This window comes from Ctenopharyngodon idella, chromosome 3, assembly GCF_019924925.1.
Source record: "Ctenopharyngodon idella isolate HZGC_01 chromosome 3, HZGC01, whole genome shotgun sequence".
NCBI lineage: Eukaryota > Metazoa > Chordata > Actinopteri > Cypriniformes > Xenocyprididae > Ctenopharyngodon > Ctenopharyngodon idella.
The window spans coordinates 31,100,156-31,244,334 of NC_067222.1; the positions used below are offsets into that span (position 1 = coordinate 31,100,156).

The window sequence follows — 144,179 nt, forward strand, 5'->3', positions numbered from 1 at the left end:
AGGTAATGAGAAATGAAGGGATTTGTGTGTAGAGTTTTGCAGTGACAGTTCAACAAATCTGATTCATGTGTCAAAAAGGGGAATAGTGTTTATAGTTTAGGGAAATAGGTGTGCTTTTTGATAAATGGCGTTATGATTTTGAAATTTTAGTTCAAAAGCCTGGTTATAGTGTTTAAGCAATCGAGAAAAACTGTAATAAGTGGCTTTACTATGTGCAGAATCACAATATTCTTGTTTCTCTAAAAACTGATAAAAAGGGAAGCACACAAAGTGACTGCAAGAAACATGAGAGCTGAGCTAAATCATGCAAACACAAATATTTATTGCTTAATATTGTAACAACATAAAACCAAATCAAAATTAATTATTTTGGATTTGAAAATGTCAGAGGGCATGAAAATGCTAACAGCGGCACAATAAGCAGAGGACAAAACATACATGAGTAATTTTAAGAAAAGTATCACATTTACACAGTTCAGAATTACAGGTCACTATGATATTATGCTGACTATATTTTAGTTCATATTTATTTGCATGCAATAAATTAAACATAATTTTGAGTGTAATTTGGCTTTGATGTTTGACCCAGTTGACAGTAAAGTGATACAGACATATACAAACAGAAATCTGCACAAAACAACATCAAATATACATATCTTGACAAGAAAGCAACATAACAAAAGCACTGGAACACTGAACAACAGATAAACATAATGACAGTTTGGGAGTGCTTGTACATTAATAACATTGAAATTCTGCCTGTTTACTTTTGCTTGTTGTCGCTTGTAGTGGAGATTCTATATTGACCATGTTGTCGTGTTTGACTGTGCAGGTGACGGTGGTGGTGAGGCTTTTATACGTTTCTTCTGAGATTGATTTTCATAAAATTATAATTGCATCTATAAATGCATAAATCCACATACAGCCACAAAGTAAATTATTTGGAAGTTACATTGACTTACCTCCTTTATCAAAATGGATCTCCTGCTTGATGACAATGTTATTATTTGTGTCACGGATGGTGCAGGTGACCATTTCTCCATCAAACCATTTCTGTGTATCAATGGTGACATTGTGGATACTTATAAACTGCGAAGTGTCATCAGAAAAGACAATATTTCCTGATGTGATATCCGCTACAATTACATCCTTCACTTTGCACGACACTAAAGCTTTTTGCACCTTCTCTTTTACATCTCCAGAAACAACAGCTTCCAAGACCACTTTATTATGGACAAATAGTTCTCTCTCAACTGGTGGCTTTAGCGTCAATGTAAATTTAGCTACAAGGGAGTAAGAAAGTAAATATGATTTCATGTGTAAATTTGGATTTATGTGTATATCTGTCACAGTCGGTCTCAAACACCAGGCGAAACGAAGAAGAGTAGGTGAATACAGGCTTTAATGATAACACGTAGGAATAACACAACCATACAAGGACGAGAACGGACAAGGAATGAGGATGAACACAGGGCTTAAATACATGTAGCAAACAAAGGGAACTTAAAGAGATATTTAGACACAGGTGAATCAAATGAACTAATGAAACAGAATGGGGAAAACTAGGTCACAGGGGAAGCACAGAAACATGAGGATTTGTAACAGTTCGTCCCCTCCCGGATAGGCGCGTCCTCGCGCCGTAAGAGTCCAACTAAAGAAGGGAGGGTGGGGGTTCTGGAGGAGGGCGGAGTAAAACAAAAAAAACAAGAAAAGAGTCCAGGGAACAGAAAACACAGTCCAAGGGGGCGTGGAGGGTGGGAGGAGCCAGGAGAAGACCAGGAGCAGGATGAGCAGATGGAAATTCCAGAGTTCAGCCAGGATGGTGATCCACGGCGGAGTCGAGGGAGGGAGGAGCCATAGTGTTAACCTCCTCAACGAAACCGTGGGGATGACTGATGGAGACGGAGCCGATGGAGAAGGAGCCCAGAGTGCAGATGGATGGCCGACGACCAGGCACGACACCGCAGGCTTCGGAGGCCGTGAGGGAGACGTGGCGACGACCCCTTGAGGAGGAGCCAGGGTGCCAGAGGTCTGAGGTGGAACCGGAGCGACAGAGGACCGAGGCGGAACCGGAGGGAGGGCGGAGCCAGACGTAGCCGTAGGGGTGGAGAGGCGTCGCGCAGCAGACGACTCGTAAGTCCGTGGCGAAGCCGGAGGTTCGAGGGAGCCCGGTGTAGCCGAATGGCCGATGGTCCCAGGCGGAGCCGAGGGGGGAAGGAGCCATGGCGGAGGAGTCTGGACGACGAGCCGAGGTGAAGAGACTGGATCGGAGGCAAGAGGCAGAGCTAAGGGGTCCAGGCATCCAGACAGCGCAGTTGAACGGCTGGCCCGAGGTGGATCCACACCACAGAGGGCTGGTAGAGGAGAAACTGAGGTGCCAGCGTGACACAGCGGCGACTGGGCAGAGGAACTGAATGGCAGCAGGAGAGGAGGCGGGAGAGGGAGGTTGGGAGGGAACACAGGGCTGGACGGAACCAGCGGGGAGACGGACAGTTTTAGGCTGGGCGGAACCAGCAGGGAGACGGACAGTTCTGGGCTGGACGGAACCAGCGGGGAGACGGACAGTTCTGGGCTGGATGGAACCAGCGGGGAAAGGAAACTCAGAGAATCCTCCTCTTCACTACAGTCCTCATAAAAAGAAAACAAATTGTTCAGCGCTTGCTCACCCTCTGTGGTGGGAATGTGGGCGGGGCTCCACTCCATCCCCTCGAACTCCACGAGGACTCCCACGTAGGCGCACGTTGTTGCCGGCTCACACACCTGGTCAGACGTCTGTCCTCGGGACTCCAGTTCTGAGGCGATGTGAAGCTCGGTCCCACTTGTCAGCTCCGGCTCGTTTCTCACAGCAGGCTGATTACCTCCATCTGCGGTGGGCTCTGGCTTGTTGTCCGTGTTGCTGGGTGAAGGCAGGCTGAACTCTGGATGGGGAGCGGGGCTGGTGACTTTATCAGCGATGTCGATGGTAAATGGAGAATCACAGTTCACCAGCACCCACTCCACGTACTCGGCGAAATTCCCCCGAGGACCCACACCAGGCAGACGAGCTCTTGCTTTCGTGCTGAGGCTTATGTAGAAAAAAACACTCAGCGTTGCGTCCGGGATGTTGGTAAGGCACGCCAGATCTAAAAACCTTTGGGTGTGGGTCTCGAGGGACTGCTGCTCCTGGTTGATGTATAGCAGCTGAACAGCCGGTAAATCCATTTCGGTATTGGTCCGTTCTTCTGTCACAGTCGGTCTCAAACACCAGGCGAAACGAAGAAGAGTAGGTAAATACAGGCTTTAATGATAACACGTAGGAATAACACAACCATACAAGGACAAGAACGGACAAGGAATGAGGATGAACACAGGGCTTAAATACATGTAGCAAACAAAGGGAACTTAAAGAGATAATTAGACACAGGTGAATCAAATGAACTAATGAAACAGAATGGGGAAAACTAGGTCACAGGGGAAGCACAGAAACATGAGGATTTGTAACAATATCTGTGAATTGGAATCAGTTTGAAGGAGTGTATCTTTGTGTGAATTTGAAACACAAGTGAGAGCGTGAACTAGAGAGAGTAAACCAGCATTAAATGATTTACCTTTGAAGTCCTTCGTCACACGAATCTTATTTTTCCGATGTGTGACCTCACAGGTATAGTTAGTTTTTGTATGCCAATTTTCACTGCTGACTTCATAAAAACCGTATGCTGTGTAAAGACCTGTATCGTCATTTTGTTTGCTTTCCGGTTTTAGCTGGCTCGTCATGTTATTATTTACTTTCCATTCTACAGTGAGGTTTTTGGGGTAGAAATCCTCAATAACACACATGACAGATGTTCTTTTTGGAGTTACAACAGGAACCAAACTCAGGGTTGGTGGTTTCACTGCGATTAAAACAATGTTTATACACAGTTAAACTATGTGGCGTATCTGACATTTTGCAATCTTAAAATTTCCCCAATTTTACCAAAACAGTTTAGTTAAATGTCCATTCTGTTCTTGTCTGTTGTTACCTGTTATGAATGTTTCGCTGACTGTTTTCAGTGGGTGTTCTGCAGCACACATAATTTTACTTTGATTCGCTTGATTAATAGTTATGTGGTGTAAGGGTGGACCTCCTACAGGGGTTCAGGCTGTAGGGTTGAGCGACTAAAGAAACGTTATCAGCAAGATGGCAGAAAACTGTACATTTCTTGTCTATAACCACCCACTGCAACTTATACCAACGATGGAAATAAGCGCAGTTGTAATAGCAAAATATGTGGGAGAGCGTTGCTACAGTGTGACAATATTGTATTGCAATAGGGAGCACATTAATGTTAATACTAAATCAAAACTAGTTAGCACATCATTTGTAATAGAAAGGGTTTAATGACAATATCTGATTATGGTTACACTTAAAATAATTACAAAATAGATGTATGAGATGATAAAATCATATACCATTAATCGTACCCAGCATGTATGTCAAAAGTTACCTGAGAGATAGAGAGAGAGAGTGAAAGAGAAAGTGAGAGAAAGAGGGCCAGAGAGAGTGCCCAAGAAAAGCCAAGAATCAAAGAGCCAGAGCAACAGTTACAATCCTCTTTTATCCCTTCCTTGACCATGTGACTGAAACCAAAATATGAGACATTCAAACTGACCAATCAGGAAATTAAAACTTCCCCCACTGTACTAAAGGTGTGACCATTTGTAGACCCCCGATGTATATACATTTTGGCCTACAGGCCTTGATCCCCTTCAACACCTTTGTGCCTTCCAAATGGCCCTTGTAGCAAGAGAGAGGGGGTTGAAACAGTAAAGCAAATGTCTTTGTTCGTTTTAAAATATCTTAAGATATTTTCAGACTTACAGTGGCTTATTGTCAACATCTTGCCTCCAGTTGTTTCTGTAGGGTACTGGATGAAATCAGTCAAGGCATTTCCTCTCTGATCCATTCATTTGAATCTGACAGATTCAGCAGGTGAAAACCCAGAGGCCAGACAGCCAACAATTAGGGCATCAGATGAAGTGTCACATGGAGACATCATAAACACTACTGATGGTTTGGGATCTGCACCTAAAAGGGTCAAACCACACAAAACACATGCAGGTTAGTATACACACACACACTAATGATTGATCCCCAGAAAGTCCCCTAAAACATTTTTATCTGGAATCAATTATATATCCATGCAGGATTAATGAATAAATTAGTTATTATTGTAAATCAACAAATCAAAATAAAATATAATCAAATAAAATCCACAGCCACATTGTCCTGGTTTGAAACTTTAAACAGTAAGTGATTGGTGAATATATCCCAAATGCTATGGGTGCTTTTTGATGTCACATTGCCCTTGAGCGAATTTCTTGCAAAATATCTGTGAATATTTAAGTAAGCTATATATGTTCTTATTTAATTAGGCATAAATTAAATGTTTTTATTAAATTGAGTAATAAAATAGCTGTGTAATAAAATATTAAAATCGAGTGCCCAAAACCCGTTTTGCTCATATTCAGTAGTAATGGCCCAGCTCCCCGTGTCAATTATCTACCATCCCCTCAGCACCAGCAATCAAAATTCTCCTAATTGAAACAATTTAATATAACACTAATTGTAGCCTAATTCAAACTGTCTAATCTAGGCCTACTTCAAAATTTACAACTGACTACATTCAAATACGCCAATGCATATTTTCACGCTGTAACGTCATAACCTCAATCATTCAGACCTCCAAAAATGGAACTTGGCTATATTTAGCTATAGCTACTGACTAAAACCTTAAACAAAAGTTGTAATGCAAAACAATCGGTTTAGCAACACTGCAACAATATTACATTTATAAATGGCGTATGTTATTTTCTCTACAATTCATAACTGAAACACAAGATGACCCAATTTACATTTAAACGAGAGAGCGAGTCCGCGATGTAGCTAATAGGTAAGAAACTGTAAGGAACCCCGCATCGGCCCAAAAACGGAATCCGACGGCCTGGGCGAAGGTTAACGCGTGTATGCCTTTTCAGCGCATCTGTGAAGTTCACTTAATTTCACTCGTTTAATCTGACTCCAATTTTAAATGATTATTACTCTTAGGTTTTGTTCCCAATTGGAAATTAATCATTTGTTATGTATTAATTTTGATTTTTGATTATTCTGGGTATCTCATAATTTCAATTATTCGTTCATTACGGTCTCATCATCGCTTAGAGAAATTCACATTGGCCGACTGCGTTCTCACGGACATAAATTCGCCAGTTTATGATCTAGTCAGAGGATGCAGAGTTAACTAATGCATTTGAGTCGAACCGCCACATGCTTGTTCATACAAAAATACAGTTTTCTTAGTCACGATACTGCAACTTGCTAATTCAATAACAGACAAACTCAAAAAGTCCCATGATGTGCCAATATGCTCCTTTCATGGGGCTCTCTGGCTTGGCCTGTCCTGACGCAGATTTACGGAAATGACGGACTCCATAATCTACTGGTCATAATGATTTCAGAAGAATCCAGAGTAAATCAAATATAACATTTTATTTGTCAAGTAAAAATGTATCATGTCAATTTCATAGTTGGACAATTAGAAGCCAATTCAGAAATAATAAATGCATAACATCAACTGAAATGCACATGCACACAGTGGTGGATTAGTGTTTGAAGACACTTGTCCACCACTGTGTGGGGGCTTCTGGCTACAGAAAATCCCCCCTGACTGCTTTGCACTTTACCTTATATACCAAGACCAGAACAAAAGGATTGTAAATTTTTATTACACCAACACCTGTTTTGGGGGGAGAGGAGTGGGTTTTCACAAGTGACACCACCCAAAAGGAGGACAGAATTCTCCTTAGTTTTTAATCTTCTTCATAATACCAGTGACTGCTGTGAAATTGAGACCATTTTACCAATCGCACTAAGACATTTAAAATGACACCAAACATGAAAGGAATAAACAATAGATACACCAGATACATTATACTTCTTGGAGAACTTTCAGTGACTTGAGTCAGGGGGAAAGGAAGGAGGGTGTGTGTGTGTGTTGTGTGTGTTGGGGGGAGGGCTATTGCATCCTGTAGATGTGTGAGGGCAAGGCGTTGTCCTATGCTCTTTCTTTGAGATCTTCTCTCCAGATGAGTTTTATTGCTTTATTGCAGGGTGCTTGATCTCAGTTTTTGTCTTAGCAGGAAAATCAAGTCTTACAAAACATAGCAGGCAAAGGTCTTTTTTTTCCCCGGAATAACACTGGTTCAGTCAGACCGCTGAATACCAATCAGAGCCTATTCCAGAGAAGTTTGTAATGTTGTGCTTTAGTCTTCCGTTTAACAGGTTCCGAGGAGGCGTGAAGAGAAGCACACAACAAAGCGAATCCGTTTCAGGAACTTTACTTAACTTATTAAACCACAACTTTACAATAGCGGGGGTTTATGCTCTTGCCCAGCGTTGATGGGCTTATATACAACCATCCGCACCGAAGCCTGCGAGCATACTGACGCTAAACATAAAACAAACAGTGAACTAAACCCTGCGTGATGACGTAGCCACATCTGATTGGCTAATACAGAACTTATTATGAATACATGAAATAACAGTAGCACAAACAACTTATTTTAATTAACTAACACTATAACAGTAATTCAAAGTTAAATTTCCTTACGACATTCATGATGTAGAAGAAGAAATAGCCTACATTTACACATGCCATTTAGAATAATTACGATACATTTTCTCAAAAGTAAATAAGTCAATGATAAATTTTCTCATTATTATTATGAGAAAGTTTCTCAGTAGCTACGACAAAGTTTCTCATTGTTATGGGAGATATAGCCTAAGATCATTATTACGAGAAAGTTTCTCATTAGGCCTATATATTACAGCTCAGTTGATATTGCTTTTTTATAAACTCTGTTAACGTTTGAACTGTTGACGTTAAAAAATGAAATGTGCTAATACGGGTTTTAATACGGGGCTGAAATCTGTTCAACAAACTAAACAAAAACTTTACAAAGCCAAAATACCCTCGATATTGTCCTCGACAGATCTATTAAATTAGAACTATTATGCAACATAATTTATGATGTCTTTGTTTAGTTTGCTGAACAGATTTCATTTTTAACAATAAGTAATTTAAACCTTGCGTGATAAATAAAATAAAATAAAATAAAATAAACCTGGCCTAGAGAAAAAAACCCCCTTCATTTTCTCATATTTTTCTGCATTGATATAGGCCTATAAGTATTTCGCAGCTTTACCCGCGTTTGCGTGGCTCTAAGGTTTTAAAGATGAATTCCAGTGTTTACAAAAATTGATTTAAAACACAGTTTACATTAATGCAACATCAAAATAATCCAAGACAGTTTATAAAAACAATAGGCCTAGAGATGCGAAAAATGGGAATAGAATATGTAGTATATGCAGTGAATGGTTCTGTCTAGGACACCCCCACACAGTTCGTGTAGTTGGTATGACCCACTGGTGTATGGCATGTTGCCAACTTGGCGAGTTAAGTTCACTGCATGCTAGTAAAGAAGCTCAGCATTATAACTCCTGTGGGTACGTGTCTTAATGTTAACTAAAGTTTAACAAAGACCACAACATGGTGTCAGAAGCCACTGTATCCACTGAATAACACCGTGCACATCAAGTAGTGACTGAAGATCACTGCGGCGTGGGCAAACAGTGACGAAAAGCAGCACTGCCAGATTATTCTAGAGAGCCCTACGTGCTAACGAGACGGACAAAATGGAAATGCTTCATCCACCACCACCTTTGTCTCTGACGGGGAACTTGGCTGAAAATTGGCGTAAGTGGGAACAAAGATTTAATTTGTATCTTACTGCCTCAGCGCTAGTGGATAAATCTGGATAAGACGAGACAGATCGCTGTGCTGCTGCATTGCATAGGAGAAGAGGCGCTAGACATTTATAACTTGCTTGAGATCGAATACGAGGATCCACAACGTAAAAAAATTATCAGAGGTCCTCGCAGCACTGCGGAAATACTGTGCTCCGCGAAAGTATACCGTCTTTGAACGACATAAGTTCTGGGCCCACACATTCTCTGAGCAAGCAGATCTCATGATCTGAGATAAAATAGTATTCTGCATAACTGACTCAGGGCTTCGTGAACGATTGCTGTCCATATCTGATTTGACACGAGGGCACAAGTTACAGCTATGGCAGCATCATCAGAAACACAATTTGTGCATGCCATTACAAAAAAGGGGCAGCAACCTAAATGGAGATCAAACAAAACCAGGAGTGCACTAACAAATGACAGCGCCAACTAGGGGACATTCAAAAATTGCGGCAAATGCGGACCCATTCACATGCCAAGACAGTGCCCTGCCTATAATGAAGTGTGTAAAAAATGTGGCAAAAAGAACCACTTTGCACTTGTGTGCAAATCAAAAGCCAAAATGGACACGCTTGACATAGATACTGAGATATCTGGGATAGACACATTGTTTGTCGGTACTGTAGCTCACTCAAACACGTCAGACACAGGCTGGCACACAAATCTGCGCATGGCAGGCACAATTGTCAACTTCAAGCTCGACACGGGCGCTGAAGCAAACGTCATTCCAAAGAAAATCATTGATCAGCTTCAGGTTCCTGTGAACATCCAAAAGACAAACACTGTGCTTGTGTCGTATGGAGGTACTCGCATCAAACCAGAAGGTGTTGTTAAACTCCATGTGCAGGCTAAAAATAAAACAACTGACATGATGTTCTTTATGACTACAGCATCAGATATAGCCCTACTTGGGAGACAGGCATGTGTGCAGTTGGACCTCATAAGAAAAGTAGATGCCCTCACACCATCATCGCCCACCACAAAAACTGAGCTCCTCAGCCGCTATGCATCAGTGTTTCAAGGTTTGGGCCAGTTTCCAGGATTGCACCATATTCACACTGACCCTTCCGTTCCTCCTGTAATACACGGCTGCAGGAAGATCCCGTATGCAGTCCATGACCGACTCCGAGAGACACTGGATGAATTGGAGAAAGGGGTGTCATAAGCAAAGTTTCTAAACCTACTGCATGGGTTAGCAGTCTGTGCATCACAGAAAAGAAAAACGGCACACTGAGAGTCTGCCTGGACCACAGAGACCTAAACAGGGCCATACTCCGCCAGCACTACAACATTCCCACCCTGGAGGACATACAGAGTAAGTTAGCTGGCAAAAAGTTGTTCACCATCCTGGATGAGAAGGACGGCTATTGGCAGATTCAACTAGATGAGGAGTCAGCAGATCTCTGTGCTTTCAATACGCCGTGGGGCAGGTATCGTTTTCATCGCATGCCTTTTGGCATAAAGTCAGCGAGCGAGGTATTTCAACGTTTGAACTCAGAGAGCTTTGGAGACATTGAAGGTGTTTTCATGGTGGCCGATGATATGATCATAGCGGCATCCACCAAAGCAGAGCATGATGGCATCCTAGAGAAAGTGATGCACAGAGCGGTGAGTCTAAACGTGAAATTCAACAAAGACAAGCTGCAGTATATGGTCAATGAGGTGACTTACCTTGGCCACGTTATCACCGCAGAGGGAGTGAAGCCTGATGAGTCCAAGGTTTCAGCAATATTGCAATTTCCCCCTCCCATTGACAGAAAAGCCCTTCAACGTCTGCTAGGTATGACACGCTACCTGTCACAATACATTCCCAACGAAGCCACCCTCACTGCACCGCTCAGGCTGTTGCTAAGGAAAGATATAGACTGGCAGTGGCATCCTGAACAGCAGTCAGCACTTGAAAAACTCAGAACAGCCATAGCAACTGCACCTGTTCTAGGGCATTTTGACCCAAAGGAGCCTATAGAAGTGCAGGCAGATGCCTCAAAAAATGGCTTGGGGGCTGCTCTAATGCAGAAACAGCAACCAACTGCATATGCTTCGAGAGCGCTATCTGCGGCTGAAAAGAACTATGCCCAGATAGAAAAAGAACTACTGGCCATAGTGTTCGCTCTGAAAAAGTTCCACCAGTATGTTTACGGTGTGCCCATTAGAGTTCAGTCAGATCACAAACCACTTGAGGCGATATTCTCCAAACCCATAGGCGCCACACCAGCACGCCTTCAAAGAATGCTGCTCCAGCTACAAAGGTATGACATTCACATTGTTTACACTCCAGGCAACCAGATGCTCATTGCAGACACGCTGTCCAGAGCGTACATTCAGTCTGATGCAACAGAGAGTCTAGACCTGAGCGAAGAGAAAGTCATCTATGCAGTGAATGGAGAATCGCTCTGTGGTAACATCATGCACATGATCAAACAAGCCACACAGTCAGATCCTGAGCTTCACCTGATACGGCAGCTACACGAGCAAGGATGGCCGGACAGAAAGAAAAATGTCCCACTGGCTGCTCAAGCTTACTGGCCAGTCAGACACACTATTAGCATAGATGATGAGCTACTCATGAAAGATGATTGCATTATCATCCCTCGTGCACTGCGACCAGAAGTGCTGAAACGACTTCATGTGGCACACCAGGGTATACAGCGGTCTCTAGCACACGCCAGATCATGCTTCTACTGGCCAGGACTCACTGAAGCCGTACGTCACATGGTGGAAGCCTGTAGTTGCTGTCAAGAGAGTTGTCCTGAAAATCAAAAGGAGCCACTTATCTCACATCCAGTTCCAGAGGGACCCTGGCAGAAAATAGCTGCTGACATTTTTGACTTTCAAGGACGTTCATTTCTTCTGATTGTGGACTATTTCTCTAAATATCCAGAAGTTCTACAGCTGTCGGACAAAACGTCAGGCTCCCTGATAGCACAATTCAAAGCAGTGTTTGCAAGACATGGTGTGCCTGAGATCCTGATTGCAGATCATGTACCCTTTGCCAGTGCTGAAATGGCTCGATTTGCTCAAGCGCTGCAGCATCTTCAATCACAGCAAAAGAGATGGTATGATAGAACAGCAGCTCCACTTCCAGCCTTAAAGGGGGGACAGAGAGTATATATGAGAATCAAAAGCACATGGAAACCAGTTACAGTTGTCAGTATCCGAGATGAGCCCCGCTCATACGATGTTGTCACATCATTGGGCACAATCTACCGCAGGAACAGACGCCACCTCAGGCCTGACAGGTCAATTAAACATGACTCACAACCTGACTGTTCCATGTACACTGACAATGACTTGTGCAACGATACTGTTCTAAAAGCTGCTCCAACTGAGCTACCTCAAGATGTGGAAAGGAGTGTGCGAGGTCCGGAATGCACAAGAGCCGGACGTATCGTCAGACATCCGGCACGGTTTAAAGATTATGTGCTTACTTAAGTATGCTAGACTAGTGTTAATATTGTTTGCTCATATCAAATGTTTATTTTATACACTGGTGATATTTACAGCATACTGTCCTTGCTGTATGTCTGATTAATACTTTGTTCAAAGCTTAAGAAGGGGGATGTAGTATATGCAGTGAATGGTTCTGTCTAAGACACCCCCACACAGTTCGTGTAGTTGGTATGACCCACTGGTGCATGGCATGTTGCTCAACATTATAACTCCTGTGCGCACGTGTCTTAATGTTAACTAAAGTTTAACAAAGACCACAACAGAATAAACAGAATCCTCTAACAGTAATATCAAGCACTTTCTGTCTGCAGATGACAGTAATTTTTTTAATTGCAAGTAGCTACAAAATTTCGGAGGTGAAAGAAGTAAAGAACTTACTTGAGACGATCACTTGTGTGCCTTTACCCCAGTAGTCAAAAGCATCACAATGCGACGTTAGACGTCATCTGATGTGCAAAAAACTTGAACTTCAAATCTACAGTTTACTAGGCTTATTATAGAAATCAGTGGATATGTCGACGAAAGGTATAAATAATTATCCAAGTGCCACCACAGATAAAAAAACAACTATTCGAACTTTTTACATATTCAAAAGCGTTTAAATGCATTTGGGGGAAAAAACACAGGGCTCTAATACACAGAACAAACCAATCAATGAAATGAACCACAGGTGTGCAAATTAATCAAACAAAGAAAAGCCATAGCAACGAACTGAAAACTAGGACACAGAACTAAAACAAGTGACAAACCCACCCACAAACCCAGATTATCCCTTATATCCCCCCATCAAGAAGGCGCAACAACACACCTTAACTATAACAACAAAAAACAAAGTCCAACAGAGAAGGGCGGGACGGGGCTTAGGTGGGGGACGCAGTGCCGGCAAAGGAGCTGTTCAAATGAGCAAGGGTGGAGCAACCAGCGAGAGAGTCCAGGGAGGAGACGATGGAGGTAGAATCCAGGGAGGAGCCAGGGTGGAATCCCCAGCCTAGGACAAAAGCCCACGGTGGAGTCGAGGGAGCAAGGAGCCATGGTGTAGGCATGACCAGCGGAACCAGGGGGACAACCGACCGAGACAGACCTGCTGGCTGTGGAGACCACAGACGGAGTCGAAGAGCCACTGGGACGGGGTGACATGGAAAATTCAAGAGAACAAGGTAGAGCCATGGGGACAAACAGCCGAGGTGAAGCCAGGGTGCTCGAGAACTGAGGCAGAGCCAGTGCGCACGAGGACTGAGGTGAAACCAGAGGGAAGGCGGAGCCCGATGGAGAGGAAAGGGGGGAGTGAAGAAGTGCAGGCCCGGAAGTCCATGGTGCAGGCAGAGCGACGACTGACCAAGGCAGAGATGGAGGGATGAGGAAGCCTAGTGGAACCATAAGGACAATGGATGCCAGGTGAAGCCAAGGGGGCGAGGAAAGACTTGGCAGGCAGATGGCTTTCCAGGCAGATACAGGACGGACAGAACTCTCAGGAACGACCCTTTTGGTCAATGTGGAACAGGCAGACATTTCAGGAACGGCACTCTTGGCCAACTCGGAACAGGCAGAGGAGGTGGGAGTGGGAGAGAGCCCAGGAACACAGATTTTAATAACACAGTGCTGGGTGACAAACTGGCTCGGTACTAATATCCTCCATATCCTCAAAAATAATCAGGGGATCAAAGTTCAGTGCATCCTCATCCACTGTAGCTGACAGGACAGGGCTCCACACCATCCCCTCATATTCCATCAGTAAATCCTCTTTAACAGACAATGTTGCTGGCTCACGCACCTGGTCAGAGTCTTTATCGGGCTTGGGCTCAAGGTTGATCTTAGGCTCAGGTTATTCCTCTGGTGCTGGCATCGTGGCGGGCTCAGGCTCCTTGTCTGCGGTGGGCTCAGGCTGGATGTCTGCAAGGACAGAGGCGGCGGGTGGTACAATGAGTGCTATGTGGGCTGTAGTGTGGTGATCCTCCATCTCCCTGATGGTATAGGGGGATCCACAGTGTAACAGGACCCAGTCCACATGTTCCTGGAAGCTCCCTCGAGATCCGTCTCTGAGCAGGCACACTAATATAAAACATACACAGGGTGGCATCGTCATATTGGACAAAACGGCATAAATTTAGTAATGCCTGTGTGTGTCTCTCCAGGGAGCTTTCCCCCTAGGACAGGAGGAACTCATCCAATAACCTCTTTCATTATGTGAGGTCAGTTCTTCTGTCATCGTTGGTTGCAGCAATGATGAGGAAACAGATCTAAATGCACACATTTTATTTAACAAAACTCAAGACTAGAAACATGAATAAAACAACCAAATAAAGTGAAATGAGAACTGAAAGAAACAAAAGGCTTAAATACATAGAACAAACCAATCAATGAAATGAACAACAGGTGTGCAAATTAATCAATCAAAGGCAAAAGACCAAACATATAAATGAAAATTTAAAATTTATCAATTAAAAATTAAACTTGCACTGCAAGTGTAAAACTGAAATAGATATAATACAATAAATTATAGATTTAAAAATCAAATAGCATAATTAAAGCTGCAAGCAGCGATGAAAAGGCCCTCGCACCGGTGCCACCCTCCACCTGGTGGCTTTAGGAAAACAGAGCACAGGGGGCAATATGCATTTAAGTATAGGAGGACTACATCAGTCATTTGTATTTGCCACTCTTCCTGCTACCAGATGGTGGCGCTATGGGCACTATTTGAGGGGACAGCCATTTGTAGTGCTGTCCGAAACCATAGTGGACGATGTTGAGTGCACTCATTCAATCCCACAATGCACCGCAACAACGAGTGTACAACCGATGCACGCTCAACGGCTAGAGAATACCCATAATGCACTGTGAGAGTCGCGCGCTGAATGAATTCCCGCGTCTTGCCAGGAGATGACGCCCGCAGCTGAATCAATCATCCATTCATTTTCCAAACCGCGCTGGTCCAGCATTATCATACAGGTATAAATTCCTTTTTAATTAATTATTAAATCGTTTAAAAGGTTTGAACATGCTAGTTCAACATAAATATTCATTACTACTGGAGCTGCCAGTTTGCTACATTTCAAAATATATTAAACAGTAGCAAAAACTATGCGAAATCGGCAGCCCTTCTGGTGCACTCAGTGTCCGAATTCACTCACTCGTTTCATTCACTCCTTCAAGTGGACTATATTAGTGGACTAACGTAGGGAATAGTGAATGAGGGTATAGGGGGCGATTTCAAACACAGCAAAAGACTCTTCTCAAACATATGAAGTTTGGGGCAGATTGGACATTGTATGCCTGAGTTACATGTAACCCAGGTCACTGACTAGGTCACTAGTAATTATAAATAATTTATTTTTATTAATATCTCTTTAGTATTAGTATCAAAAGAATGCAGATTCAAGTTAATTTACATGATATTATAAATTTATATCTAGAAAAAGAAATTAGCTAACGAAAGTTTTGATTGGATGAGGTTGGTGGTTAGTCCCGCCTCCAAAAAGTGAGTTGGGAGAACAGCGTGAAGAAACGAACGAGAGCAGCAGAGAGTGTGACGCAGAAGAAAAAAGACACAGATTGACGCGAGAGTGTATTCATGTTCATAGCTCTCAAAAGAGAACTTAAACAATCTAAAAAATAGATTATTTTTGAGAAAAATAACCTTAGAAGTCACGCTTTAAGGGTAATAGAAACCGACGGAAGAAGAGAACGAGACGAACAGGAAAAATTAGACGCGCACATGAAAGAAGACGAAAAGGATCTGGATTAAGGCCAAATCAAAAGAAAACTTTATTTTATTTTCTTCTTTCTCTTACCTTTTCCTTGGTGAGTACCATTTTCGGTATATAATGTATGTATTAAGTGGTTTTGAAATATGGAGAGTTATCATTAGGGCCCGAGCACCGATGGTGTGAGGACCCTATTGAAATTGCTCCGTTTATTATTCTTCTTCTCCAAAGTGAATCGCATTTTTGAGGGCCTAAACGTGCTCAAAAACTCATGAAACTTTGCACATGCGTCAGAAGTGGTGAAAATTTACATCTGTTATGGGTTGCAGAATTAGGCGTGGCAAAATGGCTCGATAGCGCCACCTAACGTAGTGCCCCTCGCGCTACATTTCACATAGATTTTGAAATTCAGTACACACAATTAACAGCCCAATACCTACAAAAATCTCTTGGAGCAAAATCTGAAACCGAACAGGAAGTCAGATATTTTGAAATAACTTGTCAGTTTTTGCCATTTCCAGACGTTGTACTTTAACGAACTCCTCCTAGAGCTTTAATCAGATCAATGTCATATTTGGTCAGTCTAATCTAAAGGCCTTTGCGGCCTTTGCGAAGATCTAGAGTTTTCGCTGGAGGGCGTGTCTGTGGCGGCCTGACAAAGTTCAATGTTTCTCCATGAAACAGGAAGTTGTTTTAACTACGGCATACAATGTCCGATCTGCCCCAAACTTCACATGTTTCATAAGAGTCCTGGCCTGAAGACGTCTACATGACAATATTCAGTTACAGTTTTACTATTAATTAAGTTACGTACGAGTCTGAGTTTTTCTTATTTGTTTAGTTTCTGTTATCATTTCTAAGCACTCCAGCGAACTAATTTTCGAATATCTGGATCTGAATTTAAATTGATCACATGTACCATAGCTATTACGCCATAAACGGGTAGCTGCGGGTTACAGGTGAAAACTTGGCGAGCCAGCCAGGAGGAGTGTATAAAGCTAATTGTTAACAGATAAACACTAGACACTAAATTAATAGACATGGAGATAGTGAACAGTGAAAATATTAAAGTTCAGAATTCAGTTATTGTCAGTGGCATCACTCTCTCTGACCTAGACCAAGAACTAGAAGCCTGTCTTCAGAAATATGGATCGATTAAGCGCAACTTGCTTATCGACAACCCAGAATCAGAGTACCACTGCACTGCAATTGTGGAGTTTGTCTGTGAATGTACCATGAGTAATCTGGAGCCCTCACTACCTATGGAAATCCAAAGTACTCAAGATACAAATGTTGTTTTCCATGTTCGCAGCCTAGGGAGTGTGTATGCCTCTGCAGTTAGTAGCAGTGCTACTGAAGGGTACTTGGAGAGCCTGCAAACTATCGCCCAAGCCAGTGGAAAGTCTCTGCAGGATGTTCTTCAAAATGAGCTGCAAAAGATCTCTGTTTTGAAGTTTCCAGCAAACGAATCCCCTAGACCTGGTACTCCTGCAGAAGTGATTCCAGAATCCAAAAACCCTGCCAAGGAGAGCACACCGGTAAATTCATGTTACCAGCTGAGAAGCCCTGATACTAGTGTTGCTGATACAATTTCCTTGAACCTGCATACGAGTGCTCTGAATCCTCCAGGTATTCAGCAAGTAGTGATGGAGCATGTAGTGAAAACCAGTGATGCTGTTTTCTGTCTTAAAGCTTTCTCAGGAAGAAGTCCAAGACCGAGCACGGAACCAGACTTTGATACTTGGCGGGCCAGCGTTGACTTTCTACTTAACGATGCGTCTCTCTCTGACTTACATAAAACTAGAAGAATTCTTGACAGCCTGCTGCCCCCAGCTTCAGATGCCGTTAGGCGTGTTGGTCCAGTTGCTTTACCAGCACAGTGCCTTGAACTTTTGGAATCTGTATATGGCTTAGTGGAAGACGGAGATGCTGCTAGTTAAGTTCATAAGTGCTCTGCAAAACCAGGGAGAAAAAGTTTCAACCTATCTGCATCGTCTACATGTGATGTTAAGTGCCACAATCAGGCGTGGTGGTGTCACAGAGGCTGAACGTAATTGTTTTGTCTTCTCAAGCAATTCTGCCGAGGTTGCTGGGACAACAGTTTGATTGCCGACCTGCAGCTGGATGGAAAGAAAATCTCACCCCCTACTTTTGCTGAGCTTGTAGTACTCATTCGTACTGCAGAAGACAAGCAGTCTCTAAAAGAGGAGAGGATGAGGAAACATCTCGGTTTAAACAAGCATACTTCTGTTCCGGTCAAGTTCCGGACGACCACTCATCAACAGTCTGTTCACATTTACATTTACATTTAGTCATTTAGCAGACGCTTTTCTCCAAAGCGACTTACAAATGAGAATAGTAGAAGCAATCAAATCAACATGAGTACAACAGTATGTAACTGCTGTGTCAAGTCACAGTTTCATCAGTAAAGTGCTCGTAGCTAGGTTGGGTTTTTTTTTTTTTTTTTTTTTTAAATATATACGCAAATATATGGAGAAAGAATAGAAAATCAAAAAAAGAAAAGCAAAATAAATAAAAAAAGTGCTATATTACTGTATTATATTATAAATCCAAGTGTTGACGAAAAAGATATGTCTTTAGCAGTTTTTTGAAAATGGCTAAAGACTCAGCTGCTCGGATAGAGCGTGGTAGGTCATACCACCAACCAGGAACAGACCAGGAGAAGGTCCGTGAGAGTGATTTTGTGGCCCTTTGGGATGGCACCACAAGACGCCGTTCACTTGCAGAACGCAAGCTTCTGGAGGGCACATAAGTCTGAAGTAGTGGGTTTAGGTATAGTGGTGCAGAGCCAGTGGATGTTCTGTAGGCAAACATTAGAGCCTTGAATTGGATGCAAGCAGCAATTGGCAGCCAATGCAAACTGATGAAGAGAGGTGTGACATGCGCTCTCTTCGGTTCGTTAAAGACCAGTCTTGCTGCAGCATTCTGGATCAGTTGTAGAGGCTTGAAAGTGCATGCTGGAAGGCCTGCCAAGAGAGCATTACAATAGTCCAGTCTGGATAGAACAAGAGCTGTTTACAGCAGCAATGTATCTGAAGAGCCCAAGGATGAAGTGCAAAATCACCCAAGTCAGAAGCAGAAGTCAGCTAAGCCTAAAAGCAATGCTGATAAGTCTGAAGTAGATGCACTTAAGAAAGAAGTCGCAAAGCCCAGATTCCCAGAAGCCCAGATGAAGATTCTATGATGAAGATTGATCCTGTTAGAAAAGAGAAGACTCATCATGATGAGAATGAACTTTTTGAATTGAAGCAGCAAATAGCTGAGCTCCGATCTCATCTTGTTCCAAGAGTACAAGAGAAGTATTCAGAGAAACCTCCAGTTTCTAGCAATGTCCATGTGAAACATAGACCTAGGATGATAGAACCAGAGATGCATAAAAATTCATGACCCACCTGGAATTCAACCAACAGACCCCGTCCTGGCTATTGCTTTCGGTGTGGAGAAGATGGCCATCTTGCAGTCAATTGTGAGAATGATCCAAACCCTCGCAGAGTTGAAGAACTCTAGTGACTCTAGTGGAATCTCTTGCGGTTGGAGTGGACACCTTACCTCAAGTGTTCCAGCAGGAAGATACTCACTGGTCTGGAGAAATTTCCCACTTGTCTGAACAAGACTTAAGGAAAAGGCAGAGAGCAGATCCAGAAATCGGAATAGTTATCAAGCAGCTGGAATCCAATGAAAAGCCCTGTCCTAAGACCATGCCTCCTGAATTAACTCTATGCTTCAAGGAGTGGAATCGTTTGGAACTGAAAAATGGAGTGTTGTTCAGGAAGAGGCAAGAGCAAGGAAGTGAGTCATATCAATTAGCATTACCTGCTGATCTTCGTGATCTGGTCATGAAGGAACTACACGACGAAATGGGTCACTTAGGCATTGAAAGAACTCTTGATCTGGTTCGATCCAGATTCTTCTGGCCTAAGATGTCGTTGGCAGTAGAACAGAAAGTTAAAACCTGTGAGCGATGTGTCAGACGGAAAACTCCACCAGAGAAAGCTGCTCCATTAGTAAATATTAAAACCAGCAGAACTTTGGAGTTAGTTTGTATGGATTTTCTGTCGATCGAGCCGGACCGAAGTAACACCAAGGACATACTGGTGATAACGGACCATTTCACAAAGTATGCTGTGGCTGTACCAACAAGAAATCAAAAAGCCCAGACTGTAGCCAAGAGTCTGTGGGATAACTTTCTGGTACACTACGGGTTTCCAGAAAAACTCCATAGCGACCAAGGTCCAGACTTTGAGTCCCGCACAATAAAAGAGCTGTGTAAAGTCACAGGAATATCTAAGATAAGAACTACTCCGTACCATCCAAGAGGTGATCCAGTGGAACGGTTCAGCCGGACCCTTCTGCAAATGCTGGGAACTTTGAGTACTAAAAAGAAGTCAAACTGGAAGGATTTCGTCAAACCTAGAGTGCATGCATACAACTGCACGAGGAATGATGTGACTGGATTCTTGCCCTGCGAACTGATGTTTGGGAGACAACCCAGACTACCAGTTGATTTGGCTTTTGGGCTACCAGTCAACAGTCAGCCTGAATCCCACTCAAAGTATGTGCAAAACCTCAAAAACCACCTGGAGGAGAGCTACAAGGTTGCAACAGGAAACGCTTCTAAGGTAGCAGCACATAACAAGAAGAGGTACGATAAATGTGTTGTTGCCTCTGTCTTGGATGTGGGTGACTGTGTGCTAGCAGATAAATGGGAACCCGATGTGTACATGGTAACCAAGAAGGCTGGTAACTTACCTGTTTATACAGTCAGACCTGAAGGAAAGGAGGGACCCCTTCGGACGTTGCATTGAGATTTGTTGCTGCCATGTGGATTCCTGCAGACCAGGAGATCTGAAGAGACGCTTACCAAAGAAGTACCTCGGAAACCCAGAACCAGAGCCAGTTCTGCCCAAGATCCTAAGGAATTTAAAATCCAAAGTGAGCATTCAGAATCTGACGAAGATCTGATTGAGTACCATGTTCCTGGAAGGACACTGGAAATTGAAAGTAGAATTGTGTCAAATACAAACCCTGTTGCTTCTACCAGAAGTGGAAGAACTGCAAATTTACCTGGTGTGGAACCTGTGTCAGAGAAGGATGGAGAATGTCATGTTCAGGAAAAACTTGTTAATGACACAAACTTACCTGAACCTGTGGAAAGAAATTCTCTGGACTTACTTGAAGCTGAAGTTGTTGAAGCTCTAGAAGATGAATCTGAAGGAGAAATTGAAAGAGAAAATGATCAAGAGAAAGCTGTTGAAAGAGAAAATGATCAAGAGGAATTCGCTGGTGATCATAACAAATCAGCAGAAAATTCAAATGGAATAGATGCAAGAGATAATGTTTCTTCACAAAAAGAAAGTGCCATTTCTGGAATTGCTAAAAATGGATCAACATGAAGAAACTGAACCTGTAGGAGGACTAAGACATACTCAAAGACCCCATGAACCTCCAAAAAGACTTCACTATCCCCAGTTGGGAAATCCTCTCAGTATGGTGATCCAGGCTTTGTTGTCAAACCTGAGTACAGCGCTCACAAATTCGCTAGAACTTGGAACCTTCTAGCAGTTCACCTACCATTGTGACTGTTCAACCTCAGATGCAGAGGGACCTGCATAATTCAGGAGGGGAGAGTGTAACCCAGGTCACTGACTTGGTCACTAGTAATTATAAATTATTTATTTTTATTAATATCTCTTTAGTATTAGTATCAAAACAATGCAGATTCAAGGTAATTTACGTGATATTATAAATTTATATCTAGAAAAAGAAATTAGCTAACGAAAGTTTTGATTGGATGAGGTCTGAGGTTAGTTCCGCCTCCAAAAAGTGAGTTGGGAGTAGAGCGCGAAGAAACGAACGAGAGCAGCAGAGAGTGTGACGCAGAAGAAAAAAGACGCAGATTGACACGAGAGTGTTCATAGCTCTCAAAAGAGAACTCAAATAATCTAAAAAATAGATTATTTTTGAGAAAAATAACCTTAGAAGTCACGCTTTAAGGGTAATAGAAACCGACGGAAGAAGAGATCGAGACAAGCAGGAAAAATTAGACGCGCACATGAAAGAAGACGAAAAGGATCTGGATTAAGGCCAAATCAAAAGAAAACTTTATTTTATTTTCTTCTTTCTCTTACCTTTTCCTTGGTGAGTACCATTTTCGGTATATGTATGTATTAAGTGGTTTTGAAATATGGAGAGTTATCATTTGAAATGTAATGTGAAAGAAATGCATTTGAAAATGGTAATCCATATTTTCATAACAACTGTATAAATGTTTAATTGTTTAGAATATGTGTATTGGTGGAAGTAGTTATTTTATTTATGAAGAAATGCGTTACACGTGACGCTAGCTTTGCTAGCTGTGTACATAGGTTTAATGCACTAAGAGCGAACATGTGGTTGATTAGCATGTATGTTAAGTGTATGGGAAATTGAATAATGAAACTGACAATTTATTTAATCTAAACAGTTTATTGAACAGCTGAATATTTTTTTTTTTTTTTTGGCTTTGTTTTTGCAAGGCCGGGTTTTTCTGTTTTTCTTGTTTTTCTTTTATTTCTTATTTCAACTGAACCATTGCTCTACTGAATCCTGATCTGTCCCTGCCGTGGATGTTCCGTCTGTGGTTTGGACATGGCGAGCCAATCTTCTAATTGATTGTACCTTGAAGTAAAAAAAACAATTGTTTTGCTGAACTGGTAGGACAAAGCATACTCACCTTGAACTGTGCTATTTAGTTTTTTTCTTTTCCTTCTGGAATTCCCTTGGATCACTCATTCGGTTGTTTTTTTTTTTTTTTTTTTTTTTTCTCCATTGAACTGAAACTGATATTGAGTGACATCTGGACATTGAATCTGATTTCCGAACATTTTTCTTCTTGACTCTGGACACTGATTTTGAACTGAAGTCTATTCTCGAATTTTACATACTGATTTTGAAATCTAAATTTCTAAATTGAACTGAAGTGTTGATTGTGAACTGAATTATTGTTTATTATTGCTGTTTGTTTGGGTTTATTCATATTATATTTGTCAGAAGATTCAATTCACTTAATTTACTAAATAAAAATACAGTTACTTTACTAATAATTAAGTTACGTACGAGTCTGAGTTTTTCTTATTTGTTTCTGTTATCATTTCTAAGCACTCCAGCTAGTCAAACTAATTTTCTGATATCTGGTCCTGAATTTAAATTGATCACATGTACTATTACGCCATAAACAGGTAGCTGCGGGTTACATACAACAGCTTCCTATTTCGTGGCATTAATCACATACATCGGCACTAACCCAAGTGTTGCATGATTTAATGTGTTTCTAGTATGTTTGGTACTTAATGGCATATTTAAATATGTTTCGGGGAGTGAATTAAAGTTTAAAGCACGCCATTTCCTGTTTCCAAAATGTGGTGCTATGACTAACTGAATATTGGCATATAGATGTCTTCAGGACTATTATCACACATTTGAAGTTTGGGGCAGGTTGGACAGTCCATGCGTTCCATTCGGAAGGGCTCATCCCTATGCCCTATTCCCTTCAAAGGGTTTACCCTCCGGAGTGAGAGCTTCGAAGGGATAAAGGGTGCAGGGGTCAAAAAAAACTCCTTTTTTTTTTTTAACGCACTTCTGCGTCATCTTAACGAGACAATCAAGGAGGCGCTTTCGTCACACATTTTGTATCACTGCGTGATTTAGTCTATTAAAATGCCTTTAGAATGCCCCAGCATTCAAAATAAGGGGCAAAATGTCCCTTTATATCTATTATATTTATATCATTTAATATAGGTAACCAATATTAAACAAAGAGCGCCGTTCTTCTCCAAATATCAGCATGATTACAAATGTGATATTGATTTTATACAGCGTTCAGTTTAATGAACAAGAACTTAACATCAAGTGACTTACATTTTAGACACCAAATCGCCTGTTTCGCTCTATTTTGCCTATGAAAATAGTTCCAAACAAAGTCCACAGCATTGTTTTGCGTCTCTTGAGCAACACTTCCTGAATGAATCAGCCATTTGAATGAATCGGTGAATCTCAATGACTCGCTTATTAACAGTGATTCGCTGCCACCTACTGGCACGTTCACGTTTTAAGTGTCTTCATTTTTTTTAAAATAATTTCATATAACAATGTTTAACGATTTATTTTTTCAGCATTTTAAAACATTATTTAAGCACCTGTAACTGCTCTTGACTGATTAACTTTATTAAAGTTTAATCTATAGGCTAGTTATATAGTTGTACATTAGATTACAATTTCTGTAGCTTCCTGTTTAAACCTACATGAAAAACTTGAAAAGCAGTTTCATTTAATATGTTTGTTCTGTTGTATTTATTTTGGCTATTACTCATAATTTGATTGTTACTATTTTATTACTTACTGTCTATTTGTCTAACTATATTTAAAATTTAAGTGAGTTAATCTAGTAGCTTTTGGTGTCATAACCCTATTTATTAAGGTTACAAGTATCAAAAACAACAAAAGCAATAACTAGGCTTATTTTATAGGCCCATTTTCTTTTACTTTATTCATTTTTTTGTTGTGGGGAAAGTGAACATTTTGGCAGGGCAAGTAAAAATTTGAACCACTGGCCCGACTGGGCCAGTAGAAAAAAATCCTTAGCGTTGAGCCCTGTGCTCTGAACGATGAGTAGATTGTGCAAACTGCGCCTTTTGTTTAACGTTAGTTTATATATTTATTTAGTTATTTTTGGTTTATCGCACCATGTTGTATACTGTGTCTATGTATTTTAAACATTTGAATGGACTGATAAAGGGAGCTGTAAAATATTTTTGTTGAAGTACAATGTAGTTTTGACCATAATAATGTACCAAATCGAACTCGTATAAATATTACAGTAGTGTAAAAAAATACTATATATATATTTATAGGTAAAATCGAACTCCGAGCCTCCTGTACCCATTCTGTGATGCCAAACAACTTCCCTGTGCAAAGGATCATGAGGGCCCAAAGTGTCCATCAGTTGTACCCAATCGAAATCCTTCATTCCGAAGGGCCATTTAAAGTGGCAAGTTTTGAGCATTTCAGTTTGGAATGAGCCTTCAGTATGGTGGCCATGATTGTTTATCATGTTTGGAACGCACTGATTGTATGCCTGACTTACAACAGCTTCCTGTTTCATGGCAAAACATCAGACTTTGTCAGGCCACCACGGACATGCCCTTCAACGAAAACTCAAGATCTTCACAATTTAACGTCACAAAGGACTTTAGATTAGACTGACCAAATATGATGTTTATCTGATAAAATCTCTAGGAGAAGTTTGTTAAAGTACCATGCCTGGTAATGGCAAAAACTACAAAAATTTTGCAGAGAAAATTCAAAATATCTCACTTCCTGTTGGTTTTCAGATTTTGCTCCCAGAGACTTTTTTGTAGGTATTGAGTGGAATTGCTACACTTATCTGTGAAACCAGGCATATATTTTCATAAATAAGCATTTTTGATGACTAATTTGTCGAGTTGTGCGATTAATACAGTAAGAAAGAGGAATCCTGTGTTGAAATCCAAAATGAGAATGTTTGGCATTTTATTATGTGATTTCATTATTTTGATTAACTTAATTTGCTCTTCATATAAAATCCATCCCATAAACACTGCTGGCCTCTAGTTGTTGGTGAAGCTGTTTTCATGAGCAGAGAAATAGCAACAGCTAGTAGTGGAGTGGACCGCACACAAAATCCAAAAGAAGAAAGCAACATTTGGTTGTTTTTGTATAATCATGTTTAACATCTTTTACAGGTGGCTTTATTTAAAATATAGTATATAGCCTCAGGTTCCTTCTTGTTTAAACATTTCACTCCAGATTATATTAGGGGACTAAGACAAATTTAAATTAAACAAAGCATATTAAGTTTGATTAAATTTGCACACATATGTTGTTCATTTAGTTAGTTAATTGTTCAGTATATTTGGCTATTAGTCTCAAGTTTCCTTGAGTGCACAACAGTTTGCAGCTGCTGTGTCTGAAGTGCAGTGAAGTGCATCACTATTATTATCTTCCCTTTAGAGAATAAATAAATTAATGCCACAATCGTCACAGACACGCCAGGCTCCAACATCCACCAATCACAGCGCACAGCTTCCCCTGAGTACTGATCACCGCCACCTGCACCTCATCAGCTCACTCATCACCATCACTACTTAAGACACTCACACACACAGTCACATTGTCCGGTCTTGTTCGCATCATAGGACTTACCTGTATGCTTACCTCAAGGACTCTCCTCGCTACTTACCTGTTCCCTTGTCTCCGAGTTCCCTCCTTTGTATCCAGTCTGTGTGTGAAGTGTTGTCTGCACTGCAGTCATCGTCTCCAGTCAGCAAGTATCATTCTCCATCGGCACTCTGCAACCACAAAGGACAGTATCATTCTCTATACCATTCACCAGTCATGAACTTGCATCTGCATACTCACCTGTTGTCACCATCTACTCTGCTTGTGTTCAATAAACAACCTGTTAAACTTCTCTCCTGTCTCCCGGCTGGTCCTATTGTAACAACAATAGAGAGCAGAAGATGAAGTAAAAATAAAGAGGTAGTCTTGAAGAAGAAATGCAGAGGCTTTAAACTGAACAGTTCCAGCATTGTTACATTCAGCCCTAATTGTGAACATTAGATACAATTAGTCTAATGTAATATTGTCTATAGGATTTAAATAAGCTACTAATTATATTTAATGATTAAACCTTAACATGAAATTCATATAGCCTATTGTTTTTACATCTACTGAGCACTGTAAGAGGAGGCAATACAAGGTCTTGAATAATTTACATATGTTTGCTTTCATACAGCAGATACAAAATTACAACCATAATGTACTACTGTAAATCATGTATTATACATTTGTGAAGCTAAAAATAAGAGAAATTACAATATTTAAATTGTTAAATTTATGATTTTCACATTTATGCTTATAATCGGTACAATTATTGTCGGGGTTTTGTCGGTCTGTGTATTCTCGGTTATGTGACAGAGCTCTGACTCTGTTATCGTCTTGTCATGTTGAGCGTGGCTTCCGAGTTCGCTCGGGCCGTACGCTCTTCTGTCCATGAGAAGCCTTGTTTAAGCCTTGTTTGCACTGCACACGTCTGCGGCGCGTCACGGCTCAGGCGAGGTTTTGTTCTGTCCTCTAAAATGACACATAACATGCTGGTGCTGGTTTTTGCACTCATGTATATCACTGTGCAACCCACCCATCACAGTGATATAAATGAGTGCAAACCAGCACCAGCATGTCATGGGTCATTTTCAAAATCCCCAATGACTGTAAATGTCAGAAGGGGTGAAGGGGTGATGTTTTCATGTTTTTCAATAACAAATGTTTTGTTCAGTGTCATTTTTCTTATCAACTGTTGAGCACTGATATTCGATAGACCATCGTTGATGAAACTATAATAGTAAAAATCAAATCAAGAGTTTCTCACAAACACACGGGTAAAATTAACATAATGTAATAGAACAGAAAGCCTTTATTGTCATTATACTCACAACAAAATTAGGAAGTGTTTTCCTTGGTGCCGGAAAAATTATACAAACACAAACAATATTACATACGACACAAATAGTAAACATATAGTAAAAAGGTAAACAATTATGTAGTCAAATATTTATAAATATATTAATATAATATTTCAATTATAGCAATGTAATATTTCATACATTTTATATAAATGTGTGTGTGTGTGTGTGTATATATATATATATATATATATATATATAAACATAAATTTGTATTAAGTAGGTGAAATACAAAAATCATGAAAGTAATTTCATGAATCGGTTTTGTCTTTTTTTTTTTTTTTTTTTTCTTCTTCTTTTTTTTTGTCAGACACATGGGTTTATTATGTGTGATGTCACCGAGGTGCCATTTGTAGGGTATCACTATTCGGAGAAGAGAATAAAAATCATTAAACTGTAGAATAAGGAAACCTGAGACAATGCCATACCAAGATAAATTGAACAAATGCTCCAGGAGCCTTTTTTTGGATAAACTGTAATCGATTCAGAACATTTACGACCAGCTCGTAATAACTTGGAGTGCTGACCCCACATTGCTGCAACCATCCTCATTCATGGATAAAGTTAAATAGTTGCATATACCTGTGAATTCATGAAAACAAAAATAAAACTACAAATCACTTACCCTGTGTGTACAACATTTGGTTTGGATACTTCATTTGGCTGTTCAAGTGTTGTGAAGAACAAGAAGACAATAAACACATTTTGAAAAATGTAATTATGCATGCTTTATTGTTCATGCAAGACTGGATAACCCATTTGCACAAAATGTATTCTTAAACTGTAGGTGGGCACAGTGCAAGTAAACAAAGTTGCGTAAATTTAAAATTATATATAGTATTCTAGATGCAATATATAATGCAGCACATTTCTACACTACAGTTCTACAAAAGATTCAAGCATGCGCTGTCAGACTGGATTGTTTCTCTGTGAAAATCTCAAAACAGTCAATAATCGCTACTTCGTGTTCAAACAAAGGAGACATATTTCTGTGCAAATCAACTCTGTACAATTGAAAGCTTCAGGTTTGCATTTAGAAATGACACAATTTCATTGAACGCTCGGTATACTGTCTTTGGGAAAACATGAGAGATATGTGTCTTGCAGACAGATCAAATATGAGCTATGCCTACATTTAGGTTAACAGAAGAATTTGAAAGTCTGGAATCAGAGGCACAAAAAAAAAAAAAATGTAATAATGCCATAAAGGTTCCCAGGTATAGCAGATCGGTATATTACATTAACATCAGCATCATCATCATCATCATCTCCAAAACAAACATTAGACATCCTGTACTTATCAAGCACATGCTGCAGCTGTCTGTTTACTTCTGCACATGCAGATCACCATCTCCTGCATCTTCTCAGTGTGAAGCCGATCACTTTCTCCAGCCTGGTGGACCATAGTGTCAGCTGGCTGCATTGTGTTTTTCCTTAGTGTGCGTCTCAATCAGATCATGAGCTCTTGAATCAATATATTGTGTACACAAATTCAGGCACTGGCAAGGACCCTGGCTCATTACACATTTGGACACTAATGACTCTATTTCCAGCAATATGACAACATCCTCTTTATATAATGTCATGGTGTTAATGAAGAGCAGAACTGATATCTCCTTACAATGGCTGACACCTTGATCAGTACCCTAACTAATGAACTAGGGAGCTGAATGAGACGCACCCTGTGTGTTTACAGTTTTTTACAATCACTAGGAACCATTTCTCAATGCTTGGATCACTTTTTCAAAACTCTTCACACAATGAGCACAATAGAAATTTATGTGGGCTAAACTGGATCATTTATCATTATTTTGGCACAAAATGCATTCAATGACTACATCTTTCAAATTACATTTATTCTTTTCTCACTTTGACACAACAAACGCTAAAACACTGTGTACAGTTTGCACATGCTTACATACTGTTTTCAAAGCTGTTGAACTTAAGTTCAAAACAATAACAATACAAAACTGAATAAGACAGAAGTATGCTGCATTTCTACAGTAATATTATAAGGAAATGTATTCTGAATCTAAAAAATCAAATACTATCAAAGCAATTAGATTAAACTGAACACCTACACAAGCATTAGTCTTTCAATTTCATTATCCATTCATAGGGGAAAACTTTGTAATTTTGTACTGTAATGTAAACGTGGTTCATGTAAACTGCAGTAAATTATAAACAATAGAGAGTGTTATTCTTGTTTTGTTAAATTTTACAAAAGAGATTTCTTTTGTAAAATTAAAAAAAACAAAACAAGAATAACACACTGTATAATGCTACCTGATGTTAGTGTTTTTTTAGGTCTGTTTTTATTAGGTTAGTGTTTTTTAGGTCAACTTTGCTAGTGTTCTGGAAGAAGGAGTTGTTTTGAGACATGAATTAAGTGTTTTGGTAGATTTAGTGCATTTTGAATGTGAAATTAACTGCTGTGCCAAGATGAAAGCTGGTTAGGAGAACTGTGTGAAGAGTATTGAAAAAGTGACTGAAGTATTGAGAAATGTGTCCTAGCGATTGTAAAAAAAAAAAAAACATAATTCAGGTGTGGCCCTGATGTAGGGATGGTGTCCGGTCGGGGTCAGTCTCCATAATCTTTAAGCAGGTTGACCTGCAATGACATGAATGACAAAAAACAATGACAGGTTTTTAGTTACATAACATAACATATGACAACAGCTGTAAAAGGTAGTCAGAAAATTAAAATCAGTATATGAATACTGAGAAAAAATATGTCATAAGTATATAAAAGATGTTATTGCACTTCTTCCTTGTAGTGATGTACCAATAACACACTCAGCAGCCCTGTAGCGATATTAGCTCAAAGGGGAAATATTAATAATTCATAACTTATTATGATTATTAATTATGATTAATTATGAAAATTTGAACCAGTTACAGTTTTTATTTCAATAGCTTACACTAAAATTAAAACTTTCCCACAATTAGCAAAACCTTACATTCAAGGAGCAAAACACCGGCCTAGATTTGCACAACTGTAAGCACATTGACACACAGTAATTTGCAAAACACTAAACACACTTGTATGCATTTGACACAGAAATTTATCATGATGTCATTTCCTTGCAATTTCAAAGCAAAGGCTTTCAAATGAACACACCCCATGAACCAATTGGTTAAACACAACCACCAGGTGTGCACACACACTGGTGCTTAATTGTAGACGCACCAATCAGGTTTAAGCACTATAAAAAGGTAACAGGTAAGTTCACCTGTCTTCAACAAAAGTGGACGGTGTCAGAGAAAGAGGGAGAGTGCGGATGAGAGGGGGAATCCAGAGAGAACAAGGTGGAGGAAGAGGGAGAGGAAGACCTGGAGGAGGTTTAGGACATGCACAAAGAAGAAGAAGACAACCAAATCTGTGTAACGAAATTCGTGCTACAATTGTGGACCATGTAATAAACTACGGACTAACACTGAGGGAGGCCGGGCTGAGAGTACAGCCTAACCTAAGCAGGTACACGGTGGCATCAATAGTTTGGACATTTCGTCAAAAGCACAGGTGAGAAACTTATCTTCTGTCAACAGAAAATCCATAGCTTACTGCATGTACTGTATCAACAGTTTTGGTATGTATTTGTGTATCATTTTACAATAAGCTACATTTATTTTGTTTGGCCAACACAGGATTGAACGTCGAGAACACCAAGGAGGTAGGGGCCCCATATTCACACAGGAGCAAGAGAGAGAGATCATAAACCTCGTTTTGGCCAATAATGCAATCAGACTTAGAGAAATTCAAGCCCATATTGTCAATGATCACCAAATTTTCAATAATGTTCAACATGTCTCTCTGTCAACAATAGCCTGTATCCTTACAAAACATCGAGTTCTGATGAAACAACTGTATAAAGTGCCATTTGAAAGAAATTCAGACAGGGTGAAAGTCCTGCGGCGTGAATATGTGGTGGTATGTTTTGTTCACTGACTGTAGTATTGTTTACTGCACACATAACCTTTTTACTGTACATGTAATTTTACTGTATAGCAGACCTACAGTATATTGATCTACACAATGTGGTATTTTGCTGTATTTCAGAGAGTTTTGCAAATGGATGCGGAGGAAGTCCTGCATGAGTTTGTATACATTGATGAGGCTGGATTTAACCTGACAACAGTGAAAAGAAGGGGAAGAAACATCATTGGCCACAGGGCTATTGTCAATGTACCAGGGCAACTTGGGGGTAACATTACCCTTTGTGCTGCCTTTACACAGAATGGGGTCCTCCACCGCCATGCCAACTTAGGTCCTTACAACACTGACCTCATTCTTACATTTTTAGACAGATTACACAATATTATCACAGCAGCAAACCAAAGGGACCAGATGCAATACATTGTCGTCTAGGACAATGTAGCTTTCCCTCGTTCTGCTCTGGTCCAAAACTGGTTTCATCAACACCCACAGTTTACAGTTCAATACCTTCCACCATACTCCCCTTTCCTAAACCCCATCAAGGAGTTCTTCTCAGCATGGCGGTGTAAGGTTTATGTCCAGATGGCCCTCATTCAAGCTATGGAGGAAGCATGTGATCAAATTGAAGCAGCATCCATACAAGGGTGGATTCGTCAGTCCAAAAGATTCTTCCCACGTTGCCTTGCAAATGATAATATATAGCCTGTGATGTTGACGAGGCCCTGTGGCCAGATCCACCTAGGTGGAGAGATGGGTTTTTTTTTTTTTTTTTTTTGGTACTGAACTGGATATGTAATTTATGTTACAGTATTACTGTTTACTGTTAAGCCTACAGTACAATGGTACGTTCAGTAATACTGTATGAAAACTGGAAAATGTTTGTTATGAATGTTTTGTTGCAATGTTCAGTATTGACTGACTTGAGTACATGAAAAGAAATAAATATTTTCATTAGTCTGCACAATTGGTGTCATGTGGTGTTGGTGAATTTATTTTCACACTTTCTCTGTGTAAATGCTAAAAGTGTTTTAGGTTGAGCAGGAGTGTTTAACTGACTCAAACAGAATCAGACCATATGATGGTTGTGTTTATGTTATGAAAACAAAATAAGTTTTTTTTTTTTTTTAAGACATTATATAGTTTTGACAAAAGTGTTCCATTTTGCAAATTATCTGAGGTGTTGTGCTATTTTGGTGTAGTGTTGTGCTAATTGTGTGAAGGGGTTTGAAAAACCGGGCCCTGTTTTCAAAATTGTGCTTAAGCAATTGAAAAAAAAATGTAATCAGATTCATTTGATGTAGCTACATTAAAATTACAATCAATCAGTTTCATTCTGTGAACACTCAGTATTGATTATTAATTAATTCTAAGAGAAGGGTATTTTTCATGGCCATCGAAAAATAATTATTTCTTAGCATTTACAGCGCTTAGAGCTGGTAGCAAAATCTAAATCATTTAAGAGGCAATTTATTGCAGACATTGAGTCAGAACCAAATATGTATTGTGCACAAGTTTTATTAACTAAATCACGAACACATAACTAAACTAACAAACACATACATAAACACACACAAGTCACACGTACATGGGTAAAATGAGGAATGACCGATTGAGAAAGGAAGTGGGAAACATGAGGTTCTATGGGGAAAAGTCAAAAACCCGGAAAGAATCATCAGTATTCATTACAAAGCTCCTTTGTTAACAAAGGAGATTCACAACTTTAACTAACTAGCAGCAATTTAGTATATCGTACGATAATTGCATTAGGCCTCTGCCTTTTTGAAGAGCGTCTGGATACACCGTTGCCGTAGGAACTCCTGAGAATTCAGTCCAATGGTGCTAAGATTGCAATCGATGTCTTCTGCGTTGAATGAAGAACCAATGACAAACTTCATGGTTAGTTTGAATCTTAGTGGGAAAGAGTCCTTTTCTCTCCTAGTTAAGCACATGGCTGGGGTGCAGGGCAGGCCCAGGCCTTGCAGGCCCACAGGCAGCACCCCGCAGCTGCAGTGTTGTCGGAGTAGGCCAGAGAGAGGGAGGAGCATTGTGCGCTGGCTTTTAAGATCCGGGAGAAGTCACACCCCTGAGGGTCGACCTAACCAATGAGATGGGTAGGATTTCTGAGCTGCAAAATTCCTCTGTGGGCTTTTATGAGCCTTTGCTTTCTAGCAGGGCATCTGCATATGAGCTGTTTTTGAAGAAACTATTAAAGATTCTTGTAATACTGATATGTTGCACAGGTATCAATATATCATACACATGATCATTTAAATCTTCAAAATACAAACTCGTAGACACCAAACTTGGTATAGGTGAGTTTATGTTAACCATTTGTTCTTATAAAATATGCATAACAATACTGAATACAAAACAAGAGGCAATACACAAACAGTAATAATGGATGCCATGTCCTATGGATATGCATGTTCATTTATAGAACAGCCTGTCTATAAATTAATGCAGGAAAGTCTGTTTTGAGGGTTTTCTATGTGTCTCTTTGTCTCTGCTTTTCCACGTGGCCACACATACTTCAGGGCAATAAAACTAAGCCTAGGTCTGGAGGCTCTCTATGACTGATCAATAGAAGATGGTCAGCAGGTTCTGGGGGAAGTGGGCATATTTCAGCTTCCTAAGAAGTCTCTGTTGGGCCTTCCCTAATGAGAGCTGTATGTAGACCAGGTAAGGTCAGCCGAAATGTGTAGGCCAAGAAATGTAAAGCTCTGTACCCTCTCTATCTCCTCGTTGTGTATGCAGAGGGCAGAGTGCTCAGTGCGCTTGGATTTTCTAAAGTCCACAATCAATTCCTTTGTTTTAGTGATATTTAAATCCAGATTATTGTGAGGGCACCATTCTGTGAAATGCTGAATCTCCTCCCTGTAGTCTGTCTCGTTGTTGTCTGTTATCAGTCCTACTATGGTGGTATCATCAGCAAATTTGACAATGGTATTGCTAGGATGAATCGGGGAACAGTCATTGGTAAAGAGAGAGTAGAGGAGGGGACTAAGAACACATCCCTATGGCGTGCCAGTGTTCAGGGTGAGAGTGGATGATGTTTGATCTCCCATCCTTACATTCTCGGGTTTATTGCTCAGAAAATCCAGTACACAGTGATCTGCCTAATCCCAGGTTGTACAATACTCGAAGAGCGCTGGGCCACTGCGACTGGGTGCGCCGCCAAATTATTTTTTCCAATACATTTCAATTGATTTCTACCTTTAATGGACATGTTTACCTTTATAAACTCATTTTTTTTAAAAAATCTTTTGTGTCAATTTCTTCAATTTACTCTGCTCTGATACAGAAGGTGCATCCCAATTCGCGTACTTATGCACTATTCTATGACGTTTTTAAGTATAAATAGTGCACATAGTGTGTTCACTGAAAATTCCAAAAAGAAAAAGTACACTTTAAATATGCACTAAATTAACGTAAAAAATGAAGTGTGGAATGTTGGACACTTCATGCACTCAACTGTCGCAGCTTTAATTACGTAGCGGAGGGGGAGGAGGATCTTCTAATGCACTTCGGTTTTCATGAGTGTGACATCACCTGACAAAGACCGATGGACTGTAAAAAAAAGCTTTGTCAGGTGAAAAAAAAAACAAATATGAAGCAATAAAATTATCAAACGCTAAATGCAAAACAACCTTTCTTTTCCATTAATCTTTACAATTTTATTCATTTTGATTAGTATTCCTGAAAATTAAATTTCTAAAACTATTTGATGGCCTATTTCCAGATGTCCATGATCGTGCGAAACCCCGACTATCTACAAAAAAATTGCATGTTTGAAGAGGTTTAACTGCACAATTCACAACAATAATAAGAAAAGCAAGTCAGGAATTTCCATAATTTGACGGTAAATAATTAAACTTGCACCAAAGTTAATTTAGCTGTTGGGGAAGAAGGAAGACGCTAAGGCAGAAAGTAGGCTATACTTCGTTTTTTGCACAGTTGAACGCACAGCCTTGCAAAGTATACTTAACTTGACTAGTAAGCGTACACAGGTGTTCGACGCATGCACATTGCGACAAATTGCAATACCTCTATGATTTACAACCAAGCGGCAACCTCCCCCAGTTTGTCTTGAATCCAATATGGAAGTGACTTAAACTGCAATTCATCAACTGGCCGCTAGGGACAGGCTCCAAAAGAGAGCAGAATCTCATTGAGCTCCATGTTAAAATGCCCAACTTTACAGCAGAAAAAAGTCATGTTTACAGCCTGCTACAGATTTGGACTATACAGCTAATTTTGCCCTTCATGACAACTATTTGGATGGGCACACCATGTGGCCAGTCACATGGGAGGACAGACTAGGATCATAAAATTATGTGAAAGAAGGAAGGGGGACACACGCTCCGAAGATAGAGAGTGTAGTGGTACAGGCCAGGTACACAGAGCAATAGAAAGAGGTGGGGGAGCCGGATTTAAATGCAAGCGCATTGGGAGAAAGTGAAGAAATTAGTGAAAACCGAAAAAGTAGCAGCATCTGGCTGCGTTTATTTGCCTTATATGCCTTTATTTATTTGATTTGTTTGCTGTATATGTATATATATATATATATATATATATATATATATATATTTCTGTAGCTCTGATTGATTTTAAAGTGTCATTTGGCCGCCGGCGCATACTAAAATGGGTCCTATGAGCAGTTAAAATTAATTTAAGAAATATAATAACAATTATTGATTTATTTAAGGTATTTAAAAACTGAAACTTGTTTAAACACATTGTTCATGAATCAAAAATATGCATTACATTCGTTTTGAAAAGATTTTTTAAAAAATACCTTTTTTAAAGCTTTTTTTGTCAATGACCCACAGACATGTTTGCCCTCATGCTTTTTGATAAGCAGCAAACACATGAAGACTAAAGTAATACATGTTTTTTTTTTTTTTTTTTTTTTTTTTTTTGTAGTTGTAAATAACACTAAGATAAGATTACTGGAGTATGTTTTTCAAGAAAATACTATTTCAGTCTTTCTACTTCAAAATTTCAGTTTGTGACTTGCCTTTTTTTTCCACCATGTCCTGAAGGACCTATCACTGTAACATCTACTGAAACTGCAAGATAATGTCAATTGCAGATAAAATATTTGAAGGAATAAATTCTAGATAACCTGAAAGAGTAGACATAATAAGACTTTATTGATGAGTGTGAACACTGAGTACATATTTGTCAATATCTTCAAAAATGTGTGCATATAGAGGCAAATTATGTAGAATCAACATCAGAATAAGAAACCTTGGAGTCTTCGGAAGTTCTTTTTAAAAATCATCACTGCTTCATCTGGAAAAAGTCAATAATATCAATAATCAAAACCTATTTTATTACATAATGCAAATATTCAAAGTGAACCTGTTATATATGTAACTGTAACAGTATCATCATCTTTAAATGTCATGTGCTCTATTTATTGATATTTAGATTACCTTGAAGAGGCTGAGTACAGCGCTGTAGGTCAGAGAAATAAGGAAGAGAAAGACGAATGAAGTGGCAGTGGACCAGAGACTTCTGAAGTCATCCTCCTCCAGAACATCATTATTACAGTTCAGAGCAAAACCCTTCTCTGGCTCAGGTGGATCCCCTGGAAAAGAAAACACATGCACATGGGGCATATGAACAGTAAGCACATTGTGCAGTACACATCACACATCCTGAATTTAAAGTCCAATGAGTCTTATTAGGCTTCCAGTTAGTGCATAATTAAGCACATGGCGGCCACATGTACTGCATACTGTACATGTTCTCACATACATTCATTTGCACACACAACTAAATATGTACACAGAAGAGACAAGCATATAACATTGTTATTTGTTACTCATTGTTTCTGCATTATACCATACATTTTATAAAAATATGCTCAAGCATATTACAAGTACACATAAAATATAATACATTCTTAAAACAAAACATCTGTATGCATTATTGATTGTAAATAGTGACTTTGATGGTCACCATAAGTGGCTTTACTATGTGCAGAGTCAAAATATTCTCATTTATCTAAATATTGTTAAAACAGGACCAGAAAGTGAAGCATGCAAAGTTTCTGATTATAATAATGAGAGCTGGACTAAATCATGCAAAGTTGCAAACACAAAGATTTATTGCTTAATATTGTAAAACAACATAAATGTTAAACCAAAATAAATTATTTTGGATTTAAAACATAGAACATGAAACTGTTATATCAGAGGACATGAAAAGTCTAACAGCGGTACAGTAAGCACAGGACAAAACATAAATGCACAACTTTAACAAAAGCATCACACTCACACAGGTCAGAGTAAATTTTTGCTCTTGAAAACTATTGTTTTTTTTTTTTTTCACATTATGATATTACGGTGACTAAGTTTTTGTTCATATTTATTTTCATGCAATAACAAATTAAGCATAGTTTTGAGTGAAATTTGGCTTTGAAGTTTGACCCATGCAGTAAAGTGATGGAGGCAGAACAATGCACAAAAAACATAGATACATAATCTGACAAGTGAGCAACAGGGAGCATAAGCATTGGAAAATGCACAAATGAATAGATAAAAGTTAGCATGCATAATCTTTGTTACAAACTGGACATTCTGGACATTGTTTACTTTGGCTTGTTGACACTTGTAATGGAGCGCTTGTATTCTTCATGTTGGCGTGTTTGACTGCGCAGGTGATGGTGGTTTGGGGTTTTTCATATGTTTCCTTTGTGATTGTTAGGATGCTGAAAACAGACGTGGAGTTCTCTTGAGGGATGGAAGCACTGGTTCTGCCCTCAATGTAAGGTTCATTGCCCACCTTCCACATGATATAGACAGCACGAGGTTTAGGGCATGTGACCTCACACACCAGAGAGACACTGTCTTTGTTGATAATATCTGGTCTGTAAATGGTAAGATTGAGTTTCTTTTCATCTGAAATAGAGGAAGTGATAAAGGTTCATTAAATAAACAAGAATCAAACAATAATGAATAACAATAGTGGATCAGGACAGTCTAAGCATTTTGACAGGGAAAGCATTTTCAAACGGGTTTGCAGGCAATAAAAAACTGTGGATTTTTATAAACTGTGAAATGTCATTAGAATTGCTGACATTTACAGGCTTATTATTCACTGTGCATGACACTGAAGCTTCTTGCACTGTCTTTTCCACATCTCCAGAAACAACAGCTTGCAAGACAACTTTATTATTGACAAATAGTTCTCTTTCAATTGGTGGCTTCAGTGGCAGTGTGAATTTATCTACAAGTGAGTAAGAAAGAATATATGACTTAATTTGTATATTTGGATCTGTGAATTGGGATCAGTTTAAAAGAATGTATCTTTGTGTGAATTTGAAATAGAAGTTCATTCATCAGAACAGCAGATTCATTGACAAAACTATAAGAGTGTGCTAAAATGTCTACTCAATCAGGAGCCTCCACAAAGAAACATCATCATAATCTTGACCCAACAGCAATAGGCCTACAATAGAGACACATGAAGTAGCTAGAATGTCAAATGTATAGGCCTAATGTTAAACATTTTAGAGATGTGACTTACCTTCTGGAACTTTAGGTTGCTCTTTACGTGTTGGCGCTTTAGTTTCTTTTTTGCCATTCGAATTTGAAGCTTCACATGTGTAAGGTTTTTGAGGATTCCAGTCGCTTTTTTTCACACGCAGATGGCTGATTTTGGTATAGTCTCCGTCACTCCCAAACGCTGGATACTCCACGAAATCAGTCAGCTCTTTATCAGCGGGATCCTTCCATTTGAAAGTAAGCGAGTCTGCAGGGGAGAAACCTCTTGACACGCAGCCGATGGTGAGGAACTCAGAATCAGAAGAACACTGAGACAGGGCGAAGATTGACTTCGGCGCAGATGGTTCAGCTGTAGAGACATTACATATTTCTCAGACAATATATAGGCTACAACCTACAACGTAACACTAATAAACAGCTGCATGTCCAATGAATGAATAAAATAAAATAAACTAAATATACTGTTGATTGAGATTATATTATTTTACGTGAGAAGAAATACACCTAAGAGTAGGCTATCTTTACTTCGCATCAGAGTCCTCTCTCTCTCTCTCTCTCTCTCTCTCTTTAAGACTGGTCATAACTTTTTTTAAAGAACGGTCTAATTTGAGTCCAAAAAGTAAGAATGATTACCCGTTGGTTAACTGCTGGTTCAGACTCTTAAGACTCTTAAGAACTATTCGGCCGCGAATTAGAGGAATTGTTTTTCTTAGATACTGTAATATGTAAAGGTTTATCTAAACTCATTTTAATTTATCACTGGATAATGATTGCATAATGACATCATTTTTTTTTTTTTTTTTTTTTCAAATGAATCATTTCGCGCATGAGTGTAAATTAAAAAAATAATATTCCAACCTTTTGAGAATCTGAAATGGTAGGCTATTGCAGTGAACTATGAAATCATATTTAAAAAATTCGAAAAATGTATCATTAAAAAACAAATAGCCTAAATAAACAATGCAAACAAACACCCCTCGCACTGCTAAATTTTTTTTTTTTTTTTTTTTTTTTTTTTTTCCATTGTGCTTGCAATTATTTTTTAAATAGCGGTTGGGTTTCCGCCAAAAACCTTTTAAATCTTAAATTGCACTCTTCAGGCATTGACAGCTTTCTAAATCAGTAAAATATAATACGTTATATTAGTGACTGTATCAGTGCAGAAAGATATACGCACCAGAGACGTTGCTGTTTTCATTAAAGCAACACACTCGAGAACGAACAATGAAAGGATAAGAATAAAGAATTAAGAATAACTACTGTTATTTATTTTTGTTCGTTATAGCAGCTTTACAACAAAACAATATTATAAAATTATGTGATATTTTAAATTGTCTAGTGAAATTACCATACATTTGACAACAGCTAGCCTAAATTAAGATAGAAAACTCAATTAAACATATACAATAAAAAATAAAGAAATAATAAAACACACGTGAAATTTTGTCTTATACATATGTCCTTGCAAATAATGATAAAATCTTACTGTTTGTTACGGTGACTTTGGTGCCTCTTCCCCAGTAGTCGAAAGCCCAGTTACACAATATTCTTTTAATGTTACAGAGCAGTATAAAAATACAGCGATCAGAGTCTGCTGAACGACCTGTAGCCGATTTCTTGTTTTATTTGAATGCACAAATCTAATTATTTAGAATTGTAGTTGTTCATAATTAATGTGAATTAATTGCGTTTCTAACAAAACACTTAAGACCGATGTTCTGACTTTAATTGCTCTAATCGCAGAACAAGAAAATCGCCATTGAAATGTTGCTTTAATGTAAAAACAGTTTTTCGACAAATTAACTTCGCACACATTTATCGTACTTAAATCAGATTTTGATTTGGTAGGTTTGTATTTTTCTTACCTGACGAGACAGTGACCATGGTTCCTTTTCCCCAGTAGTCAAAAGCATCGTCACACTGACACTTTACCCGGGGATATTGTACAAAAATACCAACTAGCCTATATGTAACCTCTTAACAAGTCGTTTATTCTAACCATAGATTCGACTATTTATCATTTTATTTCAATCTAATGTTTATTTTTGCAAAACGGACCAGCGGTCTGTAATTTTACATTTAGCTATACTATTACATTTAAAACGTGCCAACGTTATAGAGTAGATTAGATTAAATTTAACATCTTACCAGATGTCACTGTGACCGACGTGCCTTTCCCCCAGTAGTCAAAGCGATCGCACAGTGATGCTTTTAATTTCTTCAGTGCACAAAAATTTTTTTTCCCCACTAATATAAGCGAACCTATAGCTGCAGCCTGATTTATTAATTTATTGCCACATTATCCATGATATTTATTCTATGACTAAAAAGTGTTGTTAATAAGTTAATAAAAATTAATATGCTTTATTAGTTAATATGTTAATAAAACAATAACGAATAATTTAGTAACGAATCTAACTTCTTACCTGATGTTACAGTCACCGCGGTTCCCTTTCCCCAGTAGTCAAAGGCACCGTCACAGCCGGAAAGTTTACGATAAGAGCCATACCATAACCACAATAATACATTTACACAGGCTATAGGCTATGCTTTGTCTAGATCGACGTTCCCAAAGCGACAGTTTGATACGTTAGTTGGCTCTTTCTGTAATTTGAGTGTTTACGCCTTATTTTTTACGGTTACCGACGCATTTTCCTACTGTTAACCAAGGTAAAATTGTAAATAGCCTACGTCTGCATGTTATTTTGTGACAAGATTACCTGATCTTCAAAAATAAATAAAAATAAATTAACAGAAAGTATCAGCAATTTCTTACCTGAGGAAACAGTGACTTTGGTTCCTTTCCCCCAGTAGTCGAAGTATACACAGTGACTGGTGCCTTTGAGTTACTGACCAAAAACCCATACGAAAGCAATGTTCATGTGATCAAAATAACTTCAACCATTTGTTATTTTACCTTTTGGTCAGAATAAATGGATGCAGTGAAATCTTATCTCGCCAGTTCTCAACTGTCCTCAAGTGAAGGTCAGAAATATGATTTGGAGTACATTTAGCTCTATAATATTCCATTAGTCCCTACTATCCAAAACACGAGGACTCTGAAAATAAATTATGAAATAGGCTTTAGGCTGAGACACTTGGCAGCATATCATTCTGTGGCTTGCTAAAATTGTTAGGATTATGGCCTGTTGCATGAAGCCGCTATATACGTTTAAGATTAGTTTGAGCAAACTCTGTTTTTTCGGGCTCAAGAAGGTATGCTACACGGCTAACCTGCTCCGGAGCAGGGCTGGATTTCCCGATAAAGTTGTCTCTTAAGTTGTCTCGCTACGAAGACTCTAAGGTATATGTTGTGAATTCTCTCCTTTTAAGTTTAAAGTTCGCTATGTGTGTGACGTTTTAATGACTTACGTAAGTAACGGTATGCAGTGTTTCTAGCATGTACAAGCTTAGCGTAACTGCCTATTCACTATCACTCGGAGCAGTCAGATCGCGTAGGCCTACTGTCACTAAAGTGCAGCGTTTATGTGCAAGAGATCTGACCACAGCTCACATTTCCACTGTCTTTTGGACCATCTGAGATGAGCTGGGGCCCAGAGAGCTCTGCATAGAATTAATCAGAATCAGAATGAGCTTTATTGCCAAGAATGAGGAATTTGTTTTGATGACGGAAGCTTACAGTGACAAGACACAGATAATAAAAATAGAATAAGTGAAAAAAAAAAAAAAAAAAAAAAAAAATATATATATATATATATATATATGTATACACACAAAATAGACAATATGTACAGGTATGTTATAAATGTAAGGGAATGTAAATAAGAGGTATAGTGAGCTATAAATAAATAGAAGTAGTGTTTTCTATTGCACATGTTTATTGCCCAGTGGGAGCATTGAACTGTTCATGAGGTAAATGGTCTGAGGAAAGAAACTTTCACATTCAACAGAGGTTTCTTGCCTTGCCCTACACCAGTGTTTCTCAAACTATTTCTCCCATTCCCCACTTTGGAGGTAGGGAATGGTTCCGAGCCCCACCTGTCCCCAATCGTCCCAAAAGAATGTTAATACACTAGGCTTTAAGTTTAACTGTTAAAATGTATTTTATTAACATCACATTTTAAAAACATAACATCAAATAACAGCATTAAAAACTTTTAAATAGAGAAAATAAAAGTGCAATTGTATTATCACTTTGCATTATAATTTATTATATACAAATTATAAATTAATATTCTGAGTTTTTTTACGCGACCATTTAGAATGTTTCCCCTTATTGTTTCCATGGCGACGCGTCATGCTTGTCACACACTGCAGCCACAATAACACTGTATGACAGATGTAACGCTTTTATTTCGTTTCTTCTTTTTTATTCAAAATATTCACAAACTTGCTTACCATGTCATCAACTATCTGATATTCCGATTCTCAAATATGTGTGAGTGTGTTTTGTCGTTTAAAAACGTTAATAAATGATCTTGATCTATAACGCGAGATGGGCGCCGCCATGTTTGTTTGCGCAGCAGGTCTGAGTCCTGTCAGTCAGATTTACAGCACGTGAATTCATCAATTTCTCTCGAAATTCATGTAAGTAAGTGGCCGGTTATCTGGGAGAAAAGTAAACTTTATTGTTAGGCTACTTGTGTATCTGATATGAATAAAAGACGTCGGTAAATTATTTTTGAATTGATTGTTATCGCTGCTGCCATAGACATCAGTGTGTACTTTACAAACTCTAAATGTATTGTTTTACTAGTACTTATGTATATTTAAATGTCCGAAACCTAAAATAAATATTATGTTGTTGAAAACACTGCATAGCTGTGATAAATGACAAGCGCTGCTGAGCGTGTCCGTCTCTGGCTCTGCGCCAGCCAAAGCGCGAAAGCACAGTTTGAATCTGGCAGTTAAGTGACGTCTCTGAACGTTCTAAATCCCATATGTGGGACAGTACCGCTCAAAAGGTTAATAGAGATGGGCACAAAAATGACCAAATTTCCTCTCGTTTGTCGCGCCCCATTTGTCATGTCTCTATTCCCCACCAGTGGGGCGCTCCCCACGCTTTGAGAAACGCTGCCCTACACTGACTGAGATTTGGTTTTATCTTTGTGTTTTATATAATGACCACTAAGGTGCTCTAGGCACATGTTTTCCTTGATTGGTTTTCCCTGTTGTTTCGGCCTTTCCGTAACAACATCGAAAGCTCAGCCGAACAGCTGATCATAGCTGTACAGGGCGGGTTTTTATTTTTCATCTCCATAAATATATCTAGTATTAAAGCTAATGCAAGGGCTAGAAATTATTAATCCTTTGCTGATACTTCTTGGTCATCGTGGAGAGCGCAGTTCATGGTTGCATAGCAACGACATACGCCACGGGAGGAAAAAGCGGGGAAAAAAGCGGAAAAAGGAGGAAAAAGCGGCACAGCCGCGCTTTCCACGTGTTTTTGGACGCGATATGTGATTTGTGATTTAAGCTCCATAAACGCAAATTAATAATTTAAAAAGAAGTATCTGATGATCATCCTCCATAACGCGGTCGTTATTTACATCTCATATCACCAGTAAACCGTTGTGTTACCAAGGCAACTACTGATGCTTTTGTATTACATTCCAAAGAGCGGTCGTTATAAACCCCACAGTGGAAAAATGAGACCATAATAATCGTTTAATTTAAGCAGGTAAACGTTCGTTTTACTCCCGTACTTTTCACCAAATTTTCAGAACAGCTAAAAGTTACCTTTCTTTCTGTTCCAAAAATAAAGAAGACTTGTTTGACTCTTTTTATTTGTCATTGTCTCTCAGAGGACTGTACAGCTCTGACTGCGTTATTATTATTATTATTATTATTATTATTATTATTATTCTTATTATTATTATTATCTCGCTCTCTTTGTATATATATTTTTTTTTGTAATTGTTGTGAGATTGAGTGCTGTTGCGCGCAACTACTGGAGGTATTCTAGGATAGGCTGAAATCACTCACGTGCAGGGGATTGGGTACAGTTGGGGGGGTACAATAAACATAAAATTTCTCAAGAGCAATTTTTGAAGGGGACACAAATAATACAGCCAAAATTTTAATAAAATTTTACTTATAACGAAAACTTTACTATTATTATTATTGTAGCATGGAGACTGTACCATTATGCTCAATTTTTCTCTTTGGTTCAATGAAAAAACAGACCAAAATATTCTTCTTCAAAACCATTTATTTATTGCAATATTTTTGAAGTCGTTTACAACCAATTCACCAAAATACGATGAATACACATTGAGCAAAACCCAACACACAACAGTAAATCTATTAGCCTTATTACAGTTCACACATATGCTTATCACAATGTTAGTTGTAGTTGGTGTGGGTGACTTAGTATCCAACAAGCTATGGTAAACAAGCTAGCAAACAAGCTAAGTAACATTATAATCGCTAACATAGCGGACTCACGAAAAAAAAAAAAAAAAAAAAGAGCACAGATTATCTCTTTTTAAAATGTTTGATTTTAAAACTCTAATATCATGATTTTATGTTTATAAATTATGTTTGAATATTCCTAAAGTCTCTGACAGTGCGATCTCATCTATCATTAAATCATTAAATTAGTCCTAGCGACGGCCCTGGTGAAAGACGACTTCCCTTTTTGATTACGTCTCTCAGGGAGATTGCATGAGAAAGGTAGTTAAGGGTAAAGTTAGTTGCATTTGCTACCATGACAGTGCATAAACTGGTACACGAGGGCTCTTAAGTTATACCTCAGTAATGACTGATTTTTTTTTTTGTTTTTTTTGTTTTTTTTGTATTTACTCTGCATTCTTCCTTGATGTGTAGACGGTCTTGGGTCTTGATAGGGTCTCGGGTGAGAGAATGTGTTCTCTAATTAATTATACAGAGAAAATGCCATATTTGTATTAGGCTGTGAATCATTTGCAATGAACGTGTTTGTGTGATTTGTGATTTCCTCTGTACACTAATTAATGCTCTTTTACCTTGAATGTTAGGTGGGTGTTCATGCCAAGGATCCCGCTGGTGGCCTGCGTGAGAGAAGCTCTCTCTTAGATGAGCTTACTTTTGCAACTTGTTCAACTGCTGCAACTGAATTGTGCTCTCTTGCTTTGTATCTTAGCTTATTTAGTTTTGTAGTCTTGCTTTAAACTAACAAACACATTTTATATTGTACTAGATGAAATGCTACAGTATTTACCAAAAGTGAGACTCATAACTTACGTGGTGTTCTTCCTTGCTTGGAACCTGAAGGTCTCAGGACAGAAAATGCATTATCTAATGGATTGTACAGAAAATGTTGAATTAGCTAATGCGAGGCTTTCTTTTGTGTGCAGTGATTGTCCTTCTGATTTCTTTTTCCAAATGCTAATTAATGCTTTTTTACCTTGAATGTTAGGTGTGTGTTCACCCCAAGCATCTTGGGGCTCATCTGCCTGGGAGAAGCTCACTGGTACAACTGGAGCTGAGGAAGGTGAAGTTGGTAAGTTGCATTTGCTACCATGACAGTGGTACACAAAGGCTCTTAAGTTATACCTCAGTAATGGCTAAAATTGACTTTTTTTTCTTCTTCTTCTTCTTTTTTTTTTTTACTTACTCTGCATTCTTCCTTGGTGTGTAGACGGTCTTGGGTCTTGACGGTCTCGGGACAGAGAATGTGTTCTCTAATTAATTATACCGGAAAAAAATGTTGTATTACTTTGTGTTAGGCTTTGACTCATTTGCAGTTAATGTGTTTTTTATTTCCTCCATACACTCATTAATGCTCTTTTACCTTGAATGTTAGGTTGATGTTCATCTTGCTCGTCTGCCTGGGAGAAGCTCACTGGTACATCTGGAGCTGAGAGTGATGGAATTGGTAAAGGTTGTATGTACTAAAGTAATTTTACATGACATTTTCATTTTTATTGGCTGGTTTAATGAAGGTCCATTCATTATAGAGGCCTGCAACTTTCTAACATCAGGCAGAATATAAGCGCATGACTAAACATCTACAGTGCGTGCGTAATTTTTATACAAGTTGATATTCTGATCATATCTTTATTTCAAGCACATTTTACCAATCCAATCCACATCAGTCTTAACTACTTTTAATTTGTATATAATCATTTATAAGTGATATATAATTGTTAATGAAGGCTGGAAAAACACCTTATATTCAGGTGTGCATTATTATTAAGCAGGTTTTTTTTTACAAGTAAAATTTGCCAAAAAAAGAGGCCATGCTCTCACAGCAGAAGAATACAGTTGTCAGTCCTGTATTTGAGTCCTTAATTCGGTTACGTTCACACACAGTACGGTTATTTACGGGAGTGACAACCGCATGCTATAACTGAACTCACCCGTAAATTTTCAGGACTCACAACCGCATTCTCAGAAAATCTGTGCTGTGTGAACGGAACCGTTTTGGACAACTAGTTGTCTGTCACGTCATACAGTGCGAGAGAGACGCTCTTCTAAAGCCTGGGATACACTGCACGATTTTAGCAATCCTATAAGATCATTACAAATCACACTGTGCGACACGGATCTATTAAACTTGGGTACGACATGCATGTAGACTGTACAATGAAGACACCTGTTGACGCATAGGCTACGATGCAAGTTTCTATAGAAGAATAAAACGTCATCAGCATGCGCTAGTGGTAAACAAAACACCATGTTGAATCACACTTTGGCAGTTGTAGTTTTTATGTGCTGAAAATAAAAAGGAAGCGGCGAAAGAATGAAAAAGAGCTTGAGGTAAGCAGTTTTAAGTTTTAGCGCCATGTCGCGTTGATTTCATGTCCCATTTTTATTGGCTGTCAGAAAACTATCGTAGGCTATCTTTGGTCGTAAGACCGGAAAAAAGGCCGTCTTTGAACCTCTCTCACTGTACGACATAGGACCACCGATTAAGAGCCACGATCACAGAAATCGCCACGATTGTTTCACGATGGCAATCTTTCATCTGGGACAGCCAAAAATCGTGCAGTGTGTCCCGGGCTTAAGGTGTTTTGTGTGTAGTTTCACTTTCAGTAACTTACAGCGACAGAGATATGTGCTGTGTGTCACCTGAAGGTGTTAGATCCAGTCACTGTTCTCCATCGGAGCAGCTTACTTTTTGTGTTTCTTTTCCAAATTCAGATGCTGTGTCATGTGCGAGACGCCGCAAAGGACGTGACAGTCTCCGGCTAGTGTGTGTTTACGTGCTGCTGTTGGTTAATGAATTTTTGATGGATGAACTTGCGGTTCAAATGGTATCTTGTCATGTCAAAAGTAATAAGACTTTTCAGTTATATGGACGTTGCCATCTTTAATATTACGTTGGTCACTGTCATTATGGTTACTAGTAAGAGAAGGGCTTGACTCTCGCTGCATGTTTATACAGACAGTGTTCCAGAGTTGCTGTGTGAACAGGACATTTCGAGACTCACACCTGAAAGTAAATGCAGTTGTCAATCTCAAAAACTGACCGTGTGAACGTGGCCAGAGATTTAACTCACACTGGAAAGTCAAAAATTATTAAATGCCCATAAAAAAGATGCAATACTAGAAATTGCACAATTAAGGCGTGATCATTGGACAGCGAAATGCTCATTGGACTTGCATAATGATTGTGCACGCACTGTATGTTAACTATGTTTATTTTGTGATCATAAACTTGACCCACCCTGTCATGGAGTCAGCCTCACTTTTGAGTTGGCATAAATGCTGTGTGGTTACAACTTTTACATGTGGTTACAGTATTCATGTAGAGCCAGTTACCTTGACAGCTGGGGAGAGTCTCAAAGCAGCCCTGCTGTGGCTCTTCCATGGCCCTTTGGTGGTGATTAACAAATGCTGTTGAAAGAATTGGTATGTGAATGTGTGATGTCTGCCTCCATCAAAACAAATTCCCTTTCGAATGGGAACTCGCACTGCGTCCAAATACACTTTGGCATTCCCCAAAGTGTCTTCGGACGCAGTGCGAGTTCCCCTTCTCATGGAACCATGGTTATATGCGTAACCTGAGACTATTTCTTTGTACTACACAAAGGCTTACTAAAGCTTGAGAGTGCTGTTGCCTCTAATTAGCAATCAAATGTTTGATATGCTTTGTTTAGCATGTAAAACCTTGAGTTATAAATGTAATGATGTTAGTTCTGTCCAAACTGTTAAAATAACAATAGAATTGGGTGAATTTGAAAAAGCAAAATTTTTGTATTTTTGTAAAGCAACAAGTCACTAGAGCCTGTGCATTACATTCATTTTACTCTGGGTAAGGAGCATTCTTGTACATGACACAAAATGCTTAAAACTATCAGAAAAATCAGTTTTATAAATTTAAACTCACAATTGCTGAAAGATTTCCCCGCTCTACTTGGTGTAAGCAAAGGTCGTACAATAGGACCTGGGGGAAAAAAAAAAATCTCAGCAGTTATACACTTGCATCTAGCAATCATTTAACTAGATTAATTTATTTACTAGATTCATTTATTGAACTAGATTCAATGTATTTTTACCTTTTGTCTTGAAGTGTTTTGGGGGTGCTGGAGCTTTTGGTGCAGGTGGAGCTTTTTCTCTATTAATTTTCTTCTTTTTGTGGGGGGTATCATGAGGCTCATCATCTGATGAGTATATTTTCTTTCTGAGAGCAAAATCAGGGTATTACATTATTTTACAAAGCAGGATTAGATGGGTAATAACACTGCCCTGTTTGTCAACTGAAAGAAAGCATTGACAACTTACTTGTGAATTCTTTTTCCAGGAATTTCAGATTCGGAAATGTCAGAAGTGTAGCATGCCTTTTTCCATTTTTTGGAAATATTGTCAAAAGATGCTGAAAGAAACAAAGTATCTTAACTTAGGCCATGGGATGTCATGTATTAGTGATCTCGTTTTATGTGATGTTTTAATAATGTTTATTTACAGTGTAGTTTAACTTACCTGACTCGTGCAGAATTCTGGCCTGATGTTTGGTCCACCCTTTATCTGGCTATGGTGCCTCCATCATCCTGACACTCTTCAGCAACCGGTCCAAGTCTTTGAATGGAGGCCACCACGATTGGCCATCTGAGTACCAGGACTTTGCTACAGGTCCAGTTGTCCCTTCTCCCACAAACTCCACTATCAGGTACATGTTTTTTTGGTTGTTGTTTTTTGTTTGTTAAGCTGCAACAACCTAGAGCCCCATAATGTTTAACGACATTCATTAAATTTCAGTTGTTCATATGCATGATTCTAAACACATGTAACAAAACAAAAAGCACATATATTCAAAAGTAAAAAGAATAATTATTGTGTGTGTAAAAGAGGAACTGAAACAAAATAACGGTCGTAAGGAACTAAGAAAGCTTTCCCCTCAATATTCTCCAGCTTGCAGAAATTAGTTGTTCTTGAGAGGTCATCAACTCGATGAACACCAAGTGCCGAGGATGGAAGGGGATAGTCAAAAAAAAGTTCATGATTGTTGAAGGTACTGTAGGCCACATAAATTTCATCCCTCACTGAAATTATATTTTGCAGTTTTGAAACTTTACCGCCAATGTAAACAAAACTGTTAGCCTGGTCCAGTTTCAGAGTGTAAGAGCATGTTTTTTTTTCTTTGTACTGTGAAGCTCCTTGAAAAGATTCGGGTAGAGGGCCAGCTGTATGTAGTTTTCTGAGCAGCTGTGGGTTGTTTTTCTCTTTTTCTTTGCTGCACCTTTGCATTTCAGAGAACCTTCTTACAATCTGACTCAGTGGACATGTAGGTTTCCGCAGGAGTCTCTTCAGCTTGTGCAGGTGGTCCTCGTACTTGAAAGCGCTGAAGTTGTTGAGGACGCCGTGGTGCTTTGCATCTTCTGCAAGATGTACAAGACAGTGAACATTGTAGGACAGGAATTTGGGGCCGTATAGCTGTCCAAAGTGTGTGACAAATAGTCGCAGAATATCATTGGCATAGTCAATGTGATCTCCAATTAGGCTGTTATTGCTCAAGATGAAAATTCCAACAAAAAACAGCAGAAAGTTTTTGTACACCTCTGTGGTGAGTAGATCTTTTAGCATAACCGGGCCTGTGTACAATAAAAATTGTCTAAATTCAGTCGCCTTCCATCGATCTATTTCCCTCAGTGCCCTTGGTTTGCGTGCAAATTCCATGGGCACATTTTTCTGGGCACCAACCAACCTTTCTGTCAGCACAGAGACTTGGAATCCTGACAGCCTGCACATGAGAGGACCTAGCCGAAGCAACAAGAGGAGCAGCCGCCTCATGACTCCAAGGCACACAAGGTGCATGTAATCAAGGGGAAATCCAGAGATCATGTCCAGTGAGGTTTCTTCCAGAGGTGAGGTGCCATGGTGGTGATCCGAATCGGTTTTATTTCGGAAACTCTCATCATTTCTTAAGGTCATTCTATTCTTCAGGAAGGTCATTCTATTCTCCATGTAAACGCCATCCTGAATGCACTTTTCGCATCCATGGTAGCCTGTGTGTCCTTTGACCTTTTTTAGAAATGCACGTGCAGGTGCGTCACAAACCATCGAGGTAATCTTTAGTGTTAACTTAACTCCCTCAAATTCAAAACCCTTACCCAATTCTTTTATTTCACAGATGAAGTCTTGGAGATACTCATCCAGTGAGCTAGGTTTACCAGCACCACAAAATAAACCTATTGTCACTGGTTCCTCCTGCACCAAGTTTTGAACAGTTCCGAGAATAGGCCAGAATTGAGTTGCTGAACTCTTATAGAGAGGCAGACCATCAATGTTCACTTGGAGCTCCAAATTGCTCATGTTTCTCAGAATGTCCATGTTCTTGTAGAGTACCCCTGAAATAGATTGAAGTAGGCCAAAATGATAGTACTGGCCACCAGCCTTGTTCTGTATTTCAGATCTGTTGGAACGCACTGTTCCTAATAGTGTCCTGGCATCTTTTGGCAGATTCAAATCATGCTCACGGAGGATATTGAGTAATGAATTTAATGCCACATGTGTTATTTTATGTTCTGTTGCCCAGGTTGCCAAGTCATCATCCAGGGAACTTGGATGCAGTTCAGACTCTGTATCTGAGTCTGTGTTAGATTCACTACTGTATGAAGCATGTGCCATGGTGACGCATTCAGGCTCATCGATTTGGGACAGACAATCCATAAATTCGACATCGTCATCATCAGCGGTGCTGCTTGTGTCACTTTGCATGCTACCATACTCCTCCCTCCAGGATGGTGATGATACTGCTTGCATTGACTGCAGTTGTTTGTCCACCTTCTCTTTGGCTTTTCTTCGCAATGTCCAGTACGATTGTTTTTTGCCAGCCATGGTGCTGAGACATTAACAAAACAAAGTACATTGTACTAACCTGCTAAATGCAGTGGTTCTCAACTCCAGTCCTGGAAGCCCCTTGCATTGCACATTTTGGATGTGTTCATTAGTACATATGATTCAACTCATATAATAGAAGCTCTAAACAGCACGATAGATGAGAGAGACATCCATAATGTGTAATTTTGTGGGTCCCCAAGATCGGAATTGAGAACCAATGGCTTAATGCATTAAAGTCAATGAATATATATGAGCACATACCTTGTTTTTGACAGTGTGAACTGTGGCTACTGTCGTTGAGTGAGTGCTGTTGACTGTAGAGAACTTTCTGTAGTGGGGGAAACAATATAACATTAACTGTCAGTTTTGTCATTTTATGTATTGAACCTAAAGCTTATTAAACCTGTGTGTGGTCACTACTTTTTAGATGATGTTTATTAATACATTTAATTCAACTAGTTACTTTGTGACTAAATTTTAAGTCTAGGACAAGGTTGTCAGGTTTATCTCTACTTCTAACTAGTTGATGAATGTTGGTTGAGGGTTAAGAGAACTAAACTCTGAAGAATGGTTGGCCAAAATGTCATTATTGTAGTACTCCTTTGAATGTAAAAATATATTTTAATCTGCCAAATTTTAATGTCACGAGACAATTTTTAGCGCAACAAGCTTTTGAAGGATTTTTTTTTTTTTTTTTTAATAAGTGCATTTAATGAAGCTTTTATAGTTATGTATACAAAATCATTTAGTCTTTAGTCTTTTTAGGGCCCAAGCACAAAATGTGCAGGGCCCAGTTGTTTTCCTGTAATTTGTCATATCACCAGAGCATATGAACAATCACATTTGGTACATTTAATATTTGAAGAGTTTTATTCATTTACTAGTTGTGGCTCATGTAAATCATGGCCACGGGACATTTTTGACCAGTGGGTAAAACATAAGTTTGAAAATTATAAAAGTCTGCAGGTGTTTGTGTTGCATGAAAGTTAAATAAAATTTAAATCAAACAAAGTTAAAGATGACAACAAAAAAGTTTATTTTATTTTCTTCACAGTTATATAAAAAAAAAAAAAAAAAAAAAAAAAAAAAAAAAAAAAAAATGTTATTTGGAGCTAAAATAGCTGTAAATTCGTCATGGAGTGGGGTGTGGTTTAATTTCTGGGAAGCACGTGCCAGTCTCTCCTTCACTTCTTGATTAGAGACGACACGCATGTACGCCATGCAGCACACTCCGCAGGTTTCATTACAGGTAGGTAAAATAAGTACATTCTGTTTCATGGCATTGTATAGTATGTTTTCAATGTTTATAATAATGTTTTCATTGTTATAGTCGGGGGAACGGGGCCAGCACATCCGCTGAAGCCGGAGTTTCAGCATTAAGGTAACCATTTTAACTATGCATGAACTAACGTTAGTGCAAGGGTGACCAATCCTGCTCCTGAAGGCCCACTGTTCTGGAAAGTTTAGTTCCAACCGAAATTAAATCTGAAACCACTAATCAATATATTTCTAGGCATAATAGAAACTTCCAGGCAGGTGTGGAGACCAGTTGAAGCTAAACTCTGCAGGACCGAGTTTGCACACCTCTGAACTTGTCTACATAATGATTATCGCATGTTCATATGGTTTCGTTAGTTTAGTGTTTATTAAACTTAATCAGTGTAAGCCTATGTCATCCAGGCCGCTGCTAAAGCTTATGTTACTTTTCTCAGCGCTGGTGGGCTAAACCAATCATAGTTATCGAAGTAGAGCAACGCTTCAAATTTTCCCGCCCTGACCTGTGGTTGGACCATGTCGGTTAAATGGCGCTCATGTAAACAGGACGTCACCGCTGTTTTTTTCGGGGAGATTCGGAACCGCTAACGGTTTTTCGGTGAGGTGGTTATTATTGTATTTGTAATTATTATGGTATTTAGTTGTATCTATTATATTGTTATTAATTTCAACATATGTTATGATGTCAAAAGGCTAATTAATACTTACCAACAACTTGCTGACAAAAAAAAAAAAAAAAACTTAAAGCCCACTTAACCAAATAAAACTTTAAATATGTAAAAAACGAACGCGTAATTAATAAACAGGAACGCTATATATACAAATGTTAGTATTTACAGATTACTGAGGTAAATTGCGAAAGAAATGTTGAGGGGTCAATAGGTCGAGTGTACTGTAGTAAATCACAACGGTCATCTGATATGAATGAATAACGGTAATCTGATACAAATGGTTTGTGGTCACGTGATTTATGAATGGCCTCGCGACGTGTCACTGAGCTGGATGCAGGAACCCCAATGGCACGTAATGAGCGTTTAGTAATGTTACTGTATTTATAAAGCTTAATAAATGTTTCTTCTCCACACATCCACTGAAGAACCATACTCGTATGCTTTTTTTGTATGTGTAATTTTTGTGTTTTTTTATTTTATTTTTTTTTATTATACTTTGAATGTTAGGTGGGTGTTCACCCCATGCATTTTCTTGCTTGTCTGTTTTGTATTTTGTATGTTATGTAATTTAGTAATTTTTCATGAGATTTTCATATTTAATGACTGGCTTAAAGTAGATTCTTTTAAGGAGGTTCAACTTTCTGACATCAGGTAAAATATTATCTTATTAATTTTCCAGGCATTTCTGATTTTAAGTTTGTCAAATGTAGCACGAGTTGTTGTTTTTTTTGTTTTTTTTTGGGGGGGGGCAATGTTTTTAAAATATGCTGATAGAAATTAAGTTCCTAAATTTCATTTATGAAAGCCATTGGAGGTCATGTACTTGAGACTTTGCCATCTGTTTTAATAATGTTTATTCTGCTTACCTGATTCAGAAATCTGGCCTGATGTTTGGCTGTGGTGCCTCCATCATCCTGACACTCTTCGGCAACCGGTCTTTGTATGGAGGCCACCATGATTGGCCATCTGAATTCCATCGTTTTGCTACAGGTCCAGTTGTCTCTTCTCCCACAAACTACATTTTCAGGTAGAATATAATTTTTTTTTTTTTTTTTTTTTTTTTTAAACTGCAAAAACGATGACTGTATTTTATCCACAGATTTTCACCGTACAAGAGTAAACTGGTCAGGCGGTCCAAAAATTGTAAAGTTGGTTGCTTGGCCATTTTCTCTTTTTTATTTATTTATTTATTTTTTTTTATTTTTTTTGATGACCTTTGTATTGGTATTGCAAAACCATTAGATTTTTATTTTATTTTAACCACGGTGGCTGTGCTTGTCTCATGGCTCGCAACAAATTGTGGCTATACGGACATTTCTAGAAGCCTCGGTATCTCAGCTCGGTATGGTCCGAGCTCCATGAAACAAAAACTGATCTTTAGAGCACAATACAAGGTACATGTACATATTAGGGGTGTAACGGTTCTCGTTTAACAAAAATAAACCGTACCATTCTCCACTCACGGTTCGGCACACATTCGCACTGCGGTTAATCTCAAATCATTCTGAATGTTATCTGTAATATGGTTTGGTAAAAAAAACAATGTTTTGAGTTCTGCTAACTTTTGTTCCTCACAGTTCATTAGTGTGTTGCGGTTCAGCATGGCAGTGGAAGGAGACAAGCCACTGATAGAACAATCTTCATCATAAAAATATCCTGTCTGGGAACATTCTGGCTTTATACAACAGCAATGGTGAACAGCAACAGCAATACAACAGCAATGTTACAACAGCAATGGTGAAAAAACATGGACAAAACAGTCACTCTTTGTAAACTTTGTTCGATATGAGTGTTTGATTATTCAATTTCTGTACCTGAAAACTACTGTCAAGACCTTAAAATCTGAAAAGCACTGCTTTGTTTATTTCATTTAATTTATATTTTTGCTTTGTATTTATTTGTGCTACTGCTTGTAGTTTGATTATTTGCACTTTTCTTTATTTTTATTTGACAGTAGTCTTTTTCTCTCTCTCTCTCTCTCTCTCTCTCTCTCTCTCTCTCTCTCTCTCTCTCTCTTTTTTTCTTAACATAGCACATACCGAAGAGTACCGAAGTGGTGACTACGGTGACTCAACCATGATACAGACCAAAACGTGAGTAATTTGAACCATTACACCCCTTGTACATGTATAAATATTTTGCACCTTGTTTTTCCTTACACCATGTCTACACCAGACAGCAGCCTTTCAAATGTGTCAGATAGCAAAAGTACTGTTAGGCTTAAATTTTTTTTTTTTCCCCTTTACATTAGGGCTGTCGCGGTTAAGGAATTTCCCTTGTGGTATTTTTGAGTGGCTCAATATCGCGATATGCGGTATTACCGCCATATATATATATATATATATATATATATATATATTATTATTATTATTATTAATATATAGTTTTATCACCATTATGTCAAAGACATTTTAAAATATCTTTATTCTGGTAGTTAATTTTTACTAGCATAAAGATTTATTAAACAATTTTATTATTTTTTCCCAAAAAATATTTTATAGGTTAATCCTGAAAAAATTATGAGAATATATTTAAAAATGTACATTTGTAATTTTCTCTCTTTTTAAATCTCTTGCCCTGAATATTTAAATGCCCCACAATTTAAGTGGAACACAATGCAGTTGAGTTGGAAGTTACACCCATAGTTCTTGCAAAGCGCTGTAGGGCGTAGGAAAAAGGTGGACAAACCTATGGAAATTATGAAAGATGGTAGCCTGAAAACACATGTAATATAAATATAAATGCAAAACAAACTGCCATAGCTTCATAACAAAGTAATAATGCTGTAATTATATTCTTATTGTATAACATTGAATTTAAAAAAGACAAGTAAACAGTAATAAAATAAGAACAAATGAACAAATTACTAACAATAGCACAAATAAATACAATATAATAAAGATAGAAATTAAATGGACTGCTTTTTTTTCAGGTTGGTCTAACAGTAGTACTCAGATAAACTGAATAAAGAAACAAAATAATCAAATGTAAAATAACATTGGATAATCTTCATTGTAAAAATGAAATCCAGATTAATCAATTAAAGTTACAGAAGTTTAATCAGTCAAGAACAGTAAGTGATTTTTTTTCTTTTTTTTCTTTGTCTTTTGTTGTTTGATTAACAACATAGAGAACGGCACGTTTATTCGGCTACTGTCCCTTTAAGACGTGACAAATGCACGGTCACATTCTTCCTGAACTGTTTTATGTTAATACTCACCAAGATGGGCATTGTGACATTGTTTCTGAGTGTATTTGACAATTATTAAACCGCAAAAAAATTGGAGACGTGATCTGTCATTCGCACCCTCACAGCTCTCCTTCACAGATATGTGCTGCACTCTTTACTGCCTTTCACGGGATTGCGCTCGCACTCCGTCCGGAGCTCTCATCAACAGTTTTGATGAGAGCCCACGTTTGAGCTCTCCTCAGGACGGCCACTTCTATTTACATGAGCAGATGACAGCTCTCTATTGAGACAGAATTTTGAACTATCCCTTTAAGTATTCCTGTCCTGTCCCTTATATATATTTGCATACCACTATAAAAACCAATGTTTCCCAATCACTGTGCTACGGCACACCAGTGTGCTGTGGAAAATTAACAAATCCCCCCCCCCCCCCCCCCCCCCCCCCCCCCAAAAAAAAAAGTAAAAATAAATGAGAATATACAAATAAGAATATATCAACACGCCATTGGGCTGAAACATGTATCTCTATATTTTGTCATTGTATCACTTATGAGCTAATAAAATTTATACTATTGGTCATCCCTTAAAGTTTGGAGTCTGAGATCTCTGCTTGTTTGCAGTGCAAGGGTAAAATAAAGAACTGAGGTTTGCGTAAGTACAGGATTTTCTTTACTCAAGAAAAACTGTCCATTAAAGCTAGTGTTTTTTGTATTTGAAGAGCCGAGAATTATCTTTGTCTTTGCCATCTAGTTGAAGCATACAGTTTTAAATATCCTTTGTGTAGCGCTTGATCATATCATGAGGTTTTGATTATGAGATTTCAACAACAATGAAATGGAGCGCCCATAAACTACAATAAACTTTACATCCTGTACGTTGATGAAAACGTAATGGGATGCACTTACTGTCTCCGATGTGGCTGTTCCCGTGACAGACAATATATCTCTTTCATTCGCAGGTCAAAAACTTTGTAACTCCATTTGAGCTTGACTTTCATAAAATGATAATATTATGACACGTGCAAGTGTTTGACCATAGATGTATAAAGCCACAATACCAACTTTGACAACAGCGTTTAATTAAATATAAGGTTTCTGCCCGACAGCGACAATATATAAATTTGTTTTTATCACCAACAACATCATACTATGACCTTATTGTGTTCCTACCTGAAAGCTCAAGTTTCACATTGAATGCGAGTACTACTTTTAATATATCATCTACTTTTATATGCCATTTGAAGCAATTAATTTGTGTGCAGTTTTGTTATATTTTTATGTAGTGATGTGCTGTGGAATTTATTTACTTATCAAAAGTGAATAAAGAAAGGTTGGGAAACACTGATATAAACAATATAGCAAAATCTTTGAGTAGACATTTTCATTGTCTCCATGATATATATTGTCATATTTTATATTTTGTCATATCGCCCAACCCTAAACTAGTGAAAAAGTGAGGGTTTTTTTTTTTTTTTTGACCTGTGATCACTGTCCATTTTCTTCCATGTGTGCGATTGTTTTGATTATGAGAGCATGTTTTAGATCTGTCAATCATCTAATATCTCCTGCTCTTATATAAAAATTGATTGTATGGTAGTCAGAGCATTGTTCAGTTTTATTCGTTACTCAGCTTTCACAGAAATGCTGGTAAATGAGCAAAAATATATATATATAAATATTGTGAGAATCATGTTCATCAATCTGAATTCATTGGCACAGCTGCTGTGTGGTATCTAGTACTGAGGTTGTTCACAGGAATGTGTGCATGTTGCTGCTTTGTACATGGTGTTCACTGCCCAATATTGTTTGTGAGAAATAAGTATTTTAACCCACAGTAAACTTGTACATTATTTCTTATAAAATACTCTAACATCTTTTCCATTTCTTTTCTCCACCAAACAGCTTTGGAGATGGTTCAAACTAGATGCACAGATCTACCGCTAGCCCAGCTTCATTCCCACATCTGGCACCCAAGATTCATTAAGTGCAGTCCATAACCAGTGTCTGCACCTTGTCCATTGCAAATGTTATGGAATGTTCTATTAGAGCTCATTATAATCTTTATTTGAGACTGGTGTTATGTAGAGGCTGTTGTGTGTTATGTTGTGAGTAAAGTTCACCCCCCTGTGAAACAGTTTGCCTTATTTGTGTGAATATTTTACCTTTATGCTCTCAGCAGTTCCTACATTAAAGTGTCTTTTTTTTTCTTTTTTTTTATTGAAAGATTTTTTTTTTTTTTTTTTAATGTTCAATCAACTTTGGGACATAATCAACTGTGGGAAGTTAGTATCATTGATTCTGTAAGGCACTATGAACCAAATGAACATTTGTGTAGCGTGTTTCCTCCAAAGGCTTCTTCCTCATTCTTCCTCAAACATCAACAAGGGTCTTCTTTGCTGTTGTCACCATTTGGCTTGCTCATTGGAGTTTGTAAGCATCATTATTTGGACCAATATATGAATATGAAAATTGGTAGGTGTTACACTATTTCAGTGCATGAGTCAAAGAACCATCTTACACAAAGCCATGGATCACCCCTTATACAGAGCATGGTAGGCTAAGAAGGGTCTAATTTATGCTTTCTGCATAACAAAATTATGTGAACCACACCTAATAAGAAGGTAGAATTACAGTTTGAAACGAGCTTTACCTCAACTTGGCTGGCAATTTTTTGCATGTATTTTTTGTCTAATGAGGGATCAAACAAACAAAGGGTTAGATAAACAAACTACAGACTGTTGTGCATGATGGGTTCCAGAAAATGTTCATATGAGCTTGTATTTTTATTAGTATTTTAATTTATATATACTGATTTGTAACCAGATTATGATGATGTCACCCTTTGCGAATCATTTAAAGCATTTTAAATCCATGAATGCAGTGCTTATATGAGTGCCTTTTTGATTATTCTGAGCCGAAAGCAAAAAAGCTATTTAAGTGTAAGTGCAATATGTAAAACTAAATGTATCAGTGAAACTTATCAATGCAGAATCTCCAAAATAGGCATAACTACTTTTGTTGTTGTTTTTACACGTTATGTAGGCTACTCGTTGGGGAAAAATGCAACACAATATGAATTCGATGCTTGTCAAATTGTATGCAGATCAATGTATGTATTTGATATAATTAGTTTTATATTTCCATGTCAACACTGGATGCGAACGGCGCGACGCGACTAAAGAATAGACCCCGCTTTGTCACGTCCATGCAGACAACTTAATCAAGCGAGCTGCTGATCTGCCGATCCGGCGCTGCATGGCAGCATGTAATTTCAAATGTTGAAGATTCATCGTATAGACGTATAGAGGTAAGGACGACGGCTCATTAACCACTAAAAACGGTCGATCGAATGCGATGTTTAGCAGATGCTACGATCTTTCACAGACGTCTCCGCGACGTACGTGTGCCATCTGGGTCAATATAATGAGATACTAAATCATAATTATGAGAAAGTTTCCCATTATTATGACTTACAGAATTATATTTTTTACTCAATTGTGGCGGAAACGGGCTTCCATATATAACAGTGAGAGTTTTGCAGTTAAAGTACTGCACAGTGATGACCGCTTGAGAATGAGGTGTTTAGCGTCATTGTCAGTGCAATCGCTTCGCATGCCAGCAGCGATCTGGCCGGGGTTCGAGACCGACTCGGAGTAGGCTGGTTAGGATTGGAGTAGGTTTTGGAGGCGCAGCAATGACGAGAATGACGAGGTTTGTTTGGGTTGATTTCAAATATCAACAGTGTTCAACAACTAATTTGAGAAATCGCATACAGCACTTTTAAGCCTGATAATGTCAAGTCAAGTCACCTTTATTTATATAGCGCTTTTAACAATGCAGATTATGTCAAAGCAGCTTTACAGTGATAACTGGTAGCTATAACATTTTGGCTGCACAGCAGCTCTTAAAGAAAATGGTGTCATTATCCATCTTAAGTAAATTCAGTATTGATTAATTCCGATGTAAGAATCAATAGTTATTAGTTAATTTATCTATATCAGCACTGGAGTAAACAGTGATGTCATCATCCAGCTCAGTTCAGTTCGCATACAATGGTGTCAATGCAGACAGATCAAAACACTGTTCAAAAATGTCAAGTGGAACATCCAGAGGAAATCAACGGATCCTTGTGGCAGAGTGAAAAGGTTTGTGCATTTCATCAGTTTTGAAAAGATTTTTTAAAATACCTTTTTTTGAAGCTTTATTTGTCAATGACCCATATAACAAAACCTGTTGGAAAAACATTCAAATAAACGTGTATTTTCGTTAGTGTATTTGTACATCCACAGCTGAAAATGTTCTAAAATCAATAGACAGTATGGCTGTAGTTTTGATGTTAGTATTACTTTTAATAAATGCATTAATAGAAAAAAAACGCAGTGTTTTATTTTGCAGTAGCCAAGTAAAGTTGAATTGTTTGGCAAAGGTAAGTGTGTGTTTAAATCACTGTTAACTATTTTAAAAGCAGTAACATTACTTTGGAGAAATGTGTCAAATCGTTTGAGAAATACTGTAATAATGCATGCACGGTCCACGAATCTGGATCTACATAATTGTTAAAAAAAATGTCATGGGTTTTATTCGAACAGTTTTTGAATGGGGCTTTATCACTGTGCCACCCCAGTCACTGTGACACACACAAGTGCAAAAACCAGCGCCAGCATGTCATGTGTCATTCTTTACAAATTCTGCAACAAATGTAATTGCATTCACATTTAATTGCATTCCGTTTTTAACTAGCCTACTACATCAAAAATCTCTCATCATGGGTTTGTGGGAATGGATTTAGACAAAATTGCTTGTCATCGGAATCTCGTACGGAGCCCCAGATGTGACATGCAAGAAAAAAAAATAGTAGGCTAAATCACGATTTACTAATTCGTCCTCTCGATTTACTAAAACGTGCGCACGATTTATCGAGGGAACACATTAGTAAATTCACAAATAATCTATATCAAGTCCCCATAAAAACAAACAAAACAGCCTGTAAATAGCCGACCATATTGCTGCATATATATCTTTTTCAAATCAACAGTCGTTTTGAATGTCATGTGTCGATGTCTCAAGATGTTGCTTTCTCGCCCTCTAGCGTTTATATACGGGTTTGCAATCTTCTCTGTTTTGAATTCATCACTGTTTTGACTTAAAACAAACAAACAAAAAATAAATAAATAAATAAATAAATAAATAAATAAATAAATAAATAAATAAATAAATAAAAAAAGAAAAAAGAAACAAAAAGTAAATTTGTACACTGAGAGTATAACTTGCAATAACTTGCTTGGTAAATTAATTATAAATTAGGCTAATATTTTCATAAGTTTGTCAAGTGTGTGTGTGTGTGTGTGTGTGTGTGTGTGTGTCCGTCCTGGTAAACCCTCTTATGGGGACAAAATGTCCGCACAAAGACGGCAATATCCAAAATCCTTGTCCATGTGGTCCCCCTGCAGGGAAAACAGCTTAATTATACTAAATGATTAAATGGTGTTGAATATGTAAAAATGCAGAAAGTTTTTTGTGATGGGGAGTCCCCATAAAACATGGAAACCAGTGTGTGTGTGTGTGTGTGTGTGTTTTAATGTAGCAACATCTAATCCAATTTAACTAATTTTATTCAATAACATTGATGCTTTTAGCAGATGGATGCTTTTTCCCCCAAAAGTGACTTAAACTGCAATCACGATATACATTTTTATCATATTTTATCATGCATTCTCTGGTAAATAAACCCACTGGTATTGCTATATAGCACCATATGCTACAGGAAATATTTATTTAGAAAAACATAACTCAGTCTAAATAGATTTGGTTAGATTAGAAAAAAAAAAAAAAAAAAAAAAATACAGAAAGCAACATTTGCACATTGTCACTTTTTTTTTTCCTTTTCTTTTTTCTTTACAGTGAAACAATGATCCAATCATAAGCTGGATGAGGACATTACATGAAAAGATCAAAACATTTCTGACTCAGTTAAAAGAGACTCACATGAGCAAGCATTTCGGAAAACATTAAAAAATATAAACCAATTGAATTCTATTAGACCATCCATATTCCCCCAAATGTTAACAATTTAACTGAGTTGTCTTGAGCAAACAATATTATATTTAGGGTTTACAATTTCCCAGCATGCATACCTTAATGGCATTTTGCTTTGGTGACTTTATTCATTTTTATAGCTGTTGTTGTTTTTGTTGTATGACTGCGGTGTCTTCGATTTTCAGACTTCACATCTGAAGATACAGCTGATTCTTTCTATTATCTCTTGAGGTCTTAAATATGATGCAGAATGGGAGAAGTGGAGGTATGGATTTTAGATGAATGGATTGTGATGAGAAAAAAAATACAGTGCCACCTAGTAGCTTAAATATAAAGAGAAAGGGAACCCTCTGTACTACTGCACATAGATCACTGGAATGTTCTAATAATATTATGGGACTGTGAAGTCATGCTTCATTTTTACACTTACAGTAAATTATTTTCAGTGTTTACTTTAGGAAAATTAAACTTCATATTTCCGATCAACATGCTCCTTCCGTTAACTCATCAGAATATGCATTATATTTGGATGTTCTTCATGTCATTTAGTTTGCATATTGTTAAAAACATGTGTCCTATTGTAACAAAACTTACAAAATGTAGGAAAGTGGCCAATGAAGACGAAATGTTCACATAATTAAAACAGCATTGGTTTTAAAATATTCAAATTTAGAAGGTTGCTTAATGAGATTGGTAAGCAGATTTGAACTTACATGAAACCAGTACAAATATAATAATATAACTCAGATTCATCTTCCTCTAAGACCAATGCAGTTCCATGCAAAAATTATGTTTCTGGTGTGTGAAGAAGCTTTTAAAAAGCAAAGCATTTATTAGAGAACAGACTATATTTCAGACTTCATTTGAATAAGGGAGGGTCTTAAAAACTAAACAAAATCTGCTGCCCTCAGTGTTAATCTGTGATGACCCTGTTTATCAGATGAATATAATATATAAATTATATATACATAATGATGTAATATATATTATGATAATGTGACACACAATGTAATAAATGCTTTGTCAGGTAACATAAAAATGTGTTATCAAAAATAACTTTCTATTCAAGTCTTAAACAATATAAAATATGGTTGTATCAACCTGACTTTATTTCTGTCATGAGTATGTGTAGTCCACATTTACTTATAATTTATACAATCTTTCATTGCTTATGCGTTACTATTTTGTTGATAGGCTACATTAAAGATATTTTGGTAACACTTCAGGCTATACTGTTTTTAACTACATGTAGCACAAATAAATGTACAAAACATGATTACTCAGAGGTTGAGCTGAAATATTGAACACCACATGAAACACAGACATAAATAAGTCTGTTATGCCAATTGTAAGAGGGAGGGGAAGTTTAATTTGCATGTTGAATATGGCAAGAAAAAAAATTTTTTTGAAAAAAAAAAAAGAAGGTAAGACTCAAAATGATTGACTAGAATAACTAGCTTCAATTGTAGTATGGACAGATTGTAAGTCTATTTTTTTATTTGGTCAGTAACAGTAAATTTTAAGTTGGATGAAAGAAAAATAAAGTTAGAAACAAATAAATACAAATCTGCTTTAGCTAAGAAAATAGCTAAAGCATTGAAAATCCCCATTTCCACTATCAGGGCAATAGTTAAGAAGTTCCAATCAACTAAAGATATTACAAATCTGCCTAGAAGAGGACGCGTGTCTAAATTGTCCTAATGTGCGATGAGGAGGAATGTTTGAGTGGCCAAAGACTCTCCAAGGATCACAGCTGGAGAATTGCAGAGATTAGTTGAGTCTTGAGTCTCAGAAAGCCTAAAAAAATGATCAAACCCACATCCCCACAAGTTGTCCGGAAGGGCTTCAAGAAAAATCCTCTGCTCTCACCCAGAAACAATCTCCAGCATATTCAGTTGTCAGACGAGACTGAAACTTCAAACGGGACTGGCTTCTATGGTCAGATGAAACTAAAAAAATAGCTTTTTGGCAGAAAACCCACCAGATGGGTTTGGCGCACACATGGATAAAAAGTACCCCATGCCCACGGTTAAATATACTGCTGGATCTTTAATGTTGTGGGCCTATTTTTCTGCTGGAGGTCCTGGACATCTTGTTCAGATACATGGTATCATGGATTCTATCAAATACCAACAGATAAAAAATCAAAACCTGACCGCTTCTGCTAGAAATCCTATAATGGGCCGTGTTTGGATCTTCTGTCAGGACAATTATCCAAAACAAACATCAAAATAAAAAAAAAAAAATGTGTCACTGAGCACAAAATGAAGCTTCTGCCATGGCCGTCCCAGTCCCCAGAACTGAACCCTAAAGAAAATGAGTGGAGTGAACTGAAGAGAAGAAGCACCAACATGGAGCTGGGAATCTGAAGGATCTGGAGAGATTCTGCATGAAGGAATGATCTCTGATCTCTTGTCAGGTGTTCTCCAAACTCATCAGGCATTATAGGTGAAGACTCAGAGCTGTTATCTTGGCAAAAGGAGGTATTGCAAAAAGTATTGAATAAAAGGGTGCCAATGATTGTGGCCAATGTTTTTTGGAGAAAAACATTTATTTCATAATGTGATTTTCCCCCCACTTTCAATTCTTTTCCTTCAATGAAAGGTTAGATTTTTGCTAATTTTATGAATTAAAGATCAAAAGGATAACAATGCAGATTTATTTGTATAGTCATCTTTGATCATATTTATCAAGGGTGCCAATAATTCTGACCACAACTGTATGACGGAGTATTTCTGTGCCAAATATATACAACTTCCTGTTGTGGACATGTCTCGCCATTTTTTTTTCCCGAGTATGGCCCTTTATCACATAATAAAGGGCGGAATTCCTTGTATATGCACTTCTCCCTGATAAGCATGCACACACACACACCACCCAGAGCAAAAGCAAGACCATCAAACGCGCTTCGGTCGGGATACGCAGCCTCCGAAATGAGATGCAGCTCCTGTCACCAAAGGAGTGTGTTTTTGGTTGTGAGGGAAAGATTACCTTTTTTAGCTTCACAAAGAACCCAGCGTTAAGGGAACAGTGGATGAAGTTTGTTTTTCAGGGGCAGCTATGGAGTTGCACACGTATTTTACTCTCCCAATCCACTCCAGAGCTTTCCCTGGCTTCTGTCTGATCCTGTGCATGTAGTAGTCTGTCATCGTAAAACCAGATATTTTACAGGAGATCTTCACTGTTTCTCCAGGTCTCTTTATCACAGCAGGAGACACAGCATAATCTAATCGGATTTCATCACCACTGATACCTGTGGAATAAAAGACATAAATCATATTAACAGTGAGCTTCTATCATAGTGCTGTTTTCTAGAATAACACAAATGTCAAATTTACCTTGTTGAGATACAATCACCACAAATATGAAATGCCAGATGCTCATTGACACCATTGTCAAAACGTTTGCTAAATGTAAATTCTGCTCCTGTTCTTCACTGGACAGTGAACAGTGAGCTGGATTTGTGTGTTATATAGAGGTAAATCATCACATTTGCATAGTCTGCTTTCTCAGGCCTTGTACATGATTATTATTATTAATGAGAGGAGGAGTTACTAAGTCCAGAATTGTTTATTGTGGACTCCAATTTAGCTGTTTTCTTCATGTAATTTAAATTATGTCAGTGTGCTAGTTGTTGATTGTTTAGCACAATTTATGTGACACTGTAAGAAAATAATTGTTTGATAATTGTGTTAATTCTTCAGAAACGGGTCATATTTAATTTTTAAGTAAGTGACTCCCTCTTGTGGAGCTCTGCTGCTATACTAGACTATATTATATAATATATTAGCATTGTGACACATGTCTACAATACACTTTTATACAGTTTTTTTTTTTATTATTCATATAATAAAATTCATATAATTCATTGTTTAACCAAAATATAACAACAAATAGTATGTCTTTTCACAGACTCAAAATAGAAATCTAAGATGCCTTAACGTTCAGGCCAGTGTGTGTGTGTGTGTGTGTGTGTGTTTGTGTGTGTGTGTGTGTGTGTGTGTGTTTGTGGTAATGTGTCTGAGTATGATCATAGGCATGAAGAAGGCACTGATTGTGTTGATTTTTGTGTTGATGATCTGCAGATCTGTTTTTGTCACTTTCTCACATTGAGCTGAGCCACTGTGTCTGTCTTTGCACAGTAATACACAGCTGTGTCTTCAGTCTGCAGGCTGCTGATGTCTAAGTACAGCTCATTCCGGTCCGTGTCTCTGGAAATAGTGAAGCGACTCTTGAAGGAATTTCCAGAGCCTATCGATCCACCGCCCCATATGATCCCGATCCACTCCATGGCTTTTCCAGGAGGCTTCCTGATCCAACCTGTGCCATAGTCTTTGAGGGCATATCCAGAGATCTGACAGGACAACTTCACTGACTGACCAGGAGCTTTAATCTGTGCAGGAGACGAGGTCAGAGAGATGCCAGAAACATCTGTAGAAGACAACAACATACTGTGAGAGTCAGTCTCATTTCATCAGTTTCTATATAAATATTTGAATAATTACTGTTAGCAACAGAAAGATTAACTTTTCTGATGTGACTGAATGAATCCACTCACATGGTAAAAAAGCACATAAAATGAGTAGAATTTGACTCATGATTGATTTCAGAGTCAGACAGGACATCCACACAGCTTTTGTCCTAGTGTTAGTGGACTGATCCTGTACTCGAGGAAACTGACACTCTTATTCTCTCATGCGGATGGTGAACATTTGCATATTATTAACTGAGTTAAATCAGGATACGATTTTGTAACTTCAGTTTGCATCTTTGGTTTGTATAGGAATCACAAAGAGGAGAGCTAAGAACAACATTATGCAGGCAGTAATGATAATAACATTACTCGAGTGTTGATCTAGTTTACATCCATCTAATTTCATTGCTTGTATTTATGGCTTCAATGTCATTTGTATTGGCTTAGAGCTGGACAAAATACACTCATAAAAGCTCATTAGGCAACATTAAAGAGATGGTTCACAGAAAAAATCATTTGACTTACCTTTGATTTGATGTTGTTCCAGTTCTATATGACTTTCTTCATACAAAGAAAACAAGTTTAAGACATTCTTCTTGCGTTCCTCAGAAGAAAGAAAGTCACACAGGTTTGGAATTATGTGAGGGTGAGTAAATGATGACAGAATTTTTTTTTTTTTATCCCTTTAAGTTTCACTTCACGAGTTCACACTTACAAATAAGTCAGATGAATAAATATATGCATATTTAGTGTGCTGTCCGAGGAGAGGGCTCCGAGCTCGGTATTTGGCCCGAACCCAGAGTACTCCCCCCGTATTCTTAGGAAGATAATCAGGTGAGTGTGAGATTTGGTTAGGAAGAAAACCAGGCGAGTGTGAGGAGACAGGGTGGTGGAGGGATGCTGAGAAACTGTCGAGGAACATAGGTGATTCAACTGCATATTTATAATGTCCTCCACTTATGCTGATTGGGTAGACATGTTGATTACTGATTGCTGACAACTGGTTGGAGTGACGTGATGATTGGAAGGATCATTTGAAAGTGCTCCTCCCGAATTTTGTTAATAAAACATTTAATACATAAGTGATAATATAATGGTGGTTATAAAATCATGAATGAGATTTTTTTGTTTGTTGACTATAGTAGTTCATGTACAGTGCTTGTGCTGTTTTCTCATGTTGTGGTCGTCTGGCACAGTAATACACAGCTGTGTCCTCAGTCTGTAGATTTTTTCCATTAAGAGTCACTGTGTTGCTGGAGTCACTTTTGGAGATACTGAACCAGCGAGTCTTTTTTGTATATGTCTCCACCTCCCCATATGTGCACAATCCACTCCAGAGCTTTTCCTGCAGGATGTCGTATCCAGGCTGTTGCATAGCTATTGTCGGTAACAGAATATCCAGACACCTCACACGTGAGAGTAAATGAGTGTCCCGACTGCAGAACTATAGAGTTTGGCTGAGTGAGGACAATATTACATTCCACACCTGTCAAGAGAGAATAACAATACACACATCGATGAAAATATACAGTTGGTATCTGTATATCTATATCTGTTTTATATTAGTTGCTGTTAAAGACACTCACAGGTTATTGCCAAAAGCAGCAGTAAAGATGTAGAGTACATGATTTATGCTGATTTCAGCTCTCTCCTCTACTGGGAGCTAAACAACACAAACGGCTCCCTTTAAAACACAACGAGGGGTGGAAAAACTGAGCAGTTTTGTATATAGGAAAAACACTTGTCAATCACAGTACTGAGCAAAATTTGTTGACACCCTGATTACTTTTCAGCACTGTTCAGCAAGACATCAAAAATATAAATGAAATAATATATTTTTATTGAATAAAAATTGCTTAAAAATTGGAAAAAAATAAAAACTGATTTTGGTCTCTCTTTGTGTTGAAAGGGGGGAATGCAAACACATTTATGGAGAACACATACAATATCATATTATCAGACAGGTTAATGACACTGTATTTTATACATCTCATTGATGTGATGTTTTGTGCCTCCAATTCATATGTAACATAAACAATACAACTCAACAATGCTCACTATACAGAGAATGTTTTAGCCTAAAACTCTCATAAATGTGTATAAATGTTCTTTTTATTGGTGGTTTAACAGTTGAGACATACATAGGTTATATGAAAATATTTTTTTCTACAGTATCTTTTTAGGTCAGTACAGAGGTTTGCCAACATTTTATTGTATGTCTGAGTAAGGAAATTTACAGTTAGACCACATAAAGACCAGTATGCTCCATGAAGACCAGGAGTCAGGAGTCCCAAAGAGACCAGGAGTACCAAGGAGTCCCTCTTCTTGATAGACAACTGAAGAGACAACTGAGGAGACAACATTGCATATCTACACTGTTAGCAATTTCTGTAAATTACACAGTATTTAACTGTAATATGAACTGTATTTTACTGTAGAACAGTTATACGGTATGTTACTGTATTTTAAAGTTGCATTATGGGAAATATCCCATTGGCGCCAATAAAATACAGTTTTTTTCATTTACTGTAAATCGAAATACAGTAAAAACAAATGAGCGCGAAACCTGACCAGTCACAGAGAGGCTCATATTTCTGCTTGGAGAAAGAAGGAAAGGAAGACACCGATACAAGAACCTGGCAGCTGCAAAGGTGTGTACAAATATTCAGGCTTTTTCTTAACATAATTTGTATCAGCATCAAAGTATGAACTGGTTTCTGTCTTGGATTTGACTACGTTGGGAGCAGGTGAGTGTACATGTTAACTGTGACAAACCTAGCTTTTGTGGGTTTAGTTTAAAGTCAGTCGTTTCTTTTGTGATTTTTAATTTCTATATAATCGCTTGGCTTTAACTTATTGCCCCATATGAATGTACAGCATGCATTTATTGCTAGAGTAAAACCCGCAATGTTCGTATGCAAACATTGTGGCATCTCTGTGGAGACATTTACACGCCGTTATTAATCATGCCAAAAAGCACAAAAACATGGTGAACTCCAGTTTTTCGTGTGCGGTTTCTGAATGCCCATGCTCGTTCCAAAGCCTCCTTGCACTACGTTGCATATGTAGTGCAAACACAGCAAGCCCACAAAAATAATGAACAGATCTGAACAACGCGATCTGAATTCTAAATGTGGCGTTGATGGCTGTTACAATCGTGTCGACTAACATTACATTCGCCAGTATTTATGGACACCTAAAATGGCACATTCAAGGTGGTAAAAGTTGAATGTCTGATTGCTGGCAGTCATAAGTATACAGTTATTCATCATTTTCAACACACCTCAGTAGAAAGCATAAATGTGATTTTGAGAAATCTATCTGTGCAGTTAAAAATTAAACTTGTTATTAACTCGACCTCATGTTGTTCCAAACACTTGACTTTTGTTCATCACAAATTAAGATATTTTTAGTCTCTTATCGTTCTTGTCCAGCCACTTAAAGTCCACTCAACCAAAATATTCCAGTTTAAATAAGTGCATAAAGACGCATTAAAAGCAATCCATATGATATAAGACTTTTATTCACATACAAACATTGGTCATCCAAATACATAGCACATAAATACAGTATACAGATTCTCAAATTTGAGAACCAATTATGTGTCTTAAACCTCTCAAATCATATGGATTACTTTTACAATGTCTTTATGCACTTGACACTATAAAACTTTGATTGACTGAATAGACAAAAATGAAAAGAGAAGAATATTAATTAATTTTGTGTTCTGTAAATGAATCAGAGTCTTATGGGTTTGTAACAAAATAAGGGTGAGTAGATGATGACAATTTTCATTTTTGTCTTAATGTTTAAAAATGTTTTTACACATCAACTGATTTAATGAATTCTTTCTTATATGTAAAGGTTCATTGTGATGATTAACCCCGACAACAGCAAGTGCTCCTCAAAGTTCCATTTCAGCAAAAGAAGTGGGAAGATGGTGCAAAGGAAGAACTCTGGCCTGAACCCTCATGTATCCTCCTTTATTAAAGGGTTAGTTTACCCAAAAAATGAAAATGATCCCATAATTTACTCACCCTCAAGTATATATAACTTTCTTCTTTCAGCCAAACACAGAGTTATATTAAAAGATATCTTGGCTCTTCAAAGCTTTATAATGGGTGTAAATGGTACCATGGTTTTTGAAGCCCAAAAAAGCACATCCATTCATCATAAAAGTAATCCACATGGCTCCAGTAGGTTAATAAAGACCTTCTGAAGGGAAGCGATGAGTTTTTGTAAGAAATATATCCATGTTTATGGCTTTATAAACTTTAATAACTGGCTTCCAGTAACGTCCGTACGTGAGTAGTTTTGCTCTTTCCTCTGTGCTTCCGCGTTCGCCAATACGTCATGCGTCAGGTCAGAGTTCACTCTTCCGCCGGAATCGACTTGTGTACGACTGTTACCCGAAGCCAGTCATAGTTTATAAAGTTATAAATATTAATATTTTTCTTACAAAAACGCATGGCTTTGCTTCAGAAGGCCTTTATTAACCCCCTGAAGTCGTATGTATTTCTTTTGTGAAAGATGAATGCACTTTTTGGGCATCAAAAAACCAATTACTCCCATTATAAAGCTTATAGAGCCAGGATATTTTTTAATATAACTCGGTATATGTTTGGTTGAAACAAAGTCATATACACCTAGGATGGCTTGCTTATATTGAGTAAATTATGGGATTAGTTTCATTTTTGGGTGTACTAACCCTTTAAGGAGTTTCTGGTTTTCAGCTGGCAAAACGATTAAATGGTTAGTTCACCCAAAAATGAAATTTCTGTCATTAATTACTCACCCTCATGTCATTCCACACCCATAAGACCTTTGTTCATCTTCAGAACACAAATTAAGATCTTTTTAATGAAATCTACGAGGTTTCTCTCCCTCCAGTGACTGCTACTCAACTACCACATTCAAGGTCAAGACCAGCTAGAAAGACATCATTAAAATAATCCATGTGACTCAGTGGTTTAACATCAGTTTATGAACTGCTTTGTGCAAATAAACAAAAATTACCGCTTTATTTTCAAAATAATATTATCCAAAGCACGTTCACAGAACTACATCAGCTCTCGAGTCAACACACATGCCTCGTGATGCTCTCCCTACTGGTTTGCAGGTCAAAATTTTTGTAAATAAAGTGGTAAATTATGTTTGTTTTGTTTTTTTTTTGCAAATAAAGCACTCACGTCACTTCTTAAAATGGAGCCTAAACCGCTGGAGTCACATGGATTACTTTAATGATGTCTGTACTACCGTTCTGGACCTTGAATGTGGTAGTCGCGTAGCTGTCAATGTAGGAACAGCAAGCTCTCAGATTTAATCAAAAAGATCTTAATTTGTGTTCCGAATATGAACAAAGGTCGCACGGGTTTGGAACAACATAAGGGGGAGTAAATGATAAGAGAATTTTTCCTTTTGGCTGAACTAACCCTTTAAGCTATAAGAGCAAACACATTACACTGTGGAGAGTTATTTTAAATTTGTAAGTTTTTAAGATTGTTCTTATGACTGAATTTGTTCATTAATTGTTTTAAAATGCTGTAATATTAAACTTTTATGTATAAATGTTACTGCAGGCTTGGGAAAATCAGAGTTTGTGAAGAAAACTGAAAGTCCAATCTGCAAGAATATTAAAATGTTATTTCAAGTATTACATTTGAACAATTAAAAACAAAATTAAAAACGCAATACAGTTGTCATTATCTTTTTATTGAGACCTGTTAAAATACAGTAATTTACAATTTGTACAGCTTTATAGTAAATAGAAACAGTGGACAACGAATTACAGGAAATCTTACAGTGTAAAGTTATATATTTTTGATTGTATTAAAATATATTACTAGAGAAAAGACCCTAAAATCATTATATGTTTTACAGAAAAAAAAATACTATACTGTAAATACGTTTACAGCAAGTTAAATGGTACTGTAAATATTAATAAAGTATTTTTACTGTAAGTTCAATTTACAGTAAGTTACTGTAATTTCTACAGGAAATTTTTTACAGTGTAGTAATTAGCTCCTGATGAACACAATTTGAATTATCACTCAGTGAGTCATTTAACCATGTATTGCTGTGGGCCCTATCATACACCCGGTGCAATGCAGCGCCAGTGTTTTTTTGCTAGTTTCAGCCCGACGCAGTTACTATTTTCACGTCCAGTACCACGTTGTTTAAATAGCAAATCCATTTGCACCCGTTTGTGCACCCATGGGCGTGCTGGTCTGAAAACAAGGTGTGTTCAGGCGCATTGTTGATGCGTTGCTATTTTGAGGCAACTGAAATAGACTGCGATATTGACCAACTGAAACCTGGTCTAAAGTCAATGGCACAGTATTTTTTTGTTATTTAAAGAGCGTGCATTAGTAATATGCGCCTATAGGCGGGTGCAGAACATGCATACACGCTGCTTCTTTTTAAGGCTTTTGTCTTGTAAAGCTGCATTTGGATCTCCAACCCTAGTTTTGGAGCAGTTTGTAACAGCAGGGATTCCCCACAGTTATTTTTTTTAGTTTGTTTGTTTTTCCAGCTAAACCTATTTCACATAATATATTTACTTGAAGTACCCCCTGAGATTTTTAGTTAATAACTTAGGTCGATACTACTACTAATACTAATACATTTAAATTAAGTTTGCGGTTATTTGTCTTTTATTGTAAAACCAGATATTTTACAGGAGATCTTCAATGTTTCTCCAGGTCTCTTTATCACAGCAGGTGATTAATTTGGATTTCATCACACTGATATCTTTAGAATAAAAATAATAAATTCACTGTAGAACATCTATCAGTGTATCAATTGCTCTTGTCTAGAAAATAGGGAAATGTCAAAATGACCTTACATTCCCATACCTGGCATTCAGACAAAACAGGGGAAATAAACAGCTCATGATGCTGCTCATTAAAGATAATCCAAATATATTTTAAAAGAACAGATCTGAACAACTGGTAGGTTCATTTACAATTAATGGTATCAGGAAGTCTCTCAAACTATATATAACTATACAGTATATGACTAAGTCAAGTTGAGTCAGCAAATAGTTTTTTACAGGGTACTTATTAAAATACATTATGGTGTGTTTAAAATACACTTTGATAGATTTTTGAAATAAATTTTAAATATACTAAATTGCAACTTTATTATTAAAAAAAAATGTCATTACAAATATATTTAATTAGATTATACACTGTAAAACCCGATAAATTACGGTAACTCAAACCATTTGAGGAAACCGATTGCCGTAAACCGATAAGTATGAGTACTGTAAACTCATACACATTGAGTTAAATTCACTTATATTTTAGTGTTGGTTTAGGCAATCATTAGAGTAAACTCAACGTAAAAATGTTATTTAAAAGTTTATTTTATTCATTCAGTTTGAATTCAGGTAACAAATCTGACTAAGTCTTAACAACTATAGTGTAAATGTAACTGACAACAAGTATATTTTAGTCCACATTAATTGTTTGTCAGTACATTCGGAAGTACACTTTAACCATATTTGAAAGACAATAGAAGCATTTATGAATGTACTTAAAACATTTGTGTGTTATATATGTTATATATATGTACATTCATGTGTTAGAGGTAAATTACCACATTTGCATAGTCTGCTTTCTCATGCCTTGTATAATATGATTATTATTAATGAGAGGAGGAGTTACTAAGTCCAAAAATGGTTTATTGTGGACTCCAATTTAGCTATGTTTTCTTCATGTAATTTAAATGTCAGTATGCTGGTTGTTGATTGTTTAGCACAATTTATGTAACACTAAGAAAATAATTGTTTGATAATTGTGTTAATTCTTCAGAAACGGGTCATGTTTAATTTTTAAGTAAGTGACTCCCTCTTGTGGAGCTCTGCTGCTATAGTAGACTATATCATATAATATATTAGCATTGTGATACATTACAATACACTTTTATATAGTTTTTTTATTATTCATATAAATTATATCAATATACGTTATATTTATATATATAAAATATATAAATATATAACATATAACAACAACAATATAACAACAAATAGTATTTCTTTTCACAGACTCAAAATAATAATCTAAGATGCCTTAACGTTCAGGCCACTTTAGTGTGTGTGTGGTAATGTGTCTGAATATGATCATAAGCATGAAGCAGGCATTGAGTGTGTTGATTTTTGTGTTTATGATCTGCAGATCTATTTTTGTCACTTTCTCACATTGAGCTGAGCCACTGTGTCTGTCTTTGCACAGTAATACACAGCTGTGTCTTCAGTCTGCAGGTTGCTGATGTCTAAGTACAGCTCATTCCGGTCCGTGTCTCTGGAAATAGTGAAGCGACTCTTGAAGGAATTTCCAGAGTCTATCGATCCACCGCCCCATATGATCCCGATCCATGGCTTTTCCAGGAGGCTGCCTGATCCAAGCTGTGCCATAGTCTTTGAGGGCATATCCAGAGATCTGACAGGACAACTTCACTGACTGACCAGGAGCTTTAATCTGTGCAGGAGACGAGGTCAGAGAGATGCCAGAAACATCTGTAGAAGACAACAACATACTGTGAGAGTCAGTCTCATTTCATCAGTTTCTATATAAATATTTGAATAATTACAGTCAGCAACAGAAAGATTCACTTTTCTGATGTGACTGAATGAATCCACTCACATGGTAAAAAAGCACATAAAATGAGTAGCGGGGCGCCGCTAGCAATTTTGGGCGCTATGAAAGAATTTGAGGTTGGGGCCCCTACCACACCCATTCCGCACCAAACATACAAATCAACCTAGCTATCCAAAATCTTTGTCTGCTATTTAATAATACTGACCTATTACTTTTGCTATTGCTTTTGACCTCTAGGTATCAGTATTTAGTCAGAGACCTCCCATGGCTGTAGCTAACACTAGCAGATGATTTATTATGCAAATGTAAATGTAATAGAAAAATACAGTACAGTAATCAAATATTCATATTCATACATTCATATACAAAACCAATTGTTTAGTCAAAAATTCAAGAAGATATTTTAAAGCTCTTTCTAACTTGTACTCGGCCTTAAAATAACAGTTCTTGTAATTGTTAACTATAGCATTTGTTACAATAAGGATATAATTACAGGTAAGACCATTTTTTCTTTCTTTATTTTTATAGCATTTGTTATGAAAAATAGCAACACAGTTAGAAACTATAGCTACAACATGCCACAGATGTAATATAAATCTTTAGTGAAAAATCTATTCCCTTAACAAATTAACTATTATAAATTCTACAACTAGTCAAAATTTCATATCCAACATTAGTAATTCATTAACAACTATATCAGTTTTTATATAGAAATTACTTACCATGTATTGCAAAGTGTCCTCGGTTGTCAAACAACATTGAAAAGCTTTAGGTCCTAAGAAGAGAAACATGTTTACAGCATTAGTGGTCAAAAGTTGTTTGCTAAGTCAATTAATTAGTTGTGCAAATACTACTATTATAATCTACTATTTCTACTAAAATCATGATCATGATTTATACTAAAAATATCCTAACATTTTTCCCTGGACGAAGCAGAACACCAAGTTAGGCAAATGTAACGTTAGCTCACAATGTCTTTACTAACAAATTTGGATCATCATTTTGGGCACATGAATTTAGAGCTAACATGTCAAAGACAAATAAAAGAACAAACAAATATTAATTTAAAAGCTTAACTCAATATTATAATGCAGGAATCACGCGCACTTCCCGCCCACAGCATTTCAAATATCTCGCGCTGCTACACGGTAAAGGACGCATTCATTTTAAATTCGATTAATTACGATTCCGTTAGTATTCATGTTCACAAACAACGTTAATTAACTGTAAAACACACATTCAAACGCTGCATTATCGAATATATAAAGTAAAACAAATTTCCAAGTTCAACCTAGCTTTCAGTCCGAGAAAATCGATCGATTCGAGCAGAAAGTTCAAGACGCTCGTGCGTCGTGACGTCAGAAAAACGTCTGACGCGGGATCCTTAAAGTGTAGGTGAGATGGGGAAATGAAGCTGACCAAAAATCAACATTGATTCAATGTTCGTATTTTTCAACACTGAAAAGCATTGAAATATCAACGTTGATTTAATATTATTTAGCACTGAATTTTCAATCTCAACCCAAATGATGATTCTGATGGAATTTCAACATTGAATCAATGTCACCTTGCTATCTGGGATGTGACAAGTGCCGTGTCCTGACATTTCATCCTACCTGTCAGATTGTCATACCCGGGCTTACTGCATGTGCGCACATCAATATTACATTATTTTTGTCATAATAAATAACACAAAATTACTGTATTTGCATTATTGTAAGGGTAGGTTTAGTGTTGGGGTAGGTGTAGACATTAAAGTCTTCATGAAATCAAAATTGACCCTATTTACTTTGCTAGTGCATATTACTAGTCTTGTGGTGAACAATTAATCCGAGCAAGTTAATACACAGAAAAAAATTGTTTGTCGTGGTAATCTTTAATCAAAATCTAAAAAGTTACTTCCGGTCTGGAATGGCGTTCCTTCTCTGATGACGTCAGTTTGACGGCTTGGGTTGAAAACGCTTAAACCACTCCCCTCCAACCGTTAGTCTGCTTTGAGTGAGAGATGGAGAGGAGGAGCGCAAAAGTAAAACCCTGCCCTCCATTCAATATTCTGTTTCACTTGGAAATATGTCACAACACTGGAGAAAAGTCGTTTGCAACTTACGGTTCACTGGGACTTTAAAGAACGAACACTTGAACTAACATCAATGTTAAAAAAAAACTGTCTAAAATGACAGAAACCATTTTTGGAAAAAAATATTTGATGTGTAATTTGATTGTTTAGTTTGTCTCATATCCCATTACATTACATGGAGAGGGCGGGGTTTATGACTTATACTATAAGCACAATCTGATAAGTAGCATTCCCTTTCACTCGGTTACGTTCGACGTATGTCAGTAGTGACCGACGAATTGGGATATCGCTAGAGAGCCCTATCAGCTTCGAGTGAACTACAACAGGCCAATGGAGTTGGCGTGCGATATTTGCATAATGCGCACCGCCCCCGCCAGGTGGTATAAATAGGGGAGCAGATGCCATCGCACTCTGTCTTTCGCTTCGGAGCCATCTAGTTGTGTTCCAGCTTTTCAGACTTCAGAGTGAATTCTTCAAGCCTTGAGAAGGAAAATAGCGTCTTGTGTTGGTGTGACGGCACTTCAGCGAGGTTGCGAGCTTCCCGAGGAGCCTGAGTTTGAAAGCTCTCAACTGCTGTTTTTACAGCACAATTTCCAATCCCAGCTTGTTGTCTGTTGTGATTTGGGCCGGTTCCTCCGTTGTGTTCGGGGAGTGGTGTACCCGAATGCATCGTGACACTCCCTGTGTGCTTCAGCACAAGAGAGCTGAATTTTCCCCTCCTAAAAGAGCTTCACAGACGAACCCTGCGTCTTTTTCAAGATGTCATTTCGTCTGTGCGTTACTGGATGCGGTCGTTCATTGGTCCCCGCTGACAGTCACAATCGCTGCATCACGTGCCTGGGCGTTCAGCACGCTGAAGCAGCTTTTGTGGATAGTTCATGTTCTCACTGTGGGAACATGACTATTGCAGTGTTGAGATCGAGACTCTCGTTCCTTGGTTCTCAGGGAGCGGGGATCCCCTCCCCTATGCCATGTTCCGCCGTTTTCTCTGGCTTCGGCCGGGGTGACGGTGCGACGGCGTGTAGGCAGGGTGATCTGAGGATCACGGTCAGGGCTTTCCCGCCGAGCACCGCTCCGCGGGCCCCTGTCCCCTCTACCTCACTGCAACCGGTGGTGTTGCCGGTCGAGCGTGCTGGTCCCTCTACGGAGCGACCAGCCGTTTCCTTCGGCGTACCGGCGGATGACCGCATGTCGATCACGGCATCGGAAGGTGAGCGAGAGTCCTCGGGAGATGATGACTCGGCTGCGTTACCTCCCTCCGGGACCGTAGCGTTGTCCGAGGGCTGCCAAGAAGGTCGGGCTCGTCTGGAATCCTCCACCGTGTTCCGAGCCTTCTCGGCTCGACGATTGGTACCTCGGGGCGGCCCGCGCTGGTCCCCAGCGCCACGCCCCGATGCCATTCTTCCCGGAGGTGCATGATGAGGTGACCATGTCCTGGCAGACGCCCTATAGCGTTTGTGCGAGACCTGGTCCCTCGTCCGCCTTCACCAACCTGGATGGCGGGGAGGCTAGGGGATATACGCGGATTCCCCCAGTCGAGAGGTCTGTTGCAATGCAATTGTGTCCAACAGCCTCCGGCTGGCGCGGTGAGCCGCGTCTCCCATCCCGGGCCTGTAAATTCTCGTCAGGATTGACTGAGAAAGCTTACAGAGCCTGCGGACAGGCCGCCTCCGCCCTGCATGCCATGGCCCTTTTGCAAGTTCATCAGGCAAAAGCGTTGATGGAAATGCCCCAGGGAGGTCTTGACCAGCAGCTGCTTGGGGAGCTGCGTGCCATCACGGACCTCGCCCTCCGGGCGACTAAGGTGACGGCACGTTCTGTTGGTCAGGCGATGGCCACGCTTGTGGTCCAGCAACACCACCTTTGGCTGACCCTTGCTGATATGAGAGATACCGACAAGTATCGGTTCCTGGACTCCCCCATATCACAGGTCGGCCTTTTCGGCGACACGGTAGAGAGCTTCGCCCAGCAGTTCTCTGCCGCCCTGCTGCCTCCACCCCGCCGCCGGCCGCGCAGCCTCAGCCCGCTCGTCGCCGAGGGCGCCCGCCTGCGTCGTCCTCCGCCCCTGCTAAGACGGCTGTCTGTCCCGCCGCTGGCTCTCCGGAGTCCAGTGGTACCCACTTCATCACAAAAAGAGCAGTTTCCCAATCCTCCAGGTCACAAGAGACTGCGGCTGTCAGCGCGCGAGGCCCCGCCTTGCCACTCGCAGCCCACTCTCACTTCGCCAGCAGGTCCCAGTGTGATGGTCGAGGCCGCCCCTCAGCCGTCTCCCATTCACACTGTCACCTCGCAGAGTCTGACCCCACTTCGGGCCGCTGCGCCGTCCGAGTCGGGTTCCAGCACTCTGCTTCGCTGCCCCACCCCCGGTGCGTCTGTGGTGCCTTTGGTCCCGCTGGCTTGGTGTCTCGAAGCCTGGATAGCGCTCCCCAGCCCGTCCCGCTGGCTCATTCGCACTATCACACTCGGCTATGCGATTCAGTTCGCCCGGCGTCCCCCGGTCTTCAGGGGTGTCCACTACACTCATGTGTCCCTGGACAATGCACCTGTTCTCCGGGCGGAGATTGCGGTCCTCCTGGCGAAGGATGCAATCGAGCTGGTCCCTCCAGCCGATATGAAGTCAGGGTTCTACAGCCCCTACTTCATTGTACCGAAGAAGGGCGGTGGGCTACGGCCATTCCTGGATCTGCGTGTCCTGAACCGGTCCCTTCACAGGCTGCTGTTCAAGATGCTTACGCAGAAGCGCATTTTCGAATGCGTCCGTCCCCAGGATTGGTTTGCAGCGATCGACCTGAAGGATGCGTACTTTCATGTCTCGATTCTACCTCGTCACAGACCCTTCCTACGGTTTGCGTACGGTCGGGCATATCAGTACAAAGTCCTACCCTTCGGGCTGGCACTGTCGCCCCGCGTCTTCACGAAGGTTGCGGAGGCGGCCATTGTTCCGCTCAAGGAACAGGGCGTTCGCATCCTCAACTACCTCGATGACTGGCTCATCCTGGTAAGCTCGCGGGAGCAGTTGTGCGAACATAGGGACATGGTGTTAACTCACCTCAGCCGGTTGGGTCTTCGGGTCAACTGGGACAAGAGCAAACTCTCCCCCGGGCAGAGGATCTCTTATCTCGGTATGGAACTGGATTCGGTCGCCCGGACTGCGCGCCTCACCGAGGAGCGCATCCCGTCAGTGTTGACCTGCCTGAGTACGCTCAAGCGCAGGACAGTGGCCCCACTGAAACTCTTTCAGAGGTTCCTGGGGCATATGGCATCCGCAGCCGTAGTCACGCCGCTCAGATTGCTTCATATGAGGCCGCTTCAACATTGGCTCCGCGGCCAGGTCCCGAGATGGGCGTGGCAGCGCGGTACGTTCCGTGTCCCTGTGACACCGAACTGCCATCGCACCCTCACCAAGTGGTCGGACCCTTCGTTCCTACGGGCGGGAGTTCCCCTCGAACAAGTGTCCAGGCATGCTGTGGTCCACACAGATGCCTCCGCCACAGGGTGGGGAGCCACGTACAACGGGCATGCAGCATCGGGTCTGTGGACGGGGCCCCAACTGCATTGGCATATCAATTGCCTCGAGTTGCTAGCAGTACGTCTTGCACTGGGCCGCTTCCAGGAGCTGTTGACAGACAAGCACGTACTGGTCCGCTCGGACAGCACTGCGGCCGTTGCGTACGTCAACCATCAGGGTGTTCTACGCTCCCGCCGTATGTCGCAACTCACCCGCTATCTCTTACTATGGAGTCAGAAGCATCTGAGGTTGCTTCGTGCCATTCACATCCCAGGCGTGCTCAACCGTGCAGCCGACAAGCTCTCACGGCAGCCTCCGCTTGCGGGCGAATGGAGACTCCATCCCCAGGTGGTCCAGCTGATCTGGCAGCGCTTCGGCGAGGCACAGATAGATCTGTTCGCCTCCCCGGAGACTGCCCACTGCCAGTTGTTCTATTCCCTGACCGGCGGCACGCTCGGCACGGATACCCGGGCAATCAGCTGGCCCCGGGGCCTACGCAAATATGCGTTTCCCCCAGTGAGCCTTCTCGCACAGCTCCTGTGCAAAGTCAGGGAGAACGAGGAGCAGGTCTTGTTAGTGGCTCCATACTGGCCCACTCGGACCTGGTTCTCGGACCTCATGCTCCTCGCGACAGCACCTCCCTGGCCCATTCCTCTGAGGAAGGGCCTCCTGACTCAGACGGGGCACCCTCTGGCACCCACGTCCCGACCTGTGGAAACTCCATGTGTGGTCCCTGGACGGGACGCGGAGGTTCTGAGTGATCTCCCGCAAGCGGTCGCAGACACTATCACTTCCGCTAGAGCTCCTTCTACGAGGAACCTCTATGCGATGAAGTGGAACCTATTCGTTGAATGGTGTTCCTCTCAACCAGAGCGAGAGGACCCCCGATCATGTTCTGTCAGAACCGTGCTTTCCTTTCTGCAAGAGGGCCTGGAGCGAAGGCTGTCTCCCTCCACCCTCAAGGCGTATGTTGCCGCTATCGCCGCACATCACTATGCAGTTGATGGTAAATCACTAGGGAAGCACAATCTGATCGTCAGGTTCTTGAGGGGGGCGAGGAGACTGAATCCCCCGGCCCCCCTCTGTACCCTCTTGGGATCTGACCCTGGTTCTTACATCTCTCCGGGGTCGTCCCTTCGAGCCTTTGCAATCAGTCGAGTTAAAAGTACTGTCACTAAAGACCGTCCTCCTGGTTGCATTGGCCTTGCTCAAGAGGGTAGGGGACCTGCACGCATTTTCAGTTTATGAATCGTGCCTGGAATTCGGGCCCGGTGACTCTCACGTTATCCTGAGACCCCGGCCCGGATATGTGCCCAAGGTTCCTACCACTCCCTTTCGAGATCAGGTAGTGAACCTGCAAGCACTGTCTTCGGAGGAGGCAGACCCAGCCCTAGCTTTGCTCTGTCCCGTCCGCGCTCTGCGCCTGTACGTGGACAGAACGCGAAGCTTCAGGACCTCAGATCAGCTCTTTGTCTGTTACGGAGGCCAGCAGAAGGGAAAGGCTGTCTCCAAGCAGAGGATGGCCCACTGGATAGTGGACGCCATCGCCCTGGCGTATGAGTCCCAGGGCGTGCCTTGCCCGCTCAGGTTGAGAGCCCACTCCACCAGAGGAGTGGCCTCTTCCTGGGCGCTGGCGCACGGCGCCTTGCTGGCAGATATCTGTAGAGCTGTGGGCTGGGCGACACCTAACACGTTCGGTAGATTCTATAGCCTTCGTGTAGAACCGGTATCTTCCCGTGTACTCGCTTCCTCCAGCCGGTAGACGCGAAGAGCCCGTTCTAGTGTCGGCTTGCAATGCCACTCCCGCCCCCTGGGCCGGATACGTGCATCTTTTTTACTCCAGTCGAGTTCCCCGCTTGGAGAACCCTGTTGAGTTCCTCCGCCTCCCCCTTCGGCTCGGACATTGTGTCTGATGCCAGGCCAAACCTCCATCACCGACGTTGACGTTTGGCTGGGTTCCACATGTCGCGACCCCTCCACGTGAGTGGTCCCATGTGTGTATTTGTTCACGGTCAACTCCCTACGGCGAGCCTGTGTCTTTCCCTAGCAGAGCCAGCTCTGCTGTCACCTGTCAGATGAGTCTCCTCCTACCCAGGTGGAGCCATCCCAGGGACTCCATATGCGTACTGCCCACGGCCAGTCCATATGTGTACTCTCCACGTAAATTCCTCCCCTACGGGTGGGTAGTGGTCTCCGCAGCATCCCCTATGGGTTCGCTTCCCCAGTGTAGTCTAGTTTACTTAGTGGGTATGTCGGAACAGCAGTAGACTCTCTCGGCGTAAGCTCGCCCCCTTCATACGTACGTAACCGAGATGTTTTTCGCTATCGATTTATACTTGTTCTAACAATAGAGTCCGGGAACGTGACGTAGACAACGCAATGCATTCTGGGACTTTAGGTCACCGACAGTACAGTACAGACTGGGAAATAGTGGAGGTAGATGTTAAAATTTATATTATACAGTTAAAAACATATTAGAATGGTGAACGCTGGCTGTGTTATGAACTATCTGCATATACTGACCAGCGTGGAAAACGGATGTGAAATGAAGCGCCATTTTGTCCCATTTTCGGGACATTCTAAAACGCTTAATGTGGCTTAATGTAAGTAAACATCATACTAATAAACCATACGATGTACAGAAAAGCAGTTGAACCCAGAATCTGAACGCAATGAGTTTAATTTCACGTTAAGCGTTTTCCTCCCATAGAAACTATGTACAGCAAAGCAGTGCGTCTTATTACTTATTACAAGTTTTCATCCGTATAAAACCATTATAAAGAAAACGCTTAACGTCGCTTAATGTAGCCTACTAAGTGATATTAAAAGATCAAATTCTGCACACACCAATTTTTCTGTATAGTATGCTTTATTAGTATAGTGTTTACTAAGTTCGGCCTTTAATGTCACTGTCCATTAAGCGTTTTCTTTATGGGAGGAAAATGCTTATGTGTAATTAAATGTGTTGCGTTAATATTCTGGGCTCATCTGCTTTTCTGTACATAGTATGCTTTATTAGTTTGGTGTTTACTAAGTTTTGTTTGTTAATAACACTATCTTTGTAAATTAAGCCACGTTAAGCTTTTTCACGTTATGCGTTAGAATGTCCCTACTTTTCTGCCTTCCAGCTTAGAAACAACACAATGGTGAAAGTGAAACTCAATGAAAATAAACGACCAAAATGTGGCTTTGTCATTTGTATTTATTATAGATTCATAATTTCTGATCCGCTTGAATATGTAAGTGATCACGCCATGAATAATGTACGAAAACACGTTTAGAAATGCTATTTGAGATATAGCTCGTTGAAAAAAAAAAGCAGCACATCTTTGATTCATTGTTCAGCTTCTCTCAGTAAGAAATCATGTATTTGTTCCATTTAAGTCCAGTAAAACTTACTTGGTGTAGCGATTCCACAATATAATTCATTTCAGAGCTGCATTACAGAGGGTCATGCTGTTATGTTATCCCTTAATGCTTTAACATTAAGAAATCAAGGCGATATGATGATATGCTGGCTGACATCAGTCTATATTGTGTTTATTATTTTATCTGGCAGATATATCGGTGCCACTTAGTTATTAAAAACTGCAATAGAGGAATCACTCCTGTGTGTGGTACGATAGAAGGCAGCAGTATGATTTGTGTATATCATGTCCTGGCCACACGACTGAGCGATCGAATGAACACAAAAGATTCAAATATTAGTCCATTTATTCTAAGCAAGTGCAAGCAGCTCTTTAAAAAATTAACGTAAATACAGTCGTTTTTTCATCTGGTGATTTGTATTTGTTGTCATTGTACGCTCCTGAGCGTGACCTAAAACATGGCGGCGACTACCCAGAATGCAACGTGCAGTGACGTAGTTTGCCAAGCTCTATTAATGCTATATCATATTGCGCTACCACTACTGTACTTGCATTATTATAAGGGTAGGTTTAGGGTTGGGGTATGTGTAGATGTTAATAAAGTCATAAACCACGTTAATATCACGCTGGAAGCACAATCTGATAGGTAGCATTTTTCGCTGTCAGATTTTGCTACCCACTGTTTCAGTGGGAGGTAGCAAAATCTGACAGGGTAGCACAAATTGTCAGAACACAAATTTTTTCACAGGTGCGCGAGAAGTGCCGGTACTGCGTAATAAAGTAGTTTATAACTTTATAAGTTTGAGCACTGACTTTTACTACTAATAAAACCGATCTTTGGGGGCCCCAAAAGTGCGTGGGCCCTTAGAATCGTCCTAACTTTCCCCCCCTTATCGGTGCCCCTGATGAGTAGAATTTGACTCCACAGACAGGACATCCACACAGCTTTTGTCCTAGTGTTAGTGGACTGATCCTGTACTCGAGGAAACTGACACTCTTATTCTCTCATGTGGATGGTGAACATTTGCATATTATTAACTGAGTTAAATCAGGATACTATAGTGAAGCTTCAGGTTCTGTGACCTAAAATGCTTTCATAAAGTGTTTGCATCTTTAGCATTGGCTCACTTTCAGGAATTCACAAAGAGATCAGAGATCTAAGAACAGCATTATGCAGGCAATAACAATACATGAGTCTTGATCTAGTTTACATCCATCTAGTTTTATGACTTATGGCTTAAATTATTTGTTTTGGATTAAAACTGGACAAAATCAACTAAATATCTCTGTATGTATTCTCTTCTATAACTTGCTTACTGATCTCAAATAAACCTGGTTATCATGAAACCTGCCATTGTATATTACAAATATTGTTGAATCCTTGACGAATTGCTTTGTTCCTCTCTTATAAGTCACTTTGGATAAAAGCGTCTGCTAATAAATGTAAATGTGTAAATGAAATACATCAGTGATAATATAATCATGAATGAGATGTTTTATTTACACATATAATGGGTGTTGTTGACTATAGTAGTTCAAGACATACTGTACATGTACCTATGAAAAATATTTTTCTAAAGTATTGTTCTGAATTAACAATTTTACTGTAATTGCTTAGATGATATTTGTGATTTGTGAGAAATTGATTAATTATTTTTTTATTTTATTTTATTTTATTTTAAATTTTACATTGTAAAGCACCAGTGGATTATATATAAATAAATACAAACACATGTCTGTTTGTTGTTTTCAGATTTTGTGCAGTAACTGTAGTTGTATTTGTCACTGTGGCTCTCTTGCACAATAATATACAGCAGTGCCTTCATTCTTCATATTATTCATCTGCAGATACATCTGTTTCTTGCTGTTGTCTCTGGAGATGGTGAACCGTCCCTGAACAGACTGAGAGTAGGATATATAACCACCAGATGAGATGTATGCCAGCCACTCCGGACCTCCTCCTGCAGCCTGTCTGATCCAAGCCAAGTGTTGGTCACCACTAAATCCAGAGGCTGTACAGGTAAGTCTGTGAGATCCTCCAGGTTTAATGACCGCTGACTCAGACTCAGTCAGTGTCTGACACCAACAGACTGAAAAATGAGCAGTTCAACATTAACATTTACAACAGCACACATGAATAAATCTGATTGTCAACAGGTTTTCAAGAGCCCTTCTTACATTCTGTGAGAACAAACATGAAGATAAAACCCAGTTTAGACACAATATCCATTGCCATGTTATGAAAAAAGGAACCTGATGCAGGAAAGTCAAACAAGTTTTGTGTCTATAGATGAATAGAGTGGGGGCTTTTAAAAGGGACAAGAAACAGGTTTGCATAGACTGCCCTCTAAAGGTACATTTACATGTTCTGTGTCTTTATTAACCTCTGTAACCATGTCTGCCTTTCAATGTATTGTTTGTACTTTTTATTTACTAGCTCAGACTTGTAGTAGATAATTACATAGCAAGTTAAGTGGATACATTTTTAATTGATCCAAATCCTTATCCAATCCCAGAATCATGAAAACTTTACACATTCCCAAAAACATACAATATAAGGCAAAGAGTTTTTGGTAACACTTTACATTAAGGTTCCCTTTGTAAAGTGTTTATAAAGGTGTTTGTTAATGAGTAATAAGTCATTTACAAATGCATTATAAATCATTAATAATGCAGTTATAAATGCATGAATAAAAAGGGTGACTTTAATGCAATACCTGCCAAATAGTGAGCCGTTTTTAACTCACATGTTATAAATGCTTAATAAATGTATTTATTAACACTTATTTAACTCAAAACCAGATTCCTGGTTTATTTAATGATGCAGCAAAAATTGACTATCATAATTAGACTGAAGGGTGTTGTATTTGTGCTTTTCTTATTAATATCTCATGACTGCCACTTTTCTTCCTATGTTAGTTACCAGAAGTTTCTGTCTTACCCATGATACTCTCCAAAAAGTCATGATGCCTATCCACAGCAGTGTATAAAAACTGATTTCTTGTTTTTTAAAGATGAAATTCCAACTTTATTTTGAAAATAAAACAAAAGATAATAACCATAACTTGATTAGATATTAATAATGAAAAATTTAATTTCAGTACTAGTTACCTGTAAACCTTAATGTAGGGTGGACACTTGTGAACCATTTATTAATGAGTTATAAACATTAAAAACCTGTGAAAGTGAACCTTAATGTAAAGTGGAAACCTGTGAACCATTTATTAATGAGTTATAAACATTAATAACCTGTGAAAGTGAACCTTAATGTAAAGTGGAAACCTGTGAACCATTTATTAATGAGTTATAAACATTAATAACCTGTGAAAGTGAACCTTAATGTAAAGTGAACACATGTGAACCATTTATTAATGAATTATAACATTAATAACCTGTGAAAGTGAACCTTAATGTAAAGTGGAAACCTGTGAACCATTTATTAATGAGTTATAAACATTAATAACCTGTGAAAGTGAACCTTAATGTAAAGTGGAAACCTGTGAACCATTTATTAATAAGTTTCAAAAATTAATAACCTGTGAAAGTGAATCTTAATGTAAAGTGAACACATGTGAATCATGCATTTATTAATTATTAATGTACACACAGAAGATAGTATTTTTTTCTGATGAAATATTTTATTTTTGATGCATGTATTAGTAAACAACTTTAAACTTGAAACAAAAAAGTTTAAACTTTTCTTTTACAGCACAAAATTACAGAGCATGACTTCTCATGAAAAGTGGCTTATGCAAGTAAACTCAAATTAAAACATTCAGAGAAGCAATCAAGTATTCCAAAAAAGATAATAAGCATCACACCTATAAGCCAAACATATTTGATACAAGCTGAATAAAGGCACCTAAATATGTATTATTTTATTTAACAGTTGTGTATATCATTAAATCAATGACCAAATGCACCGTTAACAGAACATTAGCATATTTGATGATGATATCATGATAAAGGCCACCATAACTTGAGGATATTTGGCTTTGGCCATCCGCACTTCAGTAACGTACCTGCGCGGGAGGGCGGGAGCGCCGGAGCGGTTATAACACAGCGATTACACAAATAACATAAACACTAGAAAAATATAGTCTGCGATTTCACCTCAGTTAGCTTACCCATCAAATCAGTAAACACAAATTTTCACTTCAAAGCATGTTGGAACAGTACTCTGTAACTTCTTCTCGTGGTAACTGCGCCACTTCTTCTCATGAAAGTGGCAAGGCTTTATTGGATGCTCACTAGCGCCAACTCCTGTCATGCCAGAATTAACAGGCATAGTGATGAGAACCTGAAAGAGTATAATAAAGTATATAGCCTACTACTACAACTACTACTACTTTATTATTATTATTATTATTATTATTATTATTAGAAGAAGAAGAAGAAGACATTGCTTATTATACATTATTGTCACATTTGGTTGTAAAGAGCAGTGAGGAAGCAGGAATTAGATGCAGCATTTTTTTATTATGAAGATAACTGAACTAAAAAATGTAGGTGAACAAACTATAGTAAGCTATAGTAATAGAAAACTAGACGTGACAATAATATATTAGGCTATACTTTATATACTCTTTCAGGTCACATCACTCTTTCAGGGTTACATCACTAAGCATGCGTGTTCTGGCGTGTGACAGGAGTTGGCGCTAGTGAGCATCCAATAAAGCCTTGCCACTTTCATGAGAAGAAGTGGCGCAGTTACCAGTATTGTTACGACATGCTCTGAAGTGAAATTTTGTGTTTTACGTTACTGATTTGATGGGTAAGCTAACTGAAGTGACATTGCAGACTATGTTTTTCAAGTGTTTATATTATAATCGCTGTGTTAGTTTGTATATTATATGTGTAATCGCTGTGTTAGTTTGTAGTTATATTAAACAAATAACCGCTCCGGCGCTCCCGCTTCTGTCGTGCGCAGGTACTGTATGAATGGCCAAATACTAAAGTTACAGTATCCTTTATCATAATATCAAGAATAATTATGAATTGCTTATTAATATTTCAACAATAAAATATGTCACCAGGGGGGGAAAAAAAAGATCTTCTGTGTGTGCTTTAATAAATACATGATTCACGTGTTCACTTTTTACATTAAGGTTCACTTTCACAGGTTATTAATGTTTATAACTCATTAATAAATGGTTCACATGTGTTCACTTTACATTAAGGTTCACTTTCACAGGTTATTAATGTTTATAAGTCATTAATAAATGGTTCACAGGTTTCCACTTTACATTAAGGTTCACTTTCACAGGTTATTAATGTTTATAACTCATTAATAAATGGTTCACAGGTTTCCACTTTACATTAAGGTTCACTTTCACAGGTTATTAATGTTTATAACTCATGAATAAATGGTTCACAGGTTTCCACTTTACATTAAGGTTCACTTTCACAGGTTATTAATGTTTATAACTTATTAATAAATGGTTCACATGTGTTCACTTTACATTAAGGTTCCCTTTCACAGGTTATTAATGTTTATAACTCATTAATAAATGGTTCACAGGTTTTCACTTTACATTAAGTTTCACTTTCACAGGTTATTAATGTTTATAACTCATTAATAAATGGTTCACAGGTTTTCACTTTACATTAAGGTTCACTTTCACAGGTAATTAATGTTTATAACTCATTAATAAATGGTTCACAGGTTTTCACTTTACATTAAGTTTCACTTTCACAGGTTATTAATGTTTATAACTCATTAATAAATGGTTCACAGGTTTTCACTTTACATTAAGGTTCACTTTCACAGGTTATTAATGTTTATAACTCATTAATAAATGGTTCACAGGTTTCCACTTTACATTAAGGTTCACTTTCACAGGTTATTAATGTTCATAACTCATGAATAAATGGTTCACAAGTGTCCACCCTACATTAAGGTTCACAGGTAACTAATACTGGAATTAAATTTTTCATTATTAATATCTAATCAAGTTATGGTTATTATCTTTTGTTTTATTTTCAAAATAAAGTTGGAATTTCATCTTTAAAAAACAAGAAATCAGTTTTTATACACTGCTGTGGATAGGCATCATGACTTTTTGGAGAGTATCATGGGTAAGACAGAAACTTCTGGTAAGCAACATAGTAAGAAAAGTGGCAGTCATGAGTTATTAATAAGAAAAGCACAAATACAGCACCCTTCAGTCTAATTATGATAGTCAATTTTTGTTGCACCCTGAAATTAACCAGGAATCTGGTTTTGAGTTAAGTATTAATAAATACATTTATTAAGCATTTATAACATGTGAGTTAAAAACGGCTCACTATTTGGCAGGTATTGCATTAAAGTCGCCCTTTTTATTCATGCATTTATAACTGCATTATTAATGATTTATAATGCATTTGTAAATGACTTATTACTCATTAACAAACACCTTTATAAACCCTTTACAAAGGGAACCTTAATGTAAAGTGTTACCGAGTTTTTATTTTATTTTATTTTTTTATTGCTATTAAGTGTTTTTGGTGTGAACACTGATCATAGAGATGAGATGAGTGAATACATTTTTTTTTTTAATTAATTAATTAATTTTTATTTTTATTTTTATTTTTTTACATGCTTTAAAGTTGACATTCATTAATGATGGATGGATTGTTTTTTTCAGTTACCTATGTGAATTATTTTTGAATCACGTGTGACACAAACAGTTTCTCCAAAGCACATAAGTTTATGTACAGCTCAGCAGCCTCTTGTGTTACTGTGTTCTTCGGGCACAGTAATAAACAGCAGTGTCCTCAGCCTGTAGATTTGTCATGTGCAGATACACCTGCATTTTACTGTTGTCTCTGGAGATGGTGAATCGTCCTTCAACAGTTTTAGAGTAATATTTGCTACCGCCGCTTGGAGCAGAAATATGTGAGATCCACTCAAGCCCTTTCCCTTCAGCCTGTCTTATCCATGAAATATCTGCATCATCAACTTCAATCCCAGAGAAAGTACAGGTCAGTTTATGTTCGTTCCCAGGTTTGAGGACGACTGACTCAGACTCAGTCAGTGTCTGACTTTTGCACACTGTTAAAATAAAAGAAATTGTAATTTATGAGACACTTGAGTTTTAGCAATAAAGTGAAAAATAGACATGACTTGACAGCAAAGAGATGAAAATGAATAAAAAAAATATATATATGCACTGAAGTACTTAAAATAAATCTTACTTACTTTCCATAGAGACAAGTATGCTTATGAAACAACAAGTAATTCTGAGGACCATTTTTGCAGCAGTTTTTGTTAAAAATCTCAATGACAAAACACTGAAAAGGAGATAAATATGAAGAGTTTATAAGGCAGAAAGTACATTTTAATTTGCATAGCCCATCCTCCAGCATATTTCATATCAATAAAAGGAAGGTCAGACCAAAAGAAAAAAAAAAAAAAAAATCAACCCTATATCTGGATTCATCTTGCTCATTGTAGATGATATTTGCCACTACAGTGTACTAATTCACTTGAAAGCTTTATTTTATGGAAATATAAAGATTAGTGTTTACTGTGGAAATGTATAGTAGGCCTACATTTTAAAATAGAGTTGGCATGATTGAATATTGTTGAGTCTGAGTCAAACAACAGCCTATTATTTTCAGATTCATTTAGCAGATGCTTATGTTCAGTACACTCACTGCAGGTTATGTATCTCACTCAGTAATCATTCCTCCATCTATTTGAATCTATTATCTTTTTGACCTTCCTTAATTACCAGCCCAGACCTTCATACTCTCATTAGTGTGAGACGTTGTTTATACAGAAGTATTAAAATGTTTTAAACAACATTTCTACACAAGTAATGTGTTGAATTGTGGGGAAATTTGCAGTACAGTTGCTTCAGTGATCTCATGCATGAATAGTTTTTGTTCAGCCCTGCAGTCTATTGTGTAACTGTGAATCTCTTGCACAGTAATAAACAGCCGTGTCTTCAGTCTTCAGGCTTTTCACCTCTAAATACAGCATGTTTTTGCTGGTGTCTTTTGTGATAGAGAACTGGCCTTGTAGAGACTGAGCAAAACCAGTGCCAGTGCCAGTGTCAATACGGCCGATCCACTCCAGTCCTCTCCCTGGTTTCTGACGGATCCAGAACATCCAGTAGCTGCTCATTGAGAATCCAGACACACTGCAGGACAGAGTGACTGATTCTCCTGGTCTTTTCACCACAGAATCTGAAGAGGTCAAAGACTGACCACTAACAGCTGAAAAACAGAGAAAAATATATTAGATGAATTAGAAAAATGAAATGACAACAATTGAAGAAATGAAATCATTCTCACTTGAAATAATCATCAGGAGAACTCCATAAAGTAACATTTCCATTATCACCATAAAACTGTCAAATGAAGAGAATAAGAGGATATTTATCTACACTGCAGCAGAACATAAACACTGACTGAGGATTCAGTTTATAACACAGTCCTGTGAGTGTCTGAGTGGCACTGATCCTCCCTACTAAATCATTTGCATATACAGAGGCTCGCAGGTGTAAGGATTTTTAATCTAGTTCTGTTTTAATTTAAATATTTGTTTAGTAGACCTGTTCACTTACTCTTCAATCATTCATTATCGACCCGATGTCACACAAATTCTCAAAACAGCCAGGTCACAGATCTCACGAACACAAAATCACCAGTCTGATCATAGTCAGAGGAAGCAGGGCTAACTAATACCTTTGGCTGCAACTGCTTGCTCACTACAAAGTCATGTTCATACAGTCTGATAAGTCATTGATAGACAGAAATCAAAAGGTCTCAGATGAAGTGTCTGCTGCTCCATTCATTTATGTGCCTTCAGTTTGACTTATTCTGCACATTAATGTGCTGTATACACCAGATTCAACTTAATCAACTGAAATAATTTCAGAAGAACACAGAATAATAACATTTATTTGCCAGGAACTATAAGAATGCATCATGCTAATTACATAATTAAACACCAATAAGAAGCCAATAATGATAAATAATATCAATTGCTCAAAGACTCCAGGTTTACTACTCCAGGTTTGTAGATTTATTGTTTTATTGCATTGTGTCTGTTGCTGTGAGAGTTCCTGAGCTTGGTCTAATGAGGAGACTAGACTGGACTTACACAGGCATATATTGTTTAGTTACAATAAGATCAAGTTAAAAACATACAATTTATTTTTTTTATTTTTTTGAACAATGAATGAACAACAGCATCAGCTTCTCAAGGATGAAATTTAGAAGTCTGGCTGTGACAGCTGGTGTCTGGAGGACTGGTGGCCATTCAAGGGCCTGTCTAAAGGTCATTGAGGAGAACAGAAATGAGACATGCTGGTATTTTAGGTTGTGACTGATAGTGATGGGATTGCAGTAGTCATTGAGTTGTTGCTGAGCACTGACAGAGCAGGTGACTTTGCATATGAGTATTTTCAGCAGGGCAGTGAGGCCCTGTTTTTATTTACAAATTTAAAAGTTTGCTTTTTCATTGGTTAAAGCAGTATAAATTAGAAGATAAGATTCTAAATGGAACTTTAAAGGGTTTTGTCAGGCTTCATATTTTCTTCATATAGGCTCCCATCATGGCACCATTTTATTTTTAAGCAGCTTAAAAACATGCATTATCATTCGAAAACAACAACAACAACAACAAAAAACAATAATAACAATAAAAAAAACTAAATAAAAAAAGTAATGTGTAATTGTTTAAGACTCTTCTCCTTGTATACAACCTTTTTGGCATAAAGGGCTCTTTAAAGTTAAGTCAAGAACACCAGGGTTCTATATAAAACCTCATTGAACCTTTTGAGGCTCAATGCAGAATTCTCTAGTTTTTCACTGAATACTCCGTAGGGTGTTCCATTCATCATTTTAGGTTTCAGAAGGGTGCTTGCAAGACGAGTGCCCCCTTTGCGGCGCTATGCGCCCTCAATGTGCACTTCAGCTGAGCCTGCAAGTTTGCAAGCTACGCAGAAGACTTTACTTGGCAGTCAAAGCGGCATTACGTCACAAATTGCGAAGGAAGAAGAGGAAGACTGTAAAGGGTTTAGGGTGCCATTTGGGATTTAGCCAAATTTGAAAGTCGCGCCCTCAAGAACCTTTACGACATGGTTTATGGCACTGATATCAAACGCTCATTGGTTCTCACCTGCTTCATCACAGATTGCGACATGCCGTGTTTCAGTGGATTGACATTTGAAATGAGTGCGCGCCTCTATGGAGAGAAGCCGGATTCATAATTTCATGGTTAACTTAAATTCTGCTCTGTACCCCATAAAAAAAAAAAACAAAAAACATTACCATCAGAGAGGACTGGGACTGCAACTCATCATCATTTTAACTACTTTTGGTACCACTTTTGACATTTCACAATAAATAAATTATTGTGATTACACTTGTTTGTCATTTATTCTTTTATTTATAACAGTATAGTTTTAAGAAATGGTTATGGATAGGTTTAGGAGTAGGTGTAGAATTAGCGGCTCAAAATATCGTTTTAATGTTATATTTTTACTAAAATTGTGATTTTCCTACACATTTCTGTCCATTTTGTTTTATTTTTTTACCATTCTGAGTAAAATGGCTATGTTTAGGTTCGGGATGGGGTTTAGGGATCTTACATTTATCAAAGCGATAAAAGGGAAATTATACATATATTCTGACATAAAAGATTCGTAAATATTTTACGTTTTTTCGCTGTAAAAACTTAAGTAATTTTACATTTTAGTGCTATAAATACATCAATATTGTACGTTTTAGTACCTTTCTAAACTTACAAAAAATGTACGTTTCGTGTCTTTGAAAGTTACGTATTAATACCTACGTATTAACAATGAGACCAGGCTGGTATGTTGAGTTGATTCCATATACAAACTAGGAGGTATCAGAAAAATTAGGGGAAAATCATGTATACTGTATAATCATGTATAATCACTAATACTTCATAATCAAGAGAGCAAGTATATGATTCATAGTCCAGTGGCTGGTCTTTTCTCATTAGTTCTCAATTATTGTAAAGCTGATTCAACAAATGGAGTCACTGTGTCTGTCGAGCACAGTAATAAACAGCAGTGTAACGACTGAGACAAATCAGACACAATTATTTGTTATAGGTAACCAATAATTGTTTAAAGCACTCTGGGGCCTGTCCCCCATCCCCCGAGAAGTTCTCAGTTACAAGTTTTATTGCGCTAAAGAATGTGGTTGCCACATGGAAGAGCAGAGAAGAGACACAGAAACGTGCATCTTTCCTGCATTTTCCCCACAGAACACAGACTTTCCTGCATTAATTTATAGACAGACCATTCTATAAATGAACATGCACATCCCTAGGAAATGGTATCCATTATTGCTGTTGTTGTATTGCACTCATTGTATTCGCATGTTTTATGATACATTTAAGGTAACTTCAATTATGCCATGTTTAGTGTCTATGGGTTCGTATCGAGAAGATTTAAATGCTTGTGTATGCGCTATGTCCATACCTGTGCAACACATCAGTATTACAAGAATCTTTAATAGTTCTTCTTCAAAACTCAGCCAGTAAATCTTGCTCGATCATAAAAGCCCTGACAGGAGGCGTGTTATCGCCCGGAAATACAACATCTTCATTGGTCCGGTCAACAACTAAGAGGTGTGACTTTGACCAGAGGTTAAAAGCCAGTGAACAATGCCACTCCCTCTCTTTCCTTGCTTCTTGGACGACTGAAGAGACCCCCTTCTTGCTGCAGGCCTGCAGGCCTCGGCCTACAACCCAGCCATGTGCTCATCTATAAGTTTTCATAGTACTTCATCTAACGCAGAAGATACTGGCAACAACTTCGGACCGAACCATCAAGATTACAACCCAGCCGGCAGATCCGATGCTCCTCAGCCTAAAGGCATCTTGCAAGTATCGTACATTTGAACACTAAACAGCGATTTTAGTATTGATTTGTAAAACTTACCTTTGTCAGCAAAGGTGTTTTATTACTGAGGAAACTGATGATTCTTTTCCAGATTGTCTATGACTTTTTCCTATAGCTCTATCAACAGTTCCACTTCCGGTTCAACTCTATCATTGCTCATTCTTACCAATGTATGTGTGTGACCTTCATGTATGTTATGTGTCTGTTAGTTTAGTTATGTGTTTGTGAATTAGTTAATAAGGATTGTGCACAATACATGTTTGCTTCTGACTCCATCTGCTAATAAATTGCCTCTTAAGTGATTTAGATCCTGACTACATGCTCTGAGTAGTACTGTACAATACGAATGTTGTTTTTCCATAACCTGGAAATGAACATTTCTTAGAATTAATAAACAATCAACACTGAGTGTTCACTGGACGAACAGGTTATTTGATTGTAATATTAATGTAGCTACATCCAGTTAATCTGATTAACTGATTTACATATTCATAATTAATCATAATTAATAATCATAATGAGTTATGAATAATTATTAATATTTCCCCTTTGAGTTAATTCGCTACAGCAGTGTCCTCTTCTCTCAGACTCTTAGCTTCAAGATACTGTGTACTTTGAGACCCGTCCTCACTCAGTGTGAAGTGATTTTCCATTGTATCTGCATAAATAACACTACCACAGTTAACTTACCCAGTTCACTCCAGAGCTTTCCCTGGCTTCTGCCTGATCCAGTGCATCCAGTAGTTTGCCATTGTAAAACCAGATATTTTACAGGAGATGTTCACTGTTTCTCCAGGTCTCTTTAACACAGCAGGAGACTGATCTAATCGGATTTCATCACAACTGATACCTGTGGAATAAAAGACAAATCAATAAAGAGCTTGTATTAATTAAAGTGTTGTTTGCCAGTGGTTAGATATTGGACGCCTGCCAAGTACTGTAGAAGCGATGTCTTCGGGATTAGTTGCTCATTTGAACTCGATGTACTTTTGTATCAAAATATGTCCATTTCTATTTCTGCTGACATGTGATAATGTAAGATCTGCAAAATTCCCTTAAGGGTGTCAAAACAACCCCTATATCTATTTTCATCTATTTTTGACATCTGACCAGTCTACAACATAATAGATAAATCCATTTGACCTTTTCTTATTAGACCAAAACATAAGTTTGAGTGGGATGTAAGTTTCCTATGCTTATGGTATAAAATGGACTGGGTCTTTGATAGTTTAGCTTACTTTTGCTTTTCTTTGCTTTTTCTTTGCTTTTTTTTTTTTGCTTCTCGCATCTCTTTTGCATCTTCTGCTTCTGCTTCTTCTCTTCTACCTCTCATTTCATTCTGCAAATGTCTTAATTTTGTTCCTTCTTTCTCTATATTCTGATCTTCATCTATTAGATACAATACTCTGGATTTTATTATTAACTATTAATTACTTAATTAATTTGTTTGTCTCTATAATTTTTAATTAATAAATTTGTTATTCCTTATTCAAATTTGACCTCTGACATAATCATTGCTGGACTGCCTGGATTTCATTTTCTTAAGTTTTTGCATCATTATGAATGGAGGAACCTGCTGCAACAGTCAATATATTTCATTTATGTATGGAGATAAACAGATTGGGGCTTTTTCAAAGGGAACTAGGAGAAGTAGGTTTGCATAGGCTGCCCTCTAAAGGTACATTTACATTTTCTGTGCCCTTATTAACCTCTGTAACCATGTCTGCCTCTCTGCCTTTCAGGCTATTGTTTTTTGCTTCTTATTTTCTTGCTCAGAGGGGCTGGTTACCAATTAAGTTTATATATTTTTAGGTAATCCAAATTTGTATTAAAATCCAAATTCTGCAAAATATACACAGTTGTCATGTGCAGATACACCTGCATTTTACTGTTGTCTCTGGAGACGGTTTTAGAGTAGTATTTGCTTTTACCGCTTGAAGCAGAAATAAATGAGATCCACTTGAACCCTTTCCCTTCAGCCTGTCTTATCCATGAAATATATGCATTACCAGCTTCAATCCCAGAGAAAGTACAGGTCAGTTTATGTTTATTCCCAGGTTTGAGGACGACTAACTCAGTCAGTGTCTGACCTTTTGCACTTTGTTAAAATAACAGTAAGACCATTGTCTACAGCAGTCAGTTATAAAATAGTATTAAAAAAAAAAAAAAGAAAGAAAAATGTATTTCTAAATCCTACTGTCCATACAGACATATTATGGTCATTAAAAAACAGGTAATTCTGAGGACACTTTTTCCCATATTTCTTAAAAAAAAAATCACAGATAAAACACTGAAAAAGAGTTAAATATGGAGTTTATAAGGCAGAAAGTACATTTTAATTTGCAGACTAAAAAATTAAAATCCAACTCCAAACATGGTTTTATCTTAAGCAATATTTGTCCATGCAGTACAATGATTCACTCTAAAACCTTTAGTTAATGGGAAATGTAATATTATAAAAGTTTTCTTATAAAGTAGAAATTTTTCATAAATAAATTTTGAGTCTGAATCAAATAAATGATGAGTCTGAATCAAATCCCTTTAAATTAAATAAAAATAAAAAAAGCCAATTACAGTCACACTGTATTTCAAATCTGAATTTTTATAAAGCTGCTGTTGTTCTTTTGTTGTTGAAATGTAAGTTGCTAACACGTTGCTACAGTATAAGAACTAGCATACAATGGTTGTCTGATTTAAACACATATTAGTTTAAAAAAAAATGGCTTCAAAATTTATTTTTGTCTCTTCAAGTTAATAAAGTTAATAAAACACATTAAAGCTGCAGTCCGTAACTTTTTTTGGTTAAAATTATCCAAAATAATTTTTGAGCAAGTACATAACCAGCCAGTGTTCAAAACTATCTCCTTACCTTAGCTCGATTCACAACGGTAAGCTTCTAATAATGTTTTATAATAAATCAATACTGGTAGGTTTCCGCGGGAAATTCGAGCATGCAGCAGTTTGTCTTTGCGTCATTACGTCACGTCTGTAAACAGAAAGGAAGGAGTCCCAGCTAGACTATACATTTAGGATGCTGCTGGTAGTGGATCATTTATAGCCTTTTCTCACAGCAGCTGAAGTAAATAAACTTATTTTGATGGCGAATTGTAATCCAGAAAGATCCAAATGACAATCATCAGTGACAGCTAGAGATTCAGCTGTGGTCAAAAAGCAAAAGACTTCAGACTGCGGATCGGCTACAGAAATTGAAATCTACAGGTAACCCTAATATACACTAAATACACAGTCACGCAATGCTGATGTTGTTAACATTAACAATTTGAGAACAAAGTATAACAACAATAATAATTTGCATGGTTTGATGCGATATGAGCTAAGCGATCGTTAGATTTAATCACCATTGGCAGTGTGATTTATTGTTGGCCTAATGCTTTTCCTCTCAGTTGGTCAGAACAAAAGTGGCAGACATGTGACTTACTTGTTCAGATGACATTTTCCGGTAAAAATTCCTACTTTGGTCATACTTCAAGACTACAATCTGTGAAGTACAGTATCCACACCGGTATGGTGACTGACAGCAAACATTAGATTCATCTGTGCTGACGAGCTGTGCGATGCACAATGCACTTAAAGATGATAGTTCCGCAATTGCAGGTAATGTAACCATTAAACAATGAATATTTTGAATCTTGAAGATGTTTGCAGTACAGTTGCTTCAGTGATTTCATGCATGAATAGTTTTTGTTCAGCCCTGCAGTCTATTGTGTTACTGTGAATCTCTTGCACAGTAATAAACAGCTGTGTCTTCAGTCTTCAGGCTTTTCACCTCTAAATACAGCATGTTTTTGCTGGTGTCTTTTGTGATTGAGAACTGGCCTTGAAGAGACTGAGCATAATATGCAGTTGTGCCAGTATCTATATACCCAATCCACTCCAGTCCTCTCCCTGGTTTCTGACGGATCCAAGCCATGTAGTAGCTGCTCATTGAGATTCCAGACACACTGCAGGACAGAGTGACTGATTCTCCTGGTCTTTTCACCACAGAATCTGAAGAGGTCAAAGACTGACCACCAACAGCTGAAAAACAGAGAAAATTAACGTAAGTTTAGTTAGAACAGTGCACCTTTAACTGAGAAGAATTTGAGAGTTTCTCACATGAAATAATCAACAGCAGAACTCCATACAGTAGCATTTCCATTATCACCCCAAAACTGTAAAATGATATTAATGATATTTAGTTGCACTGCAGGACACAAACACTGACTGAGAATTTGGTTTTATAGCAAGTACTTTTAAACTTTGTGTTACACTGACCCTCCCTAAATCATGTAATTTGCATACAAAGGCAAAACTGTGGTAAAACTGAACTGAGAAAATGGATTCAAATATTCTTGACTGAATTCTGATTAATTTGATACAATATTGTTATTCCATTTTCTTTGAATCTGAATCATTTTTGAACAGTACAGAAGCTTGCTGACATACGGGTCAAAGACGAGACATCACCATTTTGGTGTCCGCATCAAATTAAATTTACAAAAGTCATTTTATGTACATAAAAAACATGTTAAATGCAAGCAGTGTGTCTACTTTCATATTTCAAATAACTTTTGAGAAAATAAAATGTCAACATATGGGGGAAATAATGTTCCAAAGTGTAAAATTGTCATTCAGCGTAATGTCTGGACTCTGATTTTACCATTAGATCTTTAAATAAACATATAAAATACCAATTTTAAAAAATATATTTGTGTTTTTGGCATTTTCAAATAAGTGTTGTCTGTCACATATTAAAATGACTATGTCTTATTGTTTTTTTTGTTTTTTTTTAAGTATTTAAATAATCAGGGGACTTTTGTCCCGAATATTCAGTTTGTCAGGATCAAGAAGCCATTCTGATATCAAATAAAAAACAGTCATTCAACAGTCTGTGACATCATTAAAAGACACCCTGAAGACTATTTGGTGCTGCAGAAAAGTGAGTTTATTGCTCTTAAATATTTGATAATTCCATCTTTTCATGGTGTGGTAGCCTAAGGTACAAAAACACACGTCATTCTGTGAAACACCAAAAAAACCCCACTTATATTGTTAGATTAAAAAAAATAAATAAAAAAAAAATAAGCAGATGTTGTGAATAATTGTGATTAACTTGCAATATATTAGCCTGCAATATAATCTGAAGTAGAAGTTTCATCATTCACGGTAATGTTTTTGTCAACGCAAAGTCTCTGTTGCACCACAGTGTCATCCATTACACTGAGTGACAGTATCAAATAACAATTTTAGCATCTTATTTATTTTACAGATAAATGAGGAATGTTTAGCACTGACAAATATTTGTAAAACTTAATAAATATTAATATTTTAGTGCATTTTTGTATTGTTTCATTTGTTATTGATTAATATAACCTAATAAAGTAAATGCAGACCCAGTAGCTACACTGTAAAAAAAAAAAATCCTAATTTTACGTAAAATAACTGTGATTTTTTTACGGTCATTTTCTTTTATTTTAAATTATACTCAAAACTCTGTAAAATTGCAAACAATGTATGTAAATTATCAACTCTGCTGTTATTTTATGTATTATGACATCAATGAAAAATTACAGTAATTCACATATTTTTTACAGAAAATTTACTGTATTTTTATACAGTATTTTTTCTGTTTTCTTAAATTACAAACAAATGTATGTAAAATTACAAAAATAATCAGTAATTAAACAGTAACAAAACAGTTAAATGATAAATCGGTCAAATGAATGGAAGCCAAAAAACCCTGTAGAATTAAAGTAAAATATCCTAATTTAAATAAACCGAAAAACACTGTTATTTTACAGGTATTTCCTGAATTATTACGATCAAATACCTTCACTTTAAAAAATGTCATAAAAAACGGTCAATGACTGACAGTAGCGGCTGCCAAACAAAGACCGTAAAATTAAAGTAAAATATCCTAATTTAAATAAAGTGCAAAAAACTTTAACATAAATTTTCTTTAAATTTTTAAAAATACTGTTATTTTACAGTTATTTCCTGATTTGATTCAAATGACTGAACAGAACATTAAACACTAACAGATCTCTCAAGATCTCAGCATCTTCACTTATTACAGACTAGACTTTATTTATTTTATACAAAGGTTCTTATTGACAATTAACAAAGATTTAGATGTTGATGTTTTATTGAAAAAAAAAAAAAGTTTGATGTCACCGTTATGGAAATGAGCGTTTGCTTTAGTTGGGCTCTTGACCCTTGACTTTTTCATGTTAGTTTTTCTCTGACTGATTTAACTATGTGTTTCTAAAGCATGTTTATTATAGCAAAAAAAATCAGGAGAAACTCTGATCAGATTATTTTGGCTGCTTATTGATGATATAGTTATCATGAAGTGGCCTGTTTCCCTGATATCACATAGTGTAAAATTTCTGAGTATATTAACTGTTAATTTCATAAGATTTACTGTAGTCTTGTGGAATCATATTATGATAACCTGGTTTTCTGATTTTTAAGTCATTATGCAGAAATGTTTTCAGCTGTGGTATTTTTTTTTGTTTGTTTTTTTTTGGAGCACACAGATCAATAATCAACATATGAATCTCAACAATGGAGACAACCAACAAAGCTTTTTTGTGACATTAGAAGCTTGTTTTGTGACTTTCAGAGTTGATCTGAATTTTTTTTTTTATTGTCACCATTGTTGAGATTCATATGCTGATTCTTGATGTCTGTGTGAATCTGCATGACCTTGACAAAATATTCTCTGCATAATGATTTAATAAAATTGTTGATAGTATTACAGCATTGCAGTAAAATTAGCATGTAAAAATTACAACTAACATCAAACAATTCGGCTAGAGACCAGACTCTGGCATCAGTGACTCAGACCACTCCATGATGGCTGTATAATCAGTTAAAAAGTGATCAACATCATCTGATCAGAGCTTTTCTTGCTTTTATTTGGCTATAAGAAATGTGTATCAGAAACACACAGTTCAAACAGCCAGAGAAATACAAGCGTTAAAAAAATCAAGTGTCAAGAGCCCAACTAAAGCAAGCACTGACCACCAGAATGGTGACTTCAAACTTTATTATTTTATTCAATAAAACATCAACATCTAAACCTCTGTTAATTCTCAGTAAGAAATTTAGTATGAAATAAAGTCTGGATTGTAATAAGTGAAGATGCTGAGATCTTGAGAGATCTGTTAGTGTTTCATGTTCTGTTGGGATTTAAAGGGTTTAAGCATAGGTGTAAGTTACGGGTGGGATGGGTGGGACATGTCCCCACCACTTTTTGAAACATCTCGCGGCACGGATGTATACTAATACAAAAGAAACATCTCATTTATTAACAATTCGTTCGTTTGTGTTAAATAATAGGCGATCTGGCGCTGGGATGTGTCGTTTTTGAAATCACGTTGAGTGCTCGTTGCCGTTGTTATCAGTGGCGCAACAGTTTTCTCTTTGCGCTCGTGCACAGTGCGCAGTCTTCACACGGACGAGCGCTTCAATCTATCGATGTTGCAGCCGCAGACTCTATTCGTTCCGGTGAAATCACAAACAAAATGCACATTAACGTGTCTCTGCTCTTGATAAACAATCACTGATGAACATCTTTGGTTTTAATGAGAAAAAAATAAAATAAATAACACGAGGGCGGGTTAGAACCCAGAACCTCTGGCATGCGGAACAAAAGTTCTACCTCTAGTCCATTAGGACAATCTAATGCAAGATGCGGATTTACGTATTTACTGACTAATGTAAATACTTTCAAGACTACCTTTATATTGTATTATAGTAGGTGTAAGGACGAAACTATCATATTAAACATGAGGTCTATGTCAATAAATTTTGTGCATTTATTATTATAATGATACACACACATTCCTGACACACACATTCCTGTCCCACCCACTTTTTAAAACAAAGTTACGCCACTGGGTTTCAGTATTGTGTGTTTTGTGGGTCACCATTGTGCTGAAGAGTAGAGCCTGTGCTTCAGTCCAGGATGAGCCAGAAAACATTGGTGTTATGCTGCATGTTGCTTTATTTCAGAGGCAGTTACATATAGTTATATTCATTTGTGTGTGCTTTTTCTGGTTAAATACAAGAGATTCACATTTTACAGTGAATGTTTTGTTAGTAACAATTCAGGATATACATATAAAACAACAGTGTTTTTTTCTGTAAGAGTGTTTTGCACTTTTTTTTTTTTTAAGATTATGTTTTGCAGTGAAGGTGTTTTTTTGTAATAATTCAGGGAATACCTGTAAAATAACAAGAAAAATTATAATGAAAATTTCTGTTAAAGTTTTTTTACACTTTATTTAAATTAGAATATTTTACTTTAATTTTAAGGTTTTTGTTTGGCAGCCGTAGCTAATTTATTTTTTTACAGTGCAGCGTAACAGCGCTAAGGGTGGTAAAAAATACAACATAAAATTTTTTTTAGAACTGTAAGATTCTGTTGTGCCCTTTAATCATAATTTGTTGTTATATTACAAGAAACAAAATTGAAATACAGATGAAAACGGATAACATTGCATAAAATACCACTTTGCAGTGTGCTCATATGTTCATGCTTGAGCTTGAACTAAGAGCTCAGTATTTTTTTGAGTCACACATATGAAATATCTTCATATAAACATATTAGACCATCCATATTCCCTCAAATGTTAACAATTTAACTGAGTTGTCTTGAGCAAACAATATTATATTAAAGAATGTTGCTGATTTGTTTAGGGTTTACGATTTCCCAGCATGCATATCTTAATGGCATTTTGCTTTAGTGACTTTATTCATTTTTATAGCTGTTATTGTTTTAGTTGTATGACTGCAGTGTCTTCGATTTTTCAATTTTCAGACTGATTCTTGCTATTATCTCTGAGGTCTTAAATTTGTGCAGAATGGGAGAAGTGGAGGCATTTTTGGTGTTTATGAATGGACTGTGATGAGAAAATAATTACATGCCACCGTCTCAAATATAAAGCGAAAGAAGAACCCTCTACTGATTCTCTTCAGCTTTATTGGCCACTTTCCTATATTTTGTAAGTTTTGTTACAATAGGATACGTTTATGCAAATATGCAAACTAGAAAAACATCCAAATATAATGCATAATCTGATGAGTTAATGAAGGAGAGAAGATTGCAATACTTGCAATATAGTTTAGGAAAATTAAACTTCATCGACATGCTCCTTCGTTAACCCATCAGATTATGCATTATATTTGGATGTTCTTCTAGTTTGCATATTTTTTAAAACATGTATCCTATTGTAACAAAACTTACAAAATATAGGAAAGTGGCCAATAAAGCTGAAGAATCTACAAAGAGAGCAACGCTTTAATTCCCAGGGATGCAAATGTTGTAGTCATGTCTGTCTGCACTTCTGTTTTTGATTGGCGCTCAAGCCTTTTGTCTAACTGTGACTCTTGTGCACAGTAATAAACAGCTGTGTCTTCAGTCTTCAGGCTTTTTATCTCCAAGTACACCATGTTTTTGCTGGTGTCTTTTGTGATTGAGAACTGGCCTTGTAGCGACTGAGCAAAAATAGTACCAGTGCCATCGTCAATACGGCCGATCCACTCCAGTCCTCTTCCTGGTTTCTGACGGATCCAGTGCAGCCAGCTAAGGGAGAGTCCAGAAACCACACAAGATAGTGTGACGGATTCTCCAGGTTTCTTTACCTTAGAGCCAGAAGAGGTCAGTGATTGACCATGTGCATCTGGAACTAAGACAAAATGTTCACATTAAAACAGCATTGGTTTTAAATATATTTATATTTAGAAAGTTGCTTAATGAGATTGGTAAGCAGATTTAAACTTACATGAAACCAGTACAAATAGAATAATATAACTCAGATTCATCTTCCTCTAGACCAATGCAGTTCCATGCAAAAAATATGTTTCTGGTGTGTGAAGAAGTGTGAAAAATCAAAGCATTTATTGAACAGAGGACGGACTATATTTCAGACTTCATTTGAATAAGGGAGGGTCTTAAAAACTAAACAAAATCTGCTGCCCTCAGTGTTAATCAGTGATGACCCTGTTTATCAGATGAAGATGGGAAAAACTTTATATTTATATATATATTTATAAAAGATAATATATAAATGATATATACATGATGTAATATATATTATGATAACGTGACACACAATGTAATAAATGCTTTGTCAGGTAACATAAAAATGTTACCATCAAAAATAACTTTTTATTCAAGTCTTAAACAATATAAAATATGGCTGTATCAACCTGACTACTTTATTTCTGTCATGAGTGTGTGTAGTCCACATTTACTTATAGCAATTTATACAGTCTTTCATTGCTTATGCATTATTATTTTGTTGATATGTAAAAGACATTTTGGTAACACTTTATTTTCAGGCTATATTGTTTTTAACCACATGTAGCACAAACATGGCTGATACCCTCCATATGTTTTGTTCTGAGGTTAATGGGTTTTAAACCTTGTGCTACTATTATATTATATTTTTGCAATGACTGTTTTTAACAGTTAAGAAACCTCACAGGATGAAGCTGCCTGTATCAACAGTACAAACAAATGTACAAAACATGATTACTCAGAGGTTGAGCTGAAATACTGAACACCACGTGAAACACAGAAATAAATAAGTCTGTTATGCCAATCGAGGGAGGGAAAGTTTAATTTGAGTATGGTATGAAAAAAATAAATAAAAGATTTGTAAAAAAAAAAAGAAAAAAAAAAAAAGGTAAGAGTCAAAGTGATTTAGACACTAGAATAACTAGCTTCAATAGTATGAATAGATTGTAAGTCTATTTTTTTTTATTTGGTCAGTATTTATTTTCATTTGACATGAGTTTTCTCCTTTTTTCTCTTCCCACAGTTTGGGCTTTATGCCTTTTAAGCATTTTTATGTTCATACCAAAATAACTAAGAACAAATTTCCTATGTCATGTATTTCATTTGTGAACTGATGACTGATGTTCAGCTGTTTCTTTTTTATTGTCAACTTATTTTTGGATCAACAGTCATCAAAGCTCTACAGGTGTCATGATGGTCACAGACACGGAAATACCTTTAATTTCACTCAGCTGATGCTCACCAGAAAGCTGTAGATCTGTGCTGTTGTTGGAGGACTGGTGCTTGTATGTGAGACCCTGAGGAGGGTCTGGCTAAATGAGGTCAGTGAGTAGGATGGAGTGAGATGTTTTGGTATTTCAGGATGTGACTGACAGTGGTGGTTGTTGCACTGACGTGTGGCTTTGCTTATTTTTGCGCGTCACTACAGTAATTAAAGTAAGAGTACTGTACATTTGAATGAATTGATCACTTTTTGGCATAGTTACAGTAAATTATCATTTGGATGAAAGAAAAATAATTAAAGTTAGAAAGTAAATACAAATCTGAGTGAAGATCAAAAACTGCAATCTCCAGTAAACTGTCCTTTCAATGGTCATACAAACGGTGAGTGGATTTCAGATACAAACAAGAAAGTGTCTGAATTTAAGAACCAGAGAGAATTAAAATCATGATGCTCTTATTATAACAATGACTACTAATATTTAAAAATCACAAAAATAACTGTAACCCAGTAGAATAAAATTCTACAGGTAATGGGTTTATTTCAATCAAATTGATTTTGTTTTGTTTGGTTCTAGCTCAGAGCTAAAATATGAATGAGTATATCACTATATGTGTTGTATAAAGTGTGTGTAGGTATGCCTTTAAGAACGCGATCATATATCAAGTTTGATTGTTAAACACATGTCGAAAACGTGGTTTTGACCTACAAGTTAGGTCTTTCTTTATTTTATTGGTTTATGAAAGTGAAGTCCCGCCCTCACTTACATGTTGTGGAATATGAGTGGTTGTTTTCGAGAGAGACGAGGGGGAGATTGACAAGTGCAGCCGATCGAAAAGATAAGCGAAAAGATTGCAGTAAAGATAAGGAGCTGTTTAATAGGTTACTCATCGTATTAATACCTTGATTTGTGTATATTAATTTGATTAAGACCCACGAGTTTGGAGTTTGTGTTATTTGTTGGTAACTGGGTTCTCCGTGTATGTTCACTCAACATTGCGGACTTTCGCCATTCGTTAGCTGGACCCATCGTTAATACAGGCAGTGTTTCAAGTTATTCTACAGACACAAAGACTATATTCACGCACTTTATTGGCGGTTTGTCGATCTGTGCAAGGACAACATAGTTCAAAGTTAACGTGAGAGTTCGCTGGCTGCAAGTGAGGAGTCTGTGGTTCGTCTTCAGACAGCGTGCAGCTACGCACAGGAAGATTTCCCGGAGGCCTACTACTGTGCAGAGGAGTCAGTGGTCCGTCTTCGGAGAGCGCGCAGCCGTGCACCGTAGGAAGATTTCCCGGAAATTTCCACAGTGCAGCAGAGTCACTGGTTATTCCACAACGGAATTCAGGTACCTTTGTGTGAGTTTTGTTTTTCCCGCTCAGGAGAGTGAAGAGGCCAGTTTGCAGTTTCTAAGGTCACCACGTACTCCAGCAACGTCTCAGGCCTGCAACGGGGTGTGTAGTGTATGACTGGTGTATGTGTGTGGGCCCACAGTATTTCCTATCGATTTATATGGTTATTCAGTGCACTTATAAACTATGATGTTTTTTTTTTTTTGAGTGACTTTTTGATACTCCTAGTGAGTTATTTTGTCCAGTCATCTCAAGTGAGTGTGACAGATACAAATTAATTAATTTTATCACCTGAAGTATTGCATTATTGGTGTGATATTGTTAAATGGTGATTTAATAGAGATGTGATTGTGTGAATTACTCACATCCTGAACCATTTGTCTATTTGAGGTCATTTTCATCCCTTTTTTATTGTTTAATTAAATTCTTTACATTTTGTTACTTTCACAAGAGTTCATTCATAGACAAGTTATTCATAAGTGAATATAGATTTTATTATATATAACTTTCTAAAGGAGAAGTAATTCATTGTGACCAGAGGGGCCTAACTTCAACATTGGTAGGCACATAGTAATTGAATCCGTGCACTGCTCTACTTAATTAACATAAAGACAGGTAGGGGGCGCTACATAACAATTTAATAATAATAATTTAATAACAATAATAATAGTAAATTAGCAGTGATAGACTAATAACTGGTCTTTCCTTTCTGTAGTTATTGTTAGGCCTCTTCACCAGATGGAGTCACTGTGACTCTCGAGCACAGTAATAAACAGCAGTGTCCTCTTCTTTCAGACTCTTAGCTTCAAGATACTGTGTACTTTGAGACACATCCTCACTCATAGTGAAGTGATTTTTCACAGAGTCTGCGTAAATAAGATAATCAAATCTAGAACTACTGCCAGAGTTTACTCTCCCAATCCACTCCAGAGCTTTCCCTGGCTTCTGCCTGATCCAGTGCATGTAGTGCTCTGTCATCGTAAAACCAGATATTTTACAGGAGATCTTCACTGTTTCTCCAGGTCTCTTTATCACAGCAGGAGACTGATCTAATCGGATTTCATCACCACTGATACCTGTGGAATAAAAGACATAAATCATATTAACAGTGAGCTTCTATCATAGTGCTGTTCCCTTTCGATACTTCACTCGTACTGCGTATGGGGAAAGGTCTCCTTTTTCCCCATTACTGAAGCCTTTTTCAATAACGCAGTGTAACTGCATCGTCATTGGTTCACTCATGGAAAGTTGTTGAACCAATGACGGCGCGGCATAGCTGCGCGACCTATGGCGACAAAGCGCGCGAAGAAGCCCGCCAAAAAAGGCGGGGCTTACGGCTATATAAGCAGGCATTTCGCCATAGGATTTCAGTTCTCTCTCCTTCAGCGACGACGACGCATTCTTTGCTGATCTCCGAGCTGAAGCCTTCGCCGCTCTAGAGAAGCTCTCGCCGCCGTCGAACAGGCTCTCGCAGCGGACTGAGCTGAGCTCGCCGGACGAAGACAGCGCCGGCGCCCTCGCAGACTGCCGCTTCGAGCGCCGCTCTCGAGCCGCCCGCTTCCCGCTTCCGGCCGCCTCTCAGCGCGTCTCCTGCCGCCATCCGGCGCGACTATTAGAGCTTTTTCCCGCGGTTTTTCGCCGCTCTAAAAGAGCTTTTTCTCGCGGCTCTCGCCGCTCTAAAAGAGCTTTCAGCGGCCCTCGCCGCTCTAAAAGAGCCCCTCAAATGCCGTTTTCACGGCGGCGGCGTTGCTGCAAATGCCGCGCCACTCTTGTGGCACATGCAGAGTCCCTCTGCATGACGATGACGGGCACGGTGAGTGCGTCGGCTGCCTGGGCAAGTCCCACGCAGAGGCTGCGCTCACTGGGACCTTATGCTCTCACTGCGAGAGCATGAGTCTAGCCTCTCTGCGCTCACGGATTGCTTTCTTCTCCGAAAGTGGTCCCGCCGCTCGCGCCCTCCCGTTTTCTTCCTCCCGCGAGCCGGCTAGGAAGAGACAGCGGGGTAGAGTGGATCAGCTCCCGGAGTTGTGCGAGCTCACGCCGGCTCAGCCCCCGCGTGCCTCGCCCTCTCCCACTAGAGAGCAATCCCCCGTCTTGTTCTCACGCCCTGAGCTGCGTCCCTCTACAGATGCGAGTGACCTCGTCTCATTTGGCGGATCGGATGAAGAGCCGCTCGACGACTCCATGTCTCTCGCGGCCTCTGAAACAGAGGGATGGGCTGGTGACTCGGAGGACCCCGCCCACCTACCCTCGCTGGAGCCCATTGACTGCAAGCCGGGCATGGACGCCGAGCTTTTCCGCGTCCTCTCAAAGGCAGTGGAGGAACTGGACCTCGAATGGGCCCCACCAGAAGAGCCATCGCGGAGCAGGCTTGACGAGTGGTTCCTGCCGGGCCGTCGCCAGGCCCCTCGCCAACGCTCCGCCCCGTTTTTCCCAGAGGTGCACGACGAGCTGACGAAGTCGTGGCGCGCTCCCTATTCTGCCCGCCTACGCATTACGCACCATTCAGCTCTCACCACTGTGGACGGCTCTGAAGAGAAGGGCTATGAGCACCTACCGCCCCTGGATGAAGCAGTGGCAGCTCACCTCTGTCCCCCCGCGGCTGTGGGTTGGAAGACGAAGAGGGCCCTTCCATCCAAGCCCTGCAGGACCACCTCTGCCCTGGCTGGCAGAGCCTATGCGTCCGCAGGCCAGGCTGCCTCAGCGCTGCACACCATGGCGATCTTCCAGGTGTTCCAAGCGAAGCTCCTCCGCTCTCTGGACGAGTCCGGCATTGATGCACCTGCCTTTCGTGATCTCCGCAGCGCCACTGACTTAGCCCTGCGTGCCACAAAAACCACAGCCCAGGCCATTGGACGATCCATGGCCAGCCTGGTCGTGCTCGAGCGCCATTTGTGGCTCAACCTGACCGAGATAAAGGACCTGGACAAGACGGCCTTCTTGGACGCCCCGGTCTCTCCCTCCGGTCTCTTCGGGCCAGCAGTAGAGGGCTTCACGGAACGCTTCACCGCAGCACAGAAGTCGTCCCAAGCAATGCGACACTTCCTGCCCAAGCGCTCCAGCTCTGCTTCTGCTTCCAGCCACCCCAGGCCTGCGCCGGCTCAGCAGAGCAAGACTGCCTCCTCCACCTCTCAGGCAGCACCTCCCAAGGAACAGCGCCAGCGCTCACGCCCCGCAAAGCGCTCCTCCTTCCCGAGACGTCAGGGACCCCGGCCTAAGATTTCGCTGGACCCGATGCCTCCTAAGTCTTCCTGATCTGCCAGGAAGGAAGAGGATGGGGCTAAGTCTCGCCGAGGCCGGACCACCCCAAAAGCTCCTTCGTTCAGTCTCCCCTCCGCCCCGTTTAGTTCCGGGCGTGGGAGATATGTTCAGTGTTGCGCTAACTGGGCCCACAAATGTTGCGCCCATGCAAAACGCCGTTCTCATGGCGAACACTATAAATTTTTTACCTCCTCAAAAAATGAGCAAACTTCCTCTTCCACTCTTTCCGGTGTATGGGCCCCCGACCAGCGGTCCATCATCCGATGCCATACAACCCCTTGTCACACGGGCCGAGGCCTGGCAAGCCATTCCCGGGGTGTAAAGTTGGGTCCTGGGAACCATAAGTCGGGGCTACTCGCTTCAGTTCGCCCGAAGGCCCCCGCGCTTCAACGGGGTGCTTCAGACTTCAGTAAACACGGACGACACTCATGTCCTCCGAGCCGAAGTCATGACTCTACTGAAGAAAGGAGCTATAGAAATAGTCTCCCCCTCAGAGAGCGTATCGGGGTTCTACAGTCGTTATTTCCTGGTTCCCAAGAAAGATGGCGGTCTCAGACCCATCTTAGATCTCAGAGTCTTGAACCTCTCCCTCATGAGACGGAAGTTCAAGATGTTAACGCTGAAACAGATCCTCGCGCAGATTTGCCCCGGGGACTGGTTCTGCTCGCTGGACCTGAAAGATGCTTACTTTCACATCCAGATAGCCCCTCGTCACAGACGATTCTTGAGATTCGCATTCGAGGGAGTGGCTTACCAATATACAGTCCTTCCCTTCGGGCTGTCCCTAGCTCCTCGCACTTTTACCAAGTGCATGAACGCGGTGCTTTCCCCACTGAGACAGATGGGAATCCGTGTTCTGAATTATCTCGACGACTGGCTCATTCTGGCCCAGTCGAGAGCCGAGCTAGAACTCCACAGATCCGTGCTCCTCAGCCACTTGGAGTGTCTAGGACTCAGGGTCAATTTTGCCAAGAGCTCGCTGCTTCCCAGCCAACACATCACGTTCCTGGGTGCAGTTTTCGACTCAGTCCGTATGACGGCGGTAGTCTCGCCAGAGCGCGCCCTGGCCATTCAGCAGCTCGCGGCTTCAGTCAGAAACAGAGCCTACCTCCCTCTGAAGTTCTTCCAGAGGATGCTAGGGCTAATGGCTTCCGCCTTCCCGGTTCTGCAGCTCGGCCTTCTCCGGATGCGGTCTCTACAATACTGGTTGAAGTTTCGGGTCCCTCCTCACGCCTGGCGGCACGGCCGCCTGCGTCTCAGGGTCAATCAGGCCTGTTTGACAGCTCTGAAACCCTGGATGAACCCTGTATGGTTCAGTCTTGGAGTACCCCTACAGGCGGTGTCCAGAAGGACAGTGCTCTCGACAGATGCGTCCAACATGGGTTGGGGCGCTCTTTGCGAGGGCAGACCGGCCTTCGGCTCGTGGTCTCGCGAAGAAAGCCATCTGCATATCAACTGCCTCGAGATGTTGGCAGTGTTCCGAGCCCTTCAGGCGTTTCAGGCATACCTGACGGGACGCCACGTCCTAGTCCAGTCGGACAGCATGACAGTGGTGTCATATATAAATCACCAGGGCGGCCTTTCCTCCAGCCGCTTATGCGCACTGGCGAAACGTCTTCTGGAGTGGGCATTTCCGAGGTTACAGTCTCTCAAAGCGACTCACATACCCGGGAGAACAAACTTGGGAGCAGATATGCTATCTCGGAGCAACGTCCCCTCAGACGAGTGGATGCTCCACCCGCAGACGGTTCTCACGATCTGGGAGTTCTTCGGGAGGGCAGAGATAGACCTCTTCGCCTCAGAAGACAACTCTCACTGCCCAATTTATTTCTCGAAGGAGGAAGATGCTCTGGCCCACGACTGGCCCTGCACCCTCCTTTACGCTTTTCCCCCGATCGCTCTGATCCCTCAGGTTATCAGACGAGTCAGGGAAGACAAGCACAGAGTCCTCCTAGTGGCCCCGCTCTGGAGGAGCCAAATCTGGTCCTCAGAACTGTTCAGGCTTTCCACGGAAGCCCCGTGGCCGATCCCCCTGAGACAGGACCTCCTGTCTCAGGTGAACAGGACGATCTGGCATCCCCAGCCAGAACTCTGGGCTCTGCACCTCTGGTCCCTCGATGGGAGCCTCCAAACCTCCCAGGGGACGTGCTAGATACCATCTCTCAGGCGAGAGCCCCGTCCACGAGACGCCTCTACGCCCAGAAATGGTCGGTCTTTGTTGACTGGTGCTCTGCACGCAGCATAGACCCTGTGGAGTGTGGCATATCACCGATACTGTCATTCCTCCAGGAGCGTTTAGATATGGGTCGCACCCCTTCAACGCTCAAGGTTTACGTAGCAGCCATCGCAGCGTTTCACGCTCCTATCGCTGGCCAGTCAGTGGGACGAAACAGCCTTGTGGCAAGTTTTTTGAGAGGTTCTAGGCGATTGAATCCACCTCGTCCTCTCACTGTTCCCACCTGGGACCTCTCTTTGGTCCTCAGAGCTCTCAAAGGGCCCCCCTTTGAGCCACTGTGTTCAGCTGACCTCAGGCCCCTGACACTCAAAACCGCTCTGCTGCTTGCACTAGCATCGGTCAAACGAGTCGGCGACTTGCAGGCCCTCTCTGTGAGCCCTGCATGCCTTAAGTTCGGGCCCAACGACTCCAAAGTCATTCTGAAACCTAGGCATGGCTATGTTCCGAAGGTGCTCTCGACTCCATTCAGAGCACAGGTCATTTCCCTCTCAGCGCTTCCTCGGTCGTCGGACGAGCGAGAGCTGGAATTACTCTGCCCTGTCAGGGCATTGAGGACCTATGTTGAGCGATCACAGCCTTTCCGGCAATCCGATCAGCTCTTTATCTGCTTTGGCGGGCGCACCAAAGGGTCTTCGGTCTCAAAGCAACGTCTTTCGCGTTGGATAGTCGACGCTATTGCTCTTTGCTACTCCTCTATGGGCCTCAACTGCCCCATAGGAGTTAGAGCCCACTCCACTAGAGGAATGGCTTCCTCTTGGGCATGGTCCAGTGGAGTTCCTATTAAAGACATCTGTGAGGCGGCCGGCTGGTCCTCACCGTCCACTTTTGTCAGATTTTATAACTTGGATATCCCGACCTTACAAGCTCGGGTCCTCTCGGTATGATACGGCGGCCTCTATCGAGCTCCGCCTCATGCCACCCCAGGAGTTAGCTCCCCTCTTGCAAGTGTAACACATGGGTTCGACGGCTCCGGCCCTCTCACTTGTCCACTGGTTCCCTCACGGTGTCCAAGACAAGTTCAGTCGTTCCCTGCCGTGGCACGGCGCGGTTGAATTCGTTCCCCATACGCAGTACGAGTGAAGTATCGAAAGGGAACGTACTCGGTTACTAACGTAACCTCGGTTCCCTGAGATACGGAACGAGTACTGCGTTACATGCCGTGCCACGAGGCTGCGGCCTCAGTGTCGTCGCTTCAGTCGTATGACCTGAAATCCTATGGCGAAATGCCTGCTTATATAGCGGTAAGCCCCGCCTTTTTTGGCGGGCTTCTTCGCGCGCTTTGTCGCCATAGGCCGCGCAGCTATGCCGCGCCGTCATTGGTTCAGCAACTTTCCATGAGTGAACCAATGACGATGCAGTTACACTGCGTTATTGAAAAAGGCTTCAGTAACGGGGAAAAAGGAGACCTTTCCCCATACGCAGTACTCGTTCCGTATCTCAGGGAACTGAGGTTACGTTAGTAACCGAGTACGTTTTCTAGAATAACACAAATGTCAAATTTACCTTGTTGAGATACAATCACCACAAATATGAAATGCCAGATCCTCATTGACACCATTGTCAAAACGTTTGCTAAATGTAAATTCTGCACCTGTTCTTTCACTGGACAGTAAACAGTGAGCTGGATTTGTGTGTTATATAGAGGTAAATCATCACATTTGCATACTCTGCTTTCTCAGGCCTTGTACATGATTATTATTATTAATGAGAGGAGGAGTTACTAAGTTCAGAATTGTTTATTGTGGACTTCAATTTAGCTATGTTTTCTTCAGGTAATTTAAATTATGTCAGTGTGCTGCATGGTTGTTTAATTTATAATGTAAGAAAATAATTGTTTGATAATTGTGTTAAGTCTTCAGAAACAGGTCATGTTTAATTTTTAAGTAAGTGACTCCCTCTTGTGGAGCTCTGCTGCTATAGTAGACTATATTATATACAGTTTTTTTGGATTGCTTACACACTAAAATTAAAAGTAGTACACTATTAGCAAAACCTTACACTCAAGAAGCAAAACATTAGCCCATATTTGCACAACTACAAGCACATTGTCAACCTCACACTTGTTGAAAAACTCTACACACAGTGATTTGCAAAACACTAAACACACTTAACATACATTACACACAAAAATCTATCATGAAGTCTCTTCCTTGCAATACCAAAGCACTGACTGTCAAATTACCGCACCGTCCAACCAATTGGTTCAACACAGTCATCAGGTGTGCAAACACTTGTTTGCTTAATTGTAGACACACCAATCAGGTGTATAAGCACTATAAAAAGCAGCAGGTGAGTTCATCAGTCTTCAAGCACAATGGAAAGAGTCAGAGAAAGAGTAAGATGAGGAGGAGAACGAGGAGGAGGAGGACAAGGAGGAGGAGGAGGAGGAGGAGGAGGAGGAGGAGGAGGAAGGGGAGGAAGAGGAATCAACAGAGGAGGAATCAACAGAGGAAGAGGAAGAGATGGAGGCCATGCTGGAGGTAGAGGTAGAGGAAGAGGAAGAGGAAGAGGAAGACAAGAAGGTGCTCAAAGAGGACCAAATCTGACAAATGAGATCCGCGCAACACTGGTTGACCACGTTGTCAACCACGGCCTGACGCTGAGGGAGGCTGGACTGCGAGTACAGCCAAATCTAAGCCGATACACAGTGGCAAGTGTGATAAGAACATTTCGACTGGAAAATAGGTATTGTAAAAATATCATCATATCAAAAACATCTGCACGGTTTCAGTAACTGCTTACAGTACTGTATTCTATGCACTATCAGCACTTCTGTGACCTTTTTCTGTGAAATTACTGTAGTATTGTATACTGTGTGTTTTTTTTTTTTTTTTTTTCTACATGGGATTGAGGGTCAGGAACGACAAGGGGGAAGGCCTCGTATGTTCACAGAACAGCAAGAGAGGGAGATAGTAAACATGGTTTTGGCCAACAATGCTATAACACTCAATCAGCTCCAAGCTAACATTGTCAATAACCACGCCAGTTTCAATGATATCCATCAGGTCTCAACATCAACACTGGCACGCATCCTAAAAAAAAAACATATTCAAATGAAGCAAATTTATCGAGTGCCTTTCGAGCGCAATTCCGAAAGGGTGAAACGACTGCGGCATCATTATGCAGAGGTATGTACTCACTTTAGCAGTGTGATCTTGCATACTGTCTCATAATCTTTTACTGTACTGTAATATGTATACTAGATCTACACTGAACTACAGAATTTTGCCTGACACTGTTCTTCAGAGAGTTTTACGAATGGATGGAGAGGAGATCCAGCATGAGTTCATTTACGTAGATGAGGCTGGGTTCCACCTGACGAGAACACGAAGGAGGGGAAGAAACATCATTGGCCACAGGGCTATAGTCAATGTCCCAGGGCAACGTGGGGGTAATATAACACTCTGTGCAGCCATTACACAGAATGGGGTCCTCCACCGTCATGCCCATATGGGCCCTTACAACACAGCACTCATACTTACATTCTTGGACCAATTGCACAACATAACAGCAGCAAATCAAATCGATCATATGCAATACATTGTTGTCTGGGACAATGTGTCTTTCCACCGCTCTGCTCTGGTTCAGAACTGGTTTCAGCAACATCCACATTTCACAGTCCTATATCTTCCACCATACTCTCCATTCCTCAACCCTATAGAAGAGTTTTTCTCGGCATGGCGGTGGAAGGTATATGATCTCCGTCTCCAGGCTGAGGTACCCCTCATCCAAGCCATGGAGGAGGCCTGTGACCAGATGGAGGTAGCAGCAATGCAAGGATGGATTTGTCATTCAAGACGTTTCTTTCCAAGGTGTCTTGCTAATGACAACATTGCCTGTGATGTTGATGAAATTCTCTGGCCAGATCCAGCTAGGCGAAGAGACAATGTCTAGTGTTTTTTTTTTTTTTTTTTTACAGTAAACTTACAGTACAATACGTAAAGTGACATTTTGTTACAGTATTATGAATCTCCATGTCAACATTTTGGGCGTGTTGAGAAATAAATGAGTTTCTTCAGTCTGCAACATTGGTCTTGTGTAGTGTTTGGTGAATTTACATTATATTTGTACTTTGTTGATGGTAGCCTACTCTAATCATAGGGAAGTAGAAGTGCTAAAAGTGTTTTAGGTTTATCACAGCAGAGTGTAACTCGTGCAAACAGAGTATAGTAATGTGAAATGTGTGTGTTTCATATGGTAACAAAGTGTGGTTTTTAAACAGAAGTGTATAGTTTTTACAAGAGTGTTTAATTATGCAAAGGATCTGTAGTGTTTTGCTAATTGGGTGTGTGGTTGTGCTAATTGTGTGTAGTGTTTTGAAAACACGGGCCCTGTTTTGAAAATTGTGCTTAAGCAATCCAAAAAAACTGTAATATATTAGCATTGTGATACTTTTCTACAATACACTTTTATACACAGTTTTTTATTATTCATATAAATTACATTAATATAATGTACGTTATATTCATTGTTTAACCAAAAACAACAACAAATAGTATTTCTGTTCACAGACTCAAAATAATAATCTAAGATGCCAAAATGTTCAGGCCACTTGTGTGTGTGTGTGTGTGTGTGTGTGTGTGCGCGTGTGTGTGTGTTTGTGTGTGAATGTGTCTGAATATGATCATGAGCATTAAGAAGGCATTGAGTGTGTTGATCTTTGTGTTGATGATCTGCAGATCTGTTATTGTCACTATCTCACATTGAGCTGAGCCACTGTGTCTGTCTTTGCACAGTAATACACAGCTGTGTCTTCAGTCTGCAGGCTGCTGATGTCTAAGTACAGCTCATTCCGGTCCGTGTCTCTGGAAATAGTGAAGCGACTCTTGAAGGAATTTGCAGAGTCTATCGATCCACCGCCCCATATGATCCCGATCCACTCCATGGCTTTTCCAGGAGGCTGCCTGATCCAACCTGTGCCATAGTCTTTGAGGGCATATCCAGAGATCTGACAGGACAACTTCACTGACTGACCAGGAGCTTTAATCTGTGCAGGAGACGAGGTCAGAGAGATGCCAGAAACATCTGTAGAAGACAACAACATACTGTGAGAGTCAGTCTCATTTCATCAGTTTCTATATAAATATTTGAATAATTACAGTCAGCAACAGAAAGATTCACTTTTCTGATGTGACTGAATGAATCCACTCACATGGTAAAAAGCACATAAAATGAGTAGAATTTGAATCATGATTGATTTCAGAGTCAGACAGGACACACAGCTTTTGTCCTAGTGTTAGTGGACTGATCCTGTACTCGAGGAAATTGACACTCTTATTCTCTCATGTGGATGGTGAACATTTGCAACCTAACCGAAACGTTAAAGTGACCTGGGTTTTGTTGAATGAGCAAAAAAAAAAAAACAATCAAGCATGAATATAATGTATTTAATATATGAAACTACAGATACAGAGGCTATACTACTAAATATACACAAATAATACACATATATAGAAAGCGAAAGTAAAGTCAAGAAAACAGAGGTGATCAAAGGAATGGCAACTTACGAACAGTTAAAACCTTTGAGAGCCAGCAAGGAAACTCAGCTTACACATCGAGCTTAAAACGCTTTGAAAAGAATGGTTCTATACTTGCATAGGTTCAGGTGCTGTGGTCGTTTCGTGTTTCTGCAGGAGTTTCGGTGCGTGCGGCTGAAGCGATTGGTCCTTTTCCGAGAAGGTGTTCTTCAGCAGGGTTTTCAAACAAGGGTTTAACTTAAGAGTAAGATAACCGGTCTGTGACCACATGGCCCTTAGCCCCACCAGGGTGACTCTTTGAAGTCCCTGGAGCTGGTGAGAATATGTTCTGTTTTTCTTTACTGGGGTAACAAAGGTGCCAATGGGGCAATTGGTCCCGGACTTGCCGGAGCCGATTCGTGATTTACATGCACAGTTCAGGAGGCTAAAAGCATTCTGAAGATTCTAAAGTTGACGGGCAGATCCGATTTTGAACACGCGCTACACAGCATTATGCAGGCAATAACAATACATGAGTCTTGATCTAGTTTACATCCATCTAGTTTTATGATTTATGGCTTAAATTATTTGTTTTGGATTAAAACTGGACAAAATCAACTAAAGGAATAGTTTTTATTTTTGGATGAACTATCATTTTAAGAGTCATATTTCAAGAATCAATAATAATAAAAAATATCTCTATATGTATTCTCATCTCTAGCTTGCTTACTGATCTCAAATAAACCTGGTTATCAAAGAAACCTGCCATTGTATATTACAAATATTGTTGAATCCTTGACGAATTGCTTGGTTCCTCTCTTATAAGTCACTTTGGATAAAAGTGTTTGCTAATAAATGTAAATGTGTAAATGTAATACATGAGTGATAATATAATCATGAATGAGATGTTTTATTTACACATATAAAGGGTGTTGTTGATTATAGTAGTTCAAGACATACTGTGTACCTAATGTACCTATGAAAAATATTTTTCTACAGTATTGTTTTGTACTAACAATTTTACTGTAATTGCTCAGATGATATTTATGATTTGGGAGAAAATAATTAATGTATTTTTTTAAATGTTACACTGTAAAGAGCCAGTGGATTATTTATAAATAAATACAGACACATGTCTGTTTGTTGAATTCAGATTTTACTGTAGTTGTATTTGTCACTGTGGCTCTCTTGCACAATAATATACAGCAGTGTCTTCATTCTTCATATTATTCATCTGCAGATAGATCTGTTTCTTGCTTTCTTCTGAGATGGTGAACCGTCCATGAACAGACTGAGAGTAGTATATATCACTACTGCCAGATGTGATGCATGCCAGCCACTCCAGACCTCCTCCTGCAGCCTGTCTGATCCAAGACAAGTATGGGTCACTGCTAAATCCAGAGGCTGTACAAGTCTGTGAGATCCTCCTACACACAATATCCATTGCCATGTTATGAAAAGAGGAACCTGATGCAGGAAAGTCACAAACAAGTTTTGTGTCTGTAGATGAATAGAGTGAACAGGTTTGCATAGACTGCCCTCTAAAGGTACATTTACATTTTCTGTGCCTTATTAACCTCTGTAACCATGTCTGCCTTTCAATGTATTGTTTGTTACTTTTTATTTACTACTTATTGTAGTAGATAATTACATAGCAAAGTTAAGTGGATACATTTTTAATTGATCCAAATCCTTATCCAATCCCAGAATCATGAAAACTTTACACATTCCCAAAAACATACAATATAAGGCAAAAATAGAGTTTTTTTTTTTTTTTTTTTTTTTTTTAAGTGTTTTTGGTGTGAACACTGATCATAGAGATAAGACGAGTAATGAGTGAATACATGCATTTTTTTTTTTTTTTTTTTTTTTTTTTACATGCTTTAAAGTTGACGTTCATTAATGAGGAATGGATTGTTTTTTTTCAGTTATCTATGTGAATTATTTTTGAATCACGTGTGACACAAACAGTTTCTCCAAAGCACATAAGTTTATGTACTGCTCAGCAGCCTCTTGTGTTACTGTGTTCTTCGGGCACAGTAATAAACAGCAGTGTCCTCAGCCTGCAGATTTGTCATGTGCAGATACACCTGCATTTTACTGTTGTCTCTGGAGATGGTGAATCGTCCTTCAACGGTTTTAGAGTAATATTTGCTACTGCCGCTTGGAGCAGAAATAAGTGAGATCCACTCAAGCCCTTTCCCTTCAGCCTGTCTTATCCATGAAATAACTGCATTATCAACTTCAATCCCAGAGAAAGTACAGGTCAGTTTATGTTCGTTCCCAGGTTTGAGGACGACTGACTCAGACTCAGTCAGTGTCTGACTTTTGCACACTGTTAAAATAAAAGAAATTATAATTTATGAGACACTTGAGTTTTAGCAATAAAGTGAAAAATAGACATGACTTGACAACAAAGAGATGAAAATTAATTATATAATTAATTAAATATATATACACTGAAGTACTTAAAATAAATCTTACTTACTTTCCATAGAGACTAGTATGCTTATGAAACAAGTAATTCTGAGGACCATTTTTGCAGCAGTTTTTGTTAAAAATCTCAATGACAGAACACTGAAAAGGAGATAAATATGAAGAGTTTATAAGGCAGAAAGTACATTTTAATTTGCATAGCCCATCCTCCAGCAGATTTTATATCAATAAAAGGAAGGTCAGACCAAAAGAAAAAAATATATGATGATATTTGCCACTACAGTCTACTAATTCACTTGAAAGCTTTTTTTTTATGGAGAGTAGTGTTTATGGAGATTAGTGTTTATCTTACTGTGAAAATGTTTAGTATGCCTACATTTTAAAATAGATTTGGCATGATTGAATATTGTTGAGCCTGAGTCAAACAACAGCCTATTATTTTCAGATTCATTTAGCAGACGCTTATGTACAGTACACTCACTGCAGGTTATGTATCTTACTCAATGATTATTCCTCCAAACTTTGAATCTATTATCTTTTTGACCTTCCTTAATTACCAGCCCAGACCTTCATACTCTCATTAGTGTGGGACGTTGTTTATACAGAAGTATTAAAATGTTTTAAACAACATTTCTACACAAGTAATGTGTTGAATTGTGGGGAAATTTGCAGTAATTGCTTCAGTGATTTCATGCATGAATAGTTTTTGTTCAGCCCTGCAGTCTATTGTGTAACTGTGAATCTCTTGCACAGTAATAAACAGCCGTGTCTTCAGTCTTCAGGCTTTTCACCTCTAAATACAGCATGTTTTTGCTGGTGTCTTTGGTGATTGAGAACTGGCCTTGTAGAGACTGAGCATAATATGCAGTTGTGCCACCATCTATAAACCCAATCCACTCCAGTCCTCTCCCTGGTTTCTGACGGATCCAAGCCATCCAGTAGCTGCTCATTGAGAATCCAGACACACTGAAGGACAGAGTGACTGATTCTCCTGGTCTTTTCACCACAGAATCTGAAGAGGTCAAAGACTGACCACCAACAGCTGAAAAACAGAGAAAAAATATGTTAGACGAATTAGAAAAATTAATTGACAATAATCTGGAGAAGTGAAATCATTCTCACTCGAAATAATCATCAGGAGAACTCCATAAAGTAACATTTCCATTATCACCATGAAACTGTCAAATGAAGAGAATAAGAGGATATTTATCTACACTGCAGCAGAACATAAACACTGACTGAGGATTCAGTTTATAACACAGTCCTGTGAGTGTCTGAGTGACACTGATCCTCCCTACTAAATCATTTGCATGTATAGAGGCTCGCAGGTGTAAGGATTTTTAATCTAGTTCTGTTTTAATTTAAATATTTGTTTAGTAGGCCTGTTCACTTACTCTTCAATCATTCATTATTGACCCGATGTCACACAAATTCTCAAAACAGCCAGGTCACAGATCTCACGAACACAAAATCACCAGTCTGATCATAGTCAGAGGAAGCAGGGTTAACTAATACCTTTGGCTGGAACTGCTTGCTCTCTACAAAGTCATGTTCATACAGTCTGATAAGTCATTGATAGACAGAAATCAAAAGATCTCAGATGAAGTGTCTGCTGCTCCATTCATTTATGAGCCTTCAGTTTGACTTATTCTGCACATTAATGTGCTGTATACACCAGATTCAACTTAATCAAATGAAATAATTTCAGAAGAACACAGAATAAATCAAATATAACATTTATTTGCCAGGAACTGTAAGAATGCATCATGCTTATTACATAATTAAACAACAATAAGAAGCCAATAATGATAAATAATGTCAATTGCTCAAAGACTCCAGGTTTACTACTCCGGGTTTGTAGATTTATTGTTTTATTGCATTGTGTCTGTTGCTGTGAGAGTTCCTGAGCTTGGTCTAATGAGAAAACTAGACTGGACTTACACAGGCATATATTGTTTAGTTACAATAAAATCAAGTTAAAAACGTACAAATTTATTTATTTTTTTTGAACAATGAATGAACAACAGCATCAGCTTCTCAAGGATGAAAGTTGGCTGTGAAAGCTGGTGTCTGGAGGACTGGTAGCCATTCGAGGGCCTGTCTAAACGTTATTGAGGAGAACAGAAATGAGACATGCTGGTATTTTATTTTGTGAATGACAGTGATGGGATTGCAGTAGTCATTGTGTTGTTGCTGAGCACTGACAGAGCAGGTGACTTTGCATATGAGTATTTTCAGCAGGGCAGTGAGGCCCTGTTTTTATTTACAAGTTTAAAAGTTTGCTTTTTCATTGGTTAAAGCAAGAGCACATTTGTATAGATCACTCACTTTTGGGCCTGAAGTTATGGAGACAATGAGGTATCACATTAGAAATTAAAAGTTTAATGAAGAAAAACAATATAAATTAGAAGATAAGATTCTAAATGGAACCTTAAAGGGTTTTGTCAGGCTTCATATTTTCTTCATATAGGCTCCCATCATGGCACCATTTTATTTTTAAGCAGCTTAAAAACATACATTATCACTCGAAAACAACAACAACAACAACAACAACGATAAAAATAATAAAAACAATAAAAAAAACTAAATAAAAAAAGTAATGTGTAATTGTTTAAGACTCTTCTCCTTGTATCTAACCTTTTTGGCATAAAGGGCTCTTTAAAGTTAAGTCAAGAACACCAGGGTTCTATATAGAACCTCATTGAACCTTTTGAGGCTCAATGCAGAATTCTCTAGTTTTTCACTGAATACTCCGTAGGGTGTTCCATTCATCATTTTAGGTTTCAGAAGGGTGCTTGCAAGATGAGTGCCCCCTTTGCGGCAAAAAAAAACATTACCATCAGAGAGGACTGGGACTGCAACTCATCATCATTTTAACTACTTTCGGTACCACTTTTGACATTTTTGCAATAAATAAATTATTGTGATTACACTTGTTTGTCATTTATTCTTTTATTTATAACAGTATAGTTTTAAGAAATGGTTATGGATAGGTTTAGGAGTAGGTGTAGGATTAGCGGCTCAAAATATTGTTTTAATGTTATATTTTTACTAAAATTGTAATTTTCCTACACATTTCTGTCTATTTTGTTTTATTTTTTTAACATTCTGAATAAAATGGCTATGTTTAGGTTCGGGATGGGGTTTAGGGATCTTACATTTATCAAAGCGATAAAAGGGAAATTATACATATATTCTGACATAAATATTTTACATTTTTTCGCTGTAAAAAACTATAAATACGTCAATATTGTACGTTTTAGCACCTTTCTAAACGTACAAAAAATGTATGTTTTGTGTCTTTGAAAGTTACGTATTAATACCTATGTATTAACAATGAGACCAGGCTGGTATGTTGAGTTGATTCCATATACAAACTAGGAGGTATCAGAAAAATTAGGGGAAAATATCATCATGATGGTCCTATAACCATGAGTACTAATACTTCATAATCAAGAGAGCAAGTATATGATTCATAGTCCAATGGCTGGTCTTTTCTCATTATATGTAGTTCTCAGTTATTGTAAAGCTGCTTCAACAGATGGAGTCACGGTGTCTGTCGAGCACAGTAATAAACAGCAGTGTCCTCTTCTCTCAGACTCTTGACTTCAAGATACTGTGTACTTTGAGACACGTCCTCACTCAGTGTGAAGTGATTTTCCATTGTATCTGCATAAATAACACTACCAGAGGTAACTTACCCAATCCACTCCAGAGCTTTCCCTGGCTTCTGCCTGATCCAGTGCATCCAGTAGTTCGCCATTGTAAAACCAGATATTTTACAGGAGATGTTCACTGTTTCTCCAGGTCTCTTTAACACAGCAGGAGACTGATCTAATCGGATTTCATCACCACTGATACCTGTGGAATAAAAGACAAATCAATAAAAAGCTTGTATTAATTAAAGTGTTGTTTGCCAGAAAAATGTCAAAATGACCTTGTTGAGGTACAATCACCATACAGATGAAATGCCAAATATTCATGTTCATGTTATGTGGTGGATCCAAAATGGTCAATATTCATATTTCATGTTAATAATTTATGGCATATAATTTATCAATATTACTTTTGATTTCATATATTCATGTACTCCTACTCCATATATTAATCCTCATCATATTTTCAAGTATTTACTCTTATTGTACCCTTTATGGTTATTCTTCTTTTATATTTAAGAGTATGTATGCTTGTTATATCCAATTGTTCTTCAAAGTGTTCCAATGTGACAGGTCACGTTGACACATTTGTGGTTAGATATTGGACGCCTGCCAAGTACTGTAGAAGCGATGTCTTCGGAATTAGTTGCTCATTTGAACTCGATGTACTTTTGTATCAAAATATGTCCATTTCTATTTCTGCTGACATGTGATAATGTAAGATCTGCAAAATTCCCTTAAGGGTGTCAAAACAACCCCTAAATCTATTTTCATCTATTTTTGACATCTGACCAGTCTATGACATAATGAATAAATCCATTTGACCTTTTCTTATTGGACCAAAACATAAGTTTGAGTGGGATGTAAGTTTCCTATGCGTATGGTATAAAATGGACTGGGTCTTTGATAGTTTAGCTTCCCTTTGCTTTTTCTTTGCTCTTTTTGCTTCTCACATCTCTTCTGCATCTTCTGCTTCTGCTTCTTCTCTTCTACCTCTCATTTCATTCTGCAAATGTCTTAATTTTGTTCCTTCTTTCTCTATATTCTGATCTTCATCTATTAGATACAATACTCTGGATTTTATTATTAACTACTAATTAATTAATTAATTTGTTTGTCTCTATAATTTTTAATTAATAAATGTATTATTCCTTATTCAAATTTGACCTCGGACATAATCATTGCTGGACTGCCTGGATTTCATTTTCTCAAGTTTTTGCATCATTATGAATGGAGGAACCTGCTGCAACAGTCAATATATTTCATGGATGTATGGAGATACACAGATTGGGGCTTTTTTAAAGGGAACCAGGAGAAGTAGGTTTGCATAGACTGCCCTCTAAAGGTACATTTACATTTTCTGTGCCCTTATTAACCTCTGTAACCACTCTGCCTTTCAGGCTATTGTTTTTTGCTTCTTATTTTCTTGCTCAGAGGGGCTGGCTACCAATTAAGTTTATATATTTTTAGGTAATCCAAATTTTTATTAAAATCCAAATTCTGCAAAATATACACAGTTGTCATGTGCAGATACACCTGCATTTTACTGTTGTCTCTGGAGACGGTTTTAGAGTAATAGTTGCTTTTACCGCTTGAAGCAGAAATATATGAGATCCACTCGAACCCTTTCCCTTCAGCCTGTCTTATCCATGAAATATATGCATTACCAGCTTCAAAGTACAGGTCAGTTTATGTTTGTTCCCAGGTTTGAGGACGACTAACTCAGTCAGTGTCTGACCTTTTGCACTTTGTTAAAATAACAGTAAGACCATTGTCTACAGCAGTCAGTTATAAAATAGTATTAAAAAAAAAAAAAGAAAGAAAAATGTATTTCTAAATCCTACTGTCCATACAGACATATTATGGTCATTAAAAAAAAACAGATAATTCTGAGGACACTTTTCCCCATATTTCTTAAAAAAAAAAAATCACAGATAAAACACTGAAAAAGAGTTAAATATGGAGTTTATAAGGCAGAAAGTACATTTTAATTTGCAGACTAAAAAATTAAAATCCAACTCCAAACATGGTTTTATCTTAACAAATATTGATGTTATCTTAACATCAATATTTGTCCATGCAGTACAATGATTCACTCTAAAACCTTTAGTTAATGGGAAATGTAACATTATAAAAGTTTTCCTATAAAGTAGAATTTTTTTATAAATAAATATTGAGTCTGAATCAAATCCCTTTAAATAAAATAAAAATTAAAAGCCAATTACAGTCACACTGTATTTCAAATCAAAGTATAAGAACTAGCATACAATGGTTGTCTGATTTGTCGAGCATGTAAACACATATTAGTTTAAAAAAAAGTGGCTTCAAAATTTATTTTTGTCTCTTCAAGTTAATAAAGTTAATAAAACACATTAAAGCTGCAGTCCGTAACTTTTTTTGGTTAAAATTATCCAAAATAAATTTTTGAGCAAGTACATAACCAGCCAGTGTTCAAAACTATCTCCTTACCTTAGCTCGATTCACAACGGTAAGCTTCTAATAATGTTTTATAATAAATCAATACTGGTGGGTTTCCGCTGGAAATTCAAGCATGCAGCAGTTTGTCTTTGCGTCATTACGTCACGTCTGTAAACAGAAAGAATTGAGTCCCAGCTAGACTATGCATTTAGGATGCTGCTGGTAGTGGATCATTTATAGCCTTTTCTCACAGCAGCTGAAGTAATTAAACTTATTTTGATGGCGAATTGTAATCCAGAAAGATCCAAATGACAATCATCAGTGACAACTAGAGGTTCAGCCGTGGTCAAAAAGCAAAAGACTTCGGACTGCGGATCGGCTACAGAAATTGAAATCTACAGGTAACCCTAATACACACTAAATACACAGTCACGCAATGCTGATGTTGTTAACATTAACAATTTGAGAACAAAGTATAACAACAATAATAATTTGCATGGTTTGATGCGATATGAGCTAAGCGATCGTTAGATTTAATCACCATTGGTTTCTGCCAATCTCATGTTAATCTTGAGTACATATAGAGTAACAATGCATCCTTCATATCTCCGAAAAGTCTTTAGTTTTGTCATATTTATAAAAGATAGATATACTAAACCGAGTCTTTATTTATACATTTATTTAATAGACAATTATCCTGTTCATAGGCACCTTTTTGATTTTGGAAGCTGTTTATGAGGAAATGTTGCAGGAAATGTAACCATTAAACAGTTAATATTTTGAATCTTGAAGATGTTTTCAGTACAGTTGCTTCAGTGATTTCATGCATGAATAGTTTTTGTTCAGCCCTGCAGTCTATTGTGTTACTGTGAATCTCTTGCACAGTAATAAACAGCTGTGTCTTCAGTCTTCAGGCTTTTCACCTCTAAATACAGCATGTTTTTGCTGGTGTCTTTTGTGATTGAGAACTGGCCTTGAAGAGACTGAGCATAATATGCAGTTGTGCCAGTATCTATAAACCCAATCCACTCCAGTCCTCTCCCTGGTTTCTGACGGATCCAGTGCATGTAGTAGCTGCTCATTGAGATTCCAGACACACTACAGGACAGAGTAACTGATTCTCCTGGTCTTTTCACCACAGAATCTGAGGAGGTCAAAGACTGACCACTAACAGCTGAAAAACAGAGAAAATTAACGTTAGTTTAGTTAGAACAGTGCACCTTTAACTGAGAAGAATTTGAGAGTTTCTCACATGAAATAATCAACAGCAGAACTCCATACAGTAGCATTTCCATTATCACCCCAAAACTGTAAAATGATGAGCAAAATATTTAGTTGCACTGCAGGACACAAACACTGACTGAGAATTTGGTTTTATAGCAAGTACTTTGTGTTACACTGACCCTCCCTAAATCATGTAATTTGCATACAAGGCAAAACTGTGGTAAAACTGGAACTGGGAAAATGGATTCAAATATTCTTGACTGAAGTCTGATTGATTTGATACAATATTGTTATTCCATTCTCTTTGAATCTGAATCATTTTTGAACAGTACAGAAGCTTGCTGACATACGGGTCAAAGACGAGACATCACCATTTTGGTGTCCGCATCAAATTAAATTTACAAAAGTCATTTTATGTACATAAAAAACATGTTAAATGCAAGCAGTGTGTCTACTTTCATATTTCAAATAACCTTTGAGAAAATAAAATGTCAACATATGGGGAAAATAATGTTCCAAACTTCCAAAGTGTAAAATTGTCATTCAGCATAATGTCCGGACTTTGATTTTACCATTAGATCTTTAAATAAACATATCAAATACCAATTTAAAAAAATATATTTGTGTTCTTGGCATTTTCAAATAAGTGTTGGCTGCCACATATTAAAGTGACTATGTATTATTTATTTATTTTTTTTTTTAAGTATTTAAATAACCTGGGGACTTTTGTCCCGAATATTCAGTTTGTCAGGATCAAGAAGCCATTCTGATATCAAATAAAAAACAGTCATTCAACAGTCTGTGACATCATTAAAAGACACCCTGAAGACTATTTGGTGCTGCAGAAAAGTGAGTTTATTGCTCTTAAATATTTGATAATTCCATCTTTTCATGGTGTGGTAGCCTAAGGTACAAAAACACACGTCATTCAGTGAAACGCCAAAAAACACTTATATTGTTAGATTTTTTTTTTTTTTTTTTTTTTTTAAATAAGCAAATGTTGTGAATAATTGTGATTAACTTTACTGGTCAAGCTCACTGTTTAATATAGGTGGCCAGTTGATGGCCTGCAATATAATTTGAAGTAGAAGTTTCATCATTCACGGTAATGTTTTTGTCAACGCAAAGTCTGTGTTGCACCACAGTGTCATCCATTACACTGAGTGACAGTATCAAATAACAATTTTAGCATCTTATTTATTTTACAGATAAATGAGGAATTGTTTAGCACTGACAAATATTTGTAAAACTTAATAAATATTAATATTTTAATGCATTTTTGTATTGTTTCATTTGTTATTGATTAATAAAAGCTAATAAAGTAAATGCAGACCCAGTAGCAGACCCGGTCATTTTCTTTTATTTTAAATTATACTCAAAACTCTGTAAAATTACAAACAATATATGTAAATTAACAACTCTGCTGTTATTTTAAGTATTATGACATTAATGAAAAATTACAGCAATTCACATATTTTTTACAGAAAATTTACTGTATTTTTATACAGTATTTTTTCTGTTTTCTTAAATTACAAACAAATGTATGTAAAATTACAAAAATAATCAGTAATTAAACAGTAACAAAACAGTTAAATGATAAAACGGTCAAATGAATGGAAGCCAAAAAAGTAAAATATCCTAATTTAAATAAACTGAAAAACACTGTTATTTTACAGGTATTTCCTGAATTATTACCTTAACTTTAAAAAATCTCATAAAAACAAAACAAAACAAAAAAAAAACACAGTCAATGACTGGCAGCTACGGCTGCCAAACAAAGACCGTAAAATTAAAGTAAAATATTCTAATTTAAATAAAGTGCAAAAAACTTTAACATAAATTTTCTTTAAATGTTAAAAAATTATTTTATTTTGGAGGTATTTCCTGATTTGATTCAAATGACTGACAGCAACAGAACATTAAACACTAACAGATCTGTCAAGATCTCAGCATCTTATTACAGTCTAGACTTTATTTCTTTTATACAAAGGTTCTTATTGAGAATTAACATGCTTTATGTTATGTCTGTTTATTATAGCAAAAAAATCAGGAGAAACTCTGATCAGATTATTTTGGCTGCTTATTGATGATGTAGTTATCATGAAGTGGCCTGTTTCCCTGATAGCACATGGTGTCAAATTTCTGAGTATATTAACTGTTAATTTCATAAGATTTACTGTAGTCTTGTGGAATCATATTATGATAACCTGGTGTTCTGATTTTTAAGTCATTATGCAGAAAATGTTTTCAGCTGTGGTATTTTTTTTTTTTTTGGAGCACACAGATCAATAATCAACATATGAATCTCAACAATGGTGACAATCAACAAAGCTTTTTTTGTGACATTAGAAGCTTGTTTTGTGACTTTCAGAGTTGATCTGAATTTTTTTTTTTTTTTTTTTGTCACCACTTTTGAGATTCATACGCTGATTCTTGATGTCTGTGTGAGTCTGCATGACCTTGACAAAATGTTCTCTGCATAATGATTTAATAAAATTGTTGATAGTATTACAGCATTGCAGTAGAATTGGCATGTGAAATTACAACTAACATCAAACAATTTAGTCAGAGACCAGACTCTGGCATCAGTGAATCAGACCACTCCATGATGACTGTATCATCAGTTAAAAAGTGATCAACATCATCTGATCAGAGTTTCCCTTGTTTTGTTTTTTTCCCCCCTTGTTTTTTATAACAAAAGTGTATCAGAAACACACAGTTAAAGCAGCCAAAGAAATACAAATGTTAAAAAATCAAGTGTCAAGAGCCCAACTAAAGTGACTTCAAACTTTATTATTTTATTTAATAAAACATCAACATCTAAACCTCTGTTAATTCTCAATAACTTTAGTATGAAATAAAGTCTGGATTGTAATAAGTGAGGATGCTGAGATCTTGAGAGATCTGTTAATGTTGTGTTGGGATTTAAAGGGTTTCTGTATCATGTGTTTTGACCCAGCAAGTTGGGTTGTTTTTTGTAACCTAAATTTTGGTGTAAAATGACTACATTGCAGTATTTAAATTAACCCAAATGGGTTTTTAATTAAACCCAGTAATCTTAGATATTATAAAATCACTTGTACACACAGAATGACTATCAAAAGGTAAAAATTCATTAAAAACAAGGACAAGGGCAAACATGGTCAAAAGTAACAACATGCATGTGAGATGAAAATCAGAAAAGAATTGCAAATCAACAGCCACACAGTTTATACAGAAATTAAATTGTTTTTCACATTTCAGTGAACATTGATGAATATAACTGGCATTTAAGACCAAATAAGACTTTTTTTTTTGCATATTATCCACCGCCAACAAAAACACTACGCTATAAAATTATTCACTGGTTTCAACTTTAAGTAATTGTATTAAATATTGCAATAATTTATTCAAGCAAACAAAGGTAACAAGTTAACTTCCAAAGTTCACTCAATTTCAAACTTATAACTATAAATCCATAACCTTAAGTTGTTTACAAAACTACTTGGTAATAATTATCTAAAATCTCTATTGTTGACTAAAATATGGAGCTATATTAAACTAAGAGTTAAATAAATCTAAGAATTTTAATTACTAACACAATTTAACATGACTAAAATTTTTTGTTTGTTTTACAAACATGACTGAACACAAACCACAACATTAACACTGACATTATAACATTTGTTAGTTATAGAATTCTCTAAGATGTGAAAGAATGTGAGTTTGAATGAGAGTGTGAATTCCTCCAATAAACAACAATGAACAAGCATTTAACATTTGTCAGATTATATGCTAAAAGTTTGTGGAGTCCATGATTACATGCAGAACACGCATCACTGCCAGTTTTCATGACCTCCTTAGGATAACTGATGTCCAGTCATGAAGAAGCTCCGTCAGCACAGCAAAAGCAATCAACATCCTTTAAATTGTCCAGGACAATCTTCTCCTTTAAAAGATGGTTAAAACTGAATAATTTTCAGACAGGTGCATCCACATCATTGTGAAGTGACTCAAGAGCAGCTCTGGAGATGAAGTTCATGTGGATTGTCCTCATACAGTGAGACTGCAGATGGATTAGATTAATCCATATACAGTAAACATGTCTAGAGCTTACTTTTTTAGCCATAAATTTAATTGTGATCTTGACAATGATATCGTTTACTGCACAGCCCTATTCAAAAACCATGTTTTTGCCACAATGTCTTCATTTAGGGGCCAGTGGCTCCCTACACAGCATGTAGTGTGGAGTCCTGTGAGATGGTTTTCTGTCATTATGAAGCTTAAAGGGTTAGTTCACCCAAAAATGAAAATAATGTAATTTATTACTCACCCTCATGCCATTCCACACCCGTAAGACCCTTGTTAATCTTCGGAATGCAAATTGAGATATTTTTGTTTAAATCCGATGGCTCCGTGAGGCCTGCATGTAGGGAGCAATGACATTTCCTCTCTCAAGATCCATTAATGTACTAAAAACAAATTAATATCAGTTCATGTGAGTACAGTGGTTCAATATTAATATTATAAAGTGACGAGAATATTTTGGTGCGCCAAAAAAACAGAATAATGACTTATGTGATGGCCAATTTCAAAACACTGCTTCAGGAAGCTTCGGAGCGTAATGAATCAGCGTGCCGAATCCGCAGTTCGGAGCGCCAAAGTGACGTGATTTCAGCAGTTTGGCGGTTTGACATGCGATCCGAATCATGATTCGACACGCTGATTCATAATGCTCCGAAGCTTCCTGAAGCAGTGTTTTGAAATCAGCCATCACTAAATAAGTCGCTATTTTGTTTTTTTTGGTGCACCAAAAATATTCTCGTCGCTTTATAATATTAATATTGAACCACTGTACTCACATGAACTGATTTAAATATGTTTTTAGTACATTAATAGATCTTGAGAGAGGAAATGTCATTGCTAGATATGCAGGCCTCACTGAGCCATCAGATTTCAACAAAAATATCTTAATTTGTGTTCTGAAGATCAACGAAGGTCTTACCGGTGTGGAACGGAATGAGGGTGAGTAATAAATTACATTATTTTCATTTTTGGGTGAACTAACCCTTTAACAGTTAACATGCCAAAAAATGTCTTTAAAAAATAAATTACTACTTTTTTGTTGAAGTATTAAAACAGACATGACATACCTCACACATTCTGATGAACTTGGAGGGCTGCTCTTTAAAGTATTAGTTCACCCAAAAAAGAAAACTGTCATAATTTACTCTCCCTCATGTCGTTCCAAAACCATAAGACTTTTGGTAATCTTTGAAACATAAATGAAGATATTTTTAATATTCTCTCAATTTTTTGTCCATCCATTGCAAGTCTGGGAGTCAACATTTTTGAATCTGAACAGACATGATTGCTTTACATGATATGAACAGATATAATTTAGAATTTTATTCACATATAAATATTGGCATGGATTACTACAATAACTTTGCATTTGTGAAACTTAAAAATACTGATTATCTAGACTGTAAATGGATAAAAATAAATAAAAAAGATGAGAATATTAAAAATATCTTCATTTGTGTTCCATAGATGGACAAAAGTCTTATGGGTTTGGAAAGACATGAGGTTGGGTAAATGGTGACAATTTTTATTTTTGTGTGCACTATTCCTTTAAGAAAGGAAGACCAAAGAGAAGGGCTCCTCCACAGTTGGTTTGAGTTCTGCAATGAATATCACAGACATCAGTTATTTTAAAAAAATGTCAAGAAGTCATCCTGTTGTTGCATAAACATTTTAATTAATTAAACAGGCAGAAGACAACAGAAACACTCATTTTATAACAATAAACTCACATAAACTCAAAAGAATGAAGCACTCCTTAGGTCTCTGGCTTGATCTACAAAAACAAACATGGTTTTATCAAAAAACAACTGATAATGACATGGAATTTTAAATTACCATAAATCGCCTTTCCCTCTCTTCTTCTGTAGATGAGAAAATTGCGCATCCTCGGCTCGCACAGCAGTCGCCTGTCGTTTACTCCCGGAGCGGGCCAAACAAACACACAAAGCGCAACAAGTCTGAAATATTACATGCAAAACATTAATTTCAACAATTATCGCTTCAACACCATAATAAACCACTCTTTATTAATTAACTTCAAGAAACTTGTAAATATGACACAAGAAACCCACTATATTTAAAAACATCTCTTTGATTCAATAAAAGAGGCCATTGAGACATGAGGCGAATGAGGCAAAAACCACGAAAATTTCCATCTAAGTTCTTTTCTCACTTTTTTCGCCTTCAAATACATCTCAAAATACTTTTGGACAGAAATAAGTGAGGATATCTTTAATTATTTATTAGACGCGGAGAAAATGGCGGCTTCTCGCACCGGAGTCCTCAGTGCTGTTAACGTGACGTGCATGCTCTCCTTCACGTCCGCATTCCCAACCCAGCACTGCTGGGTTAAGATTAAGAAGGATCTTCAACCCAAAATTGAGTTGAATTAACCCAGCGTCCTTACCCAGCAGTCTCAACCCAGCATTTTTTAGAGTGTGTGTGCTTTTTCTGGTTAAATACAAGAGATTCACATTTTACAGTGAATGTGTTTTGTTAGTAACAATTCAGGATATACATATAAAACAACTGTGTTTTTTTCTGTAAGAGTATTTTGCAATTTTTTTTTTACAATTATGTTTTGCAGTGAAGGTGTTTTATTCAGCCTGGTCTCATTGTTAATACGTAGGTATTAATACGTAACTTTCAAAGACACAAAACGTACATTTTTGTACGTTTAGAAAAGTGCTAAAACGTAAAATATTGACGTAATTATGGCACTAAAAAGTAAAAATACTTACGTTTTTACAGCGAAAAACGTAAAATATTTATGAATCTTATCATGTCTTAAAGATGTATGTATAATTTCCCTTTTATCGTTTTGTAGATAAATGTAAGATCCCTAAACCCCATCCCGAACCTAAACCTACCCATTTTATACAGAATGTTAAAAGAATAAAATAAAGAACAGAAATGTGTAGGAAAATGACAATTTTAGTAAAAAAATAACATTAAAACGATATTCTGAGCCACTAATCCTACACCTACCCCTAAACCCATAACCATTTCTTTAAACTACCTACTGTTATAAATAAAAGAATGACAAACAAGCGTAATCACAATAATTTATTTTTTGCGAAAATGTCAAAAGTGGTACCAAAAGTAGTTCAAATGATGATGAGTTCCAGTCACAGTCTTCTCTGGCGGTAATAGTTTTTTTATAGGGTACAGAGCAAAATTTAACTCATTAATCCATGAAAATATGATGAATCCGGCTTCTCTCCGTGAAGGCGCAACACTCATTTCAAATGTCAATCCACTGAAACACGGCATGTCGCAATCTGTGACGAAGCAGGTGAGAACCAATGAGCGTTTGATATCAGTGCCGTAAACCATGTCGTAACACTTCTCGAGGGTGGCGCTACTTTCAAATTTGAATCATAACGAGCGCGAGCTTTGACTGTTATGGTCGCTGTTGCTGAGAATGAAGATGAAGATTGATGGATAAAGGGCTGAATTTGGATCTGTTCCTTACAAACATATGGATTCTAAAGATTGGGAGTACAGCGAAGAAATAAAATGGATGTGATTTGTGAATTTATGTTGTGTTTTGGTGTATCTTATGATTGTATTGTCAGTCGCTGTATAGGAGAAAACGCCTTCTGTGTCGCACAGCAAACAAACTAAATATTACAAAATGGTTAAACAATTACAGTAATTTTATTCATAAGGTTTTAAATTGTAGTCTTGTTTAACATTATGTAATCCTCCGAAACGAGTCACGAACAGAAATGTTATTTCATATTAAGTAGATGAGTAAACTGCTTTCAATTAAATTAGACTAAAAACATCGTTAAATCATTAAAGCCACGATTTTAATATTAATACATGGGAATTCATATACATTCACACTTTACATTACATGATTTACGTTTTTATTGCTGTTAATATGTAAGTATTTTTACGTTTTAGTCCTCTAAATACGTCAATGTTGTACGTTTTTGTGTGTATGAAAACGTAAGTAAATGTACGTGTGGTAGAACCACAATTTACGTAAAAATACACACGTTTTCTCATGAGATCACGTTGGTTTTATTGTAATAATTCAGGGAATACCTGTAAAATAACAGTGTTTTTCTGTAGAAAAATTTTAATGAAAATTTCTGTTAAAGTTTTTTACACTTTATTTAAATTAGAATATTTTACTTTAATTTTAAGGTTTTTGTTTGGCAGCCGTAGCTAATTTTTTTTTTTTTTTTTTTTTTTTTTTTTACAGTGTAGCGTAACAGCGCTAAGGGTGGTAAAAAATACAACATAATTTTTTTTTTTTTTTTTTTTTTTTAGAACTGTAAGATTCTGTTGTGCCCTTTAATCGTAATTTGTTGTTATATTACAAGAAACAAAATTGAAATACAGATGAAAACGGATAACATTGCATAAAATACCACTTTGCAGTGTGCTCATATGTTCATACTTGAGCTTGAACTAAGAGCTCAGTATTTTGTTGAGTCACACATATGAAATATCTTCATATAAACATATTAGACCATCCATATTCCCCCAAATGTTAACAATTTAACTGAGTTGTCTTGAGCAAACAATATTATATTAAAGAATGTTGCTGATTTGTTTAGAGTTTACGATTTTCCAGCATGCATATCTTAATGGCATTTTGCTTTAGTGACTTTATTTATTTTTATAGTTGTTATTGTTTTAGTTGTATGACTGCAGTGTCTTCGATTTTTCAATTTTCAGACTGATTTTTGCTATTATCTCTGAGGTCTTAAATTTGTGCAGAATGGGAGAAGTGGAGGTATTTTTGTGTTTATGAATGGACTGTGATGAGAAAATTATTACATGCCACCGTCTCAAATATAAAGAGAAAGAAGAACCCTCTACTGATTCTCTTCAGCTTTATTGGCCACTTTCCTATATTTTGTAAGTTTTGTTACAATAGGATACATGTTTACACAGCAAAATCCCGTGTTAAATTAACACTCAAAGTGTACATATGAGTCCATCTTGCCGGGTGTTAAAAAGTAACACTGAAGCAGTGTTAAAGTTAATGAGATAATTGATTGATGATTGAGTGATGATTGACAATTAGTGGTGACACCTGATGTTAATAAGCAGAATCACTGAAGAAACAACAAGAGAAAAAGAGAGAGACACGACAACAACTGACTTCCAGCCATTAAACCAGTGGTCTCAAACTCAATTCCTGGAGGGCCACAGCTCTGCACAGTTTTGCTCCAACCCTAATCAAACACACCTGATCCAGTTAATCAAGGTCTTCAGGATTACTAGAAACGTCCAAGCAGGAATGAGTTGGAGCTGGTTGGAGCTAAACTGTGCAGAGCTGTGGCCCTCCAGGAATTGAGTTTGAGACCACTGCATTAAACATTATTACACTTATTATTAACCAGTTTGATTTTATTTCTGTCATACATCAACAAAAGTTCTTATTGAGAATTAACAGATGTTTAGATGTTAATGTTTTAATGAAAGTTTAGTTTGAAGTCACCATGATGGTGAAAAGCATTTCCTTTAGTTTCCTCTTGACTCTTTACCTTTTATTGTTAGTTTTTCTCCAGCTGCTCCAACTGTGTGTTTGTAAAGCACATTTGTTATGGCCAGAGAAACTGTGATCTGGGCTGCATTTCCCGCAAGTGTTATAAGCCAAAGTTGATCAGTTTAGGTTTACAATGCTTTGGGAAGCACAGTTGTAATGATTATGTTTTGATGATGACATTCTCATTGTGAAATGGCCAGATCCGTTGGTGACATCCAGTATTGTTATACAGATGTCATATTATTTCTTTATATTAAATCTGTTACCGCTTGAGATCCAGCAGAGCTTTTTTAATCTAAAGTTTTTTTTGAAACACACACAGACATCAAGAATCAGCATATGACCCTCAACAATGGTGACAATCAAACAAAGTGCTTCATGTTGCAGTGCATGATGGGAGCCACCAATCAAAACTCATCCATGGCTCCCATCATGCATTGCTGCATGAATAAATTATGCAGCTGAATTGTCCTGTAATTTTCGTAGATTGTTCACGTTTGCTTTTATTTTGCTGTTGTTTTGTTGTGACAGTAGCTTGTTTTGTGATGTTCAGAGTTGATCTGTTTGTCAGTATTTTGTATTTATTTATTGTCACCGTTCTTGAGAATCATATGCTGATTCTTGATGTCTGTGTGTGTCTAAACACAGAAGCTTCTGTGCATAATGTATTTTTCTTAAAAAAAAAAAAAAAAAAAAATTGCTCAGACTGCTGTTGGATCTCAAGCTGTAAAATCACAGGACTACAATCATTAATACTAAAGCTACACATCAAGCATACGGTCAGAGATTTAGACTCTAAATGACATCAGGCCATTGCATGATGATAATATCATCACCAAAACATATTGTGACCAGATCATAGTTTCTCTGGCCATAACAAACGTGTTTTACAAACACAAAGTTGGAGCAGCCAGAGAAAAACTTACAATAAAAGGTAAAGAGTCAAGAGCCCAACTAAAGCAAACGCTGACCTCTTTCATGGTGACTTGAAATGAAACATTCCATAAAACATTAATTAACACCTTTTTTCTCTCTTTCCTTCAGTGATTCTGCTTATTAACATCAGGTGTCACCACTAATTGTCAATCATCACTCAATCATCAATCAATTATTTCATTAACTTTAACACTGCTTCAGTGTTACTTTTAACACCCGGTAAGATGGACTCATATGTACACTTTGGGTGTTAATTTAACACTGGGGATTTTGCTGTGTATGCAAATATGCAAACTAAAAAAACATCCAAATATAATGCATAATCTGATGAGTTAATGAAGGAGAGAAGATTGCAATACTTGCAAAATACTTTAGGAAAATTAAACTTCATCGACATGCTCCTTCGTTAACTCATCAGATTATACATTATATTTGGATGTTCTTCTAGTTTGCATATTTTTTTAAAACATGTATCCTATTGTAACAAAACTTACAAAATATAGGAAAGTGGCCAATGAAGCTGAAGAATCTACAAAGAGAGCAACTCTTTAATTCCCAGGGATGTAAATGTTCTAGTCATGTCTGTCTGCACTTCTGTTTTTGATTGGCGCTGCAGTCTTTTGTGTAACTGTGACTGTCTTGCACAGTAATAAACAGCTGTGTCTTCAGTCTTCAGGCTTTTTATCTCCAAGTACACCATGTTTTTGCTGGTGTCTTTTGTGATTGAGAACTGGCCTTGTAGCGACTGAGCAAAAATAGTGCCAGTGCCATCGTCAATTCGGCCGATCCACTCCAGTCCTCTCCCTGGTTTCTGATGGATCCAGTGCAGCCAGCTAAGGGAGAGTCCAGAAACAACACAAGATAGTGTGACGGATTCTCCAGGTTTCTTTACCTCAGAGCCAGAAGAGGTCAGTGATTGACCATGTGCATCTGGAACTAAGACAAAATGTTCACATTAAAACAGCATTGGTTTTAAATATATTTATATTTAGAAAGTTGATTAATGAGATTGGTAAGCAGATTTAAACTTACATGAAACCAGTACAAATAGAATAATATAACTCAGATTCATCTTCCTCTAAGACCAATGCAGTTCCATGCAAAAAATATGTTTCTGGTGTGTGAAGAAGTGTGAAAAATCAAAGCATTTATTGAACAGAGAACAAACTATATTTCAGACTTCATTTGAATAAGGGAGGGTCTTAAAAACTAAACAAAATCTGCTGCTCTCAGTGTTAATCAGTGATGACCCTGTTTATCAGATGAAGATGGGAAAAACTTTATATTTATATATATATATATATATATATATATATATATATATATATATGTATTTATAAAAGATAATATATAAATGATATATACATGATGTAATATATATTATGATAACGGGACACACATTGTAATAAATGCTTTGTCAGGTAACATAAAAATGTGTTACCATCAAAAATAACTTTTTATTCAAGTCTTAAACAATATAAAATATGGCTGTATCAACCTGACTTTATTTCTGTCATGAGTGTGTGTAGTCCACATTTACTTATAGTAATTTATACAGTCTTTCATTTCTAATGCATTATTATTTTGTTGATATGTAAAAGACATTTTGGTAACACTTTATTTTCAGGCTATATTGTTTTTAACCACATGTAGCACAAACATGGCTGACACCCTCCATATGTTTTGTCCTGAGGTCGATGGGTTTTAAACCTTGTGCTACTATTATATTATATTTTTGCAATGACTGTTTTTAACAGTTAAGAAACCTCACAGGATGAAGCTGCCTGTATCGACAGTACAAACAAATGTACAAAACATGATTACTCAGAGGTTGAGCTGAAATACTGAACACCACATGAAACACAGACATAAATAAGTCTGTTATGCCAATCGAGGGAGGGGAAGTTTAATTTGAGTATAGTATGAAAAAAATAAATAAAAGATTTGTAAAAAAAAAAAAAGGTAAGAGTCAAAGTGATTTAGTGACTAGAATAACTAGCTTCAATAGTATGAACATATTGTAAGTCTATTTTTTTTATTTGGTCAGTATTTATTTTCATTTCATATTTTTCTTTTTCTCTTCCCACAGTTTGGGCTTTATGCCTTTTAAGCATTTTTATGTTCATACCAAAATAACTAAGAACAAATTTCCTATGTCATGTATTTTATTTGTGAACTGATGACTGATGTTCAGCTGTTTCTTTTTTATTGTCAACTTATTTTTGGATCAACAGTCATCAAAGCTCTACAGGTGTCATGATGGTCACAGACACGGAAATACCTTTAATTTCACTCAGCTGATGCTCACCAGAAAGCTGTAGATCTGTGCTGTTGTTGGAGGACTGGTGCTTGTATGTGAGACCCTGAGGAGGGTCTGGCTAAATGAGGTCAGTGAGGAGGATGGAGTGAGACGTTTTGGCATTTCAGGATGTGACTGACAGTGGTGGTTGTTGCACTGATGTGTGGCTTTGCTTATTTTTGCGCGTCACTACAGTAATTAAAGCAAGAGTATTGTACATTTGAATGAACTGATCACTTTTTGGCATAGTTACAGTAAATTATCATTTGGATGAAAGAAAAATAATTAAAGTTAGAAAGTAAATACAAATCTGAGTGAAGATCAAAAATTGCAATCTCCAGTAAACTGTCCTTTCAATGGTCATACAAATGGTGAGTGGATTTCAGATACAAACAAGAAAGTATCTGAATTTAAGAATCAGAGAGAATTAAAATCATGATGCTCTTATTATAACAATGACTACTAATATTTAAAAATCACAAAAATAATAATTTACTAATAATAATTTAATAACAATAATAATAGTAAATTAGCAGTGATAGACTAATAACTGGTCTTTCCTTTCTGTAGTTATTGTAGGGCCTCTTCACCAGATGGAGTCACTGTGACTCTCGAGCACAGTAATAAACAGCAGTGTCCTCTTCTTTCAGACTCTTAGCTTCAAGATACTGTGTACTTTGAGACACGTCCTCACTCATAGTGAAGTGATTTTTCACAGAGTCTGCGTAAGTAAGATAACCAGAGCTAGAACTACTGCCAGAGTTTACTCTCCCAATCCACTCCAGAGCTTTCCCTGGCTTCTGCCTGATCCAGTGCATCAAGTAGCTTGTCATCGTAAAACCAGATATTTTACAGGAGATCTTCACTGTTTCTCCAGGTCTCTTTATCACAGCAGGAGACTGATCTAATCAGATTTCATCACCACTGATACCTGTGAAATAAAAGACATAAATCATATTAACAGTGAGCTTCTATCATAGTGCTGTTTTCTAGAATAACACAAATGTCAA

General features: G+C 38.2%; 1 protein-coding gene, 4 long non-coding RNA genes, 1 pseudogene and 1 gene segment (V, D, J or C); 1 reads left to right on the top strand and 6 right to left on the bottom strand.

Moving 5' to 3' along the window:
- Positions 1 to 7,809, bottom strand: part of LOC127507488 (Ig heavy chain C region-like) — a 9,892-nt pseudogene extending 2,083 nt beyond the window's left edge.
- A 28,797-nt stretch (positions 7,810 to 36,606) lies between these two features.
- LOC127507493 (Ig mu chain C region membrane-bound form-like) lies at positions 36,607 to 48,744 on the bottom strand. The segment is given in 7 exon segments: positions 36,607 to 36,768; positions 36,912 to 37,066; positions 38,076 to 38,381; positions 39,010 to 39,336; positions 41,764 to 41,826; positions 42,492 to 42,551; positions 48,696 to 48,744. Coding segments are annotated over 7 exon segments (972 nt in total).
- A 914-nt stretch (positions 48,745 to 49,658) lies between these two features.
- On the bottom strand, positions 49,659 to 51,879 carry LOC127509620 (uncharacterized). Its single transcript, XM_051888518.1, has 2 exons — positions 49,857 to 51,879; positions 49,659 to 49,749 (listed from the first exon to the last, which is right to left on the bottom strand). Exon 1 carries the CDS (start codon positions 51,702 to 51,704, stop codon positions 50,205 to 50,207), a length of 1,500 nt encoding a protein of 499 aa, XP_051744478.1. The 5' UTR covers positions 51,705 to 51,879; the 3' UTR covers positions 49,659 to 49,749; positions 49,857 to 50,204.
- A 1,916-nt stretch (positions 51,880 to 53,795) lies between these two features.
- On the top strand, positions 53,796 to 60,008 carry LOC127509652 (uncharacterized). Its single transcript, XR_007929337.1, has 4 exons — positions 53,796 to 55,187; positions 55,738 to 55,897; positions 56,193 to 56,253; positions 59,252 to 60,008. It is a non-coding gene; the product is annotated as an uncharacterized LOC127509652 (long non-coding RNA).
- Positions 60,009 to 92,129: 32,121 nt separating this feature from the next.
- LOC127509648 (uncharacterized) lies at positions 92,130 to 123,189 on the bottom strand. The gene is made up of 3 exons (XR_007929333.1): positions 123,112 to 123,189; positions 122,714 to 122,958; positions 92,130 to 92,206 (listed from the first exon to the last, which is right to left on the bottom strand). It is a non-coding gene; the product is annotated as an uncharacterized LOC127509648 (long non-coding RNA).
- Positions 101,026 to 101,554, bottom strand: LOC127509629 (uncharacterized). The gene is made up of 2 exons (XR_007929294.1): positions 101,405 to 101,554; positions 101,026 to 101,326 (listed from the first exon to the last, which is right to left on the bottom strand). It is a non-coding gene; the product is annotated as an uncharacterized LOC127509629 (long non-coding RNA).
- Positions 123,190 to 130,005: 6,816 nt separating the features above from the next.
- Positions 130,006 to 130,504, bottom strand: LOC127509630 (uncharacterized). Its single transcript, XR_007929295.1, has 2 exons — positions 130,386 to 130,504; positions 130,006 to 130,307 (listed from the first exon to the last, which is right to left on the bottom strand). It is a non-coding gene; the product is annotated as an uncharacterized LOC127509630 (long non-coding RNA).
- Between the last annotated feature and the right edge of the window lie 13,675 nt (positions 130,505 to 144,179).

What these genes read in the sequence shown, in the direction of transcription:
- LOC127509620 (XM_051888518.1), bottom strand. Translation starts at nt 51,704, where the DNA reads ATGGACATTCTGAGAAACATGAGCAATTTGGAGCTCCAAGTGAACATT.